This window comes from Labrus bergylta, chromosome 12, assembly GCF_963930695.1.
Source record: "Labrus bergylta chromosome 12, fLabBer1.1, whole genome shotgun sequence".
Lineage (NCBI taxonomy): Eukaryota > Metazoa > Chordata > Actinopteri > Labriformes > Labridae > Labrus > Labrus bergylta.
Window position 1 is genome coordinate 19307399 of NC_089206.1, and position 109468 is coordinate 19416866.

The 109468-nt window shown below is 38.7% G+C and overlaps 1 protein-coding gene and 1 long non-coding RNA gene across 3 annotated transcripts; one reads left to right on the forward strand and one right to left on the reverse strand.

The window, feature by feature from the left end:
• Positions 1-15123: 15123 nt before the first annotated feature.
• Positions 15124-36112, reverse strand: LOC114920239 (uncharacterized). The gene is made up of 2 exons (XR_003808552.2): positions 36010-36112; positions 15124-15318 (listed from the first exon to the last, which is right to left on the reverse strand). It is a non-coding gene; the product is annotated as an uncharacterized lncRNA (long non-coding RNA).
• On the forward strand, positions 34370-107886 carry LOC109982871 (TOX high mobility group box family member 2). 2 transcript variants are annotated; one of them, XM_020632309.3, is made up of 9 exons: positions 34371-35010; positions 60795-60887; positions 69950-70009; positions 84094-84351; positions 98625-98855; positions 100763-100843; positions 103798-104196; positions 105110-105249; positions 106189-107886. In XM_020632309.3, the coding sequence occupies exons 1-9, from the start codon at positions 34906-34908 to the stop codon at positions 106229-106231; spliced, it is 1410 nt and encodes a 469-aa protein (XP_020487965.1). In that variant the 5' UTR covers positions 34371-34905; the 3' UTR covers positions 106232-107886. The 2 variants fall into 2 exon arrangements, with proteins under 2 accessions (XP_020487966.1, XP_020487965.1); XM_020632310.3 differs by lacking the exon at positions 60795-60887 and having other exon boundaries at positions 34370-35010.
• Positions 107887-109468: the final 1582 nt, after the last annotated feature.

A 109468-nucleotide genomic window follows, 5' to 3' on the forward strand; every position in this document is an offset into this window, starting at 1 on the left:
AACCGGTTAGGGTTTTAATTCTGTCCTTACAAAAAATGTATTTTGCGCTCAGATTTAGTTATTTAACAAACTGTAGACCAGAGATAACAGCTTTATTGTGTTTTTAATTTTTACTAAGTTTGTCTTGTTAAATACAAGTATCATTATTTTTCTCTCTGCCATGAAAATTGAGGACAGGCAACTCAAATGGTCCTTTCAATATCTGCATCTAGCTTTTCAGGGCACATTTTTACAAACTATTTTTGTTCATATGCATTAAGACAATAGCTCTTTCCAAGTGCAGTCAGACCAGATTAAAATAAAAAAGGATGGACATGGTAACACACTTATATAAGCGAGATGCTCTTTCATTTAATGAATTTGGTGAGAGAGCTTCATAAGCTGTTTATATTTCCTATATAAATCAGCTTTAAGAACTTAATGTTTTAGTTCCTGGGAGTTCAACCTTTTTAATATCCTTTTTCTTGTACTTTATGTTTTTGTTTTGTTTTTTATATCTCATAGTAAGACTTTATAATTAAACATGATTTTGGCCTGGTAAACAATTATTGCTGCATATGGCTTTTTGAAACTTCTTCTCAAAAGCTGGAGCTAAGTGGTGAAATGTTCTGTACTGCTGGTAAAATAAACACATCATCATTTACATTAGTCATCACTGCTCTCATATTGAATGGTTTATGTCTGTTCGTTAATTCTTTGGTCTGCTGTAGACACAGTCTGACTGTATTCATAAGAGCAAAACCCAACGCTGTATTCATCAACTTTCATGATAATGGGTTAATGAGATAGTCTGCACAATTACATATTAGTTTCCTCATGAGCAGTCTGAGGTATTAGATTTCAGATCAGGCTGGCTGTACTCCCTCAGATGTGTATCTGATTTTAAGCCCTAATCCTGACAAGGTAGCAGTCTATTGTGCTGTGCCATGGTGTACCATGCTAAATACAATATGCTAGCATTATAAAGTAGTGGTTAAGCATTCAGGATAAGGTAAAAGAATACGCCAAAACAGTTTTCATAACCAGTGAAACATGTAATGCTGTTTTCATCTTCTTTGCTACACACAGAACGTGTGTGTAGAATGTGTTGAATGTGCTCTGACTCAGCTGACTTTTAAAATGTAAATTATAGGTTTACTTTATTCCTGTGTTTTTGATGAACATTTTCTCATAATTTACAATTTAATCTTTAATTGGAATTTATGGACTATTCAAATGTATTCTATAATAATGTCATACATTTATTTTATTGTTCAATTTCATTATGATGCTTGTTTTGCTTCGCTACTTAGATGTGCTTTACAAAAAACTGCGTTGCCTTGTGTAAATTAAGCTGCATACCCTTAGTATCTAGCACTCTGCTTAAAACTAAGTGGTAGTACGAAGTAGATTATTTTCCTCAGAAATTATTTTAAGAATGAAAGAGCAGACAATTTAATTAAGAAACCTGAATGTATCAGTCATTGAATCTAGGCTGTGTTTATGGACACAGAGGTTGGGTGATAAACAGGATTCTGGAGAAGAAAAAAAAACATTAAACATGATGGATTTTTGGGGTGTGAGTGTTCATTATTTTTATTCCATCTGCACTTTTATTCAAAATGTCATCTTTATAGGCTGGTTTATACAATAAGTAAGATCAGAAGGCCGTGCTGAGGTGCAGTACTGTTGTTTACCTCTAGGTGGGGGTCTCCACCAGAAGATCTCAGCAGCATTGGCCTTTTTCAAGCCTCCACCTATCTGTGTGTTGTCACCACAATCAATTTAGTTCTATAATAAAACACAAGTACACCCTTAAAGATCTAGAACCCATAGACATGATGCAAGCGTGATTATAGGTATAGAATTAGTCTTATATCATTTGTCAGGCCCAAACCTGAGCATCCCTCAGATGTTGCGATATAGCGTAACTATGTAAATGTATTCTGTCTGGCTTTGATTTGATTGACAGCTATCCCCCAAACCCACTAACAGGGAGAATCCAGGGGGTTATTATTCAGGGTGCATGGGTGCAGGAGGAGTAATTTTAGCCCCAGGAGTGCTAAGGCAAAGAAATTTACATGTCCAACTGCATTGCTCACAGCAAGCTCAGCCGAGATTTTTTAAAAGGCCGTATTTGTTATTCTGGTTTACTTTCATACAAATGCTGACCTTTCTGACACCTTCCATTTTTTCACGTTTTAATATATGCTCAGAACACATGTACACATGAATAAGGTTATAAGTTATTATGTTTTGATTCTATGTTGCATTTTTGTAATACTTAACTGCAGAAACACCTCTTACAGTACCTGCTCCCTTCCCTCCATTTCCATTCCCCATTTTCCTTTTTTTCTTCTTTCCTCTTGTCCTTGGGAGTTCAATCATGGAATAATGTTGCTGGATACATTCCCTCTATGTATTCACATAACACGGATTGGCTAGTGGACGTTATTGTATGTCCTTGAAATGATGTAGATGGTATCAGTTTCAGTGCTGCATGGCCGTAGATGTTGGACGTGAGAATGAGTCTGAAGAAAAAGATGGTTCAGTATGACTGTCAGTGACAGTTTTAGCAGGCATGATAACAGGAATTGTGGGACATGATGAGAGTTTATAAAAAATAAATGTACCTCTTTTAATGGCCTCCTATTTTAATAACACAGATAGTCTTAAATATGCAGTTAAAAAAAATGAACAATGGTAAATGCATCTGCTTGCTGATGGAACTAAGACACTAAAATTTGACTGGCATGAAGGTAAATAAAGAGATATCAGCATGAATAAATGACTGACTGATTTTTTTTTTGCACAACTGGCTCTGAACAATCATAAATTATCTCACCTTAAAGATCAAAAAGCAATTTATTTGAGCTTGTTACATTACAGCTGTATTATTAATGCAAAGCATCACCTCACTGCTTTAGAAATGTGTTATAGCAAGGAGCAGAGATCTTTGCAGCCAAATTCAAGTGACAAAAATGATGAATGGGAATAATTCCCCACCTCCCTCTCATGTTTTTCCAGTCTGACCCAAAACAAGTCTCAGCGCAACCCCTTGACCACAAGGCCCCTCCCCCCTGTGGTTCAGTAGTCCATCATGTATTAGTTGTGCATTAACCTGCCATTGACCTCTGTATGCTAAACCCAATTGCCATATTACCTCCACCGTAATGTTTAATCTTTATGGGACTGAATCAGATTTTTTTGTCTCACTTCAGCCTCGGGCATCAAAAAAATGTCTCAGATGACTGTCAGGCCCTTTGCACGGAGAGATGTCCGATGGGGGTCACTAAAAATGGAAATTGAATAGAGGATGCATCATTTGCATCATTTGTTCTTCTGTAGAAATGGAACGTTAATGTGTAAGAGAAAGTCTTATTGTTTTTCCATAAGAAGCGTTGAATAATACAAATCTGTTAAAAAGTCCCTTCTTTTCACGAGTCTAATTATCATTTATTGACTCTAGAAATTATTATATCCGTTATTAAGACCAAACACTTGACTTATGCGGCAACAAACATGTCAATTTATCCCTCTAAATCTGAGAATATGGATAATCCAGTGTTGGTGTTTTGAAGTCAAAATAATAATAATGCCTCTAATGATAAAACATGCTCAGCAATCCCTCCCCGTCATCCCATTGTCTCCCCACAGTGCAGGAGCTGGCCCCTGCAGCCCCATGGGAAATGTGTAATGTATTCAGCCAGGCCTTGGGAGTAAAATGAAAACAAATGTAGTGTAATAAAGGAGAGAAGATGAAGCGATTCTGTGATGATGCTCTCCACCAGCCTTATAAATCAAAATAAAAGTGGAGCAGGTCAGATGTGCCTCCACCCTAACTAGGCACACACACACACACACACACCCGCACACACACCCGCACACACGCACACACACGCACACACACACACACACACACACACACACACACACACACACACACACACACACACACACACACACACAGAGGCATATGTACGCAGGCATATGTACACATATACACATATCTCTGCATACTAACACAGGAGTGAAAAAAGATGAAGAAGAAAAGGATGAAAGCAGGGGAACACAACAAGAACACATCTTAAACATCTACAACATCATTGTTGCAAATTCAAGGTGCTTAATCCCCTAAAATGAAAAATTGCTTCATATCCCTTTATAGTATAGAATTTCTAAGCATTTTATAATAATAATACAAAAAATAAGATTTATATCAGTTAGGATCTCATATTGGAATTTGAATCTCAATTTAACCTAACTAAGTTTTATTATGAATCACTAAAATGTCTTCAGCTTTACATTAAAACAGATACTTTGGCCATGCAATCATTTTAAAATAAAGCAACATGCTTGAGAATCCAAAAGAATCTGCTTTTCTAGCTTGCTTATCATCCCACGACCTTTCACATTTACCCAGCAGTCTCCAGACCCTGTTTGTTTATCACCATTACTGTAATTAAACCGAATCAAGGTTGATGGCATCTCTAGTACTGTGGTCCACCTGTAGGGGCTGCTGTGGTAACAGTGTGATTACTGTATCAAGTCAATGGTCCCAGACAGAGAGACAGGACGATGTTACAGAAGTGGCAACAATCATTATACAGAAAATCCCAAAAATTAAAAATGAGAGAAAAAGGCGTTTGCAAACAGCTGGTTATCTTGGCCCAGATTTGAAGTAATGAACTGGAGATGTAGATTTTCACTGACAGGAGAATTGGGGTTGATTTGTAAATTGTCGAGGCAAGGTGCTTTCAGTTTTTAAGGTCAATATCAAGAAGGGATTATTTTTTCCAGCAGTATTCTTGTGCATTGTGAGATGCAATGTCCCTTTCAAACATGCAAAACTTTGAAGTCAGATTTGAGACTTTATTTGACTGCTGTGGCTGCTTATTACAAAGATAAAGAATAGTAAGCAGAGAGAAAAATAAATAATTGATGCCTAATAAGTTGGAGGAGAGCGCACTATAGGGCTCCTTTCTTATTTTCAGGCTAAGAATAGAGAAAGCCTCCTGAGTTGTTTATTTCCTCCATCCCTTCTTTCTTTTCATGTCCTTCTCATTTTACGAGCCATGAGTCAACACAGCACACGTAAATGATATTTTGACACAGAGAGCCATGAATAATGCATTTGAATTTACTTTTATGCCAGAGTTGGACCCCTCTCAGCACCCCTTTTCTCCCTCCCTATATCTCCCCTTCTCTCTGTCCCCACCCCCCACCCTTCCTCCTTTTTCTCTTCTCACTATTCATCCTCATTAGGGCTCAACCTTATTTCTCCTCTCCTGGCCCCTCCCTCTTTTTTCTCCTCCTCCATCAGACAGCATGAGAGGAAACAGTGCAGTATCATACTGGAGCTTTCAGAACTGGACATGTATGTACCGTTTATTTTGAATATATTTAAGGGTGTGCTCACTCATGTTTATATAATGAGAATGGAATTGGGGCATACAGGGGATATTCATTTTGGAAATTATGTATAAACATTTTGAATTCTTATCTGGCTTTTAATTTAAAGGCATTGTTTTAACAAGACTAAGTTTTAAAAAAAACTTTTGAAATAGCTTTATCCAGGTGAAACCTGTTTTTTTTTTTTTTCATTTTTGTACATTTAATGCCTTAATGTTTTTTATTTACTTGTAAATCTTGCAAAAAATGTTAACTATCATTGTCAAAGTATGTTGTCTTTATTTTGCTATGTATGATTCTTTTTTTTCTCAATTTCCATTCTTTTTCCTGGAGTCATGGTTCTGATGTGAAGCAGGTAGTTTTGTTTAGAGTGCTTTTAATAAAGTTGTATTGTGTCAAGAAGATTAATGCAAAAGTGATGTACTGGCTTTCCTCTTATTTTTTTTTATACAGTCAAATAAATAAAGTTATATGAAAGTTCTTCTTTTTTTTTCTCTTTAAGTAATCACCAATTTTGAAAACAGGGAAGTCTTTCACACGCTAGCCTACCAAATGACGACCTCTGAGGTCAGCGAGGTCCTGATGAAACCAACAGCACGCATTGATTCAGTGTCAAAATTAATCATCCATAACTTGATCTGTTCCGATAAATTCATCAGCAGCTGGCATCCTGCATGATCAGCAGCAATGATTCTTCTCCACCAAGTTGCTGATGTTTGGCCTACAGGCTCACAAACTGCCAGACACAGACGGGTTTTAAAAGCAAATGAAAAACATTATTCCTGCTGCTGCTTTCTTTAACTGCTTGCTTGTGTTCGTGACAAAAAGAGGAAGTGAGGATGGATGATGAAGTTTAGGATTACCATCTGACCATCTCATCAACATTATCGTCATCATCATCATCATCATCATCTACTGTATGTCATCATCATTCTGTTACTGCTCCTGCTCCTCCACAAGCATAATGGGTATCATGTTCAGTGCAATGTTTTCTAAGCTATAGGATCCATGTTACCTTCATTGGACCCCATTATATTTCAGAGGATCCTCAGAAAAAAGGGGAATTTCTTTGTTTTTAGTTTCTATTGACCTGTTATCATGTTCTGTGTTTATACGTTTGTTCCATTATTTCAATAAAAATATGTCTGTAAATTCAGCTGCTAATATGATCTCTGATAGATTACATTTAAAACATATGAATGTAGATACAAATGGCTTGTGAACAGAGGAATAGTTTAAGGTGAGCTTACTTTTTTAATACTTACCAGGAGTTTCATCAACTAAACAATGTGGAAGTCACACCTCTTACAGCATTTACGTCCTCTTGGACCTTACTTTGTCTCTTGTCTCAGTTTTTTTAATCAATCCAATGCAGTCTAACTACACAATGGTGTTTTTTTTTCTCTTTTTCTCTTTAATTGCAGTTTTGCATTGCATTTTGATAAGAATTCTTTGGAAAACAACATCCCAACAATCCTTAAATTAAAAGGACAGTTCAGAAATAGGAAAATAAGAAAACACATATCACAACAAAAAAAAAAACCCTGCAGAAGCATCTTTGAATAAAATCGTATCTTTCAATGTACATCAACATGGACTTATTTGACATGAAAAAGTTTGGGATCCCCAGATCCAGACCATAATCCAAATGGTGATGCAGTCTCTGGCTGCGGCCTGTAATCTACTTACTTCGCACTTCTGAGTGGAACAGTCCTCATCCCTCTGGTGTGAAATCCCTCAACTGAGAAGTGGCTTCCAAGGAAGCAGGGATGAATAATCTGCATCATCCCCATCGTCCAGAGTGCTTCTTCATTCATAATTTAGCAACCAACCCCCCCATTACATCTGATGGAAGCCACTGACCTGAAAACGTAGAGGGAATGAGCTCCTTCAAGTGCGCCTCTAACAATGTCTGCGTCCGGCCACGGCATGTTGCCAGCAAACATCAATAAATGAGTCCAGTGAAAACACTGGGATCTAATGTTATTTAAGTTTGTACACATGACATGAAAATGACACTGACCAGGTTTCTACATGTCTCTTGTTTGAATAAACACATTTTGAGTGAATATTAAAACAAGAGAATGGTTGGATGTTTAGCAGAAAGATATAATTAATTTAATGGAATTAAATTCTGAAATGTGATAAAAGAGTTTAATTTAGCAAATTTAAACTAAAGACCACATGCAGGGCTAATTTATAAGTCTCCTTATAAGTCTCCTTGAGAACATCAAGGAGTGTTTTTTATTTTCAAGATTTATGTTCAAAATCATCTGGCTTCATATACAGTACAGGATCAATGTGTTCATGCAGGACTGGAAAGTCAAATGTGAATTAAATGGATTTCTCTGAGGGTTTTTTTCCCCATGATTTCATCCAGGCACTGGCTTTTCCCTGTGGTAAAAAGTGCAAAGAGGCACAGTATGCAGTTGCATATATTTGAATTTAGGGAAGTGCATTTGTGTGTGTATAGGATTGAGCACAAATGAATGGTATGTTTCCTCTGACCATACACATTCCTGAGCTCAAACCACTTTAGTAGGCATTCTTTTGTTCTTCTTTGCAATTGGATTTTAAGGAACATTGGTTGAGGCTAAGCCCACTATGACAAATAAACAATGCGTCATCATTTTCCCACAATGCACTGAAAACACACAAAAAACTGTTTAAAGGTTTTAGGTTATTAAATAAACCTTTAAGATGAATTATTTTGAGATGCATTCTTAAATAGCAGTGTCTCGTCCAACAAACGTTTGGTGCTAGGCCTTTTCCATCTTGTAAAAAACATAACCAGTTTTCACATTAAATATATAGACAATTTAATTGTGGCTAAATGCATCAGTCACCGTGTTGGCCTGAGGGAAGTTCTGTGTTCAAAGCACATCATTTGCTGTGATATCTTAAGTTACCATATCACTTAAAGCTAGTTCCACTGAGTGTATTCCTAAGCTTGTTGCAGTACAGTGCATATTAAACAGACTTTTTATTTTCTCTTGCACAGTAAGTCATATCAAGCTTTTCAGACCAAAGTCAGTCTCAGAGCACATTTTAAGATGTTCCATCAAAGGAAAATAAGAGTTAAAAAGTGTAACAATAAGAGGAAGCGTCTATCCCCTTTATACTGTACCCGTCCTGTATCAGCATGAAAATCAGGGTATATTGAGAACCTCTATCTGACTCGAACGCACCACATGAGTCATCTGGGATTATGAGTCATATTCTACTTCAATACAACGAAAGTACCAGCTTTACCACACACCTACAGACTGGGAAACTTTTCACATACTGAAGTTACTAGCTCAGCATGCCTGCCACTGTCGACTGTGCTAAAACTGGGACAATCTCTTTTTTATATAGGCTGGTGCAGCCTGAATGTTTAACAGATGTGATTGGATGTAGTTTAAAGTGATTATATAAGCGGAAATGTCCGTTATGACAAGGAAATGATGAGTGATGTGAAAACCTTTGACCAATTTAATGTTCATTTTTAATGTATGTATTTCATTCTTTTATACTTCTTTTTTCTTTTTCTTTAGATAAAAAACATCAGAACTTGGACAGACAGACAGGCGGATGGACGGACAGATAGAAATAGCTAGATAGACAGATAGATAGATAGCTTATTGACAAACTGTGCTACATTACAGGGTTAGTATTAAAAAATGTGTTTACATATTTTGAGTTAAACTAACTGTTTATTGTTTCACACCTGCACACTTGGTTTTCGTTTCTTGTTACTTTCATTCCTTACACTGACAGTGTCATACAACCGCCTTGACTTCCTGTCACATCTTAATGCTCTTTCGATCAGTTCCTGACTTTGTTCTTCCACTCATCTCAGATAAAAGTGACTTATTGTCACTTCATCTGGTTCACACAGTCACTCTCCATGGCACCGCAGTGAAGCCTACTGAACTAAAGCTACAGTTTAAACCCCTCCTCCTTCACCGCAGCACCTCCCAATAAAACTGATTTGCTTTGGCATGTATTGTTTTGGAAAATAAATCAGTCGACTCTTTCCACTTCATGCACTCATGACATCATTTGTTTCCCCTCTTAACTCAATTATTGTCACTTAGTTCATCTATACGGCAACAATGACCTGTAGCTGCAGTACACAGGGCCCTTCCCACTCTGTGCAGCATGACAGAAAGGACAAGGAAATGGTTACGCCTAGAGCCTGTAACTTTGTCAGAGTTAAGTACAATAGAGCACATTATCCGCCTTATTTTTCTGTCACCCAATCCTCTTTTTCCCGCCTTGAAAACAAGCTTCAAGGTAATTGTGTCATTGTGTCATAAGGCACAGGGAAAATGGTAATCCATTAAATTGCATTCCGTGTTCTCTGTTGCTTTTGTAGTAAAGAGCGACACCACAGGATTTGGGAAAGGTGAATTATGAATAATTGCCTTTGATCCAAAAAGCCTGACAAGTAATAACATTTAATGCTATAGCTGATCAATGAAAGTGATGCTCCATGTTTTTTATGTTCGATGAGGCAGTTTGTCAGAAGGTACAGGTTTGTTTATCATCATATTCACAAAGAGACATTGTGATTCACTCCAGCATATTTTCCACAAAGTTAAGTTAACTTTTACTTTCCATAGTTTGACCTTAAACCTTTGCTGTCAACAACATCTGAAACCGAAGTTCCAGCTATGCTTGGATGCAAAAAGTCCTCCTGATAAATAATTGAGCATTGAACATGAGAGGGGCCAGATGTTATTGAACACACACATACTCTAAAAAGGTCTTTGTTATGTCAATTAGTTGATTAAGTATCACCTACTGCTCTGTTATCATTGGAAACCTGATCTGTTTTTAAATGGCTTCATATTACAGGGAGAGCAGAGTAAAGGGGACATTTCCAATGCATGTCAGCATATTCTCCATCAGCTATCATTTTTGAGCTTACTTGAATTGTATTCTCATAATGGGAGTTAATCAGTGGGGATGCTGAAACACAAAGTTTGAGGTGTGTGGAGCCAAACTGACAGCAGGATACTATTAGCTAAACACTATTCTCATAGAATTTACAATATCTTGGTATTAAGTTAGGTCAATGCCATGCAAAATGTTTACATTTTGTACCGGCAGATTAAAGCCATCAGCCCTGTATAAGGACAAACAGACAAAACTGTGTAGTAAGCACTTGTTGGAAATGAAAAAAATCTTTAAAGGACCCTTGAATTCCTTAAAGAGAACTGAGGAGTCATTTTTATTGTGTTATATTATATTATATTATATTATTATATTATTTGTATTGTAAGTAGAAAAAAATCAAATTAAAGAGGTACAATACATTTGCACCAAAATACAACACTTGCATAAATGTACTAAGTTAGTGCAGTAAGACACAGAGAAGAAGCCCGTTGAACCTTATGATGAGTCCCAGTAGGAAGTCTTCACCATCCTAAATATTTAGCAAGCACCTGATTCTCAGCTGATAGTCAAGAGCCGGCCATATTAGGTCAGGAACATCATAAGACCAGCTCCTCCACCACCTGCCAGAAAGAGAGCTTGTCTTTTACTCTGTCTGATTCTCTGGTTCAGCTACAAGAAGGAAGGGATATTACAGAGAGCAAGATTATTTCTGCAACTGATGGAAGATATGTCACCTATGAATTAAAAAAAAAAAAAAAACACTTTAGTTTGCTGATCATAACACATTTTTTTAATCCAAAATACGAGAACAGTCAAAACGTTTGGGGAGAATTTCTTTCTAATGGCAAAGCAGGAACAGAGTACATTTTTTGCAAAGGTGTTTTGGGATGAATAATGCTTGTTATGTTTAGAATTTTTTTTTTTTTAAAAAGGCAACAACACCGATGCTTATTTAACTCTTAAGAGTTGATCACCCAAAATACACAAAATCAGAGTGTTACAGCTTTATTTTTAGCCATGCTAGCCTCAATAGATCTCTAGTCTTTTCTGGTCTTCTGACTATGCAAAGTACTTTTTATACTGCATGTCATATTCACCCATTCACAGACATTCTCACTGCTATGTAAAGTAGTCCATATTAACCATTAATACACATTCAGAAGCTGCTGACCAGTTCAGTTCCAAGGACACTTCAACAGAAAACTGGAAAAAAGGTCTTACACAATGCAAAAATATTTTTTGTTGAATGAACTCAAAACCTGATCTGAAATTGTTTTATTTTTGCCACATTGGTTGGTTTTATGCATATTAAGCCTTTTTGTAAACAGTTCAGTTTGTATTCATGCAAGAACCAAAAAGTAATCTCCAGGATAAACGACCAAGTTAAAATATGATTTTATAAGTTTTGCAAATCTATGGTTACTTGTCATGGTAATTGCCTTACTACAATCATATTTAGAATATTACTTAATAACACTTGGATGACTTTTGTTTAGAAAATTTGCTTTCAACAATGAAAAATCCACAAGCACATTTTTTTTTCCATTAATACCACATTGGATTTCAAATCCATGCCCTGTTGGCCCACAACCCGCAGTGAGAGGCATGGGGGGTAGGTGCACCTGGTGCATGACAAACCAGGTGGCAGGCGTAGGCGGATGTCTAGGCATGCTAATCCCCAGCAGCGCAGACTAGTTCTGGGGACGGGGAACTTCATCTTTCTTGCGGGGAAGGAGACAGAGCTGGCGCTGGAGGTGGCGCGCTACCAGCTAGAGATAGTTGGGCTCACCTCAATGCATGGCACCGGTTCTGGAACCAAACTCCTGTAGAGGGGCTGGACTCTCTCCTTTTCTGGAGTTGCCCTGAGTGAGAGGCGCCGGGCGGGTGTGATGATACTCATAAGCCCCCAGCCAGGGATTCCACTTGGGAATTCTGTAGTTCTACTGGGCGACTTCAACAATGGAGACACCTGGAAGAGAGTGATTGGGAGGAATGGCCTGCCCGAACTAAAACTGAGTGTTTTTTTGTTGTTGGTCTGCTGTTCTAATGATGGATTGGCCATTACAAACACCATGTTTGAACATAGAGATGTTCATAAGTGTACCTGGTACCAGAACACCCTATTCCAAAGATCAATGATCACCGTATGTTTTGGACACTCGGGTGAAGAGAGGAGCAGAGCTGTAAACTGATTACCACCTGGTGGTGAGTTGGATCAGATAGTGGGGAAAGCTGCTGACCTGGCAAACCAAAATGTGTATTGCAGGTGAACTGGGAGCGTCTGGCAGAGGTCCTTGTCTGTGGGGTCTTCAACTCCCACCTCCCAGGAGAACTTCTCTTTTATCCCGGGGGAGGTTGGGGACATAGAGTTCAAGTGGTCCATGTTCAAAGCCTCCATTGTGGAAGCGGCTGCTAGGAGTTGCGGTCAGAAGACCGTCGGTGCCTGTCGTGGCAGCAACCTAAGAACTCTCTGGTGGATACCAGTGGTGAAGTCGTAAGGCTGCAGAAGGAGGCCTTTCAGGCTTGGTTAGCGCAGGGGTCTCTGGAAGCAAATGACAGGTATCGGGTGGCTCGGAGGGCTGTGGCTTCAGTGGTTGTGGAAGCACAAATCCAGGTGTGGGAGGAGTTCGGGGAGGCTTTGGAGAAGGACTTTTGGTTGGCCTCAAGGAGGTTCTGGCAAACCGTCCGATGGCTCAGGCTGTTAACATCAGGGATGGAAAACTGCTGAACCGGACTGGGGACATTTTTGGGTGGTGGAAGGAATACTTTGAGGAACTCCTGGACTCATACAACATATCCTCTGAAGAGGAGGCAGAGTCTGAGGATCCAGGGGAAGCCTTACCACTAACCTTGGCAAAGGTCCCTGAGGCAGTTAGAAAGCTCCTAAGTGGCAAGGCGCCAGGTGTGGATGTGAATCGCCCTGAAATGCTCAAGGCTCTGGACAATGTTGGCTGACACGTCTCTTCAATGTTGCATGGAGTCTCGGACAGTGTCTGCGGAGTGGCAGACTGGTGTGGTGGTTCCCATTTTCAAAAAGGGGGACTAGAGGGTGTGCTCCAATTAAGTATCACACTTCCCAGCCTTCCGGGGAAAGTTTACTCTAGGGTGCTGGAAAGGAGGCTACGACTGATTTTCAAACCTCAGATACAGGAGGAACAATGTGGATTACGTCCTGGCTGTGGGACAGTGGACCAGGTCTTTACCCTCGCAGGGCTTCTTGGGGAGGCACGCTCATCCAGTCTACATGTGTTTTGTGGACTTGGAAAAGGCTTATGACTGTGTCCCCTGGGGGATCATGTTGGGGGTACTGTGGGAATATGGGGTCCTGGGGCCGTTGCTACGAGCCATCCTGTCCCTGTATGACCAAAACGGGAGTTGTGTCCGCATCCTCAGCACAAAGTCTGACATGTTGGGTTGCCCCTTGTCACCGGATCTGTTTATGATTTTCATGGACAGGCTCTCAAGGAGCAGCTGGAGGGAGGAGGGTTTCCAGTTTGGGGGCCTCTAAATCTAATCTCTGCTTTTTGCATCTCAAGGTATTTATCTCATTTCAACCTTCTACAATGGTTTTTCTACGAGACATGTAATAATGCAGTTTTGGCCTTTCGATTTAGATTAAATGATTTGGGGATTTCCAAAGATCATTGAGTGAGATTTGTTTTCATTCAACAGTAATTTATTTGGTAGAGCCATTGTTGAATGGTGTTGAAGTCAGATTGAAGAGCTGTTTCTGTTTGTTCTACATTAATTTTAGATGTGTATATTACTGTATCATCGGCATAGAGCTAAACACAACACTCTGAGGAGATTGAGAGGAGGTCATAGACAAAAATAGACTAAAGAAGAGGACCAAGCCGGTCAGCCGGATACTTCGTTTTGCGAAATGTGGACCATGCATTATCTCTCTGTCTATATAACTGTGTAAGGTCAGAGAATTATCATGGTAGATGCGCTCCCTTGACTTTAGTAGATTTCAGGGGAGCATGTTTATCAAAAGCTTAAATAAATTCTGGATATACAAAGTCTCATGCATCTTGTACATTTGGAATTAATTGGAACCTATCCCAATTGATTGTCATTAATGAACTGATCAACATTCATTTTCTTATATTTCCTAATTCTAATAAATTTGGGTGGTAGTTTGGGTAATTTAATTTTCCAGATACATTATACTATGAAATGGTCACTAATGAAACAGTCATACACAACACCTGCTTTTATAAATCTGTTTCGATGTGAGACCAGTATCCAGTCTAAAAAAACTGAGTTGTAGGTGTGACACGAGTGGGCTCTCCAATTAGCTGAGTTTGGTTCAAATTTCCAAAAATGTTTTTTTCTTTGGAGGATTTGTTGGTCCAATTTTTATTAAAGTCATCTAGTAAAATAATTTAATTCCTGTTTGCAATTGAATTCATAGTAGCAACCAAACATCAGAGGGTGCAGAAGGAGGTCTATATGTTTTTGAGCACAGTATTTCACTGGTGTGAAGTGGTTAACCCCTCCACACCCTTACTTCAGATACACTCTCTGGGATGCTTTTTTTATACCCAGTCATGTCACTAACCTGTTGCTAGTCAACCTAATTAACTGGAAGATGTACAACCAGTTGTTTTCTTTAGCATTTCTCACCTTTTTCTGTCTTTTGTTGCCACTGTTCCTGTTTTTTGTGTGTTGCGAGCAAAATTTTCAAAATAGGCATTTACATTTTTCTGGTTTAACCTTTGATATGTTGTCTTTGTTCTATTTCCAATTAATTATGGGGCTGTTGATGTTTGGAAAATTCTCCCATTCAGTTTTTATTTTTATTTAACACAACACACACTAGCAAGGACCACGCCACAACCACAATGTGTTTTAGATATTTAATGATAGATCAAATGATGAGACAGATGAATGTATGTTAAGAAAATGATTATGATGGAAGAGGATGTTGTCAGTTGGCTGTTTCTGGAAGAATGGACTGACTGCAGGGCAGAGGGAGACTCAGGGAGACTTCCGTCTCAAGCGTAATTCTGCCTGAGCTGATCACGGCCCAGACTGTTCCTAGAATAAGACAAACGAGATGAAGGGATGAGGAAGGAGGGTGAATGGATGAGTGAAGGGAGAGTGGGTCGAAGAACTGAAACAAACAGGGTGGAGTGGGGTAGCTCAGTATAAGTAGGCTTGTCAGGTGATAAGGTGTGGCTGTTGTCCTGCTCCCGTACCTAAGTTAATATACTTAATTTATAACTTTTTAGGGAGTGGGGTTTGTTCACTGGAAGTCAATGTGGTGCAGGCCTGAGCTATTCACACCTCATATCAGTGCTAATCTGTTCAGTTTAGACCAAATAACATTCATTCTCTGACATTGTTTCTCTGTGACAAATGGGAAAAACCATGAGGTTGTTTCATTCATACCACATGCGAATACTGTGTGTGGGCGTTTATCTAACAGATGGACATCCTGATCTAAAACATAATCAGGTTATCCAATGAGAAGGACAATCATATCATTGATGGACATGTAATTTGCATAAAAGTACACACTGCTGTGAAACCCCCTTTGCCTGCAACTATCCCTTTTGTGTACTCTATCTACAAATGCAAAGTTCCAAAACCACACGATGACAGGACGACAGGCGTTTAAAAAAAATAGAGAAAATGATTCACATGGGTTGTGAAGACGCAGTTTCCTTCTTTTATGCCATTTGTTTTTCATAAATACGCCTGCTCAGAGCGCCGTTAATACTTTGTGTATCAGTTTGTTCTTGTTTGCCAGACAGTGTTCAGCAGCAGCCTCTGGGGCCTGTCTGCAGTCAAACAGGCTTTCTCCTCTCCTGCACTGTTTTCTGTCAGTTTTAAGTGAAAGAAGACAAGGGTGAGGGATGTCGGCAACAAGCAGCTGCTCAGAGGTGTGCTGTCTGTTGATGCTGGGCTCTCCTGGCAACATGTTTAAGCTGTCACCTTTCCTCTCAATCACAAAATCTTGAGTGTCAAAACACAGAGGCAGAAATTATATTTTAGTTCTTAAACCATGATTTTAACAAATTGCATTTGATGAAAATTATTATGAATGAGACAGAAGTGTCACAATTGATGTCTTACTTAACATAATGCAATGTTTTTAATATTAAAAGCATGATTCAGAATTAAACTGTTAAATAAGAGAAAAAAATTGCTGTGTTATTTTCTGTTTCCTCTGCTTACTCTTTTGTATTATAATGGCAATATTTTCACAATGTTCCCCACCATCTGTGGGAATGTGATACCTTTCTTTAGCTGAGTGAAAGAGAGGGTGGGGGGCTGGGGAGGGGGGAGTGGTGTTCTCTAATCCCAGAATCCCTCACATCGAATCATGCAAATTTGGTGCACTTTGAAGCGATTCCAGCTCCTACCATATGCAGAGTGAAAACAACAATCTATTATGCATGCATTGCACCAAGCTTATGGTAATGTTATTTTCCTGCTATCCCTATAAAGTCAAATTTGCAGATGAACAACATATCTAAAGTTTCTTTTAAATAATATTTGTCTCATTGTGGCTGTGCATTCGTGAATAACAAGCAGAGGTAGCTGTAGAGATCTGTTTGTGTCTCTCTATGGAAGTGATACTTGAGAATATGATGGGTAATACTTTCTTCTAGCAATCGGTGTTTGAGAGGTTGTGTTCTTTGCCGTATTCACTCTGAAAATGTTCTCATGATTTGAGTTCTGCTCCTCAAAGACAACAACACAATCGGAAACTTCCTGAAATACAATACAGTTTGTTTTTCATTGTGTTTGTCACTCCCAAGCACCAAGAAGCTTAGTATTCAGGAAGTCTTTGCCATTTTTTACATCAGTAATAGACCATGTTAAAATAAACTGCTCTATAAATATACCCAAAAAAAGACAGCTAGAAGAATCTATGAAGCCAGAAATCTGCTTCCCACACAAATAAACTTTAATGACCAGGTAGGTGTTTCAAGACAACACTCTTTCAGGCTTTCTCTCTCGCACTTTATTTCACAAGCCAAAAATCTGTCAGTGCGCTTTGTCGCTCCCTGTCTATGGCTGGATTAAGAACACAACATCAATGATATTTCCATTTGTTCAATGGATAATTAGGGCCCACGACATGCCAAGAATCATTTTCTGTCTTGGCTCATCCTAATTTGGGGGAGGATTCATGCAAAGTGTAATTGGCAAGACAAGATGTGACTGGTGTCTCCAGAGCGGATCTGTGCTTTGTTACAACATGAAGTTCTTAATGAAGAGGCAGACGACTTGCTTGATTATGATATTTGTATTTCAAATTCAAATTCATATGTAAAGGCTTACCAAATCTTTGAAAGTAAACTAATTTGAAATCTAAGCCTTTACCTGTCACTGTCTGTCTGTCTGTCTATCTATCTATCTATCTATCTATCTATCTATCTATCTATCTATCTAACTGCATATTCTTGTACTTTCAGGATTGAAGTTGTGTTACTATATACACACTGTTACTGTGTCCCTATCTGAAGAAGAAACTTTACTGAAAGCAACATCAGCAGGTTTGAGTGTGTCTGGGTCAGTGTGGGTGGGTGAAAGAGGCGATGGCATCCTATCAAAAAGACACAAACACAAATATGCAGACAAGCAGACTTTGCGGTGTACCTGTGACAGTACCGTTATGAGAGGTGACAATGTGTCAACTAGTTTCTTGTTGATTATGAAACCTTCTTCACGGCTGAAACATTGTTTTTGCAGTGTAGCATGTGCCTAAACCCTGCAATGCACACATAAGAGTGTATAGGTGTCAAGACTATTGATAAAGATAGTCTAAGTATTTCTACTACTTTTACCTTCACCACATTCATTCTTCCCTTTTTCTTCAAGCTATTTAAGAATGACAAATATCCTTTGTTTCAGCTCTGGCAGTAATTATTCACAGAACATTTAGCTTAGATACAGTTTATACTGTCTGACATTTTCAAACCCCAACCTAAATATGTGTTGTTGTTTTTTTTAAATACATGCTTTATTCCTCCAAATAGAAAAACTAAAGATGTATTCTGCATTAAAAACAGCCTAGTTTTTGCAACTTTGGAATCTCCCTTTAATTTGATTAGAAGGCTCTGGGGATTTGAACTCTGAGGATGCCCAATTTATTTAAATGTTTACGTATTTGGCACCATGAATCATAACACATCATATAGCCTATCACATATAGAGTAGGTTTATTCTTTTATACTCTTAAATAGGCCAAACATCATCCACCAATGATCAAGCACTTGGAAACAGTTGCAACTTCAATAGGAGGGGCAGAAACCTCGAGCGAACAGACTCATTGGTCAACAGCCATCTTCCACTCCGGCATGACATAATATCCCACAGGTTAAATTTGTATACATGTTTGAAGTTTTAACACAATACAGCCCTGTGGCACAAGCATTTATAGTCCATATAAAACACTGACATATTCAGAGACATGCATTACACACAGTAATACTCACACAAGCCATTATGCACAACAAACTCCTAGTACAAGCATGCACCTTGTAAATCCACAGGATTTGGGGAATAAAACTGTTAACCCACTGTTCAGAGCGAGTGTGGCCCGGCAGGAGCAGCTGCATATCATGCAGGATGAGAGTCGGGACGTAGGGTGGCTTTATCACTCAAACTGGCCTCATGGAGCCTGGTGCTCTCTGCCAACCAGACTCCAAGTTATTCTATGCCAGTGAAGCATTGATTTTCCACACTGTTAGCTCACATGATTCCCCCTTTCCTCAGAGGAAAATTGCCAGGATGAAAAAAAGGACTCCCTGTGATCGATTGGACCACTGTGCAACTGAATTCAGGTTACAGGCAGAGGGAGATGAGGAGGGAGAGGGAGCGCAGGGAGAAGGGGGAGAGAGAATGAAGACAGTGCACAGCAGGGCGCTTGCATGTTAGTCTCACTGAGGTAAATATGGACTTGGAAAAACTGGGGCTGAGGAGGAGAAAGGCACAGTTTTAAAGCAGCAGCAGAAAAATAGTGAACAGGTACCTGTTTTAACCCATTTAACATTTACTATCATCAAAAAATAAATCTCAAAACTTTCCCAAAACCTTAAATTGCTCTGTTTATTGGGTGAATATATTTTACTGCAACCAAAGGACATGCTCCTTTGACAAGGTTGCAGAAATCTTAAGATTTCAGTGTACTCAAGTTTTTTGTTCCTAATTGAATTTCCAAACAGTCTTTCATATTGAACTGGCAGCAAATGCCTCGTGAACAAACACAGTAATGTTTCTGTTACCAAAGTGAGTACTCTTCAGATGCTGGTTCAAAAGTCCACAGTTACACTTTTCATTAAGCAAAAGAGCAGTAGATTGTTTCATGTTATGTGAAAACAGAGCATTGGCTTGCCATACAGTATTACATTATAAAAGAGAAAAAACTTGACATCATATCACTTCTGTTAGGCTGTGCCTAAATGTGAATGACAAGAGATTTATTTATTCAGAAGCTAATGTTTGAAACTTAGAAAAATGCCCCCCTGCAAATAAGCCTAGTTGCAAATACCATCTCATCAACAAAGACCAGCACTTATTGCCGCAGGCCAACTCGCAGGCAGTTACAGTGGTGCTATTTAACACCATCGAGACCCACCATTAAACCGGCGCAATTTCTCCTTTAGTGTGTTTGCTCTCTCTCCACTCACTCAAATAAACGCAAAAGGAAAGCAAGTTGCACTCAGTAGGTATTACGATGACACACTATTTGTAAGAATAGTCATATGCAAATTTCAGTGAACGGGAAAACAATTTCCCCTTTGAATGAATTAGAACTCTATTAAAGTCTGTAAATATGACATTGACATTACTGTTATTAATATAATCAGGGATTAAATCATCCCAGGGCTGTCAGCAACTCGGCACTTCATCCAGAGGTGCTGCTTGTCAACAGGCAAGACAGGCAACTGCTTGGGGCCCCTAGGGCTGACAAACTTCAAATCACAGCAGTGGCTCAAAATGTGCAAAGTTTGCAACGACAGTTGGAAACCTCCCCAAAGGAGCCCCATCTGACAGCAGCACTCATAGAAAAGTAAATTATTGAATGTTAAGGAGAAATATTTGAAAAACATAACGTCCACTAGCATTTCATTATGGTGTTTCTTCTTTGACATTGTAATTGTTCTTTATATTTTTTAATTTGAAATTACAGGGTTTTCCATGCTCTTTATTGTTTTATTTTGAAAATTATACTAATGTAGACTTTGAAATTTTCCAAAAAATTTCCTCTTTTTTTTGGTGGTGTCAGATTATTTATAACATAATGGTGAACCTTGGTTGGATGGGCCACAGAGAATTTTTGCCACATCATCAGCCGATTACTTAGCCATTACTATTAATAAATAATGCTCCATCTTCTTCTCAGTCTTTGCTTCTAGTACTTTTAAATTGTAAACATTTTCATTTATTTCAGAGGGTTCTTCTTTATTCAGCCATTCTGAATGGCACTCTCTGCTTCTTATGATTATGTTAGCACTGATGCATATGATCTCATTTTGACATGATGAATGGAAAGGATGGATAGTGGCACAAAAGGTCACACAATAGCTCATAAGTGTGAAAATGGTGGCTGCCTGTGTTTTACCATGGAACATCACATTTATTTATTTATTTATATACTGTACATATACTCAGTAAATTTTCAATTTATAGCTAGCAGTATGGCTCTGGGGATGACAATGTGACAGTTCAACACTCCAGGCTAAAAAAAAAAATGTCAGCAAATAGAAGATGTAGAATATGGATTGTTGTAGAAAACAGACAAATGCAAGTGAACTAACAATTATGAACTATTAACATTAAAGTTTACTTCATAACTTTTGTACTGTTTCTAAACTGTAAATCACCTTGCACTTAAATTTCTATATGTTTTAAAGAGTTTAAGTTGCAAAGTTCAAACGGGCAACATGCTGCTTGTAGCTTCTGTGAAATTTGTGTGCTGCACATTTCTTTTGTTTCATGACTTTTGATATTAAGCTCTCTTTTTTAGTCCAAGGAGAAGATTTGCATGGTGCCACAGCTTTGTCTTTTTTTAAGATAAAAGAAATCGTACACAGGAAATTATAACATATTACATTTTGGGAGTTCTAGTTGATCAAGATATCTCCTTCAAGCACATTAAACAAATTCCAAAGACAGTTATTTATCAAAAATCACAATGCTGAAAGACTAGTTAATGCATCTGTTACCTCCAGGTTGGATTATTGCAATTATCTCTTTCATCAGGCTGCCCTGGGAAGTCTCTGAAGACTCTTCAGCTGGTCCAAAATACTGCAACTCGTGTATTAGCTTCTCTGCAATAGTTCCCTATAAAGATTTAGAATACAATTTACAATCTGTCTTCTCACTTACAAAGCTCTTAAAGGTCAGGCATCATCTTATCTTAAAGAGTTAATAGTGCCATATTACCCGTCTAGAAGATTACACCCCCAGAATACCGGCCTGCTTGTAGTACCTATCATCTCTAAATGTACTATGGGAGGTTGAGCCTTCAACATCAGACCCCTCTTCTTTAGAATGGTCAAGTTCTGAGACGCAGACACCCTCTGTACTTTTAAACGTAGGCTTAAAACTTTTCTTTTTCATAAAGCTTATAGTTAGGGCTGGCTCAGGTATGGACCAGCTCCCAGTTATGCTGCTATAGACCTACACTGCTGAGGGACCCGGCACATTGAGCTCCCGTCTGTCTTTCTCTCCCTCTCTCTATTTATTCACGTCATAATACTGCATGTCATTAAATGTAATTGTTTGTGTACCATTGAAGTTATTATGTTCCTGAGCCCCTTTGTTGTATCGTAGGTTCCTCTGAATCTTTGGTTTGTACAGCCTGCTGCTTTGACTTTGCTAAAAAAATGTTGCTTACTGCTGCACTCATGGTGGATTATTGTTGGGTCTTTGCAAATAGTGTGAGTGTGTGTGTCTGTTCACATACCTTATGCCACCCTATCAAGATGTCAGTGCCACATCTGGGCCAGCCCAGTCAAAAAATCAGGAAACATCTTTTCTGTGCCAATATTCACAAAGGTTTATAAAATAAGATAACTTATTCAATTATGCCAAGACAAAACTTTACTAAATGATTCTTTACATATTTATCTTAACAGGGCAATTCCTTCTTTTTGAGCCAGAATGGCTGATAAGCATTGTCACTTAAATTACATCAATGTAAATATTTTATATTGGCCAAATCAGATCTTGTGGCCACAACGCTCCTATAAATGGAATTTTATCTGTAGCTCAAGACCATTAGTGGCACTGAGTTCTGAGGCAGCCTAGAGGACGGTAATTAAGTCCACTCAGCCGTGACTAAACATTTTTGACATTTTTCCTAGTCCGGAATGAACTGTCAGTGTGCACAGAGAGTAACCATCTTGTCACTATGTGTTTGTTTAAGAATAGCAGAAAGCTGGCTACTGCACTGCCAGTGCAGAGTTTCATATCATAGAAAAAGGAATGAAATGAGTGAAAAACGGAAAATGGTGGTGGCTTAAACCTGTCTGTCTGTCTGTCTGTCTGTAAAGCATGTGTGTGTCTTTGTTACTGTGTCTGAGAGAGAGTGAGAGGAAGAAGACACCAACCGTAACCCATTTCTAATTCTAAATTATTCCATTTCACAACAGTACTGAGCGGAGAGTGAACTAAAATACAGTATGTCTAAAAATGTGAAAAATATTTGGGGCTCACACAATGCAAAGAAAAGTAGGACACATTTGAGTTTGCTTTGCATCACGGTTTGCTGATGGATCAAAGCCGTCAGAATAGCCCAGTTTCTCATGGATGCTTTTGTTCGATTTTTTTTCCCCTGTTTGTTTGGACCTTCAACCAAGGTGTGCATGTGTGTGTGTGTGTGTGTGTGTGTGTGTGTGTGTGTGTGTGTGTGTGTGTGTGTGTGTGTGTGTGTGTGTGTGTGTGTGTGTGTGTGTGTGTGTGTGTATGTGTGTGTGTGTGTGTGTGTAGGCTTTTTCATCAGCAGAAACTAAGGTAGAATTCAGCAAACTTACTGAATATTGTGATACATTTTGCATCTCATTTCAGGGAGGAGAGTACTAATATGTTTCTCCTCTTGTGCGTGCAGATATAATGAGTTACAGTGGTAGCAAAGACAAAACCCAGAGATAACAAGGTGACTTTGAACTTGCCTCCAAAGATATTCCACCGGCATCCTTAAGAAGAAGAAAACAACCAGTGCCTTAATAGCCAATACAAGCATTCCATCAACTTTGGTATGCTTGAGTAAATTGAATACCCCTGCTTTGCCTTTTGTTCTAGAAAATGCATCAAATTGATTGAAAGAAGCAATTACGGTACCAGGGAACCGTATTGATTTTATGAAAGTGTGCAATTACTTTAATTGGAATAACCGTGTCTCGATTAGATGTTCGTAGTAGGCTATGTTAAAAAAAAAATGTCTGCATTATACATAGTTGTTCTGGATTTTGAGCAAATTCTATTTCCAGTGCAGCCCAACCTTTGTGCCTGATTAGCCTGTTCATTTTCCTGTGTAACCATTTTCTCTGGGCAAAATACATTAAATCAGCATAGGTGCAATGGTGATGAAAAAGTAAATGGGAAACAATCTGTGGAAATGATTTTCAACGTCATATGTTTGAATGAGTCTGCTACATAACAAGGGTTAAATGTGCACCAAGCACTCAAATAAGCCCTCTTTAAGCAAATAAAAACTTTTTTATTCTTGAATGTTTTGTTTGCAAGGTCCAATTAAAATCGATCTTCTGTTTCAGAAATACTCAGTTACAACAAGTATTAAAAAGGGGGAAATGAACGGTGAAGTCAAGCCTTAAATCTGGCTGCAGACCATGAGACTTGATATGGAGCAACCAAATGAAAGAGAGAGAGAGAGAGAGAGAGAGAGAGTTAGATAGAGAGAGAGAGAGAGAGAGAGCGAGAGAGAGAGAGAAAAAAAAATTGAGAGACAGAGAGAGCAATACCCCCATAAAAAACATCTCTGCTTTCAGTTCAAATAGGTCCTATCATCTCCATGACAACAGTCGTAATGGTAACATGGAAATATATTAATGTAAAACCATGGCAACGTTCTCCAATTGAATTAAGCAGCACCTGTGCACATTACAGAAGAAGATAAAAGACAAAAGGAGGCAGCTATGCTTGCCAAGCAGCTGTGGCTTTCAGACCTTAAAAACCCATCTACATTTCCTCAACGCATTTGTTTTTCAATGTTTCTGTGCAGCAAATTACCGTAGCATCACATGCTTTTTCTGGGCTTTCTGTCGTATTTGTGCAAACAGATGAGAAAATGGATAATTATGCTCTTTTTTCCTCTGTCATACATAAGCTCGGCTCCTGTGCCAGAGTGCCGTATATAGCCAGATTAAGAGAATATGTGTTTTACCATTAAATCAAATAATGGTGGGGCAACCATTCTGATAGGTAAAAGGGCACGGTGTTTGTGCACAAAGCGGCATGTTAGAAACACAAACTGGGTACATTGTGCTCCCTTTCATTCAAAACACAGGGTGTGTGAGTGAGGGAAAGTGGTTGTGTTGTGCCTTCTTTTCTCTCTGAGCGAGGCTGAAAAGAGAAAACATTATCTACATCACCATGCCATCAAATCTGATGGATTTTATCCCCTCCCCCCCCCCCCCCCCCTCCCTCCCCTCTTTCTTCTCTCTTTCCCTAGCCTCTGTGTTCACTGTTACCAGCAGCTAGCAACGTAGCATTCTTTTACCCTTGGATCGGTGTATTTATTGGTCTGTAGAGAAAGGAAAAAAAGGGTTGAGGCTACTGAGGACGCACAGCCTTAGTGGAATTATTCTTAAAAGGATATTGTTGTTCCCAAAGTGTGTTCAAAAGCATTTTCATCTAACATGTTTTATTCATGCAGACAGTCATGTCCGACACAAACCCGTACAGTACATCGACTTCTGCTCAACTCTGTCGGTCTCTGGGAGAAAATCCTCACCCTGTTGCAAGGTAGCGCAGATAAAAACTCTAATCTCCAACCTCTCTAGGGATCCAGCCAGAAACTATTTTCTCCACTCCACTTTCCATTTTGCAACAATGCCCCTCCTTCCAGGCGGATAGAGGCTGAAACCATCACTAAGTGTGCTTATACATTATAAGGCACTCCGGCCTCCCAACAGACACCTGCTCTGCAATAGGTCAAACTTGCGTAACGTTCTCTTTTAAATCCTCCAGCTGTTAAATGCCAGCACAGGAGGAAGGTGGAGATTAGCAAGAACTCAACAGTGGAACAATATACAGTCTGGACTGGCTCTCTGTCAGACAAAGAAAATATGAGCAGATTTTGCAGAACCCCAGATTTTTTTTTAATCTCACTTGTTATACAATGACTATGTTGCATACTCAGTGGAAAATTGAAATAATTTGTTTGATATTTTACAAGCAGGAGAATGAGCAGTTAGGTCTTTGTAAGACTCTGGCCATGAAACACTCAATCAAACATGTTTTATTTTTTATCTCAGCTGACTGTTGGAAAAAAGATTGATACTATTTTCCATTACCCAGATATAAGAAAATAAAATCTGATGTTAAAGACTTTAAGCTCTGGGCTCTTACTTTTATTGTTACAACACAGTTCTCACCGTGTTCATTTTCAGGTTAAATATTTCACATCCAAAAAAAGAAATAGTAGTAGTATAATAATGATTACATGATTAAAGTTATGCTAATTGTAAAAAAAAAAAGTCATCAACACCTCGTTTTTTTTTTAACAAAATATCATCAACCAATGTTACCAGCATTTTCATTTACTGAGTAATATGAAGAAATACTCCTTAAATTACAAGTACATAACTTTTTTTTATGGTAAAACTTATCTTTTACATTTATTATGTTTAAAAATGTATTGTGACATAACCTCTTCAGTTAAGTTGCTGTTGCCAAATTCAAACAGATTTATACGTCCAAGTGAGCCGTGCTGTAAAAACCATGGCATGCAGTTGTTTCTGGCTTTTACTAGCTAACTATGCTAACATTACTTCTAGTTGTGGTGCTTCATTAAACAAAGAGTCCAGGAGACTTTTTAACATTTTCAGCAGGGATAAGTGACAAGTGAGTAAGGTTTAAAATGGTCTGTATTAATAAACATAATATTGTGCAAAATATCGCTGAAGTGGCTAATGTGAAATCATTCTAAGAAAGCAATTTTTACACTGCATGTCACATTCACCCATTCAGACCACATTCAAACACTGATGACAGAGGCTGCTGTGTAAAGTGTCCATTCGTATTAATTAATTGCCTTCATGCACATTCCCATGCTGCTGACACGGCAGAGGCTCAACTCTTCTGCTGAGCAACAGCTGCCCATAGATAGCTGTCCACCACTATGTGTGAAATGGTTAAGATAAGGACTAACCAGCATATTGACTGAAAGTTACACTTTCATGGAAAGTAAGTTTTGTATGGTTTTCTCAGAAGTTAATTTCCAATTCCTTGAATACAATAAAGAGCAGTAAAAAGCAGTTAATATTACTGAGGTTTGACTGGAGAATTGTGGTTCAGGGGCATCATGGTAGCAACTTCTAAATTACAGGTAGCCATGCTCTAAAGAATACCTTGCTTAATCATCTAATCTATTTACAAAATGAACATGATGCTACAAAAAAATTCAGAACTACATGCCAAAGGAAAATGTGATGGGGTGATAATTCAAGTGAGATTCAGGGTCATGTTCCTTTGAACAATCAGGCTTCTTTTTGCAACCAGTGGAGTTATTTTGATATTTTATTTATGGTTTATTTGTGCAGGACAGATACAATCTAAATAGATGGCGAGCTGTGTCTGATTCCGGTTGTCGTCTTCCTTGGTTCAACTTTCATTTGTGCAAGTTGGATAATGCAACAAGCTGCGCTGAATAGCTTTGCACGTCCTCGCTCAATGCAACAATAATACTGTTAAATAGTTAACAACGTTAGGCTGAGTTGGCTGTGGGGGAATGATTTAACATGCGTCAACATATATTTGCATTCGCCAAGTCAGACAATGAAATTAGGCAATACCCCTTAAACTGGCATGATTCATTATCCAACATGAACTACTGCAAATGAATTACACTTTGTACACGGACCGGACCAGGCAGTTAAACAATAGGACAGACGTGAGAATATCATATCACTATAGGATTTCAAAACAAAACGGCACAGTTTGAGTGCCAGACAGTTTCTTATCATTTAAAAAAAAAGCAAGATAAACCTTAATAATTTGACAAATCTTTTTAACATGGTTTTTAAAATGTAATTATAATAAAGTAGCTTATTGTATTTTATTGTAATTGAGAATCTCAAATGATCCTCAGATACTTCACCTCTGTTCTGTTGTCAAGGGGGATCAAATGAGGAACTAATTAGTTCACCATTAGTTGGTAGATATGGTAAACACCATTTTGCATAGTTACTAAAGAATGAGGAACTAACTACTAACCACTAGTTAATTGGTTAATAGTAGGTAAGTTATCATTCGATTCTATAGAGTAGAGTTAATGATTCATTAGAGAAGGAAGTGATACATCATAATGGGTAGTTACTCAGTACTGATCATTACCTAATCATTAGTTACTTCTTTTGTGTACTCTATAGTAAATTGATACAACATACATCATGAGTAGTTACTCAGAACCTTATTTACTCACTTACATAGGAACTGCATGTATGGACAAAACAGAAAGTGAAGAGGGCTTTTACAGAAATGTATCACATACAGATCTGCCTAAAGAGTGGATTTCAACCTTAGCAAAGGTTGCCAAAGTTAACAGCACCTGAAAAAGTGGTCATACATTTAAGAATGTTGACTTTTGACCATATAAACTCCAAAATGTGCATTCGCTTCTAAATTAAATGCATTTAATGGTTGTTATGCTGTGGGATCGCATTACAAAGATGCCTGAATTTAGATGAGCCTCATTTATCTCTTTTCCTTTTTTCCCCTCTTGGTAAAAACATTTATAATTTGAGCTTCTCAAAAAGAATCCTAATTGCTCATCTGAAAGGGACCGTGATTGGATGCTTGAATTTCTTTATATAGGAATGACTCACAATGTCTTCGCTTGAATGACAAACAATTTTCTCTGGCAAATGATGCCACATGTCTTGTTGAGTGGAAATAAGAATACGTCCTGTTTTCCTACATGGGCACAAAACAATCATATGCAGGAGATACTTTTTTTGTCCAAAATGGTTAATACCAACAACTGAAAACCAACACAACACTTTCTGTCTGTTTTTTTTTAATATATAACGCTCAGAAGTAGAAAACTTTAACTCACTTGACATTATCACCATGTGCAAATATTGGCCATTTTAATGACACTGAGCTCGGCTGCTTCAGAATGCAATACATTCTTCTTCAAATGAGAGCTGAAATGCTATAGGCAATTAGAAGAGTCTCTAGAATTTCCTTGAAATGAAGTGCTAAATGAAACGTGGTCAGACTGACAAGTACTCTCTCTTTTCACTGAGCTTCTCTGTCTTCCTGCAGCCCTTGCATGCAGAGGGGAAAGGTATACATGTGTCTTTTTTTACCAAATCAAGAGTCAATGCATGTGAGCCCTGTGGTGATTTCTTTTAATTAAGCTTCAGGGTGATTTTCAAGGTGGATGACACAATGAGGACATGATGTCAGTCAAATAATATTCATGCTCAGATTAATACTGTACTTTATCTGACTTCTGTTAGGGAGTCTGCATTTCCATGTATGGAAAGAATCAAGAAAAAAACAGAGACATCTTTGAGTGGTTAGGATTTACAGGTTTAAAGGCCTGCAGCAGTATGTGGGAGCCGACCTCCTGGGAGACCAGGGCATGACCTCCTTGTCTACAGAGCTGCATTAAGGACACTATAGAATCACTAAATTAATATTAAGGAGTGTTCCAATAAAGTCACCATACTGTTTCACTGTGTTTAAGAAGTTAAAATGACAAATGTAAAATGATGACTCATCCCTTTGTCTTCCACTAAATTCATTATTCCTTGAATTCATTATCTTAACTGATGTTTGTGTTCCTGCACTATATTGTTGACACACTCAGGACAGTGAGGACACACAGCTGGTTCCCATGCCTCGCTGGAACAAGAGGGTCAGTGTGACCTGGCACAGAGGTCAAAGGTCAGCAAGTTGAGTGGGAAATAATGCACCTGAGTTTTCTTCAGGTATGATTCAAAACATTTGTTATGGGAAGTCCTGATATGTCTCGAGAGTTGTTTTTAAATCCACATCCCAAAATAGATGATGCAGACTTATTTTATTAGCAGCAATACTTATTAATAACTATCAGAGGACAGCAGCTCCACTGATGATACTCACTTTCTTAATATGGATTTTATAAAAATTGAAGATCTTTGACATGTATGTCTTGGCAGTAAAATGAGATTAGCTCTGTACTGTGTTTAAAGTACAGCTCATTACTTCAAGGCATTTATATGAACTTTAGACAAGTAGTGAGGCTCATAAAAATGAGTCAAAGGGACACACTTTTTGACTTAAAACTAAAAATGCTAGTCATTTGTTTTATTTTGAAGATCTGATACACATACCTAATATTCAGCTAAATAAAAAGTATTTGCAGTGTATTTTTGTTATCAAATGAATGAAGATGCTATATGTAATGTGTTATTCAATCAGTTAAAGGGATACTTCACCCATTTGCATCAAGCTTTATATCATTAGAAACCTGATTGTATTTTTGAATGGTCGTGCATCCTGCCCTCATTTTCCCCTGAGATGGGAAATCTTTGTATTTCTAAGTCTGAAAAGAAGCTTCCAGTGACGCAAAATGACGATTTCTGCATCACTGGAAGCTGTTGCGGTTAGCGGGGGGAAACTACAACGCTAGTTCCTCATATTTTCAACCACTGAAGCTACAGACCAATCACAGATCAGTGGGTGGGAACTCACTCCCAGAATTTAAACTTAACGTCCGCCATATTGCTTGGAAGCTATGCTAACAGGCTCATTGGAGAAAGCTGATAATGGCGAAAAAATATAAATATAGCGGCGAGACGGCATGCCGGTCTCGTGTTTTGGCTGCTGCAGCCGCTTGCGCCGCCGTGACACATGACCGGCCTGTCGGCAGCAACCGTCTCGCGGCTATATTGCGGCGGTGAGGACGAGGAGCCGGGGTCGGCTCAAGCTGGGGCGGACTGGTAGTGTCGGTGCTCTCACTGTTTGCCTATGGAGTCAGACATAGAGTCTGTTTTCTGCCAGGAATTTCCAAGATCAATTCTGGAAGAAATCTCTGAATCAGTTGAGGAAACGGCCTCACGTGTTGAAGTAAACATGTCTGTAAATGTTTTTATTACTACATTTCTACTGCTATATTGTATATTTTGGAGAAACTGTAACGATCGAATTTCCCTCTGGGATTAATAAAGTATTTCTGATTCTGAACTAGATAAACTTAGTGGGAGTGGCCTGCGGTGCTGTGCATTCTGGGATTTGGTGTCTTTCATCAACATGAGCCAAAAAGACACTTTCTGCCTTTTCTCGGCCAAGAAGGCACCAACTTCAAAATGTATTTCACATTTCTAATACATATATGAACCAATGTCAATACAGATTCATGTTTCAACGGATGAAGTATCACTTTTAGTTTGTATGCATTATGAGATTTTAGAATGTACTGAGAGCGAGCGACATAAACAGCATTAATTGTATCATCTGTATGTACGTATTCCTTCCAGTAGCAAGCTTCCTTTATGTGTTACACTATATGTGTACGGATCAAAATGTGCAAAAAAATGCTGGATGAAAGGACAAATGTGGATGTGTCATGTAAATCAGAAAAAAAAGACTTGAGTTTCTGTGTATGACTATGATGAGTTAGGACAAAGTAGTTTAAGCGCTGTTATTTTAATCCACAGCCAACATATCCTACAACATAATTCAGTGCCTATTTTACTTTTTAATCCTTTTTAATCCTTAAAAAAAAACATTCAATCCTGCAGGGCAATTAACTCAGCTTCTTTTAACTTGAAATACCATCCATTTTTTTATTTGAAAAATGCTCTGAATATATAAATATAAGCAAAGTATGTTAACTTAAAAGAATTCTGACAAAACCATATTTAAGTTTTAAATGAGTGGCTGTTCACAGAGTTTATAATACCCGAGCTCCAATAGCTGGTGATCAGAGGCTCAAAATCAGAAAAAATAAATAAGTTCCCTAGTTATCCCAAGTTCCTCATAAGGGAAAAAACTTTTCTATTGAATTTGTGTCACAGCCTACATTTTCACCCAAAGAGCTATCTAGAGTTAGACTTAGGTAATATCCATTTGAGAGCAAGCTGACTTAGAATTGTCAATATTTAACAGTTATTACAGTACGCATAGAGGCTTACAGAAAATTACACTTAAAGGCTTTATATGCGATTTTTCACACTTTCATATTATAAAATATAATTCATACACAAGTATATCCTCTGAAAATAACTCTGTGAGTCATGACTGTCTACAATGGGTGAAACACCCGAGTCCCACTGTCTGTGATGCTTTCCGAGTTTTCCGAGTCCTATCTTCAGTTTGTTTACATCGTTGGGACAGCCGGCTGACTCCTCCCCTCACGTATAAAAGTTGTTTAATTGAGGGACTAGAGAAAAGAAGAATAACATACTGTACTCACTGCTTAACTGTGTTTCTAGATCACGCTCATTTCAGGTAAATTTACGTTTAGTGTGAAGATACGAGCATAATAAAGATAGCTAACATTAGCATGCTAACACAACAATGCACTGTGAGTTGTTTTGGTTTCATGCTGGTGCTCAAGGGCGACACCTACTGGATCAAAAAATCTCATGAAAAGCCTTTAACTCAATTCTGTGTTACAGAGTCATTTTTTGAAGTTTTGAAACAACTAAATGATGCATTCTTTTTTACTCAATGAAGAAGATACATTCAAGCACTGTTCACTGCTTTCACTATCTTCAGTATGGAAAATTTGACAAAAAAAAATAACCCCCAATGTTAAATAATAGATAGAATTTTTGATTTTGCATGCAACGATCATGTATTTTTTTTGTTGGACCACAGTAATGTTATGCACAGTTGGTTATGCTTGTAACATTATGAAACAAAAACTTTCCAAATAATTTACACAGCCATTGCATTCTGCACAGCTTGTTCAGTTTTATTGAATAAACTTCAGTGGCAAATATCAGAGTTTTAAAAACCTTCAAGTCGCTATTCATAAAAGTAATAACAATTTTTTAAGTCAACATTCAGTGACATCACATAATGAAAGCTTTCTTTGCTGCTTGCTGCTATAACTTTATGTACATTTGGGAAAGACTTTTGCATTTGCATTTTGAAATGTATCCATCCAAAGTCACAGAAATATCACTCAACGATTGTGTTTTTTAAATGATTTCGGGTTTAGACTTGCACACCCCTCAGCACTTCTTTTGTTCTCCCACACTTTCCTCAAATCAGCGATCATGTCTGCAGGACCAAACCGACAGCAAAATTATCTTATCTACCTTTCATCTTCCAAATGTTTTCATCTGCATCACATTTTATTTGAGATTAAAGTAGGCCTGTGTCTTTGTGCAGCTCTAATTGCCATAGAGCTTCAGTAATTAAAGGACAATAAAGCCTTAGTAGTAATTAGTTTCTCTTGTTTGGTTGCTAGCCCATCAATTGTGCTTCAATAATACTGATCATTAGCATGCGCCTAGGCAGTGAGGGATGCTGGGAAAGGAGCCCTGCACACACAGCACTCCACATTCCATTCCCATGAAGCCATGGCACCAAGCCATGCGGTTAACCCTGAGTGTGCTGGGCTGCAGAGAGTGGCAGGCTGTGCCTACCAGCGAAGGCCCACACAGTGAAATAAAGAGGTCACACTGTAACATAATAGAGCTGCCGGAATAATGACCAGCTTTTTACAAATTTCAGAAGGGTTGGGAACATAAAAGCTGCAACAGTGGGCAGATGCGGCTGTCATGGTTTGTGTAAAAGCAATTGTACCCTTCTCAGTGTTACATGTTGGTTTATGCACATCCAGGTTCAGCTAATGAAAGCCTGTCTAAGGAGGGATAATATGGATATCACAGTTGTATCACTGTTTTTAATAAAAGAAACACATGAAATTAGTTTCCTTTGAACAGAAGAGCATCAGGAGAGTAATATCTCTCTGTGCAGCCATGGTGCATGGACTGTGCCGTAAACTGTGGCATAGTAATAACGCCAGGCAGCAGAAAATGTGCTCTGTTCTGTACTTTGCCTTGACATGATTGAAAGACAATGGTCCCATGGATAGGCCATTTCAACATCAAATGTGCATGCACATCACAGGGCAAGGGTGTGCTATCCATCACATTCAGTGAGCTGTCAGAGGCAGCTCTCACAGCCGCACGGTTTCTCTGCACACACATTTGCAACTTCATGGCAATACAAGATTAAACCTCCTTGTGCATGTTCCATCCTGAGCAGACTATATTTTACACACTTTTTCAAGTGCTCACAGTTAGAAGTGTGGTTCTCTAGACACTTAAGAGTATGTGGTTACTTTTTGCTTCATTTTTACAGTCTTTTGGCTTTATTTCCCCACACTGTTTTTTTTTTTTACTTTAAAGCAAACTTAAAATGCAAATTGCATTTTATAGAAAAAAGTAAAATAAAAACTTAAATATATAAGGCTGATAGTATTTTACAAAGTTTTTTCCTAAGCTTCAAGGAGGGACATATTATGGCATTTAACTTTATTGGTCGTATATTATAAAAGTGGCAAAAGTTATAAAATAAAGAGGTAAACGTTATTAAAAGTGAATACTCAAGAGGGTATCCATGTGAATTTTGCTCACTGCTTTGGTTGTATAGTGTGAAAGATTTTGTGAAACCAGCTAATAAACGGCATCTAAAACATTAGTTTTCAATCTATTTATTTTTTTAGCATGTAAAATAAAAAAATAAAAACATTTTTAAGGTGGCACTACAGAGACCCTACAACCTTCTCCTATCCGCCTTGGCACAATAACCCAAATGGAAGCCTTTATGAAGCGCTGATGGAAAGAGAGCGCACTGTATAATGCACAGCCGTGCACACTACTACATTTCCAGCTAATCAGAAGCGCGCAGTTGCAGAAAGGAGAGCGGTTGCCAAGGCAGCCACCAATCTCCCCTCCCCCTTCTCCCTCCGTTCCTCTTTCCCGTTTATTATCGGCAGAGGTCGCATGGCAGAGGGAAGTCCAACCACTTCTGTACTGGAACCAATGCAAGAATATGCACCTCCATAACAAAGCCTGTAAGGAGTGCTGAGAACGGTGGGGAAACACAGGCTGCACATTTATGGGCAGTTATTCAACCGGTAAATATACTTTAGATAGAGGATGTAAGTTGGAGGTTTGCTTTTATTTGTTCCGGAACAACGGGATAGTTTTGAGAACACGCGTGTCTCCATGAAATTTGTCCTCTCCGTTTAGAGTAAGTGTTTGGCATCCGAAGGAGGACTGCGCATCATCAGAGTTGGTGCCGAAGTTCGGACGCAAACGGATGTGAGGGAAGAGAGCACCGAGTCAAACTCCACCACTTGTTTTTTTTTTACTCTCTCCAGCTTCGGCGTGTATTGTGTTTGCTGAGACAATAGTGAGTCAAAGACGCTGAAACTGATTTCATGCCTTCAGTCTCGCACAACCTGAGATGGACGTGAGATTTTATCCTGCGCCCCCGGCTAATGTGGGTTCATGCTCTCTACCGACCGACCCAAGTTGCCTGAGCTCCTTGGACTATTACCACTCGAACAAGGTAAAAAAATAAAAATAAAAAGAAGTGTGTCCTCGTACACTGAAATGCTTTATGGCTCACCTGTCTCTATTAGAGCCTGCAACGTTTACGCAAAGCTTTGGATGTTTTTATCCACGCGCGCTCTCTTGCCCCAAACACACAGCTGCACTGTCCAAAAGAAAAAATGTCAAGTGTCAGCAAGTAAAGTGACCTGAGCTGCTTTTAATTTAGTCTGGAACGGGACGCAGAATTTGTATTCACTGTAAGCTTAAACCTGCAATCTTTCTATTTTCATGTTAAATGAAAACGTTTAGTCCAACTTTTTTTTCTCCTCTAACCAACATGCTTATTATGTTATTTCCCCGGTGAGCCTGTGCAGTTGTGTTTTGCACAAAGCTGGCATTAAGAGTCCCACCCGATGTGGAATACCAGGGGCTGTATAGAATCCATACTGCCCCACTCTGCTCTCTGCTCCAACATTATCCTCCCTCTCAATGATTTCTCATACCCTATGCTTTTCCGCTGGGAGTTCAGCGATTAAATGGATGTGTGCCAGTAATGTACTGTTAATTACTTTGTAAGGAGAACCACAAAGTCTGCGTGGTACAACTGATCACTCTTTTCTCTCAGTTGTGACATCCTGGAGCTTTTTGGCTTGTGACCTGATCTGACTCTATTGCAAGTGTGCAGGTGGCATTTAAAACAACAATATGAATAAATTGAAGTTTGACATTTTCCTCGAAATAACTTTCATCTACTGAAAAACATGCCATGTTTGGTAATCCTGTTATAAAAAGGGACTGGGAAACACACAAATCTCAAGATGTATTATATTGAAAACCTGCCACGGATTAAATACCCTCAAAGTAAGATAAAATCACAGCAAAATTACTGAGTGACAAAAACACAAAAGGTATACTATAAAACATTCGTAGAAACAACATTAAACAGATATTAAGCAGGTTCTACCAGCACTTCAGCCATCTGTGATGACAGAATCAGACTGTTGTGTTCACTTACCATGCTTGTGGTGTCACAAATCAACAGGCTCTGTATGTTGACCTGCTGTAGATGAAGATGTTTTGAGATAAAGACAGGTTGGAGTTTAATGCTTCTCTATCATATCATTTTGGCAATGGTTTGACAATGAGGGGAATTATGTTTGTGGGACGATTCTCTTTCGATGTGTGGGCAATGGAAAATCTCTGTAACACAGCGGAACATTCCAGTGATAAAACAGAAAACATATCTCACAGTTTGAAAAATAAAATGCTATGGTAACAAAACATTTTGCTCAGGTGAAAGTGTGTTCAAGTAGGAAAGACAGCATATCCAATTTATTTGGATCACAGATGGAATAAGGTCTACATAAAACATTTAATGATGAGGCCTGTTTACACCTGTGACACTCAAATGGGCTCATATAACCAGCTCCTCCGCAAAGGCTACCTTTTTATAGGTCAAAGGAATTAGGATCATCCTCCAATGCAGATAATCCCAAGAATATGCTGATATCCACACAGTGCATGAATCCTACAAACAAAGCCACCAGATTTGAAAGAAAAACAGTGCTTTCATAAAAGAGATTTTTTATTTACAATTTTGCTCTCATCACGTGAGTTATACTAACAACCTTAAGTGGCAATGCTAATGAAAGCCTGGAGCAGCAGGGATCATTGGGTGTCCTGTTAACACGGCGCATCAGGTTCAATTCCCCTCCTGAAACTTGTGTCACACTGGCTGTTAAATAGACATCTGATTTGTTATGTGGGCGCTGTATCTACGGATCACATCTGCCTGTTTATAATCACACCTGGCACACCGGTTGGTATATTTCTAATTTGGCCCAGCAGTTTTTTTGGTGTATTCATTTGCTCTTGATCAGCTTGAGAACTTATTTTGGGATATAATTAATCAAAAACGGACTAAATGGTGGAAACTTACCACCATTACATACAGGGCCGTGGCTTAGTTGGTAGAGTCGGTTGTCTCTCAACAGAAGGTCCAGGTTTGATCCCCAGCTGCATGCAGATGTGCGAGACACTAACCCCATGTTGCGCCTCCTGACGGCGGCGTGTGAATGGGATTAGTTACTTTTAATGGTCTCTTTACATAGCAATCTCTGCCATCACTGTGTGAATGAGTTGGTGGGATTTGAGTAGTCAGAAGACTAGAAAATCAATATTAATATCAATATATCTTTTTTCAAATAAGTCTAAGCCTCGGTAAACATCTTATCTCTGCTAAGTTTACAGTGTTAATTTGAGTTACACACAAGCGTAATTGGATATAATGAGCATGTGCTAGTGCTTTAGCTTCACAGTCTGTTTATTTGCAAACTTGTCTTGTGTGAACCGACTCACTGTGGATGCTGTCTGTGGACACAAGCCTAGTTGAAGTAATTAGCAACTTTATGTGACTTCTTGCAGGGAACATGGGCTGCTTTGATGCTTGCAGTCTTTGTTACGCTGCTCATTTGGAGCGACAGCTTGTTTTCTTCATTGTGCATGCATGCAACTCGATGTCTAACTTTTGTTTTACCATATTCTTTTTGCAGCTCATTCATGTGATCACAAGTTTATGCATGGATTTTATAAGTCACTTGAATGTTTTAAAAGGTGAAACTGTGAGTCTTTCTCAAGTAATTGTGGACAATATTTGTCATGGGTTGCTTCTTAAAGCTAAATCTCTCTGCCAGCAACATTTCTTCATGCTAAGACTGAATTTACTGCAAATTTCAGTGCTGCAAAACGGAAAAAAGATGAATGTAAAGAAAGAGATGCATAAAATGAGCAGAGAAGGTACTTCAAGTACAGACTGAGAGGATTCAGACAGATCCATAAATAACCCTGAAGATGTCTACTTCAATACTTTCAATACTCACTTTATTTCGCTGCGAGTGTATGGCTCTTTTATTACTGTGGTGCTCTCAGCCAAAGAGAAATTAAACTGAACAATACTGTTAAAGCAGCTTTGTGCTCTCATGGTAATATTAAACTGTTCTTTGTTTTAATGCTTTCTGCTGCAGGCTGTATGGTACATAGTTAACCTAACCTATCTTTACTGTGCAAGTAGTTTCAGTTTATTTTTTGCAAAGCATTGAAAGTATAATATATGCATCTTTTCTTATAGCACATGTTCAGCTGTAATTGCACTGTGGCCACTTGTTTTTCAGGGCCTTTCAGTTTGCTTTGTGAAATGGGAACAGAGTGTCTGCTTCTTTATTTGAATGCCTTAATCAAACAGAGCCGACTGCTGCTGCTGCTGCTGCTTCTAATGCTGAGCTGAGCTGCTGCCTACAGTACAGCACTTAGCATGGAGTAGAGAGCGAGCAGGCCCTGTGTTTATACATCCAGGCCCCACCCAGCTCATATATCCTCCCAACAACTGATATCTGCTTAGATAGGGCATGACTGAAGAGCGCGCTTTGTTAGCTGGTGGTCTCCTCTGCTTTAGATAAGCTTAGGTAGTGATGCACTCCATTTGAATGGCTTATCTCAGTTTTATTTCATATAACAGAGCAGCTCTGATACTCTGCAAAGGTTTGATTACATTGCATTAACATATTCAGACAGTTTCAATCAAGTGACACAAGCTATTGAAGCAACACAGATATGTATATCATATATTTATGTCAGTTTGGCTCCATGTTCAAGGATTGTTTTTTTAAGACTTTGAGTGCTTTAACATGGCTGATAAATTAAGCAGTCCCTGTAAAGCAGACTATAGTGTATTTTCACATTAAGTGGAGTTGTCCTATTAGCTAATGACAAAGTCTACTATGTGAGAGAGGCAGAAAGGGAAAAACAAGGGATGACTGAGAGTCAAATGGGTTGAAGTAATCAGTGTGTGTGTGTGTGTGTGTGTGTGTGTGTGTGTGTGTGTGTGTGTGTGTGTGTGTGTGTGTGTGTGTGTGTATGTGTGTGTGTGTGTGTGTGTGTGTGTGTGTGTGTGTTCTCATGCTAACTCTGGGCCATTCAAGCGTTTTGCTGACTACAGAATCACAATCACAATTGCTTTCATAGCCCTGTGCAGAGGAAGGCCATGCATACCACAGTAAGGGCCAGTGACACACCGTGAGCAAAAGCAAAAACAGCCTCGAAATCAGATTCTGCCTGCCCCTACACACCCAGGATATTTTTAATGGGGATTCCAACCATTGGAAATCATTTCAATAAAACTGGAATTGGGTCCGACATTGGCTGAGTCACAGATGCTGCATATGGCACAAAGAGTTCTTGCCTTGTAATTTTTTTTATGACTTAAGAGACTGTGTGAACAGTCCTTTCCACACAAACCACAAGGTGTTGATTTGTGATTTGTGTTTGTTTGTTGTGTATATTCATGTTTTGTTTGTTTTTAGATTATTTCTGAGCTAGGCCGAGATAAAAAAAAAGAAAAAAAAAGAAAGGAAGTGAGGCTAATAGTTTCACCATTTTAATTTCCATGTCTCTCCTTTTGCCTTTCAATGCAAATATGTGCTTGATGTAGGTTAGGAAAAGACATTATGAAAGTGTGTGGCACATGTGGTGGTGGGGGAAACCCATGTGCTAATTATTGTCCCAGGCAGTGCTGCTAAGCTACTTTCTCGTTGGTGGGCCCCCCTCAGCGTCTGTTACCATAATTAAGACCACTCGCCCCACTTAAGCATGCTTACATTAGTCGGCGTGGGCCTTCCCATGGGGCAGTGTGATGGCATTTTCATTCTTACCATAGACGAAGAAGAAAGAAAAAGAAACAGTGCTAGCACCTGCTCCAGAGTAACCCTTTTATGTTTTGTATGTTAATCACTACAAACACCAAATTGGACGTGTAGTGTTAAATGGCCATGTATGTGCAGTACATTGTACACTAAGTGCTGAAATAATAGAAATAACAAGAACATTAAATTATATTTGAGATTTTTTCCCTTTGTTTTCTGTAAAAATACATGGAATAACATTTGAGAATGATAGTTGGGAAAAGGTTCTTTAATTATCACCCTCTTTTTGATGAGAATTTATTTCACAATTTCTTGATATACATGATATAAAGTATGTGGTCATGTAGAGTTTTTACAGTATATGTACTAATGTATCAATGTATCATGGTACTGTACATACTGTATGTATGTACATATGTATGCATATATGTATGTATGTTGTATGTATGTATGTATGTGTGTGTGTGTGTGTATGTATGTATATGTATGTATGTGTGTATGTATGTATGTATGTATGTATGTATGTATGTATGTATATGTAGGTATGTATGTTGCCTGTATGTGTGTGTATGTATGCATATGTATGTTGTATGTATGTAAGTATGTATGTGTGTATGTATGTATATGTATGTATGTATGCATGTACAGCATGTATGTAAGTAAATATGTATGTGTACATGTATGTATGTATGTATGTGTACATGTATGTATGTATGTATGTATGTATGTATGTAATGTACAGTATGTATGTATGTAAGTAAATATGTATGTGTACATGTATGTATGTATGTATGTATGTGTACATGTATGTATGTATGTATGTATGTAATGTACAGTATGTATGTATGTATGTATGTATGTAAGTATGTATGTATGTATGTGTACATGTATGTATGTATGTATGTGTACAGTATGTATGTATGTATGCATGTATGTTGTATGTATGTATGTATGTATGTATGTTGTATGTATGTATGTATGTATGTATGTATGTATGTTGAATGTATGTATGTATGTATGTTGTATGTATGCATGTATGTTGTTTGTATGTATGCATGTATGTTGTATGTATGTATGTATGTATGTATGTTGAATGTATGTATGTATGTATGTTGTATGTATGTTGTATGTATGTATGTTGTATGTATGTATGTGTGTATGTATGTTGTATGTATGTTGTATGTATGTATGTTGTATGTATGTATGTGTGTATGTATGTTGTATGTATGTTGTATGTATGTATGTTGTATGTATGTATATATGTATGCATGTATGTATGTATGTTGTATGTATGTTGTATGTATGTATGTTGTATGTATGTATGTGTGTATGTATGTATGTTGTATGTATGTATGTTGTATGTATGTATGTATGTATGTATGTATGTATGTATGTCGTATGTATGTATGTATGTATGTATGTATGTATGTATGTATGTTGTATGTATGTATGTATGTGTGTATGTATGTATGTCGTATGTATGTATGTTGTATGTATGTATGTATGTCGTATGTATGTATGTATGTATGTATGTATGTATGTATGTTGTATGTATGTATGTATGTATGTATGTATGTATGTTGTATGTATGTATGTATGTCGTATGTATGTATGTATGTATGTATGTATGTATGTATGCATGTATGTATGTTGTTTGTTGTATGTTGTATGTATGTATGTATGTTGTATGTATGTATGTATGTTGTATGTATGTATGTATGTTGTATGTATGTATGTATGTCGTATGTATGTATGTATGTATGTATGTATGTATGTATGTATGCATGTATGTATGTTGTTTGTTGTATGTTGTATGTATGTGTGTATGTATGTATGTATGTATGTATGTGTGTATGTATGTATGTATGTATGTATGTCGTATGTATGTATGTATGTATGGAAGAGCCTTAAAGCTGGATAAACTTTCCTAGTTGTCTCAGCTTCCTGTGGTATGTCCAGTGCAAACATATGGACCAGGGTATAAGCTCCATTCCTTCTCTTGTTTTCCCTGAATAGCCTTTAATAATATTATCTGCTGCACTGCAGCCTGAGAGTACCCATAGGAAAGCTCACTTAATTATAAAAAAAAAACCTTTATTGAGCAGAAACTGTAAAGGAATATGATCTCAAAGCTTCCATTGGGAATAGTCTGAATATTGTTTGACAGACTATGCTTAATTTGTGTATATCAGAAAACTGCTTAGCTTCATTATCAGATCTTTGTTTTCTAACCTGAGCACTGGTGTCTTGATTATTTCACTGACATACATTGATTTAGACTGGGAGAGGTTTCCACTTTAGGTTGACAGGATTGATGATTCCATATGATCCTGAATTTGCTCTCAGTCCTCTTTCGTCAGCTCTGACTGCTCCCCCCTGTCTGCCAGGAGCCTGTGTTTATAATGTGTGACATATTTAGCAGGCAGATATAATTGCCTGTGAAAGGCTGTAATTGTCTGAGACCAAATCAAGTCTGCAGAGAATGCGGGAGCCCACCTAGCCACTGAGGTAATCAAACTGTGGCTCGTTCTTCGTCTTTGAGAGCTAATGATGAGCTCCATTATTGGTCCTAATGGTCAGGGGAGAAGTGTGACACAAAATACAGTAGTGACACAGTGGTTTTAGTTCTTTGCTATTGTAGTTTGTTTAAAAACATGGGAATAGCCTTTAAAGGGGAAAGGTGCTGCAGAGTGGCGCTGACGTGACGTCACCAACTAAAAAATCACGTGTCTGACCAAGACCGATGGACAGAGAAAAGAATAGAGATGGATGTCATTAAAGTAAAACGAAGTTGGTGAGGTAAGACGAGATTTTCCAGTTGACAAAAGAGAGAGACATAGAGAAAGAGGCCCTCTCTTTGTCTGGAAGAGTTATTTAGTCTCAAGTTGGTCAAAAGCCATGCCGATGAGTGATGTCGCTAAGAAATACAAACAGAGGAAAGAAAAGTAGGATATTGAAAATTATGACATACAAACAATGGTGTTATGCTGTCGATGACTCTGTCTTTCTCTTAACAAGGCTTCAACAAGCTCACAGTGGCTCTGCACTGCAGGCATGTTAACACACAGGAAAGGGAAACTTGAGCAGATCTTTTTATAGAATTGTTAATAACACAGTAGACAGTAGTGAAAACCATAGCCTAAAGCAGCACTTACTGGCACAACCCACTGTGAATCAAGCAAGTACATATATTCTGTATGTGCGCACAAAAGTGTGTGTGTGCTTTTGTGTTTGTTGCCGGCACCTTTAGAGTGGTTAAAGATGTATTAAGATCCTTTATGTAAGTTGAACTGCATTATCTCACTAAAGAAAAACTTGTTACAGCTCATTCTCTGCAGCAAAACGTTTACCTTAAGGGAAGACAATATTAGCAACAAAGGTAAAAGTACTTATTATATGGACAAATAGTTCCCATTAGTGTTATGCTGCTATCATTTACAGTTGTGGAATGTGAAAAGGTAGACCTAAGTGCTAAAATTTAAGGTACTTGTACTTGAGGGAGATATTCTACCTTTTTTGACTACAATAATCTAGATCTCTATTATAGAAATACAATAGATCTACACAACAGGTACAGTAAGACTGCTCGCTCAGTTAAGGCATTGGGCAAGTCATAAGCTAGAACAAATGTTTGCGGCAGCAGGGCAGGCGAAGGGAGTGAAACTGAAAGATGGTCATGTTTTATTAAGCCTGATAATACGGCTTAATCTGGGGCTCGGGTTACACAGTGCTTTGTGGGTAATTAGAGATCATGTCGTATGCCTGGCCTGCTAAAAAAAAAATGCACCCCGCCCTAATCCCCTCCTAAACGCCTTTCTTCCGCCACCTTCCCTTCTTCCTTCTCTTCAATCTCCCTCACTCAAAAAAAGGCAAGGTACATACCTCCAAATGAGCTGTTTTTCTGTCAGGGAAATGCACAAGTAAACAATCATGGCTGCCATAATATCAGGTAGCTAGTCATCAGAAAGTTTCTACCTCGTTTTAAGACACTTGGAAATGTGCTTATGTGCTCAGAATTCAATAAGAGGAAGTCGACAGTGGAGCATTTTGCGGTTTGCTTTGTGGAACTTGTTAGATGAATGACTAATGCCTCCTGGCAAGTGCCCCAGGTTTACTATTACCAAAACAATGGCACTCGATCCAGAGCACCGCAGCCTTGGTGTTCACACAGACAGGAGCTCAGACTGCTGTTTTCTTTTGAACCCTAAATGCTGACTGCCCATTCATGCAACATCCCCCGAACACACAGACACACACAAAGGAAATTCTCAACTGACACAGGGACGTGTTCGAAAAACAATGGTGTCTTTGGGAAGAAACATTTCCATTTCTCTCTCTTTAAAATTTTGCCAAGTGTACAGAAGTAGCCGTATGGATATCTTTACATGATCTGGCCTTACTGGGATTAAGACAGCTTCTCCATTAAATTGTTTACATATCCAGTCGAAAATAATGACGCAATCCGACCTGGTTTATGGGCCAAAACATCAGCCACACCTCCCACAATAATTCAAAATATGTGCAGGTGCAATGAAAGGCAAACTTAAATTCTACTCTACGAGTTAAATGCATGCAGTTCAGTGTTGATCACACCTGGTGGTTTAAACAGAAAATCCCCTCTACCTAAAAAAAGGCCAATATTGAAGCAGTATGAGTTTATCTCCTCTGTATCTTAGGGACAACTCATAAAACCTCACCCTCCAGCATGCAAGCCACATACCACATGAAGAAAGTCTTTTCATTAACAGGTTTTAATCTTATCATCATATGAAAAAAGAACTGTCATAGACACCAGTCACAAATAATAAACAGTCAGTATTGTGCTCTTATCCAATCCACACTGTGCCATTGAACTCATTAACCTTGTCAGCCTCATCAGAGCAGCTAGAGGAAGTCTTATGAATGATCATTTATTCAGACACAAAGCAGATAAATTCAAATGATTTCATAGAGATATGTTCACATTTGCTGCCGCGTATGACTCAAGCTTTCAAACAGCCCATATACCATCAGCCTTCACATTTGCATAAAATGTATCAAAATGCAGAACTGAGCTGTGTTCAAAGTGAGTATTATTGGCAGAACTACAAGGCTTTTTTAAGGGTTGAGGTAGCTAATAGCTTACAGTGGCTCTTCATCACAGTAAGCATGTAGATGTGTTTTTTCTCTTTGGGTTGGTTTGGAACCTGACACATAAAATAAAGTAAAAAGAGAGATAAATTCCAGACTCATAAGGCCAGACCTAAATTTGTGTCCGTTGTTTCCTGTCCTTTCTGGCTTGATTTGCTGGGATGGTTGTGACAGCCAGTTCTGTCAATTAAGGGTGGTATATCTTTAATAACATATACAACATGCTGATTTGGAATTTGTCCAATAGTGTTAGAACCTGTACTACATAGACCCAGCTGTCACAAGCTGTATTGGTTCTTATACTTTCGCAGGTTGTTAGATAAACATTGGCTTCTGGAACAAGTGTGACTTTATTTTACCATCATATAAAACTGGTATTCATTTTAAACTATCCAAAATATCAGCTACAGAATTCTCATTACCTCACGAATAAGTGTTGGTCTGCATACAAATTGATAACCATTGGTTTTGCTAACTAAATGTAATGCCTACAATGCAGTTTTGCATTCTAGTCTCAGAGTACAAAAACTTAAAATGTGTATCATTATGTAGAAATATTGAAGATTTGGTGTAAGTATGTTCTCACATTGAGAAAACTAACCACATATACTACATACATTTATGTGCCAATTGGAAGTGTTAATAATTTCCAAATGAGTTTCAATATGATTTTAAGGACCACTCAGATGCACACAAGCATGGTCATATACACTTTACTCACTTTTACACCTCTGAAATTCCCACCATCAAACCACCACAGAAAGACACTCATACTCACACACTTCCCATATAGCTCGAAGGCATTTCATTTCCTCTCCTCCTATGACAGCATCACAATAAGATGGTACATGGTGCCACGTGACAAAGAGCAAGTACACGGGGCGATCAAATCGCTCTCTCTGCCTCTCTTTCCAGCTTGAAGGGCAGAACGGTCAGTTGTTACATAAACTAGAGTTGGTTCAATTACAGAAAAATGTGCTTTGTGTCCTTGTCAGAAGCAGAGTGATGAAGCAGATAAAATATAAGTAAGTTATCTGTGTTCCCTCAGGATTTTGATAGAATACCTTTTTTTATGTGCTCACTTGGTTGATATTTCTAGTGATAATTCATTCAGGTTCGACTGATTGACTGTTGAAAAAGCATTAGTTTTGGTTTGTTTTTGTAAAAACAAAACAAAAACTGTATTGTACGCTTAAATGACAAGGGGGCTTCACAGTAAAAGATCTCCCAATCTTGTCCATAAAGACGCAGTAATTTGAAATATTTGCAAAGATGTCAACATCCCTCAATCTTTGGAAGAGTAACAAACAAAAACATGCGAGAGAAACCTCAACTGTGTCATAAACAAGGAAATGAGTGCTCTCTTAACAGAAATCTGAACTCACCAACATTTGACTTTTAACCTCCCCATCCCGTTTGGTAACCTTTTGCAGATCACAAACTAACAGGGTTAGAATAACAACCCTGTACCGTGTAAGGAATTTGTGTGTGATTCCTAAGTGTGTTCTTAAACCATGGGGGGAAAAAGCCACCTTTCTATTATCACAAACACCTCCTCACAGCCAATACTTCATGAAGACATTTATCTCTTTATGTTGACCTAGTTGGATGGTTCTTGTTTTTTTGTTTTTTTTTATCAGAATACAGATCTGTTTCTGGCAGCCATTTCTTCAAGTATGATTTTTTTCATGACTGACCCTTACTCCAGGTATTCTCTGTATATTTGAAAACAGCGTCATGGCACAGTTTTTCAGATGAGCCTGTAATTAAGTCGTCTCGGAGCCTTGAGCTGGGACCAATTTGCCACTAATTGTCCCGAGTTTTAATTTCTAATGGAATAAGGGCCAGAGGGAATGCAGCCTAATGAGATGCAGTTACTGTGTGTGTGTTTGTGTGTGTGTGTGTGTGTGTGTTACTGTTATTGCCCCTGTAAATAAAGGAACAACAGTGAGTAAAGCAAGATGTTCCATTCAGATTCTTTTACCTTTTTTCTGTTAATTCTACAAATCACTCAGGATGTTTCTGTCTTGCCAAACTGTCTATTTGCAAATAATAAAATGCATAGACATATTTAAAATCAGTAACATAAAAGTGCATTGGCAGAGGAATCAGAATAATCATTTTTGCAATAGCTAATCCCTTTTATATAGACTGTGAAGAGCCCTCTCTTAATAACAACAACAACAACAACAGTGAAGACCTGTCCAAAAGTAAGAAGTGTTTAGCCCTCAGCACTCAAGTTATTGCTCAAAAAGTATGGCTATAGACTGGAACCAGAAAGGTTGTTTACATAGCCTTGGGAGTGTTTTTGTCATGATTTAGATTCCAGGCATTTCAACATCTAAATAAATCAGATTAGACTTCTGAGCACAAGTAAACCTCTAGAAGAAGAAATAGGCCTGTTGTTTTAAAAAGTTAGTCTTATCTGTAAAGCCAGAGCAACTTTGTTTTTTGTTATTACAGACGGTGGAAGTTCACCCAGCATATGCTGGTTATAACAGAAAAATGCTTTACCATGTTTATGTGTGCTATAATTATGATTACTGACCGCAATAAAACACACAAACACACAGTCAGCTTGTTTAATGACATGTAATACAAGCAACAACAAATAAAAAAAAACGTTAACAATAAAGTACACAGGAATAAGATTACATGAATCTTTCACTTTGGTGACTTCTCTGTAATTTTTCCATATATTCTATGATTGGAGTTTGCTCCTGTGTCTAACTCAAGGCCCTTCCTCTTATTGTTTCAATATGTCAGAGCATTGTTTGAATGAGGTCACCCATTACCGATCTGGCCTGAGGCCAGCTTGACTTCAGCTGATTTAATTGAATCTACGACATGAGTCAAATTCAAACAAGCAGAGAGTGCTTTGCCATGACAGCCTCATTACTCCACATTAAGAACTCATTTCACAATGCATTGTGACTTTTGGCTTAACAAATGGTGAAAAGGGATAAAATCAAATAAGTGAGTATATTTTGGCTGAAAATATTCCAGTACTGTACATACATAATAGGAGAGCAGATAAATAGTCTTTCTGCTGTTTTTGTATAAGTTAATGTGAATGCCTTCTGGGTTAAAGTGTTCTCATGTTTGTCGTCTGCAGTAATAGAATGACGTTCAATGCCATTTTCCCTCTTCAATGGAATTTTTGTCAACACGTTATGAATTTAACCTGCCTTGTCACTCAAGCCAGAGACAGTGCTGAGAGAGGAGAAAATATTAGAATGAAACCTTTCACTGCAGATCTTTTCTGCTGGATTTGAGCAGAGCAAATAATACCGCCTTTATCGTGTCAACTGCACAACAAACAAAGAGGGCTTTGTTGTGACATACCACAAGTTGGAATATCAGGCAGTATAATGACTTACATTATAACACATACACAATATTTGCAGCATATCGGCAGTGTGCTCCAGGATTTCATCCGCTCCAACCTTCACTAAACTTCTCAATTAAGCATGCATTCTTTCAGAGCCACTTGCAGCTCGACCCGAGATGGAGGGGGGGAAAAAAGGTACGGCAGGCCGAACATGCCAGGGCCTCCCTCCACAATAGGGAAGGAAATGTTGAGACTGCAAGGCTCTGTGGAGTGGAGATATGGACGTGTTTGCTCAGGCCTAGGTATCGGGCACTTAAACAAACATGGCCGTCGTTAATGAGCCTGTTTGCCTGCCAAAGGTAAAGACAGCTGTTGTCTCTCGCCACAATGAAGCAGGCCTTAGTGTGGTGGTGTACAGAGGAGCACCGCGTCCCCATAGTAACACTCACCATGTGTGTACTCAAGAGGGAACTTATTAGGTCCCCTTTACAATAAATAGTGAGTAAAATGTAAATTGTGAGGCCATGCGGCAATTTCACGAGGTCTGACTGTGAAATGAAAAGGTTTATTAAATCTTGTCTTTGAAGCAGTAAAAGTGAAAACGCTTGTGGGGGTGGGGGAATAGCTGCACAGCAAGGACACATTGGACTTGCTCATAACATCAGCGAGTGAGAGTTGAGATACTGTGGCTTTTTCTCTGTTTGATTAACCAGTGCATATGATAAAGGAGCGTTTGAGACGCCTTACTTTGCTTTTCTGCATCTGTCTTTTTGGATTGGAGAAAATCTCTCTTCAAATCAGTTCTGGTTAAAAAAAATGGCTTCTGAAAAGGACACTAATGCACAACAAGAAGGCAAAGGGAGAAGTACAGAAACCTGGAAAAGCACTTTTCTCCTTATGTTCAGAAAATTAATACATTCTAGCTGTACCTGTCCAACTGAATCAGCACTGACAGCCTGCTGCACTGCGCTGCCGATTTCAGGTTAAGAATATGAGTCAGAAGACTTTTGTCATGGGGACAGAAGCCAGTAAGAAACTGTGAAACATTTAAGGTCCAACTGTCACTTGCATGAGGGTGGTTTCTGTTAAAACAAAGCAGCCCCCAACCCTTTCCTGGCATTGTTTATAGAACATTTGGATTGATGACATTTTTTTCCTGAGGTAAGACGTGACATAAATAAACAACGTGGAAGTAGCGGCCGAAGCAACAGAGTCCGCTACACGACGTTATAATGAGAATATTTGCCTTTATATCAATGCTATGTGTAATCCAATGGAATGACAACATCCACAAAAGAGAGGAGAACAACATACTGACAAACAGAAAACAGAATGCTGCCGTTTAATTACGTGCACGGAGATCGTAGTGGTCGCGTTCAGACACTTTAGGCAGTCACTATATAAACGTCATTCTCTTCCCATTGGCTCGAGTTGAAATCTCCGGAGTATATTTGCCCGTGTTCAGACATCAGCTCACTCGGACTTTCTGTGGAAAAAATACTCAAGGTCTGGCCAGAGAAACTCTGGGTAAAGTCTGAGCGAAAAATGCGGCTGTTTGCGTTCACACATAGCCTAAAGTCCCTCTGGGTAGCCAAATCTCTGGAGTTTTTCAGGAGATTTCCGTATGTGTGAAAAGGGTTAAAGAGATCCCAAGATTCCCCGGCAGGCTCAACGTCATCTTTTGTTATTGTAGTATTGATTGAGAACAGACAGCAAACACAAGTATTGTGTAAACACGAAGAACAGCAGATAGACATAAAAACTGCACCCTTTAATCTTTGTTTATTTACCACACTAAAATGTAGTTATTAAAATATTAAACAAAGAAATCACACGTCGCACAATTTCTATTATCATGCAGGCCTAATATTTACATTAAAAACACTGCATTTCTCCGGTGTGATGTTCTGTATTTTTCATATCCCAATATATATCCCCGAAAGAAATATCGTATTATCAGCTTTTTCTAATATCGTGCACACCTACTTTAACACATTAGCTAGCCTGTTTGTTTGCTGCAGTCTTTCAATTAAAGAGCATGGCCATATTTGGAGGGACTCCCTGGAGAGGCAGTAAAGGAAATGGCTGAACACATCAGACACATTTGTCTTCCCTGCTTAGTTACCTTGCAGGGGGAAGATAGTGATACCCATTTTCTCCATCTAATGTGTTTGCTTACACCCGATGCCAAGTGTCAACATGCAGCTTCTTGACAGTCATTTTTCATTTGGAGCAAGTAGCATGGTTAAAGAAGCAATGCATTGTTCCGTTTTTGCATTTTCCCTTCTGTTAAACAACTATTTGTTTTTTTTAAGGTGGCTTACTTACGTTACGTTTCAGGTTAAAAGTGCACTAGTCAGAGATTATTACTTAATAGCTTTGGCTGGCTGTTGATTGGGAATAAAAAAGGCAATTAGTATAATAGGATATAGGACATAATGACAGAATTAAATGAGTGTGACAGACACACAATAGGCCTGCTCTGTCATCGCCTAAGCCCGGTTCGCTTATTAGAATTAATCTGGCCTGATTAAAAATGCAAATGGTTCAAAGTCATTGATGGAGTTTACATGTTTTTATAACATTTAACTGATTTAATTACATGGAAAATGAAATGGTGGGATGTGCGATTGAATTTTTTTCCGCCATCACCCTCCTTCCACAGAGAGATGAATATTCTCTCATGCCAGGAAGAGAAGGTAATGAGATTAGTGCTCTCTCTCTATTTCTCACTCTCTCTCTCTCTCTCTCTGTCTCTCTATCTCTCTCCCTCCTTCTCTGTTTCTCGCTCTCCATCTCTGCCTTTCACAAGCTGACGGTTTGGTTCATCAAACCAAGAAGAGTTGTTTTATTGTTATCACTGAAACATTTTTACTTTGGTCTCAGAAGCACGTACCGTATTGTGTGACTGAGGAGCTTCACAAAATCTAGAGTTTCCACCTACAGTATATTATTTTTTAAGACCATTAGATGAGTTACAGCTGGGGGGGAACTATTCGGATTCTTCCTGGTTTAGTTGTTTTATTCTTGTAAACAGGAAAGATCAGAGATTTTAACAGACAGATTTAATTGTCTGAGGTGTATTGATATGCTGTATAGCCTGCAGCAGGTTGTAAATTCATATGCATGCTTTGACATTTTGCAGGTGAACTGTTGTGTTGTTTTTGTCAAAGCGTCTTTGAGTTTTTAGAAAAGAGCTTTATAAAACTAATGTATTATTATTATTATAGCTCCATGAAGGTATTTTGCTTTGACAAATTTCTGCCTCTAAATAAACAGCAATTTCATACAAAAGTACAGTTTTTGCAGAGGCAAATACCTGGAAGACATTGTTGCCCATGTTTCTTTTAAAAATTTAATTTTCTTCATACACTTTGGCCTGTTTCAGTGACAGAAGCCAGTTCCTGTTTCCAGCTGTCATGCGAGTAAGGTTTCAGACGATATTCATACAGTGTGCACCTCTCAGTGTGTTTAAAGTGCAGATTGACAGATCTGTCTTGAAGCATGCATGCTTTTTTTTTACCTTCTGTGGTAGTTAAAACCTGCTGGCATGGACATAGATTGATTTTTTTATTTTACTAAGTTCGTTTGATCTCGCCTGACAGGCAACATTCAGTGTGTGTGTGTGTTTTTCTTTTTTTTTCAGACTGGTCATTTCATTGGTGTATTACATTTTTTGAATGCTGCTATGCCTTTAAAGACAGAATATGTTTTTCCCCCTCTGATCATAAATGCTCAAATGTCCTAGAGAATGTCCTGACTATTTGGAATTGGCCAGATGCTTGGATTTGATCTCTTCCACCCACCTTGCCTTGCATAATCTTCAGCAACACTGTTCTTTAACAGTCAATACACAGATGTCAAGTTTGAAGTGAAGAAGTTTGAGATTGTTAACATGCTGTGAAAAAAAAGGCTTTTTATTCAAAGACCCCATTTTTTGCTTCTGGCAGACAGAAAAAAGAAAAAGAGACCTAAAACTTTGTGTTGACAGGATGGGATCAATTACCACTGCATGTCCGTACATCAGCTCAATGTGTTGAAATGGAAAGTATGCTATTGATCTGTGTGCATTAGTGCTCTACAGTAACATAAGCATGGAGTGGAAGAACAAAAGAGACACAGTGTGTCACACTAGAGGGAGAGGTGCAGCACAAAGAGGACCATTAACTTCATGCAGTCTATTGGCATGTCATTGTTTATCATTTTTAGTCCTAATGTATATTTGTCTTTTATAAAAGAATTTTAGCCACACACATACATCTGGAAGTGATTCTGGGGAGTTTAAACCCAAAGGCCTCATGTATGCCCTGCAGACAGAATGTTATTAAAGTTTATTTTAGTAAAGTGCTGCAAAATATGTGAAACAGTTTGACATTAAAAGGCTAAGAAAGCCACTAAAGCTCCTCTAACAGAGGTCAGGCAACGCATCAAGTTGCTTAATTATAACTCCTGAAACTGTCCTCACTCAAAGCTGGACGGTCCTACAGGACTGGAAAACATACATCCTGCGGTGATATTTCTCCTTTTCTAGCTCATTCTTTTCCCATCTGGGGACAAAACACAATTATTCCATTGTGCCACACAGTACAGTCTATCACATTCTGCACATTTCAGCCAGAGAAAAAATGTGCTGTTACGTTGGGGCATATGGCATCATGATAAATATACTTTAGAGAAGGAGGAGGGTGGGGGTGGGGGGGTCACTGTAAGGGCATGAATTGAATGAACTTTAGCGTGGTGATTGGATTAGTGTATTGTAAACAAAAGGGTTATTTCTGTTTTCCAAATTTTTCATGTGTCAAAGTTAAGGCAAAAAAAGATGAAAATATACAGAGAAATGCTTCCAATATTACAGTTTAGATATGTTAATGAATCCATTGTTCTATAAGGGGAAATTATTATTTTATCACATAGATCTGTGAGCGCATATGTAGTGGTTCAGCTTTACCTATATCGATGACAGGAAACACAGTAGTGACAAGGAAACCCAAAGATGCCACACAAGGGGAGGGAGAGGCCAAAAAAGGGTGCTTGGCACGAGAGACAGCACGAGAGTGGGAGAAGAATCAGGAAAAGAAAACAGTTTGATGCACCCTGTTTTCTTGAAGGGACTTTCTTTTACAGGCCTGAGATTAGAAACTTTACTCTTTAATATTTGCAATTTGTATGATTAGTCTCATTTTATTTTCTGAGAGAGACAACAGTGGGTCAATGAACAACTCTCCATTTTGAGTTTACAGACTGTCGGACCGACACCCTCGTAGTCAGAAAAGCCGCCCACTTTAACTCGTTACCTCCTTCAATGTGTTACAAATTTCACTTCTTATCATTCCCTCTGAAACGGAAAAAAAACACATTTGTTCCTGTCAAGAGTCATCACAGCTTTTTTTTAACTTCTAGTATAGGTAACCCATCGCTGGTTAAAACTATAATACTAATGTGTAACTATATTTATATAGGCAAACAGATGCAGGGACTGGATAGAGGATAGTACCTCACGCTGCTTTTTGATTATGGCAGCTCAATAAATCACATTTTTAACATCATTATACGACCTGGTGCAATTATTACATTAGAAAACTCTGCCTGAAATGTAATAATTTAAAAATCTTTTAAATATTATCCTTTCATACAATTAAACTCAACATTTGAAATTTCAGCCTTTCAAATGGATCCTAGGATATACATGTACTTTCACATTGGCCAGTCAGATAAGTTGTCAGGAACCCCTGCTGTGAGGTTACCTAGCACAGTAATTAACAAAGAAGAGGAGAAAGAGGAAATATTGGTGCAAAGAATGCTTAACAGCAGCAAAAGTTTAGGATCTGTAAGTTACAGCTAATATGCATACTTAAATATTCATGGTATCACATTGCAGATTTCACTCATATCGTGCAGGCCCATTCTGGAACCCAGGTTATTGTTTAGCATGATTTTGAAGAAAACAGAAAACTGACCCTAGTTTTATGAGAGCTCAGACAACCCACTTTATGCCAGCTTTGTTCAAAAAGTTAAGTTACCCATGTTCAGGATGCACTATCATACACCAGTGTTATGTTTAAGAGTGCCAGCCTTGTCTAACCAGACCACCATGAGTCAGGTTACTATGAATCTGTAACATCCAGACTGAGTCTGCTCTTGGCCTGTGAGGAATGAATAACGACATGTCCTCAGGCCTGCCCCTGCTCTGCATATCTGCTCATTCATCTGAACCGCTCATTAAAGGGTAATTACCTGTAATTAGTGAATCATGTCGCTTTAATGAAGATGTTGAAAGCTGTTTGAGCCAGACAGGCTGGCCTTAATTCTGAGGGATGTTCAAGATTAGCTGCAGACAGGAATTCAATAAAGGCTGACATATTAATGAAATTTACTTTTTTCGGCAGTGCCGTAGCAGGCTGTATTATGTTTGTATTTCAGGTTCATTTCAATTCCAGTAGCATCAACTCCTGGCTGTGGAGGGCAAGTACTTGTTGCTGTATCACAGGAGGCTAATAGGCACAATGATGATAAAGCTGTGTGTGTCTGTGTGTCTAAATACTTCTGTGTGAGTGCTTGTGGTAATGTATGCTTTGCACAGAGTGTGTGTGTGTTCCCTGGCGGCGTGGTGAGTGTTTAATCTGGCCCAATGGCGTGCCGTTGGCCTGGCTAATCACAGTGTGACTGTAGGAGTGCGCTGAGCCAGGGGAGCACGCTGTCGCTAACAGCGCCTGACAGACTCATTAGAGAGACCTGGCACTGAGCTAGCAAGGCACACACACACACACACACACACACACACACACACACGCACACTCACACACAGTCAAAGATTCACACCCAAACTCATTGAAATACATGCAGTGGGAAAAGCACTCAGGCTCAACTGCACACCATTTGGAAAATTCACACACTTAAACACCTCTTTTTTTTTTGAAACACTCATTCATATAATCATCCGCAGACAAGAATGCTCTCTCTCTCTGTTTCTCTCTCTCACTCTCTCTCTTTCACACACACATACAAACACACACAGCTTAATGCTCCCCATGTGAGAACAAGGCAGGCTGTGACCCCTCACAGTTGCAGCCCAAACACAGACAAGAGCCAAGAGAGCGTTTGCAAAAAAAGGGGGAGGGAATGGAGGGTGGGAAAAAAAAACAAGAGGAGGTAAAAAGGAGGAGCAGAGAGAGAGAATACAGAAACACTTTCTCCAAAATAATATTTTTACTGGCTAATTACCTGCAGTCAGGATCTGCCTTGAAACTTGAAAACCTAATAGCTATTTTAAATATTGGATGCATTCACAGGAGCTGTGAATGTGAGAAGGGCTTGACATCCTACTTCAGGCAAACTTCTTTTCTTTATTTCAAAGTGTGAAAACTGAGGTAGAAAAACTATGTATTTCACAGAATTGTGTTGAATGACGTTTAGCAAAGTTGGACCAAGTACTTTGACAAATTACTTAAGATTTGCATGCCTTGCGCTCACAGTGAGGTTAATTGCGGCTCAGCTGCAGCAGAGCCAAGTGGAAACATTAGGTTCGGCTGAATAACAGGTGAATGCAAAGCAGGTCAATATGTAGTCAAGTGTGGGCTTGCCAGCTGTTCACCCCCTCTGCTCTGCCACCACCACACAATGGTGACACACACACAAACACACACATACACACAGACCCACAAATGTTTTTCAGCTTAGTACTAACAGGGGTCGAGTTAGACATGTAAACAGAGGCGTAAATATGTTCTTGTTTTTATGTCTTATTCTTATTTAGAAGTTAGCTCAGTGAAGTAAAAACAAAGTAAATTCCACATACAATCGCATATTCTTTGAAATAAGAAAAATATAAAACACTTATTTTCAGCCTTCTTCAAGTAGTGTAGGATACAAAAGAACAATATGTAAATATTTTTAGCATGAAAATGAATTTATATGAACCTGTAGCCAAACCCTGAGATAGCTTACTGCTCTATCATGTATGTGTGAAAACATAAAAAACCCAGAATGACTGTCATGGTGTCATAGTTGCTCATCAATGCACCAACTGTGTATAAATGTGTGTTTTAAAATAGCCATCTTTGCTCCTTTGAGTAATACTCAACCTGAATAAATATATTGTTGGGCCATTTTGATAGCATGTCAAGCTGTAATCCATGCACTTGTTAATTTACCAGCCAAAAGTGGCCTATTTACATTTCCAGCAAACATGGAGCAACAAATAACATTAGTATGGGGTTGTAATGATCCTTGATTGTAGCGTTATGATGGCTAAATATCACACTTCATTAGCTAAGTTAGCACTAGCTTATTGCTTAGTTTTTTTTGGTTGCTGTATTGATATTGGACATGCAGCACTTGGCAAGTTTTAAGTAAAACTCCTACAGTATTATGCTAAATATACAAATAATGCTGATGAGAGCAGTAACAGTAAACGATAAAAAAGGATAAGATGCTAAAATGCTCCGTAAGAAAATCCATTGACTGGTAATTCTGTGAGTCACCTGTTTTGTAGACGACCCATTGTTAATGTAAAATTAGAGCCTTTTTTGTTAAGCAGAGGAAAGTACGTAGCTAGAATCCATTATCCAAGATTGCAATTTCCAACAAAAAGTGCAAATGAAAGCTTGAGACAGAAGTTGGAAAGTATTAAGAGATGAACTAACATGTTGTTGGTTTTGGTGCTTCTTTGGATTGTTGACCCCTAAAAATACCAAGTAACACCTGCCTTATGCTTAACACTTAAAATTACGCTTACAGAAATATCGAGAAAAGGATCCTACACAGAAATATGCCTCAGTGTATGACAAGTCATTCTGTATATTCTCCTGCCAATTCTGCCAGGTGTCTCCTTCCTTTATTTCTTTCTCTCACTTTCTCAACCACTCTTATCCTTCTCTTTCAGGCACTAAACACTTTGTCAAGATTCTTCATCTATTTTTGTAGCTGTAACTAGAACTGACAACCTTGTTTCACCTATAAGTCAAATCAAACTGTCGTTAATTTCTCCACCACTGTACCATGTACCAGGCCAAATCTCTCTCTCTCTCTCTCTTTCTGTTTCTCTCTCTGTTCTGAGTACAATAGATGTTCTGCTCTCCGCTCTCTTCCATTCTCTTTCTCTCACTCTTTTCCAGCACAAGGCTGTGACATTGAGGGAATGTGATGTGATGTATTGTGGTGAATAATGTATTCTGCAAGGATTGTACAGAGCGCGTAGAGCAGATGGCAGCAGGTTGATCTCAATGTGTGTGTATGTGTGTGTTTAATGATGACAGTGTGTATATGTGTGAAGTGTGTGTCCTTTTGTGTGTGTGCTCACTCAGTCTGGGGGAGGGGATGGAGTTGAAGAAGGGAGGGAGGGAGGCAGAGTGGGGGTTGTGTGTATGTGATCCTTCTTTGTGAGATAAAACATGCAAATGGTGGATTATTTTAATGCATTTTTTTCTGGGGCTCCAAGCCTTAATCCCTAAAGCAGTTGAAATGAAAATAGTATATGTTTTCTTTCAAACTCTCTCCCTCCCCGAGAGGAATTTACCACTACCAGCTGTCTAGGAATGGGATCCTTTGCACTTAAATATCTCTTTGGTTTAGTTACAGCCAGAGACTGATGATTACATCCGGATAGCATGGAATCAACTAAAGCCTGTCTGTTGTAGTGAAAGCATCAGGGTTGTGAAATTTTCAGATCCAATGGATATACAATTTGGAGTCTAAAAATATAGTAGATTGCTCAGTTAGTTACTTTTAGTGGACTATAATTATGAATTATGCACATTTATTACATGTTGGAATATCTTACAAGCACCTTCCTACATGTTTTATTCTCTTGTAAAATAATGAAGCAAATCTAGTGTCTTTCGATGTATGTGTTTTCACTTTTGGAAACCCTAACCCTAAGAGCAGAAGAAGAAGAAGAGCAGTGGCTAAAGAAACAACTAGAACACTAAAGCACACAAACATTTTTTTTTTCCGCAGTGAGAAGTTGCCCCCTATAGCTGAAGCTAACAGATGGTAGAATCTATTTACATCCACTTAGGTGACGAGTTTCTCTACTTAAGGTTATTCCACAGCTTCCTGCACATGTGGAGACTTGGGTTGAAATATATAAGCAGCACTTAAACTCTCTGTCTTAAGTGCATAAATCACACAACTTAACACCTGATATTTTTTTTTCATTTGGCAACTTTCCATACTTGTCCTGTTTATTCCAATCAATTTCAAACCTGTCAGTTTTGTGTTATGTCCCGCACTCTCCTCTAAAGCCCATGAAGTCTCATCAGTCATGTGACAACAACAAGATGTCCGAGGTGGCATGTTGGGCTGCAAAGTGTAAAGCCTCATGGATGCCTGGCAGCTTGCCTGCACTACTGTAACTGAGGCCAGACACCACAGCCACAACAACAGCAAACATCGTGTAATCGTCCACCCACACCATAGACGCAAAAACAGAAAAGAAAATTTGAAAAATTGTTGTCACTTTTTCTTTGACAGTTTTTGTATTACGTAATCATGTCAAGAGCTGTGCATGTGAAGATTTTCACACAAATACTTATGAAACACAAGCTTGTTAACTCTTGTCTCTTTGATATCAGGGACAGTGAGCATAATTGAGTAAATGTATTTAAGTATTTGAGCGAGCTGATTCAGCCTCTCTGGGATGGTTAATATTGTACTTCGGAAGAAAAATGCCTGGGGCAATTCATTAGGAGTAAATAATTGAGAGGCTTGGATAGTGCTAAGGTGAAATGCATGTTATTATTTTATGTAGTTTGTGTTCCTAGGGCTCTTCAGTTTAAGAATATTAAAAATGTACAAGCCTTGCCACAAATTACTCACTAAAAGGATTCACAATGGGCGCTAATGACACACCTTCAATCTTACATTGCTTCCAGCTCTGTAAAAGTGTTGCCCTGGACTTTTATCAATTCATTTACTGATTTGGTGATGTACTTATATTCTCGGAATTATCTTTTTACCCTCTTGCATTTCAAAATGGACTTGCTTTATTTAAAGTTATTAAGTTGCATCAGCTTTTACAGTAGGATACTGTACATAAGTAGAAGAAGAATTACATTTTAAAAGGCTCGCAGTTTAGTTTGTCGCATACATCTTTCAAGAAAGGATGTGAAAGGTGTAAAGGATATGTCAGCAACACGTGCAGCAGGCCAGCATTGAGCTCAAGCAAGAGCTTAAGTTATACATGACACCAGCAGTCTTGGGATGTCTCATAACAAACCTATAAATCTTTCTCATGTCAGTGTTGAGCGCACCTGCAACTGTTTATTCAACCTGAGATGGACTCATGCAAATGCCATTTGTTTCCAATAATTTGCATTCAACTAAGTTTTTAGCTGCAGAAACATTTGCTAAACCTTCGCTTCAAACCCCTGTATGTTTTCTACCTTTCTTTGTGTCTTTTATTTGTGTGTGTGCTTGAACTCTGTTTTAAAATTCTCACCTTTATATGTTGGTTTTCCGGTGATGCAACTTAAAGGCCACTGAGGTTTTATTTAACATCTTATACACCTACACACCACCACGTGACAACCAAGAAATGGGTGAGCATCGGAAGGTCTGTTCACAGGTTCTAGTCACTATAATAGCATGATGTGTTTAGAATGCTCTCTGTGGTCTGGGTGCAAGAGGTGTTTGTCCTTAACAAGTCAGCAGTTGTGCATCAATGATCTTTGTTCGGTAAGATGCTTACAATTGCGGTTGGACAGTTTTTTTTTACCCCCTCGCCGAGTGACTCTTGTCATTTGCTCTTTTTGTCACTGGGTTAGAATAAAATGTTGAATATGATTTAGTACAAAGATTAACCCTTTTGTATTAGCAAAATAAAAAGTGTACCTTTTTCAAGCTAAACTGCACTTTTTGCCACACACATTTTATTAGTGTTGTTATGTTATTGTAATATCTTCTTATACTGTATTATTTAAGTTGTTGCTAGTTCTGCGTTATTTCCTTGTTAATTGTTTAGCACCAATACACCAAGTCAAATTCCTTGTATGTGTAAATGTACTTGGCAATAAAACCCGATTCTGATTCTGATTCTGATTCTAATTCTGTTTCCAATTCAGCATTTCAGCTCTATTTTGCCATCAGTGAGGCAGTAAAATGTGCACTTTTTCAAGAATTAGCTAATGTTTGCAGGTATTATAAAATGATTTATTCATAAACCAACCATAGCTGTATGTAATGTACATAGAGGCAGTGTAATTCCGCTCCTTGCTTCATGGTGCTCATTTGTTCTCCAGATCTTTGGCTCAGTGCCAGCATTCAGCCCATCTGTCTTGTAGGGGTTGCGTTCATGCTTGTCAGCTTGTTGTAGAGAGTTTGGAGGTGGGCATGGAGAGAAGGGGTGTTTGGGTTGGAGGGGATGTCAGCTCATTAACCCCCATTCTTACCCTAGCAAGTGTAGAGTTACTTTGTAAGTCTCATGTCATTACTCCTCCCCCTGCACGTGTGTGGCACGAGGGAAGAGCAAAGCAACCGGAATAGGGGGAAAGGTTCACCGGGAAGGGGGGGGGGCCCTTGACACAAACACAAATGCCCTGCTTGTATCTCACAAACTAAAGCCCCGGCGTCTTGTTTCCTTCCCATCTTTTGTCTTCTCTGTCTCTTCTTTTTCTCTCTCTCTGCTGTCTCTCTCTCTTAACACAGGCCCGGTACAGTGTGGCTGAACGAGGGGTTAGGCTTCACACTACTGCCCCCCAAGGCATCAATCCAGCTAGGAAAAGACTGCCTGCTGCTTTGGTGAGATGCAGCAGTTAAGCCTCACATTTCTGAAAACCTTTACTGTATTCTTTGTACTTGCCAATTGATTGGGAAAGGTGTACCTCAAGGTACGAACCTGGGCCATTTGGAGGCTCTGCTCTGGGAATATGTACACTTTAAATTAAACTGCTTACTTTTAACTCGTAAAAATCCCTACACACGCATATAAAAACACATACTTTTTATACATCAACACATGAGAAAATGCTCTAATTTATGTTTTCCCAAACCACAGCATAAAAACGATGTATTTTTATTGACAAAACAAGCACACTTACAGGAACTTGCAGATGATGTTAAGTTTTCAAGCACTGTCACATTTGTGTGAAACCTTTCAAAGGTGTTAAATACGCCTCTATGTTTGTGACAGTTTGTCTTTTTGTGTCAGTAGCCTTGTGACAAAACATTCTGAACCTGAAAGCACCTTCAACATCTTAACAGTATGTCTTTCTTTTTTTTTTATGCAGAATAAACATGGACTTGTTTATGGAAAAGATGCAAAACTGACCCCCCCAAAAACACACAGATCTTTCTTGAGACAGCCTGCTATCATAATTTTTATAATGGTTTAACCCAACACCTATAAAAAAGTTAAAACTTAGTGTTTTTTGCTAAAATATCTGTGAATGTGCTGCTCTTTATATATCTAATTATTGCTGTCTGAAAGTTAACACACAACTGTAACAACAAAAGCACTTCCCTCTCAAGTTATTTAACTGCAAGGTATTTGCCGCTTGTTATAGGCCATGCAATGTGGAGGTGAAGAAGATTCTCCTAAAATAAATAGAGTGATGGGTCTCCCGTGTTAATAATGATTTATTTTAGTCTCTGCCAAATCAGTCAGACATCAAACTTTTTCTCTTCTCCTCCCTTCACTCTTTTGTACTATATTCTGTGCAGAGGCAAGATAGAGCAGTAGATTGCAATAAGATAACCAATTATATGCTAGAGGAAACCTGACTTTTTTCCAGTTGCAGTTATCTGATGCTGCGGTGAGCAAAGGCAAAGGCTGGGGTAATGTGACATTCACTCTGCGCTTTATCGTCTCTCATCACTGTTTAACCCAGTCGTTTTAAAGTGGCTCTGGCTCTGCATTCTCTCTTGCTGGCAGAGAAATATTCACGCTGAAAATCTGTTTCTTTCACATATTTTAAACAAAAACATCAAATACACACATATAAACATAAACATTCTCACACCAGATCAGAAAGTTTAAGTTTCAGGTAGACCTGTTGGATAACTTCTTACCCCGTGTAGCACCTGTAGTGTAAGGATTAACACAACTTTTCCCCCGGGGGCTACATGCTAATTGCATTTATATCTACTGGGCTTCATGCTGAGAAAGTGTTACTAGTTCTGGTTAGCAGGTAACATACTGAAGGCCACCACTGCAGGATGAGGGAGATTCTGTGGCTGGCACTTTGGTCTGACGTTCTGTTCTGTTATTTCTTGCATATGCACACACACTTTGGTAGTCTTCAGGTTTTGTTTTGACAGCGTGAAGCACGTTATCTAAAGCACGTGGCACAAAATGATTTTGGGCAATCAGAGGCACAGAGCGCAAAGAGGTTGGATTAAGTGATATACATACCGTAGGTGTGGTTGGGCGTACGTGGATCAAACCAATTAGAGTCTCAGCTCTCATTCCCTTTCAGAGCCAGGTGCGCCTGCAGGCTGGTGCATTGCTATTTACACAACAGATTTTTGTCTTTATTCTAAAATAGACCGAACTCTGTCTGGCTCATTTAACTTCTTTCCTTTTAATTGTGACCTTAAACATCTGTAACAAACACAGGACACTGTAGGAAATATTTTGATGCTGGACTGAAGTTAATTTCTAAATTCATTAAATTAATCCCACATCATCAGAAATGACCAAAAAGACACTGTGATAATTTCAGCATGAGGCACCAAAGCATAACCCTCAATTTGAATGTATCAGAAAATGCACTGATATTAAACTGTGGAGTATGTGCGCTGTTGTGCATCCAATGTATGTGTGGAACAAGCGCAGTAGAAATGCTCTGTAAATTTCCCCATTGTGGGATAAATAAAGGATTACCTTAACTTGCAGTTGTACCAGTCTTACCAGTGAGTCCTCTAAATAGCAGGAACATACTGCGCCACAGACTCCAGACTTTAGACCAGGTTTAAGGTGGTGCCCCAGCTTTGCACCTGACCACACCTCATTGTAAAACAAACAAACCCTGGGGAGTTCAAGTTCATTTTTTTAAATTTAAACATCATGAGCCCTGGGCGTAAAAAATGACAACTGCGTCAAATGAAAATAGGAAAGACACCTGCGCTGCGCACCAAGACGCCTTTGCACCAGGCCTACGATAGGGCCCTTCTAGTTCATGACATCTTTTGCATACGCCTCTGCACAGACAGACTGATTATACTGCTGATGCTCAATCAAGCTATATGTCATGGTTCATCGAACAAGTCCAATAGGCAGAGAAGCTGTGACCAAATGCCACACCTGGTTAGATTGAACTAAAACATACATTTGACTGTTGAACCTAACTCTGTTATAACAGACTTTTTTTTTTAAAGGCAGCAAAAAAAAAAAAAACATATGTAAATCTATTATACTATAATTGCTGTTAAAACATTATAAATAATCATGCATCCATCACTGTTTACAATGTTATTCTCTAGTGAACTCACCAACTCACAGTGGAAACAAAACCTTATTTAACCACTCACTCCACACACACACACACACACACACACACACACACACACACACACACACACACACACACACACACACACACACACACACACACACACACACAATTGTGAATTTCTCCCCAATCTCCCCTTCCATCTCTGCTGTTGACTGTCAGTTCTGTTTTGTGGTTGTTCCAGTGCAACATAGAGGATGAATGAGAGCTTAAGCTATTGGTGGAGCCTGAAGCTGTTGGAACCTTGTTTTTTATTTTGCCTTTTGTGAAAAAAGGTTTTTCTTTTTCAAAACAGTTTCTAATAGGGAGGTTGTGTTTGTGTTGGTGTGTATTGTTTCTCTGTAGGAGGCCCCCACCAATGACTGATGCTCTTTATATGTAGACCAAAGGATAGCACCATCACTTACAGTAGCTAAATATAAATGGAATGAGCTGGAGAGATAATGCTGGGAGCTTTTTGGGGGGGAAATACAACACAGCATGGATTAATGTTTACAATTCTTCAAACTCAACTTTCTATGTTGGAAAAACTCCAGCAAACTCCAAACAGAATTCCATCAAAATCCCTTTGTGAGAAATGCAGAGCTGCTCTGTATATCCCTTCAGTATCTGATCATGGCGTTTCTGCGCCTGCTGACCCTGAGCAAACTGTGTCCAGACAAACATAGCCTGGGTTTTGCATATGAAAATGAACCATGCAGCTGATAAAGGTGATGATACATCAAATGCTGGGCGTTGGTGGATGTGACCCTGGTGCTGCTACAGCTGAGTGTGCACATGTATTGTGTTTGTGTGCAGGATCAAATTCTCACACCCAGGAAGAGGCCCTGTTCCCCTTATCTAACGACAACAGAGCATGTGTCGCCATGGCCACAGGCTGCGCTTTTTATGGGCTTTGCGTGCATGTGTGTTTGTGTGTATGTGTGCCATATTCATTGTTTGCCCATATTCATTGTTTGCTTGGGGCGTGGTGCAACACCAGAGTTGTTACTTTGGTCTCTCTTCTCTCACTCTTTTTTTCCCCTTTGCCTGTAACTCCTGAATAACATACAATACAATTTCTTTCTTTCTTTCTTTCTTTCTTTCTTTCTTTCTTTCTTCCTTTCTTTCTTTCTTTCTTTCTTCCTTTCTTTTGCCCATCCTCATTTTCCTCCTATTTACATCTTTACATTTGCTACTAGTCTGTATTGAACATGTGCACAGAAGTGTCTTCCTGCTTGTCTGTCTATCTGTCTTCCTCATCCTCTAATCTAGCTTTAAACCACCCGTGACAAGTTGGGCAACATCAAAATTCAGTGGCACATAGTCTCAGATTGAGGTTCTTCATGTCTCTCCCTTAACCGAATAGAGGACAAGAGAAAGAAAGAGAGAGAGAGTCGTGAAAAGAGAAATAAAGAGAGGAAGGGGGTAGATGAGGAAGAAGAGTGCTCAAACAGGCATACATATTGCATGAGCCCCCCCCCGCTCCCCCTCCCACCACCACATACCACACCCATTTCTTCACAGAACGGCTGTGTACTGTTCTGGGCTTCTTCATTCCGCTCAGTGAGAGAATTACTTTAAGAGAGATGATGTACCAGCAAAGGCTTTGAAAGTCACAGATATAGTCACACTCTGCTTATAGTTCATATATATATATATATATATATGTATGTGTGTGTGTATATATATATATATATACATACATACATACATACATACATACATACATATATATATATATACACACATATACATCTGATCATATATTTATTTATTTATTTGGATACTTTATTATATTTTTGTGTCATTTTTTACAGATGATGCAATGACTCAGCTATATCTTATTATATAAATACCATACTATATAATCAGTAATATTGAGCTGTAACAATACAGCTCTTAAGGTACTACTATATGTAGTTATATCTAAAATGATCATATTTGGCAAGCTCATCATATGTCTTAAAAATCTCCTTTACAGTAAGATATTAGTTGAATGTACGGGAGTATAAAGTGCAATATTTACCTCCGAAAATGTTGAATTCTTACATTCCCTGGAACGAGTAATACAGCTCAGTGATTGAACATGTGTTCTGACTTAAGTTCCACTACCCGTGATGCTCTTGTAGAAGTGTATTTATCTGAATTATAACAACAGGTCTCTGTGGTTTGTGTACTTCAAAGTAAATAGTTTAATTAAGTAATTATCTAAATTGTCTTTATAAAAAATGCTGTTTCTTTTAAAATGAAGTTTGCAATTTTGCTCTAATGATCTGACAGGTATAGCATTACACAATCACACAAGCACTTCATCTCTGCCCCGCCCCCTCCACGAACAGATGTTGCCTAGAAGGGTTTATGAGAAGCTTATATGAATTGTCCATCAATCAAAAACAATCTTCAATGGAGTCTATAATTTAGCCTACAATCCTGCCATCAACTGTCTCACTGCTGCACCAAAAGATGAAAAAATTCCAGCATTGTATTGCACCATTAGCCCTGTGTAAATATTACATGTTTTCCCTGGATATGCTAGTTAGCATTACTTCCACCTTGTGGCTTCATTATTTTTGAAATGCTCAGCTTTGTTGATGATTGCGAGGCATGACCTAGTTCTGCGACTTTCTCTCTCTCTCTCTCTCTCTCTCTCTCGCTCCCTGTCTCTCTTTCACTGTCTTTACTTCCTCACTTCTCTTCCTCATTTACTGATTCTCCACGTCTTTGTCATCCCTTCTCCACCACTCCACCTCATTTTCTCCACACACTGAATCTGTCTTCTTCTTTCTTTGTCATTTATTCATTGTCTTTCTCCATTTACTGCCTCTGCATCACCTTCATCCTTTGAGTCTGTCTCTCTTCTGCCTCTCTCTTACTCTTATGCTCCTTCTCTCTCATGTATACATTCTGTATATCTCAATTTGTCTCCTGTCCCCATCCCATTATTTTTCTCCTACATCCCTCTCCCTCTTCCTCTCTCTCTGCTCCTCTCAGTTTCCTCTTACCTCCTCTCCATGTTTTTATTTCTCTCTGCCAGCACCACGTGAGTCACAGAGGGAAACATCGCGAGCAGTGGTCCCTGCTGAACAATTACTATGCAAAGCAATCCAAATAGAGATGTTTGCCGAAAACAACATGTGTGTAATTACTGCTTAATGAGGCCCTTGTCTCAGGCAGAATGCCCAATTAGACTGCCTATGAGAAAGCGAAGGCAAGGCCCCGCTGAAGAAAGGGAGGGGAAGAGTGTTGGAGATGGAGAAGCAGGAAGAGAAAGAGAGGGAGGTATAAGGGCTATAAGAACATAGGATGAGAAGAGAGATAAATCAGTGATAAGAAAAGCAGAAAAGAAAAAAAAGAAAACAAAGTTAAAGCTAAGGGACGTTGAAATAGAAAGATTGGAGAGAGGGAGAGAAAAGAGCAAGAGGGAGAAAAGGAAGAGAAGAGGAACTACAGAGAGAGGATGATTTCTGCAGTAAATGTGGAGTAATGGCAGAGCTGATAGCATTGAGCCGAGGATAAATTGGCATTTTAAGTGGGAGAGCGAGGCAGTGCAAAAAAAGAGCTTTCAAGAGAGAGGAGCAGGGGGAAACAGCTTTACATTGCAATATATGGGCAGCCATGTTGCAGCACAAAATGGCTGACCTTTCCAGGCCTTTGTGATGAATGTTATATTAGCGCTGGGCAATTATTGAAGTTTCAATTTCAATTTCAATGTTGGCTTCCCACAATCATGACGACAGGATAATCAAGATTAAACAATTACATGCACGTGTTTTGTCCCTCGGTTTTGTAAGGTGTGGAAATTAAATGAAGTGCACCCTTCCTTCACAGCACAGTGTGTGCTCTGAACCTCCCGCAAAGACAGCTCTATAGGTTTAATTTAAGTGACGAGCAGAAGGAGCCATGGCATGTACTTTGAAATGCAAGAGAGCTAAAGAGGTCTGTTAACGTTTGGATCTTTCATTCAACCATTTTTCGTTGACCTGGAACCTAAATACTATTTGTCTAAACACCTTTGAGTGATGGCAGGGGGCAGATTTGTGGGAGGTTGGTGGGGTAGTGTTGGACTGCTTGGTTACATCTTTTTTGTTTTTTTTAAGGGATTTGGCAGGTGATTTGTTTTTGTCCGTTGGACACAAGAGTACATCACCACTTCCTCTAAAACAAAGTTAGTTTATTAGTTAGTTTATTTACTATTTTAACAGCCGTTATTTTTATATATTTATATTTGTTCTACTTATTTTATTGTATTGCTTGTTTGTCAGACTGTTGTAGTGTTTAGAGTGTTGAATAAATGCAGCTGATGCAGATGTTGTAAAATCAATGAGTAATCGTGTTTAATAATTGTGACTTCAACAATCAAAAATAATTGTGATTATGATTTTCTCATAAAAAGCTGGCCTGTTATATTGAGTATTATTGATGTAAATGGTCTTTGCTGTTCCTTGCTTCAGAGCTGCAAAAAGACTTTGCACCCAAATATATATCTTAACAAAATATGCTCAAATACAAGATCTTCCAGTTTTCTGTGGTTTTAGAAAAAATGTTGCGTCTTAAGTCCCTTACACTTAGACAATGGTATCCAAAAGATGCAGATAGGTAACTATAGGCTCCAATATATCTCTTAAGTCAACACAACCTCGGCCTTATGAGTAAGACACGTGACCCCCAACCTGTTAGCAGTGTGTAGCAGCCCCACTCTGATATTTCTCCACTAATGCATGTCCACAGGTCCTGTTTGTGTATTGTGTGTGATTCGGACCTGTGTGTGAGAAGCATGTCTCGCAATAACAGTGTTAACCAGAATTTCCCCTCTGTAATTAATAAAGTGCATAAAATAAAATAAAATAAATAAAAATGTAAATAGACGCTGCCATGCTCCATTTAGCTAATTATTAGCTTCTGTGTCTCCTGAAACGTAGCATTGACAATTTGTCAGCCTTTAATTTGGCTTTAAACAAACACTGCTGGGTTTGCAGATTAATCATGAATGAGGCTTATTGCAAGTGTTTGTCTCCATTTCATGTTTTCATTTGTGGCTGAATGTAAATGTAATCATTAGAATAACCAAGTGAATCCTCACAAGGGCTTCCATGATATGCATCGTTAACCAACCATTGCCCCAAGGCAGGCGCTCATTCCCACAGCCTTTCTCCTGCAATAATGTACAGTAATTTCTCCTTCTCACCACACACATGCTCATTTAGCAGCTTCCACTTTTTACCCTCTCTAACATTGTAGATATTAGACTTCACCGACAGGAATTCTCTCCGTTGCCGTCCAATATTTAGCAGATATATCTTAAGATATATTTATTTTCAGTCATATTTAGTGTGTGTCTAGCTTTCAAGCCTCCAGTTTCTTTTACCGTAGGAGCAAAGCAGACCACCCTAAACGAAAAGAAATGCCTCCTGTATCTTCACATCTGGGGAATTTGAAATGGAATGCTGTCTAGTTTGATCATGTTGCCTCTGCTGTCTGTTTCTGATTCTTCTCTGTATAGATATCACAAAGAATGACCCCCTTCAACAAAGTGAAAAGAGGCTTTATTTGACACGTTTGGTGTATGTTTGTGTGTGTGTGTTATATCCAGTCAAGTCAAGGTTTGTTCCATTTGCTATGAGAGTGTTATGACAAAGCTTTGTGCCATTGGAAGCCAAGGGCATTTCATATTACAGCTCTTTTTAACATTGACACAGCACAGGTTCTGTTGCTGAGCCATTTGCGGGCCAGATTTAAAAACTAAAAAAAAATGAATTTACTTTATTTTATGTATGATAACCCAAGTTGAAGATTCATCAGGGATTAGTTTACCAACACACTAGACATCACAGGCCGCATGTAGAATGTAGCACTTAACTGTTGACCTGGTGTTGTTTCCTAGCCCCCTCTGGGATCAAGGGTCATTTGTTGTTACAGGATGTCAAACTGTGTTTTGGCACCTTCAGCAAGTGATCTTTCATAACCCGATTAACCCAATACTGACACAGCATGCCAACTCAGTAGCCCACACGATAACACATGCACACTCCATCCAGCCTCAAACACACACACCCTTAACCACTGGTTGCACTCACAAATTCATTCACACTCATTCTCTGTCTCAGACACGCAGCAGCACCCACGGGGAAAAGCCCATCTCTCGTCACTGTGCTCATGTAGCCTAATTACCAGCCCGCTGACGAACAGTAATTACCCATGCTGCCATGCCACCATGAGGTTTAACCAAAGTGACAAAGTCATTAGTCTCACACTTCAGGCCACCCGTAAAGAGCTTTTCCTCTTCACACCTCCTTCCTGGTCCCCACATTTTTCACAACTGCTTTTGCATAACCAACCATTTTAATTCCTCCTTTCTATTTCTGTCCACAGTTTGATGGTGACAACATGTACATGAATGACAATAACCAAGAGTTTAGGTCTCCAAACCAGGTAAGAAATGTTTATATATATATATATATATATATATATATATATATACGTGTGTGTGTGTGTGTGTGTGTGTGTGTGTGTGCGTGTGTGTTTATATATATTTATATATAAGTAAAAGTTTTCAATACTAACTGAAGATGTGGTTGGTTAGTTGTTTAGACAGTGATGCACCTGGAAATAGCTCAGTTATTTTTAAAGTTTTATTGAAACACTGTGGTTTGTGAGCCTGTCATGAAGCTAACAAACCACAGCATATGGTTTAAGACATAAACAATTACAATTTAACATTGTCTTCTGTGCAAATCTGAAAAAATTGCTCCCACTTAGTTATTATCTAATTTACAAGGCATGTTTTGTTTTGCACTATAAAACACAACACTTGAACACAAGACTAGCAGGAATGATTGCAAAATGTTTTAGTTTTTTTGGAACCACTGTTTCTACCACAATAGAAATGCACGAACTGGATCTTTAACATCATTTTTTTTCAACTGACATTTTTTAGAATTTCTAAATATTTGAACTTTGATGTTCACGTAACCAGGCCATGCATCAATATGAAGAACAAAGTGATTTGCCATTTTGGAATAGTGCAAGTTGCTTTAGTAGAAGATATCCTAAAACCCCTGAGTAATAGTTTTGAACAAGGCCAATCTCTTCCGAGCATACCTGCTAAAAATCAGATAAAAAAACATTACTCTAATAATCCTCAAATCAAACTTTGCTTTATGATAAAATATTTACACAACAGACAACTTTTCCATGTACTCTTAGCTTCAGTTAATGTTTTGTGCTAATTAGTTCATATTTTCCCCCTAAACACTGGCATTTATCTAAAATCACAAACTTGAGCAAAATGGCTACTAGCTGTCTTAAGGGCTATTGAGGCAGAGTTTGTATTCTGATTATAGTCTCACATTGTACACTCTAATTAGAGTTTTTATCATAAAGTTTGTTTGAAAAAACCCATAGATTAAGTCATTGTGTTAGAATTCCCTTTTTGAACTGTTCGTTAATGCCACACATCTTCCAGTGCAGTTTTGCAACAACATAGCTGAATTACAGCTCCATCACTAGTTCATGATAAAATTTAGACATTGACAAAATTGTGCAGTTTGTCTGATCATTTATTACCCCAAGCTTTTGGGCCAGAGCTTGATAAAAAAAAACAAAAAACAATATGCGAGGTGACAAAAGTTAGAATTTATGCAGAAGACATGTCTAAAAACATTTTCCAATGACTTTGACACTCTCTTGCTAAGTCAGGAAAAAATGAATACCTCATAAGCCAAAGTATCGCTTTGACATATGCCATTTGACAGACATTTCTTTCTAGAGCACATTAATGTACCATTGGTATCTTTAACATTAGAAAGATTAAACCATCAAGCCGACAATGTTAGTGCGGTGTCATCCCCCTGAGCCTGTCAGGTCACCTACAGATAAACAGCACTAACATTTTTACTATGCAAGGCTCATTGAAGTTCTGGTTCCAGACTGAAGCAGCACAGTCACAAAGTCAGTGAGTATGACAGGCTCAGCGCTGACTGCTCCCAGCTGGTGGATGGGAACACATGGCCAGACATATGGCAGAATTTGGAGCTCTTGGATTTGTTGATCCAGCAGCGAGTCCTTCATGTTCTGACAAAACATGGCGATGTGGAGGCTCCTCATCAATTAGCACCCTGCAAATATTGTCAGAGAGTAACAGGATGAGACCAGAAGGCCTAGGACAGCAGGACACACACACACACACACACACACACACACACACACACACACACACACACACACACACACACACACACAAACTGACCCACGCGCACATTTGATACCTTTCTGACACAAAGTTATTCATAAGCCATAAGCACATTTGCAGGTTGACGTCCTCAGTTTCAGTGAGGTTCAATCAATTACTGTACAAACTTTCCCAAACACACACACGTACTGTGCATATGTTTTAAACATTACCAAAATCCTAGCATTTAATGGCCAATTCATCCAATAGAAACTACATACTTTATTTCCTCTTGCCTGCTTGTCTACAGTTTTAGTTTTCAAGGAATGTGAGATAGATGCCTCTGAAAATTGCATTAATGACCCATCCATTTGTGTCAATAATGTTGCGTAGACTCAACACACATTTCCCTCAAAACATTTACAAATCTTGCTTTAAATTGATGATTTGTTACTGGTACTACAGTAGATGTTGCTTGCAAATTGAGTGAACTGGACCCTTCAATGAAGCCTACGTAGTTATGTCATTAATCCTCAAACAATGTCTTAACCCTCAAACATCCCTAAGAAATAGCCGAAAAATGTCCCCACTCACAAAAAATGTGCTAGGAAAAATGTGTGTGTGAAATTTAAATTCATCCTCGCAAACATTGAAAAACCAGAACATGTGCCAAAAAACATGCACACTTACGCTCATAAACACACGCGCGCACACACACACACACACACATTCATATTCTTGTAAACCCTCGAGAGAGAGGCACAACATCATCCAATAGGCATAAGGTTGTCTTCCCTTTGATGTTGGGATTGAGTGAGTAGAATGAAGGGTCGAGTGGGAGCTTTAGAAGCTTATTGTCTACTTATAGCACACATCACAGAGTCTGAGGTCCATCGTTGTTAGCCACATTTCTGCTCTAATTATGTCAGTTTGCTTGCAAACACAGCTGCTTGCTAATTGGGATAAATGTCCAGCTTTGTAGTTCCTCTGCAGCAGCGGTCATGTGTCAATCATCTACTCCCACTGCAGGTTTGCAGTGTTGTGTCAACAAATACCTTCTTTGGGGATAAGACAATTTAGGCTTTTCAAAACATGTCAGTTGCAGTTGATGCTCTGCCAGTGCCGTCAAACAGAAGCTTACACACTAGTTTTGAAAAGCCCTGCAAATATAAGAGTTCACTGTTTCGCTTATGGTTTGTTAATCCATCAGATTGAAATTTAATTTTGGAATGCACACTTATTACTTTTACGCTGAAGGTTGGACAGACATGCAACATGAATGAGTAAATGTTATTGTAAACCTTTCGACATAAGTTACAATATCTGTATAAGTATAGGCATCACACTGTTTTCAGTTTCCGTTCAGTGGTTTTAGAGCATGCCAAACCATTAAATTCTGTACTTGACTTGTGAATATGTTGCAAAAAAAATTTCTACTTATAATTTAGCATATCCTCCAGTATTGGGAACCTGACCAGAATTAATGATTTCTGAAAATTGTAACAGTTCTTGGGTACAGGCCATGAATTTGCAAAGGTTAACCCGCTAAAGGGTCTGAAGTGATAAAACAGAAATATCTTTAAAGCCACCACATCTATATCTGCATTTTCTTAATGCAGATTTTGTCACACTTATGGCTTTCGTCTTGTCATAATTGATGCTAAATTGTATCATTAGCTGTTCAGTACTTTGTTTCATATACGGTACAACCAGGCAGATGAGAGGTTTAAATATGGGATCTATTAATGCATCAATCTGAAATACTGTCAGATGAATATTAGAAATACAAAGCCTACATTGCGATGCGTGTAAATGTTTTTTTTATGTGCTAGTCATTTTTATCAGATAGATATAGATATATTAGATATAATCACTCCTTCTGCTGTGTTTGTGAAAACACAAGACGCAAAGATGCAAGGCAGTAACATTTCTGCTATCTATTTTCTGTTTATTCTGTGTGCACAGCATTGCAGTAAAATGTTTATTCTTTGATTCTGAGGAAAATCCTCAGAGATTTAGTCCCTTTACTGTGGCCAAACGTATTGTGAAAGAAAGCCCTTATTTGCCTCAATGCAGGGTTTAACACTGTGTTGCCATGCCTTGAGAGCCTTTACATGACGTTTGCCTGTGAAAAAGGTGCATGTAGCCAGAACAGAGACTCCTTTGTATGGATGTCTGGGGTCTTCCACAGCATACGTACTGAGGTAGCAGTTTGACACAGCCAGGGGATTGCATTACACATAACATCTCTTGGCTTTTAAAAAGAGAAAACCGCTAATCAGAAACAGCTTTACAGGGGCCGTTTACTGTATGCTCGGACACAATCTGTCCATTCAAACAAGATGTTTTCAAGCCTTTGAATTGTGTATGGTTTCTGTAAAGTACATGCACATATGGAGCTTCCAGACATTTTGATTTACATTAATGTTTTACATTTAGATCATCTGCTGAGGTTTCAGCCTAAACGTGAATGTATGGGTGTGTGTTATTATTTTGATCGCACTCACAGGTCTGCTAAGGGAATTGTTTGTTGATTAAAGGTTATTAAATGTCTGATTGGCTCTAAATGTCCTTATACAGCCTTTGAATCACTTAGATAGCCTTGTTCAGGCAGTCCAAAACCATTCGCACATGTCAAATGTATTTCATTAAGTGTTTAACTATGTGTACTGTAGGTGTGTTTATGGAAACAACAAGCATAAAATTTGGAGGAAAACTAAGTTTTTTGCAACTATTACTGCAGCAAATGTTGACAGAAAACAACACAGGAATGCAGAGGATGAATTAAAAGCCAATTCCCAAAGAAAAGCTCTATTTTTTCAGTCTAAGTATTAAGTTCTACATTGTCATTAAATCTGATGCCTATCACATAAATACATACCATATAAAGCTGACTTTCTGCAGCTCTATAATAGCTGCATGAGAATGATCACAGCCAAAGCAAAATGGCTACCTTCAACCAAACCCACATACATTCTAATTTTGGACAATTGGTGTTCCTCATTTGGATTCATATCAGGCCCGATCTGTTTCAGTGACTTTGCAGACTTGGACCTCCATGTATATTTCTGTGTGTACCCTATAATCAGTCTCTGCATCATGTGGATGCATGTCGGTGTATACTGTATGTGTGCATACAATAGATTAGGGAAAATTAGAGGCCAAAACAAGAAATAGATGGTTAGGGAGGAAGTTTGAAAGAGAAAAGCAGCCAGTGGCAGGAAGAGAGAGAGTACATTTGTGCACCTCTTCTTCTCTTGTGTTGTACTTGTTGCATTGTGTCCTGTGCAGGAGAGGAAGATCTGGGGCCACATGGTCTTCGGAGAAGCAGCAAGTTTCAGCCTGTATGTGCCTTTGTGTTTTTCTGTTTTCAGGTGTCTTGCTGTGCCTTGTGTCTCTATCGATTTGGCCCGGCTGCAAGAGAACAGTGGCTCATGGTTGAGATTAAAATAGAAACCTCACTTGTTGGAAAAAGTCTCTCCCTCTCTGTCTTCCTGCTTCTGTCTGTTTCAGTCTATTTATTTTTGTGTATTTCTTAACTTTGACACTTCCTTACACCCTCTCATTTTCATTATATATATATATATGTGTGTATATATATGTGTGTGTATATATATATATATATATATATATATATATATATATATACTGTATATACACATACATTCTGACTTTAAAAAAAACTTACTCTAACCTACTCTAACTTGACTGTAGCTTCATACTCAGGTGCAAAAGTGGCATCAATGATCTCATATTTCGGGGGAAAATGCTTATAAAAAATGATTCCGAGAAAAATAGGCTATGAGAAGATAGACACCATGCACTCTGTCTGTCAATTTGAAGCTAGCATAAGGCGTTTATACAAATCAGTCCAGAAAGGTCTCACTTTTGACACTTGTTCACACATGTCTCCAACAACAGGAAGTTTTCCCTGTTGGGCAAGAGGGCCTGCGTCCTCTCAGGATCCAGGCCATGATATAAAAAGGATGTGCCAAGATGGCAGATAAGCAACAGTCTGCCTTTATATCAATGCTACGTGTAAACGGAAGAGCAGAGAAAAACATACAGGCCAGCAGATAACAAAATGAAGCAGCTTTATTACATCCATGAATACTAGTTTGATGCTGATGTGACAGTAGATGGTGTGCTTGTAACACTGTATAAACATAATCACCCCAACCGCTAATTTGTCTGAATATTACCTCCTGCTTGGCTCATCCTGACTCCTTGACGAAAACATTAGGGGGTTGGCAGGAAAAGTTCCCCAGAAAATTGGCCGCAAATTTCAGTCGTTCTTTGCATGTGTGAATAGGGCTACAGAGTCTGTAAACAGCAGGAATTGCTAGCCTAACTTTCTCAAATATGTAACTGAAGCCTGGTAGCTTAGCTTATCATGAAGACTAAAACCAGTAGAAAGCAGCTCTCTCAGCTATTTCCTAGGGTAAAACCAAGCTCTGTTTGACTGCAACAGTTCTTATACCAACACCATTTAATTCATTGGTCAAGCGAGACTCACAAGCTGCTGCTGTAGCTTCATTTGTTACATATAAAGTGATGTCAAACATGTCTGTCCTTTTTAAAACAAATAAAGAGGACATTTTGCTTACAACTTGACATTATGACGTTTTGTCAATCAAACGTGAATAGCCATCCAGATGTTCAGCTTGTATCAACGGATTAGCCCCCACACCCTATTCTCCCTCTTTTGCTCTCTCTGTCTCCATCTCTTCCTCTCCAAGGCAGAGACACCTCAGTACACCCTGGCACTGCACACCCAATGTGGGCGATGCTGATGTGAAAAGGCACCATTACTTAACAGTGACTCACAGTGCACCATTATACCCCCACCACAACTGCAACACTCTCCTCACTTCACATACACCCCCCTCTCTCTCTCACACACACACACACACACACACACCCATACTTCCCTCTATGTGTTTCTCTTTCTACTTCTCTCTCTCCATCCTTGCATTGTTTCCGCTGCAAGAAAAAAGTTAGGGGGACATTGGAGACAAAGGATGAAACATGAAAATTGAGGGTCTAGGTAACGCCAACACACTTCTCACTCCCTCTTTGAGGCCTTACCAAGCCGTTGGCAAGGTTGTGCAAGTAAAGTAGAGATACATATGGTACAGTGCGTATTTAAATTTCAAGAGAGTAGACAATATTCGAAGCATAAAATTCAAACTGAAAACAGTTTTCAGCTCTAAACCAGCCGGGACGTCAATACCTGAAAACAATGCTGGAGGACCATAAGAGAAACATCAGCACAACATCCACGCCCGTGCTCGATGGGAATGTTAGTTACAGTTGTAACCAGGGATCGTGAGTTCTTTATGTAGGTCAGGCCCTGTCAACCAATAAGTCCAATTACCATCAGCCTCTGAAAGAGAGCAAGCTTTGACCCCTGATCTGCTTTCATGCAGCTGAAAGGGATGCATGGATGGAAATTGTTTCTGTGCCAAAGAGATTTTGATTTTAAAAAGATTATTATATTATGATAATATTGTGAATAGGAGGTCTTATTGAGTGTCGAAGACAGAAATCCATTGTGATGTGAGAAGTCAATATTCAGAAAAATATTAAAATGAAAAATGAATCTTTCATCTTTTCTTGGGGTTTTCTTTATATTGGAAGCTTTTAAGAACATCAAAACAACACAGTCCCACTCTTTTCAGCACACTCCCTCAGTCCTCCCCCCAAATGCTTACAAAAAGAGGCAACACCAAACCCACCCCATGAAAAAAATTCAACTTATCAGCAGTGAAAGTGCACTCAATGATTCATACACTCTTTTAAGAGAACTTGAAACCTTGGTTCTATTTCGGTCCTGGCCTCTCCCTCTCTTTCTCTCTCTGCCCGCTGCACAAGGGATGGAGCAGAGGGATTTAGTGGGACTAAGTAGTTTGATATTTCTATTGGTTTTCCACATGTATTTTCACTCTCTCGTTCCCTCTCTCACAGTGATCTTTCTCATCATATGGAGACCAAGGTCATGGCTGATTGAAATATAATAGAAGTGTAGACATCTGGCCTAATACTGTGGGAAGTTAAATCTATTTTAATGGCCCCTGCCGCAGTGGATTCTCTCTGATGCACTCTTGCGCTTCACTGACAGTAAATCACAATGTTCTCTTATTACCCTGACTGGAATGAGGGCATAGAGAAAGAACAATGAGGGATTCACATCATTTGTTTTCACCCCTCCCTTGCTTTTTCCTCTCCTCTCTGTGCACCTCCTCTCCTCCCCTCTCCACTCCGTTTGCGACTCATAAAGCAAGGGGCTTAAAGAGTGACATCATGAAAATAAAAATAAAGGGGATTATGGGTGAGCTATTGTGCCATATGTGATTACTGGGGCTTCCATGTTCCCCAGGGGGGGATGAGTGACTACGAGACAACATATTTTATTTATTTTTTCAATTCTCTCTAATGAATAAGAATAGGAAATGTGGCTGAGACAACAGTGTTGGTCCACTTGTTAAAAAAAGAAACAAAAAAAAAAAAACACAGCCTCCAGTCCAAACATTAAAGAATGTCTATTTCTCTGTTCCGGTACAAAGATCAGACATATTTTTCACCCTTCATCTTTGATCTATAACTGTGATATTTATTCTCAAATTGAACTGACACAAATATGCTGCACGTGGCCCTTTTTTCACACCTTTTCAGAATTCTCCCTTTGCATCTTTTTTTTAAGAGTTCATCCCCAATCCAGCACAGGTCCACCTTCATCTGCAAAGGAGAGGCAGGTCCTTTTTACCCGCCTAAATGAGATCCATTCTGATGTGACATTTGAGAGAATTACCAGTGCATGGGGGAGCAGGGAAGAGGTTTGCTCTCTTCCTTGCCATTGGTTGAAAACATAACATAGCCCACCTTTTGTGAAGCATGGTACGAATGACCCTGAGTTTCTATTTGTCATGGTGACCCCTCCCCTCCCCCTCCAACCCCTCCTTGCACACTTCACTTATACCAGTTCAGTCTCACTCCCAGTCAGCCGGTTGGGTTGCTATTTCATTCTCTTCCTATTGTAGCAGCCTTATGCTTCTCTTGAAACATCACCCAAATGGCAGTCCTAGTTGTTTCAAAGTCAGGTCAGATAGCATTTGTGGACTATGTAGGTTGAGGCCATAATGTTCAATGTGCTGCACTCCTCAGAAACGTTCAACACCTGCTGCTGATGATGATTTCTTGACCCTTTCTTTGCTCCTCAAGGTTGTTCCTTGAAGGTGAATTTAGAAATGAATGTTTTAAAGATTTACTGTTGCCATCTGTCTATCTTGAAAACACAGAGTGGACATGAAGACCTTTATGTATGCACTGCCAGCTGTTGTTTGTCTCTAAAACCATGATGCTCTGTCATATTTTTCACAAAGTAGCATATGGCTGAATGACTTTCCATAGGACATTGTATACTCATTCAAAGTTATATGGATTTATGACGCATATGAGGTTTTTTACGATTTAAAACCTTGTACATTTTCTTGCGGACCGGAAAATCTTTGAGATTGTTGCTATAAGATTTACTTTATTGATCCCTGCAAGGGGAAATTTCTGTTTTTACACTCTCTAAGTCATGCAACACACACAATAGGCTGAATTATACACACATGCACAAACAGGATGCTATGGACATGCACTAGTGGAGAGATGTCAGAGTGACGGAGCTGCCCACAGCGGGCGCTCCTGAGCTGATGGTGGGGAGGGGGTTTGGTGCCTTGCTCAAGGGCACCTCAGTAGTGCTCAGGAGGGGATCTGGCACCTCTCCAGCTACCAGACCAACTTCAATATTTGGTCCGCACCGGGACTTGAACTAGCGACCCTCCGGTTCCCAACCAAGTCCCTATACACTGAGCTACTGCTGCCCTATAATAACCATCTAAGTCAGTCAAATCTTGTTTTTTAATCATTTGACCTCCAATAGACTATATATATGACTTTCTCTATGCTGTACTGTGCCACACTGTGCATTCACCGACTAACATATCATTGTTCCTAGATGAGCTGTCTTCCTTTAAACGCTGAGGCCAAAAAACGACTTCACCAAGTCTTCATCTCATTTTCCCAACCATTTGTGTCAAGAAAGCTTTTAGCTCAGCTGATACATTTGTTTCCACTAAGATAAATTAATTACTTGTGAAAACTTGAAACAGAAACTTTTAACTCTGTTGCAACTCTGGTTGAGCCTTTGGTGTGGTGTGTGTTCTGTTCCTCTTGTAACCTTGTCCAACAGTAATATTGCTTTATACCAACACAGGCAGAAATCCACTCTTCTACATCACTACATTGAGGTCAACAGTTAAAACACAAGGGGTCAGCAAGAGCATGATTTTTAAAGCTGATGTTGTTCGTCAAGCTGAATAAATCGGCATGTGTCAAACTGGACAGATTAGAAATAGTAAAAGACAAGCAAAATGATTTAAGGAAACAGCTTTAGGTTGATTTCCATAAGTAGAGTATGCCTGGCACCAGAAGAAAGTAACTGGCTGGGCATTTGATTTTTATGGGCAGCCCAGACTCCATGCTCATTTTTCAGGCTTCTTAATACAACAACAGAGTCACATTGAATAATTCAATATGTATATGAAAAGAAACTGCAATGCTTAATTACTGTATGCTTTAATGAATCAATCCAAATGAATTCATTGTTACAGCATTATGAAACACAAAATAATACAATTAACAATGACTGTGGCAGAAAAAACTATTTACACAAATATGATTCAATAAGATGATGGCCTAGTTACTGTAAGAGGCTGTTGCTCATGCTGGGACTATTAAAGCTGCAGATGCAGTTTGCAAGACTGATAAATAAAAATAAGCATTTTAAATGAGCATGAACCACCAACATAATTAAAGTAAAGTAACATGCCAACTAAATAAAAAAGTATGTGATAATGATATTAATCATGCTGATTTCTCCTGCAGGACCTTATTCCTGGCACCATAACACCAGGTCCAAGTACAATCGTAATTCAAACGCCATGTAGTAAGTGTTAAAAAGAAAGTTCTGAGGCTGAATAGCAGATTACATTAGTGCAGAGGAGAGTGTATTGTTGATATTACAATGTAGGGTCAAATTCTGTGATGCAGACTTTATTATGAACCTTATAGAAAGGCTTCATTGTGCAGAAAGATTTCTCTTTTAACTGTAGACATGAATTTCGTAGTGAATAGTCATCATGTTAACTTTTTAAAAGACAGATACATGCTACTTACTTACAGTACAAGTTATACCTTTAAATTAAGAAAAACTATCTGATGGTGCGGTTTGGGATAATTGAAGTTAAACGAAATGTAATTTGTTTTATTCAGCTTGGAACACTTTGGTGAGTTATTTATTCAAAAGTCAATTGAAGTAATTTTGTTCTTCATTCAAAGCAAAAGAGACCCTGAGATTCTTGTTAAAATCAAGAATGCATGTTGTTGTTAACGTGATTTAAGAAAATCAGAAGTCTTCACATGTTGTCAGCCAGGATCTATAAATAAATAAAAACTCAACACTGTCCCCATGGGGTGAATCATCTCCCTGTTTTAGTTTTTCAAAGAACCAATTATCCTTTAAGCAATATGGAACATCTAAACTAAGTTATAGAAAAGATGGGGTTTGATGTTGAAGATCAGCTTGTTTACAAAAGAAGCTTGATACATTGTTATTAAGTTACAAAAAAGAACATATAGAATGAATTGATGTGTAGATTTTTCAAAGAGCCAGAGTAAAATCCTTGTCCATAAAAACAGATTTGCTTAAAAATCACCTCTGAAAGGTGAAGGTTAGGAGGCTGAATCAACATTTGGCATGTCTGTCGGACCCCGTTCTCTTTTATCCACTCCCCCCATGTCCTGAAAGACAGTATATATGAATTATTTATCGTTGAAAATATTTAACGTGTGATGGCCTTGTCCCGTGCCTTAACTCCAAGGGCATCATAGAAAGCTGTAAAGATAAATAAGAATCACTAAAGCAGTGGAAGACTTGGTAAAGATTTAGGATCTGACAGCACTTGCATTTTTTGTTTCATAAAACAATGTGTTTAATTACTCATTCTTGCCAGACAAGCATCATTCTCTCTTTTCAGAGATAAGAAGGATTTTACCACACTGTGGAGTTTCCTGGCAAGAGTCCCTGTTTGGGCTTGTGACACTTGGTACCTATGCGGTACCCCTACATGAACATATCCATGAGCATGCAGCAGTGAACATATGGTTCCTCAAAATTGTTGATGGGGACAGCCTGCTGCATTGGACAGCCTGCTGCTGTGTTTCATTAAACCAAAGAGCATTTTTTTTTCCAATTATTAAGTTAATTTCAAAGAGTGTGTACAAAGTTCTGCAAAGGAAAACCTTGTCTGTGTGCTTCTCTTCATAAATCAGTTGTTTGAGTGCTAAAAGTAAACCTATGTTTATGTTTCCCTGAAAAAAAAAATAGTGAATTACAACACAGTTTTTTTCTAACTGTAACCAAATATTTTCCAATTAACTAAGCAACCAAACCTGCACATTATTTGTGTCATGTTGCTGGCAGAGGCAGGTAATGTGGGTTTTTAAAAGGCAATTGTTAACTCCACATTTTCTATTATTTGTATACATATATATCACAATTAATTATTTTTTATATTATATCATTAGCTTCAGCTAATGCTTCTTTTCTATGTCAGATAATTTGCTCTTTTTATAATTATTGGTCAACATCATAGATTTTCCAGTTGAATATCAAATAAAATCAAGTAAATTTGTTGATTTTTTGCTTTTTAACAGCAAATTATGATAATTATTACTGATCCCTTTTCTGTCTATTGACAAATTAATCATTGAACTGACATGTAAGAAACCTATATCTTGGGAAAAGGAGTTGTCAGTGATAATATAACTGAACAAGCTCTGTGCAAGGAAGCAAAATAGCACACCACAGCAAGATGGTAAACATGTTCAAATTTATATGTATTATTATTATTACTTTCTTCCTAATGATAGCACACATTATGAGACCTTTATTCTATCTTCAAGCTCCAGTTCTTGCTAGTGAGGACATTGTAGCTGCTCCTTGATGTTTCTTGCCATTTGTTTGCTAAAAGTATTTGTTTGCAAGATGAATTGCTGCTCTGACAGGCGAGATGACAGCATACACCAAGATGATATTGAATTGATTTCTGAAATGTTGCAGAACGGGACTAGTTGATGTGTACCACGAGACATGAATAATAAAAATTCTATTAAAAAGCTCTTGAATGGCTGACACTGGAATATTATTTGTGATGATTAATTTTCTTCAGTCATTATAAAGGGGAGTTGGCATCAGATTGCCTCTGACAAAATTGCTTTTCATTCCCTTGTGAATACCCTCAGTATGCTCTTTGAGAGCAGAAAACCATATTTCTCTGTGCAATATTATGTCAAGGCCTGGAAAGAGACAAGCACAGTCTCTATTCATGTATCACCTTATTAGTGCCATAAAATCTCTGCTCTTTTACCTGCTTTGGACATGCTGGATACATTTGATTATGAGGGATGTGAGCTTGTTTACTCAATTAATTTTCTGTTTCTAAAACAAAACAGATTGTCTCATAGAAGTATGATTATAAAATAGCCAATAAGTGAGTATCAATGGTGTTTTTCCACATAATGAATTTGATTAAGTGTATTTAAAAGCATGCAGGCTGACAGTTTGTTGCTTTAAAGCTGTCAACATTTCAGAGGCAAATGACTGTACTAGCAGCTGTTGTTGTCTAACTAATTTGCTGTGTTCTTTTACACTTTTGTAAGCCCAACAATTTGCATTTTTAATTATTTTCAAATTTCAGCGAAACAGCCTGAATCTAGCTGCGCCTCAGACTCTGCTGCAAACACAAATCTAGAGAAAAAAGGTCAACAGTCGCATTTAAAGGAAATTGTGAAGCTTTTTAATTACTCTGGAAATTCACTTTGTTGGCTGTTTTCTCCCCCGTATTGCTACAGAACTTTAGTTTGATATTTAAATGTGTTATAAATACAAACACTAGTCTGGATGGCTTGAAGCCCCTATAGTATTCAAAATGCAACTTCATTTTCTTTATTAGAGAAACAGATTTTTTTATTGTTGGGTTGTGTGCATGTGGAGTATCCCTGTGTGTTCCTCCCACTTTTCTTGGTATGCAAATCACTATTTATTGACTGCAAATTGTCAATACATAAACGGATAAAAGTGTCCGTGAAAATTTCTTGGTGTTGTCCTTTGTTTTGTATTTGCAAAAAATGGATTGAAATAATAGGTTAAGAATGAAAGAGTGCTGTTATTGCTTATTCATCCTCTTCCAAAAATTAACTACATTCTATCCTTTTCTTTTCTTTTCGTCTCCGTTAGAGCTACTCCAGTCAGGGAAGAGGCAACAGTGGCGGCGGAGGAGCAGGAGATGAAGACTATGAGATCCCCCCCATCACGCCCCCCAACCACGCCGACCCCTCTCTGCTGCACCTAATGGAGCATGAGTCAGGTTACCCCTTCCACTCCCTGCCTCACAATGGCCTGCTAAACACCTACTCCTACCCTGAGCTGCCTGCCCTCATGATGTCCAACATGCTGGGTCAGGACACCCACCTGCTCACAGGGCCCATGCACTCGGTAAGTGCACCTTTATTTCATCCGTCCATTTTTTAAGCTGTGGCCCTTTGTGAACATGCGAGTCAAGCGCTGTGGTACGCTATTAGTCTCTGTGGTCAGAGGGCGGGAGGTCAGTGCACAGAACATTTTCTCTGAAGGTATCACATGTTCATGTCACAGAAAGTTCAACCTTTCAGAATGTTGCCAAAAATATTGATCTTGTGAGGCTCCAGTCTAGCTATAAACTCTTTCAAACAGCAATAAAAAGGAAAAAATGATAAATTCTTCTCCATGACACTCTTAATAGTCTCGGATAATTCTCTCATTATAGCAAAGCACTCTTTTATAAGAGTGATAATTAGAGGCCAAGAAAGCTGAGACAGTCTGAGGCCAAAGACTGTACATGCAACATTCATAAATACAGAGAGCTGTTTCCTCCTTAACACGCAGACCTTTGCAGCAGAGCTCCTTTAATATCAATTCAGCTAAAAAAAACACCAAGGTTTCACTGCCTGAAAGTGCATTTAAAAAGGAGCAGGAAACTCAGCACTGCACAATTCCTTTAGTTATGATCTGCAGAACAGGAAAGGATGGACAGAAGGGGTTTTAAAAGAAAATCTTTACAAGGTGGGGGGGACTATCCCTTGTGAGCTCAAAGGGGTGTTCAGAACCCCCTCTCCCCCTTCCAGTAAAGGGACTTTTTCTTGTGTTAAACATGCTTCAGACCGAACATGTAAACACTGCTGGCGAACACATTCGAATGCTTTAATCATTGGATCGAACAAGCTGAATTATAGATGGCCTGTGTGCTGAATTATTCAACGTTATATACTTTCATCTGACATAAATATTACTTCTTTTTTCTTTCTGCCCTCTACCGTGAATATTTATGCTTTAATGTGAGCATCCGTGGCATTTATCCTCCGTTAATCAGGTCTTATGTGATTTTCAGAATCAAACTGCATAAGTTGCAGGCTCCATTTTTTTCTGTGGGTGGTAGCTAAGGCCTTCATTAAAGCCAGTCTGCAGGATTAGGTCAGAATTCATGGGCTAGTGTGCTGAATAGTCTCAGTGCAGGAGAAAGATGCTGTTAGTGTTAACAGGAACATTTTTTTTTTTTTTGATTTTGCAAATCCTATAAAATCATTGGAATTTTTTGATTTGAGTAGATGACAACATTCAAACTGTGCTTCTGAGTGCCTGGATTTAGTATAAAGAAGAACGTTTATGTGATAATGCATTCAAATGTTTGTGTAACAAAGCAGCCCCTTTTAGAGAACAGCATTTTAACAGGAAACAGAGAAGGAGTGCCTGAGTCTTAAACAGCTTTTGTTTCACCTTTGCAATTATTTATTCTCAAATAGCCCTTCAGGGTAATGTTCCATTTTCTTATTTCACACCCCCTTTTCTCATAAATGAACCGTCATTGCAATAAATCACAGCACAAACAGAGACTTGCACACACTGTGAAAGGTCCAGAGATTTATGTAACACATTCATGTTTCCCACTTTCACATTTTAGTACTACTCTAGCAGGGCCCAGCTAATAATAGCCGCTATTAATATTTCTTGTTGCCTAGCAACCTCAGCAAGTAATAGCTTACTCTGGAAAAATAGATGACCGATAAGGAAGAAGGAAGGTGGGGGCTAGTGGGGTTGGGGGGGATTCAATTCATTTATTATCTCCTGGGACAAGAGGAGCTTATTTCTGAGGCTGCCAAATAGTATAGTGCGCTGTATTTTTAGAAATAGTTTAAAATAATTGGAAATGAAGGTATTTTCATTTTTGGTTCATTAGAGGTGTGTCATTTGATGTTTCCCCAGCAAAGTAAATTAACCTTAATTCATACTTATAAAGCTCTAATAAGGAAGATTTAGTAAATTTTGCTGAATGCTTAAAGAATAACAGGGCTGAACGTAATAAGGCTTTTTGATAATCTGGGTCTGAAATAAAAGGACAAGCCCTTAGCTTTGTTGTGTTGTATTAACAAAAGCCTCACAAACAAACATTGGAGGAGATAGCTGAAAAAGCAAATCTCTGATCATTCAACAGACTTCTTTCAACGTCGATGCAGAATAAATTAAAAGTCAACAGAGTTACCTTAAGGATACACTTCTCTTCAATAAAAGCTATCCTTCAGCACACATATAAACCTCCTACAAGTACAAGCTCAGCTGGAGCAAGAGATACGCTTCATCTCAGGGGATGTTGTTGCTGGTTTTTGTACAACATTTAGCCTAAGGCTAAAGCTCTGTAAACTTCTCCCTGCTTTGGGATTCTCTTTTGCAGTTCACATCGATCCTACAGCAAACACAGTTAAATCATTACAGGGTTGCGAGCAGTGGATTGGCCATCATCGTACTGAAAACGAATAGGCTACCATTTTTCAACAATTTGTCCTGCAAGCTTTAAAGTGTGTTATTTATGTGTAATTAAAGTTGACTTTAACAATCTTATGATTTCTTGTCTAAATAACTGCATTTGCCTCTATAGCCTTGTTTTTTATGTCTAAATGTATTCTGCCTGACAGACTCTATCATCAAATTATGACTCTACCGAAAGCAGAACTATTAATTGGTAAAACAAAGGGATGTGCAGCAGATGGGAGACCTTTGACTGTTTAGAGCTGTACCATTGTATGTGCAGACGTTTTCCTTTTCAATGGCTTTTCCAATCCTTTGGTTAGTTGTATGATATTTTCTGTAACAGTTGCATGTTGTTCTTAATAGTCTTAACAGCCAGTTTTTAATAATTAGTCAAACTTGAAATTGGATCATTTTCAAGGACTCCAATAAGCAGAAAGGATCAGTGCCCGAGTCACAAAAAAGCAAGCTGTCAATCAGAATTGTCTTACATTCTCTTAACTCTTCCCCACAATACTGACCTACTCAGACAGTCCCTTTGAATCAAGGCAAAAAGGGCCAAGTCTTGGATGACTGCATACTATGAAATGCTCACTGCTCACTGCTGAGGGAGATACCCTGGATCACCCTTAGCTGTCAGCATTTTGTTAACCCTCCGCTCAGGAAGGTGGCACCCAAGGGTCTCTTGTTCGACAAGCCCCCTGATCGCTGGGGTCTGGCAGAGACACAGCGAGGGGAGAATCTAGCCTTTTGAAAAAAATATAAAAGAGGGAGGATACTCCCCAGCAGACGGTAATGAGAGGTCTGGAGGAGTTTGCTGAACGTGCCCAGCACGGAGCCTGTAGGGACACCGGCACATTTAAATATTGAAACAGAGCACTAGTCCCTATCTCATTACCAATGTAATGAGGATGTTGAGGGAATGCCCCTACTGCCAAAAAAGCAGCTGTCAGCTTTACAATTTTATGTCACGCGTTCAGATAAGTCATGGGACTTTTTTTGAATTTTATTAAAAATGTGCGGTTGGATTTATGTTTTTGAAAAGGTGCGTGAAGTCTGTAAAAGCTGTCAAATAACCTTTTTGTGTTTGACTTTGTTGAGTTTGTGGGAGTTATGGTGTAGCATGTTCAGCTATGGTGCATTGCAGTAGTCTAAGTGTGTTTACTGCGTTTATGTTTTTCCCTTTGTTTGAGGATCGGTCTTTGCCATACTCACTGATTGCTATGAGGATGTGGGAGCTTGACTTAACATATTACACACATCTGTGTGTGAAATATATCTACGAAAAGTATATTTCTCAAGATTCAAAAGGGTTATTTTGAAATTGCAATATAAGTAAGCACAGGCTCACAACAGGTATGTGTGACACCTCAAGATCACTTGTTTTGGACTGAAACCATCCTCCTATGCCTTTTATTTTATAAAATAAAATAGCTTAAAATAAACTACTGTATCTTTTAAAAAGTTATAACGGAAATTTACCGTTTGACTTGTCTTCACTAGCTCAGAGCAGCTGGATAACTTGTGTTTTTTTAAATTTGAAAAACCAATCCTTTTTTTCCAAGTTGGTTTGAGACATATCTCATATGACCTGCTTGCTCTGCTGCTTTTCACGGGGATAGATATGACATCTCAGTGACGTTCCCAGATAAATCACTGTTTGTAACAGAAGAAATGTTTTCTGAGGTTGCTTTCATTCCACAAAAAGACTGATGCCCTTCAGTGTTACTCTCCACCACAGGGGTGAACAATGTGTCTTGTAGTTGTCAAGAGAAATGACAGCAAGATAATTGGTGGGGCGCTCCCGCTTCATTTTAACTGAAACAAATAGGCTTCCAAAGACAACTGTGCTTTTGAAAAGTAGAGCTTTGTTTTGTGCTGGATTCACGGTGAAATAATGAAGAATATTAACAGATTGAGCATTAAAAACAAATGCTCATTCATTGCATTTCATGAATATTCATGGAGCTAATTCAAATAACCTTAGGCGACTGTTACAACTAATGAATATTTAAAAGAACTTGGTCACACAGATTTGAACATTGCATTACAGCTGACTTCCTGGGATCATCATGTACAAGGCTAAACAATTAGGGAAAAGCAAAAACAGCTTTTAGTGGTGATCAAAATACATCTGGAAAACAATATCCCAGGTTGTCACATTAGTTACAGGCCATTGATGCTCCTGAGGAGAACGTGATGAAATGTAAGAGAAGGACAAAGTGAAAAACAGATGCATAACTTGTCACTATACTAAAACATTTTATAAAACAACTTCTAAATGGATTATTTGCACACAAAAAACATGATTTCATCAATAAACAAATGTGTTGCATTTTTGTGTAGCATCTCTATCAAAACATCTTTGTAAAAAAAAGTCCTGTATTGACAGCAAACCTTATATCTGATTTATTTTAAATAACCAGTGAGAGAGCCTGGGCTCTAACATGCTGCGTTGTAGGGGAATCCCTTACTGCCCGCTTTAAAAGAGGCCTCGACTGCTTTCTCTGAGGGATCAGTGTGGTGACTCGTCCTCCTCGCCACCACCGCAACGCTAATTAGGCCCACCACAAAGCCAGCCTGTGGGGATAATGTCCCATTATTAGAGTCATTTGTTTCAATTAACCGCTCTGTGATTCTACAATAGCATGGCGCAGCCCAGTGCAAAGAAGCCATTACTCTCGCCCAAGGAACCACTGATGTTTGGGACGAGAGTGTTTGTAGGAGAGGTTACAGATACCTGCTCCCTGCCAGGAGTGGAGCTGCCAGGCTTCATGTACCGCACAGTCACTGCTGAGCTGTTTCTGCACCAAGCAAGCGTGATAATTCACATCATTACTGTAGCCCTTAAAGACAGTTAACAATATTGTTTTAGTTTATTTTTTGGGATGTTTGCTCTTTACTGCGTGCTGCCGGAAGATTAGTCTGAGGGATTGCTGACTTGAGCATGGACTGCAGAGAACTACAGGCTTCTTGCTCCTTTTTACGTGCAGACATCATTGTGGTCAGCTGAATTACTGTTCTCCTAATGTATACTTATGCAGTTCTGGTCATTTTTAGACTGCAATCAGGTTACTTTTTTAGCTTTTTTTGGTGCACATGACCCCATTTTACTTCTCAGCTCATGCTTTCCTTTTTTAAACTAAAACAAATGTTGTCTTAAATTTGAGGAGTTACACTTTTTACAAATTCAGGTTACAGAGAGAGTCGATCAGACCTTGTAGTTAGTCCTGTGCCTTTATGGCCACCCTTGATAAAGCTGTTTGTGCCCTTGGTGTATGAGTGGACTGCTTGCAGGTTGCGTAAGGGATGAGTTTAGGAGATTATGATGACATTTGTTGCCTGATATAAGAGGTATGACCAGCAGCAAGAAATGCGTTTAGTGTTGATGTGAGCTAACTCTTCCATCATTTGCATTCTGTTTTCAGCCACAAGCTTCACTGTAAATACCTCAATGTCTCTGGACACTTACAGGCACTACTACAAAGATGCTTATAAACTTCAAACGCTTCCAAATTAAATTTTTCAGAGCACTTTTAGGTCCTTTCAGCAGTAGATAATGGTAACTTCGATTGATACCAAGAGGTTGCTGCCCTGTGATGCCTCTGTTGCCAGGCTCTCTCATTGGCTTTCTCCCCCTGCTGTGCAGATGTTTACAAAGAGACATCACCAGCTCACATTAAAGGGTTCAAGTTGTCCCCTCTGGCAGTTGCTATGGAAATAACCCTGCTCTAGTCGCTCATTCATGTTTGATTAATTGTTTTTTTCCTGTTCATGCTGGTGCCTCTACAAAGATTTCATCATGGGAAATTTCATCTTAAAAACAAACAATAGAAGAGGATGAATTTATCCAAATGTGGTTTTATTCTCTCTACCTGCTTTGTCGACATTGTGTGGATGTTCTGTGGTGATAAAAGTCATAGAGATTGTACTTGTGTTGTATTAATCTTGATAAAGTCTTGCCTGTGAAGCTGTTCAATTATTAGGACTATGTTTCATTTCTTTCCCCCAGATGTACCTGCTCTGAAGATAAGCATTTTGCCTTTTTACCCTCCTCTTAAATTGCGGTGTAGTGCTGAGCTACAGAAACCCACTGGGGCCAATTAGGATGCCAGCAGAGCCAGGAAGTGCATAGCAGATGCTTTTGCCACTATTTATTAAAATCCAATCTACGGGGGCCCCTCCAACAGCTCGTTAAACTACCGTTAATCTAATTAGCTCTCACTTGCCTCTGTTTTCACCACATTATCGAATATAAGGGCCTCGACTTTGCAATTTAGACTGATTAAGTAGGTCCGGCGCTGTAAGGCAAAGCTCACAGGGAGGAGCTGCTGAGAGCTGTCAGTCATCTTCCACAGTCAGATAAATCATGCAGCTAAGTTCAGACACGACTCTGGGCTTCGAGGCTGAAAAAAAAATATCTGCACAGGAAAAATTGGTTGATCCACATTGCCTGCTTAGTAGTGCAAGTCTGCATGTTTGAAACACTAACGAAATACCCCACAACATAAAGACCATATTTATTTGTTATGGCACGGTACCAGAACTATGTCTCATGTCTCAAATATCCTGACCATGATTCTGCACTTCCGGTTGAATATTGTTTGGGCCAGGCTGTATTTTTTATTTTTTTTGATGAGTGCTGCTCTATGGACACATGCCTGCTTCTACTCAGAGATCTGTGCAGCCGCTTTCACATGCAGCACTGCTCATTGCTTACAGATGGCCAGTCTGAAAGGGAGCCATTATAGCTTCCATATGACGAGGGCACTGTATATATTTTAAGATGTGACATGTGACTTCATGTTGAACTATAAGAGAGGATTACTTAAACAAAAAATAATAATACATTTGTAGAATTTAAATCACCTTGTAGCTTCAATATCAAACACTATTTGATATTTAAACAGGATGTAAGAAATAAACTATTTGTACAAGCATCTTGCTTTTTGGCATCCCTAAGCTTTAGTTTACAGTCGGTACAGTTTGTAAGATTTCAAACAGCTTTGTTTAATTTGCAGCCTGTCTGCCAACTTTTTTAAGGCCACAATCTTGACAGAATTACACTAAGGGGTACTTTGAAATGCAAGGTGAAACCAATATCTTAATGCATGTAATACAAACCAAAATGTAAGTCCACATGATGCCCGACCATTATTAAGCATACTTTACAAGTACTGGCTTACTCTCTATAAACCCTAACATTCAACCTTCTTCTGGCTTTGAAATCGTCTGATCATTATTTTAAAAAAATTTGTTCTGAAAAAACATGCTAAAATATTCATTATTTATCATACACTTCTTTGGTAAATGGTAAATGGACTTGCGCATGTATAGCGCTTTTCTAGTCTTCTGACTACTTTCACACCGCGTCTTCCCATTCACACACTGATGGCAGAGGTTTCTATGTATAGTGACCACCGGAAGTAGCCAATCCCAGCCATACACATGCATGACGAAGCAGCGGGAGCAGTTTGGGTTTAAGTGTCTTGCTCAAGGACACATCGGACATGTTTTGCTGCAGGAGCTCGGGATGCCGCTTCTTTAGTGCCTGCCACTTCCAAACAGCAGATAACTGGGTGGATTATTCTATTGACAAACACACTTTTTCTTTTTTTAAACCAGCTGACTTTGTAGCCACTCATGATACGACATGGCACGCTGTGATATTAATTCATTTTTCGCACTACACACAACCTCTTTTTTCCTTCATGCTGTGAGTTACAGCTGTTGGTGTGTTAGAAAATTGCTTAGTTAAAGCCTCGTAAAAATTATATACGGCATCTTGAAATTACATTATTCTCACTGCTGCTCCTCTAAGCATGGCCATTTATCTATTTATATATCCACAAAGGCTTAGAGTGTGTAACAGCTGCACAAAGCTGAGCTGCTCTACACTATGCTGTTGTGGAGAGGAGTGTGCTTGTACTGTGAAGAGATCTATTCCACTCTATGTTATACTCCATATACAGCTTTTACGTATTTCATTTTTTAAATAGTCAGTGTCTTCACTTTAAGCCATGGATCCTTTCTAATCTATTTAAACATCTAAACATATTTTTAAACATGACTGACTTGTACAAGAAAGTGTTCGCAGGTATTTACTTACCATTAACTGTTATCTCCAGATTATATATCATCGTAGTTTTTATGATCTTGAATCACTGTCATTGTTGTCTTTACGTGGTGCAAAAAGTCATTTTACCCAAGTTATGTGTCGGGCTTGCACACAAATAACTAAGTAAATCCATCTTACACAAAACATTGTCTCTATATTGAGCTTTATGCTAGCAGAGTCATAATTGCTCAAAATCCTGTAATATTTCTGTACTTTGTCAGTGTCTCCCCTCCGCTTGTCCATACATGCACATTGTCTGTGACAGCAATGTGTTTCATGACAGTGCAGTTGAACTCAGAGACCTTTGGTGGGCACTAAAGCGCACCTAACTGAATTCCTAGGAGGATTTTTTCTCTCAGGAATCGTGAATAAGCATAGGCTACTTGTTGATTGATCCTTAATGGTGTCTAATGTAAAAAAAAATAACTCTGGAAATTATTGCTGAATAACGGACAGAAATGACTGATATGATAGGTATCAGAAAGATCTCTGGACTGGATTGTAATGGGTCAATATTAATTAAAATCAAAGACTGTAAATATTAATGGACGAAGCATGAGTAACGTGAGCCATGTGTTACAGTAGGGGGCTTTGGAAGCATAGATGGCTATCGCCATGCTGGAAATGCTGTTTAAACCTTTTGTGTCAACCTAATGACAGACTAAGAGGAGCTTGAGCTGAGGCAGGTTTTAAGCCTGTTGACATAAAGCTGACAAACAATCAGGTCAGCTACGCACCTTATTGTGAATAACGTTTATCCTGCATACAATCAAAACAAATGAGTTTTCAAAAAATGATCCTAACATAAATTATTGTTTGTTGTGTATTGTGTTAACTTGTTGGTCCTTGTAATTAAAACATTGTAAAAATACACAAAAAAATACAATACTGTGCAGTGTGTGAAATGAGCTAATGAGACCATGAGCTAACCAGCAACCTCTTCTGCAACATTGTCTTCTGCCCTCGTCTCTGTTCTTCAGACCAGTTCACATTCAGACATTTCCTTGCACATTTCTAGCATGTACAAATAAGACACTGAAATTCTAAGTTGCGTATTCAGTATTTCCCTTTTTACAGTTGTTTAGTTTGAAATCCATGGACATGTAATACACTTCTGCAGTGGCTGCATGCACATGTGATTGAGTGCTGTGCTCAGTATCAGCATCAGGCTTTGGTGTAATGAGCCTCACTGTAAAGAAGAGCATGTCAGGGCATCAACTACAACAGTAGTTCCTGTTTGTTTGTATGGCCTTTTGAAATCGATACACCATGCAGCATTCTTCACTCTGCAGCTTAGTGATGGTGATGACGATGATGGTGATGGTGTATACATTCAGGTGCCTTCGATTGGACAAACACTTTTATATTCTCCTGTATTATCACCTGGTTTTATTGTCTAATTTCCATGTCTCTTAACCTCTGACAGTCTCAGGGTATTCGCTCATCCTTTTCTTATCAACCCTTTCTTTATATCACTCCACCTCCCCGCCGCCTTTCATCTGCTCTCTATTCATCTACACACTCTCTTACTCTTTCTCTCTCTCTCTCTCTCTCTCTCTCTCAGTTGTTTTGATGGTGACGCAGTTATCAGGTTGTCAATGCTAATCTTCTCTTGCCAGCGCAGCGCTGGCCATTCAGAATTACAGCTACTCCCTCCTTACAGTAATCTATCTCTCCTCGAACTAGAACCCCATCGTCTCTCTATCTTTCTCCCTCTCCATTCTTTTTAGACAACAGAAACGCTGATGGTGTGACACTAGAGTTCACCCAATTATAAGTAAACTAGAAAGCTGTGGACAAAATATATTTATACAGAACATATGGTCATGAGCTGTTTTTGGCCTTTTTCTTACATCAATGCTCCATAAATTGGCTACGTGAGACCTCTTCAAGGACATTAACAATATTAAATAAAATCTGATCACAAAATTATATGTTATAACTTGTGGCCTTTAAATCCAGAGTGTTTAATCTTGACTTCTTTGTAAAAAAATTTATCAATTTGCAGCTTTTGTAAAGCTGCTTATTTTATGATTAAATACATTTGATTGAGGTAATAAAATAAAGGCATTTATCAATGCTAGTATAGCATACATTGCCTATAAATGGGCTTTTAACGGACAAAATTACTTCAAGTTACAATGCATCACTTTTTGCACAAGAATCTTTTTCTCCATCCTGTTCTTGTGAGTCAGATAAGGATTAGACAAATTTATCCCCAAACGTGTCTCTGGTTTTTCTTGCACGCTGCAGATGAGCAGTGTTTTTTTTTTTGTTTTTTTACTGTTTGTGACTGTTGTGAACACACACTGTTTCCCTTACTCTGTCCTCAGTATTATGAGTTAAAAGTTTGCATTAGTTTTTTAAGAGTTTTGTCTTCACCAGGAAAAACTTCTTCTATAGTGAGGTTTATTGGTAATTCTAGACTTAGCAGAAATATGGAGCCGAGACATTTATAGTAGCATCAAATTGTTTACTATTACCTTGTTTAGAATGTTTAAGTGTATTTTCATGGATATTTTGCCAAATGTATACAGAATGACAACAAGTCCCTTCACAAAATCATTTATAGGAGATAAATGTCAAACTGTCTTAACAATGAATGGTGAGGGATCCAGTGTCTGTAGATCAGAATTAAAGGGCCACTTTACACACTCACCAGTGAACATCAACAGTCACACATGGTACAAGAGGACCAGATATGAATCTTTCTGCTGACAGTATCAGAAAATAGACCAGAATGCAATGCAGCCACAAGATGTTGCGTTATGAATAAGGGATTTGACGCTCTATTTATCTATACTGGCAACAACAGCTGTCACAATCATTACTTTTCTCTGCACCTGAATGATAAAAGCATAGGAAATAAGCTTGGTATTGTGTTGTGGATGCATAGTGGATATTGTTTATCCACTATAGCCTCATGAATTTGCTTCTGATGCTGGGAAAATGGGAAGAAACAAAAGTGATTAATGGTCCAATATTTGCACAATTTACTGAAGTGCTCAACTATATTAGTCAATATCAGATATCTGGTATGAACTTTATTCCTTTATAATTCACAGAGCAATGCATACCAAATTCCTCCCTACATTTTATTTTTATTGAAGAGACATTCTAAGTGTGACAAATGTTACAATCATTACATTTCTCAATGCTAATTTTCGAATTCTGAATGTTAGAATTTTTTTCAACTTGTTTGTTATTTTTGTTGCCAGCTCTAGCCAAAAGGAAGATTGATCTATATTTCTAACCCAAGTTTAATATTCATACAGCCATTATCTATTCGCTCGTCCCACATGGGGTCACAGAGGGGCTGGAGCCGTTGACAGCTATCATTGGACGAGAGGTGGGGTACACCCTGACTGGAAGCCAATCAATCACAGGGCTGACATGTAGAGACAAACAACCAGTCACACTCACATTCTCACCTACCAGCATTTTAGAGTGACCATTCAACGTAATGCGCATGTATATGGTCCGTGGGTGAAAGCCTGAGTACTTGAAGGAAACCCATGCATGCACAGGGAGAACATGCAAACTCCACACAGAAAGGTCCTATCTGTAGGGCATCCAAAACCAGGAACCTTCTCGCTGTGAGGCCACTTACCACTATGCATCCTAAGCTATATATTATATTAAAAATTAAGTTTAACTTTTTAAAATATGTAATCAACTTATGATACAATTGCGTGGTGATTTTTGGCTGGCCTTTTGCAGCTAATTTGCTATTATCTCTCTTTTTTTCTTAAGGTATTCTGGGAACTGTAGGAAACACACTGACAGTAGATCATGTTGATAAGATAGGTTAAGTCACAGACTGATTCATTAACTAACATCTCTAAATCTTAGGGTGGATATTTCTTGTAGTACTGTTTACTAACAATATTGAAGTCAATTTTTTTTTATTATAACAATGTGACCACTCCTCCGGCTGTAAGAATACATGTACATTTTGTCTGAGATTATTTAGCCTTTTCTTTTCTTTTTTTTTTTGTATTTTCCCATTCCATTAGCTCTACCTTCAGTTTATTCTATTTTCACTTCAAAGGCTCGGGTGGAACAGATGTCGTTTCAAATGCCTGTCTTCTGCCTCATTGCCTAAAAGTGAGGGATGATTATTTTTTAATGAAACGAGGTGCACTCACACACACGCAAAAATGAATATTACCTGTAAGCTGTGAAATAGACAAGCAATACTTTCACATCAGCCTGAATGAGAACATCCATTCATTTACGCACCACAAAAGCCATTTTGAAGTTTTTCTTCAGCTGCCAAATGTGCTCCTGGACCTTGAATTTTGATTAGTTAATTTCATGCTGTGTGGAATACAGTGGGCTGCGAATGCTTTTCTGAAACAATGCAGTTTTCAAAGGCAGTCATTTCTTGTTTTCCATTTGATGGTTAAAGGGGGAAACATGGCTGTTGCTTAATCCCATGATAAGTATGCATTAGATGGATTTGAACGTCTTAAAATGTCCTCAAGTTGCTGTTTGATACCCGCGCAGGGACAAATCTTTTTCATGGTTTGTTCTCCCCTCCTGCTGAGTTTTAACTCTGAAACCGAGGATCAGTGGATCATGAAAGTAAGCATTCAAAGCTGTTTTAAAATGTCTTAAATGCAACCTGATGAAATAGGAAGCTGCGTTGAAGATGGGCTCTCTTTGCCAAAAAAATAAAAGAATAGTTCAACTGACTTCACTCAAAGCACCTAACAAAACCTCTCAACCGCAAAAAGTGCACATAAAAAAACATTGCACATAGTACCAATTTATGTCATTATATATTCAGTATGTCATTATATCTTTTATTATTTGCTTGGAAATCAGGTTGCTTTTCATGTCTTTATAGCAACCAAGAAATCACAGATTTTCCACCAATACTAATGGCAACATCAAGCTGTCACTTCTTCTTTCCTCGGCTGCACCTCTTCTCTCTTTTTTTTCCTTATCGTCCTCGCTCTCCTTCTCTCTCTCCCCACTCCCTTTCTCTCCCTCTTCCTCCCGTGCTTGATGTGTTCTCTCCTCAGCAAAGAAGGCAATTTCCATATAGAATCACAACCAGGATCAGGTGACCTGGATTTGACTCCCTGTCAAAGTACTGTACGGAATATGGAAATGTATTCATGTGTATTGCATCGAGTACATCACACAATTTTGAGCGTTTTTTTTTTTTGCCTCCTGAAAATTCACTGAGATTGCAGTATGTTACTGTTGAGAGACCAGTTGAGTACATGTTATGGAAAATATAGATTTTTTTAAGGTATGGGAATTAAATTATTTGCAATACATGACAGAGTGAAGATGGAAAGAGATGCAGAAAACGTCCATAAATCTAGTGATTTAACAGACAGAGTAGGAAAAGCATATGAATATGCAACTAATGATAATTTAATTAGCTTATAGGACCGCCCGCCCGCCCCCCCCTCTTAATTTTACGCAGCCCTAACCTTACATCCCCTCCCTCCATCCAACACCCCAGAGGCTAACCTGTCTCATTGACATCCTGTTAGTCTTCATTCACCCATGTCGTAAATTGATCAGTTTTTTCTGCTCAGAACAACCCGCTGCTGCCCTTCACAGAAGTCTTCTGTTTTCAGCCTCTGTCCAGCCTTTAATCATTGTTCTCAAGTATATAGTTGTTATTTTTGAGGTATTTTTTTAATACATTTAACCTTTGCAAAATATATCTTACCCAGTGAGTGCATTGTGCTTGTAAATACTGTGCATACTGAAAGACTCCTCAAGCTATTTATATTATCTGATTTATTTACCAGCAATGTGTCTTTTTCTCTCCATTTTTGTCTTCCAGATAAGCAGTGATAAGCGTGCCGCAGCAGAGATGATGAAGCCCAAACCCAAACCTCAAAAGAAGAAGAAGAAGAAGGACCCTAATGAGCCACAGAAACCTGTGTCAGCCTACGCCCTCTTTTTCAGAGACACCCAGGCAGCCATCAAGGGCCAAAACCCCAACGCCACCTTTGGGGATGTGTCCAAAATCGTGGCTTCCATGTGGGACAGCCTAGGTGAAGAACAGAAGCAGGTACAAAAAGCAGGTTTTGCATATTTGAAAGCATAGATGGAATCATAAACAGATGTGCCGTGGCTTGACCTAAACAGTCATGTGCCCACATTCTGGCCTCTCCCCGACTTTATGTCCTGTGTGAGAAACATTTCTGTGAGATACCGCTCACCTTAATGAGCTTATTTTTCTCCTTCCAAAGATAATCCACCAGTTTATCCTCTCTCCCCCGACTCTCATATAAATGATTTTGTTTCTCAATCTAATTCTAGCAAAGGGAAGGAAGAGAAGGCCTGTGGAGTTTGGATTACAGACATACAAATTCTTGCTGTTCGTCTTATTTCCAAAAGTTTTCTTTTATGTGATGTTGCATCAAAATTAAAAATATATATATAATGAAATATTGAAATCACATATTCTTTGCCAAATATAATAATCTCTGGGCCCTGGTCCTCACGTTCTGTGTACCTACAGCCTCCATAGCCATACTACCACACCATGCATCTTCATTGACCTTCTGACAAGCAGGGCTGTGTAGAGTTCTGATTTCCTTTCTCTTCATTTATATCCCTCTCTTGCTATTTTGAGCCTCCCCAGAATACAGAATTAGTGATCCACCCGCATCCACCCTCACTATCATCTTGTCCTTGGATTTAGCTGAAGGGCATTTCAGCTATCCAGGAAGAGAAGTCTATTGTTTTGGGTTTTTTTTGCAGTTTCACATCATATCCAGCTCAGCAGTAATTGGTAGGAGGAGCTAATGATGACAGAGTTATTGGAGGTTGTAGTGTTTTTTTCCTTACTTGTAGTAAAGGGTACTAGGTAGAGACAGTGTTAGTAAAAGCTATTTTTTTTTTAGAAAAGCTAGAATCATCAAATGTACAACCATAATTTCCTGATTTAAATCAAAATGTTGCCCATTTTTTCCCAAATTTATTTGGCAGACATTTGAGCATTGTAGCTCCCTTAGGTTGATAAAACAAATATTTGTTTGGTTTTGTTTTGTTTTTTGTTCTTCGAAAAAAGGAAATATCAATATAAATGTATTAAGGAATTTATATAAGAATCAGCACATGTGGGGTTTTTTATTTGCTCCAGAAGCAAAATCCATCCCCATATAAAAACGTAATGCATAGATATATTTATTTTCTGACCTTTTAATTTTGCATATTGGCATAATTTTGCCAATAGCCTTTATATCTTTTTGATCTACTCCTCGTCTGCAACATCAAAAACAGAAATTACCTGCATGTAAAAACACATGCAAAAAAGAATCCATATGTACTCATACACCCACATTCTTTATGCAAACACACTGACTTCATTTAGTCGTATGACAACAAGGGTTGGCGCATCGCAGTAACAATGGAGAAGGCAGTTTAAAAACAAAACTCATCCACAGGCTCGCATCCTAATGTGCTGAATGACAACAATCATTGTGGTGTATCACTAATGTCAGTATGCTGAAAGGAATGTTATGGTGGAGATAAAAGCAGAGTGAGAGAGAAGTTCCAGTTCATTTCTCTAGGTGGATTGGAATGGAAATGATGTGTTGCTACAATAGAGGGAGAAGAATTGAGATGAGAGAGTTTTAGTGCTGTGATGAGGAAATAGAGGTGTTCTGTATCATTGGTTCTGATGAAAAGGGAAACATTAAGAGTGTGTGTGTTTCTGTTTGTGCATTACATTATATATTTAGAGAAGTGTAAGATAAAAAGCCTGCATGTATCTGTGTGAGCGCATGCGTGTGTGCGTGTGTGTAAGCAAGCCGCCGTGCGTGCGTGCGTGCGTGCATGCGTGTGTGCTTGCATGAGTGCTTTGTATGTGTTGTGTTTGTTTTGAGAGCATGACATTTGTGTGCACATTTATGAGCATGTCAAGCTCTCTTCTGACCTGAAGCCTTTTGTTTTGATTTTTTGTCTTCGCAGGGCTACAAGAGGAAAACCGAGGCGGCCAAGAAAGAGTACCTGAAAGCCTTGGCCGCATACCGAGCCAGTCTGGTTTCCAAGGTAACACTTATGACACACAGGCCCTGGCTAAGCATGATGATGGATTGGATGGAAAATCCCTGCTAATGGGCAGGGAGGGGCTTAAGTGGAGGTGGTGCTGGAGGTAATGGTGGAGAGGGTGGGTGGGGGTATTTGATGCAAAAAGAGCAGGCCATATTTGGAACAATACCTGATTTCCATAGGGTGCAGATGTAGGGGGGTTGGGGCGATTGTAGTTGGAATGGTGAGAAGGTGGGGGAGGGTTCAGCACAAGCATGTGGCCACAACATCTATTAGGGATGGAGGATAGAAAATGATTGCCCTCTTATGTGCTGTACTTTATATCAGGCTCAAGTCTGAGTTATGTGCATCAGTAAAAAAACACACATCAAAATGTGAACATAGACACCTGTGTCATAGATTAGATAATCGATCGTACATCCATATCAGTGCAAGCAGTCATAGGCTTCACCCGTTGTTTCCAACTCTGACACATTTCTGCTAATTCAGATCTATGACATCCTTTCTGCCTGGTGAATGATGGCTGCGATGTACCAGCATAGCAGGATGGGGAATAAAGAAAGGCAATGACGAGAGCTGTAGATTGTATTGTTTAGTGCCGTCCTGTATTAACAATACAGAATGTAGTGTGGGGAAGATTCCTTTTGTCATTCCATTTGCTCTGCAGGCAAACAGCCTAATTTCTCTGCCTGGGCCTCTGCATATATGTGTGTGTATGTGTGTGAATGCCTGAGTGTGTGTGTGTGCCCTCTCCTTTTCCCATCTATCTGTCAAGGTGTCTATTGATCATTACCTCGGGCTGCAGGTCTATTCATACAAATGGGCTCCATTACGTTCTAATCAACACTGATGACTATAGATGAGCAATCTGACAGCTCATCACAGAGGGCTGAAGAGTGTGGGGCAGGGTGGATAGTGAGATAGGGTGTTATGAAGTTGCTGCACCTGTAAAGAGTGATACTTTTAAAAAGTCTGAAAGTTTAAGTTTGGGTGATTTCCTTAGAGTTTGGTGTTTGACGTCAAAGTAATGCATCCCTTTTCAACCTTAACCCTTTTAATTTATCTGCGAGTGTGTGAAGTAATGTGAAACTAGTGAAAGCTGTCATGCCAAGGGTTGACTGCTACGCACAGTCTAATTTCAAAGAGGGCATCAATATGCTGAAAGCGATCAATGTAACTGTGTAAGACAGCTCTGTGGTGAAGCAGCTGATAGAAATTTGTGGAATGCTAGCTTATCTTGAAAGCGAGTGGAAACGGCTAGTTTTTTATCAAAGAGTTAAAAAGACATTTCCTTTCAATGATTATAGATGAGTACAACTAAAAGAGAGGGTATAAAGATGGGAAACAAAAAGTCAGACAGAGCCAAGAGCCTAGTTCGGCGTCATGGCTGACGTACTGTACCGACTTCATAATATCTAATGGGGCACCTTGCATGTTGAAGACTTGGAGTCTGTTGGGGCCCAAGCCAAAACAAATTCACAGGGGTACCAAACAGTGTTCATCCCCATTATGTTATAAATAATCTGACACCAACAACAGTTTTTAGCTGAAGTTATGAATTAAAGCGTCTCTCGTCCATATTGAGGGCTAGACAAGCATCATTCAGTCATTTACTATAATATGTGTGAGTACTGTAAGATGGGGCTCCAGGTTTCCTACTGTCATTGCAAACGTTGCACATTTTGAGCCACTGCTGTGGTTTTAAGTACTGGCCTGGGGGCCCCAAGCAGTTGTCTGCCTTGTCTGTTGACAAGAAGCGCTTCTGTGTGCTGCAAAATAGTTTAAAATACACATTTTTAGTATGTTTGCTTTTAATCCTCGATCAAAAACAAACAACTGGATGTGAAGTAACAAGGGGAAGTTCGATCTCTGTGCACGTAATGAAGCGGCTGCGTTACGTTGACTGGTCGCCTTTATGTTCTTCTCCGCTCTTAAATTGATATTGTGATTCAGATTAACTACACGTTGCATTGATATAAAGGCAAATATTCTCATTATAGCATTGTTGCTTTGTCCGCTACTTCCGCGTCTTATTTTTAAGTCACGTCTTACCCATAGACTGTAAATATTACGGTCTTAACTCAGGAGACCCCCCCGCCCCCCCCTCCTGTCTTACAGGTGCATATGTGAACAGTGAGGTCTGGAGCAGTCCTCCTGAGATTATCTAGATGTTTTCAGGAGTTTATATGTGAAAATACAGAACAGATTGTGTCCCATAAAGAGTTGGGGTGGAGCAAGACATACACAGACAGATCTGCATTATATCAGCTTGTTTTCTCTGTGGATTATCTGTATCTTCACTACGCTGCATTGTGAACTCTAAAAAACTTCTGGCTGTTCACAGTATGACTCCTGCTAACCATCCCTCCTTCCCCATTAGTCCAGGATCATTTCATATGGATCATTTAAACACAGGTTCTTACTGAAAAAAAAACAGTTTATCCTGTATTTTGTGCATACGCTGCTGTAATTCATAAAGAGAGAAAGAGTGAGAAAGAGGCAGACAGACACTTAATACTGTAAAAGTGAGGCGGAATCAGAGACCTGAGTCCCCCATGTGTCGTGATATGACATGTTATTGGAAAAAAAATTGCGTTTTTAGAAACTTCACTGCAAACAGACACTTTTTCCTCTAAATGTGCGCCTCTGCTTGTAATATGTTAAATCAAGTGTTGAATGTTAACAGCCAGGTTTCAGTATTAATATTGTGGAGAAATTGCAGATTTCCCTTTAATACGGTCGAGGTTATAAATAAATAGATTCCTTTTTAAGATACAGGTCAGGTCTAAAAGATGTTCTTAAGTGTAATGGATGCTTCTATTAAAAAAAGAGAGACCATCACTAAATGAATGATGATTGATGTGGTATTGTGTTGTGTTCATGGTTTCAGTTTACAGATAAAATGTAATTTATGAATATTAATTGACAGTTGTTTCAATTATGCTCTTCCACAGACCTACAATGACCCTGAACCAAAAAGTGCCCAGCAAACCAGCCAGCCCTCCCACATGCTGCCCCCAAAGCAGCCCCTATACAGCGTGCCACCCCAGCCCTCCTCACCCTACCTGGGCCCGCCAGGCTCCTTCCCCCTGTCGGACCTCCAGAGCTACGCCGGGCCACCCCGTCATGCACTTGCCCAGACCCTCAGCCAATCCCAGATGCTGCCGCCCAGCATGAGTGCCTCTCCCCCAGCTCCCTTCCAGATCAGTCCCCCTCTTCACCCCCATGCCCAGCTCTCCCTGCACCAGAGCTCTCTGCTCAACCAGCCAATCCGCATGCAGCAGTCGCAGCCAATCATCTCACACCAAATGGGGCTCCAGGCACCTCTGCACTCCCCTCCTCTCAGCCAACAGGTATGACTAGCAACCATTAACAAAATGATTTAAAACATATATACTTAAGATCCTTGTATAATCACCATATGCAATTTCTGTAGAATTTCAATAATGTTCAATTATATAAAACGCTTTTATTGGTTGTTCTTGTTGTCATGATAGGAAAACTTGGAAAACAATGTACTGTAATGCACAATAGGCCTCAGTTAGCTTTAAGCAAAGCATCAACCTCAGGTGTTCTGAGTCTCTATCTAGCCAATGTGGAGGTGAAAAGGAACTGCAGTTCCCAGGCTGTCCACTTGAGGCTGGCTAAAATGAAAGCAAGGAATACCCATTAAAGACCATTGTAACAGCAAAAATGAAACACATTAACAGCTTGATTTAAAAATAAAAGTTATATTTTACTTTACTTTATTGGAAAAAAATAGTGTGCAGGTAACGTTTTTTATGACTTATAATTGTCATTATAATAAGAGGCTAAGATTTATGCATAATTAGGCATAATAAGGGGTGTAGATGGTTTGGCTTATAGGCTTACCTCAAATTTGCTAATTCTCATTACTGAACTTAAACTGTTGGCTTTGTTTGGGTACTTTTCATAGTTTGGAACATGCTTGCTAGAACTACACCCATGTAGCTACATGATAAGCTTGAAGTTAGTTTAAGTCAGTATTTTCAATATGACACACCCCATTATAAGCACATACTACAAGAGTCGTTTTTAAAGTCTTAGGTCTAACTTTGATCCGCAAACCAGCTATTTTCTCCCTTTCCCTCTGAGTCTATATGTGTTGGGGGTTGTCATCTCTGTGCTCTTCATGTTTCCATCTCATACTGTAATCCGGCTAAGCAGAGTCTAAGTGCTGGCCTTCTAAAACTAAAAATCAACAACCTCTTTTCCCCTTCTCTTTTCCTCTTGTTTAATCCACAGGGATTCTCCCACATTCAGGCTGATTACCAGAACAGTGTCGGGGGCTCACAGTCTCCAGGTGCCCCTAACCAAGTCCATGGCCAGAACCCTGACTGGGACAGCGAGTATTGCAACAGGGACTGTGGACCCAACCACTGCAGGTGAGCTTATCACCTCCATATTTGTGTTGTGAGAGCAGTGAATGTTGTATGAAGGATGTAGAAGAAATCACATCAAGTGAGTGTCATGAAGAACAACCAAAGTAAAACTGTCTCTGCTTCTTTAAATCCGATCGGGGACATTTGATTGTAAGGCATAGTAAGTAGCTGTCTGACAGTTACTCATTTGGAAAATTAGTTGCTCTGAACCACTTCCCTTTCACACTTAGAGAATCTGACAGCATTAATCATAAACTGTGATTTCCCTACTAAAGCAGAGCATCTCCTTGAAATTTAAATGAGTAACGCAGCAGTAGAACAATGCTATTAGCGAGCTTGGAAAAACTGTGACATCCAATTAAGTTTTCCTGTGTTTCGCTCAGCACACATTACCTTATTGAATCAAGCTATTCAAGCAGGTACAAGAGGAATGTTGTTTGTCTCACACCTGAAACTTGGTAATGCTATTCTGAGAGGCGGAAGTATCTCCTGTATTTAGAGCTGATTCATCTGGATGTCAAATGGGATCATGCCTGGGTCAAATCATATTTGATGCTCTTTGAAGTAGATTGAGTATTTGCTTTAAACCTTCCCCCTCTGTGTCAGATCATTGTAGTTTGGAGTTTTGGAGGGTACTGAATTATTTCCAGCTTGTCAGAAAAGATAACTGTTGAATAGACCTTGTGTTTGAAATTTCAAGTTCCAAGTGATCTGCAAGTTCTGACTTTTATATTTTTCTTTTTCACTGATTGTCTTCTGTTGTTGGTTGAGAGCTTTAATGTTTGCTGGAGCTTTTTTTTTCTTATTCAGATCTTCTTTGAAAGACATTTATATTTGCTAGGATTTCCTGGTAACTTAGAAAATAAACAGAAATACATGCAGTCAGTATTTACAGTACATTTGCTCTAATCAACACTAATATTGTTTGTTCTTCTTCCTCAGTAGTGGCATGGGAGCTCGGGACAAGCCTCTCTACCTCACTTGAAGTTGAAAGACCTCCAAATGTCAGACTCCAGGGAGCTTTCCAACATAACAACAACGTCATCAATGTATCTGCTTCTACACCATTTTTTCTCCTATTTTTGTGACGGATTTTGAAAATCCCAAATACTGCTACAGTAACTTCACCTATTTGCCAAGCACTTAGATCAGCCAGAAGCCTAAGGCACTTCTCTTGCTTTTTTTTCTCCTTACCAGTGATTTTTTTTTTGCTGGGGTAGTGAGCTTTAAGCTCATGCAAACATACTGGAAATGAAGACCAAAAAAGAGTCTTTTTGTTTTGTTTTGAATTTTTCAAAGATGCTTTCTCTGCTCTTCCCTCCAATACTGTGTTTGCCATGGACTGCCCTCATTGGGGAGATGAAATGCTCCAAGCATACTCAAAGCATAGGGGTCTGAGTGAGAAAAGCTTATACAGTAAACTGTAAGAAAGTCACCTCAGCAGGGGTGGATGTAAATCAGGACAGACTGATACACCCACACTGAATGAAGGCAAAGCAAAAATGTTATGAAGATAGTTTCAAACACATAAGACATTTGTAAATCATCCTTGCCCCTGTTAGAGGACTCGCTCAGTTCTTTTCTTTCTCACAGAGTGATTGTATATATCACGAAACGGACCCCACTTATGTGTGTATTTAGCTGCAGTCCCTTGCTCTCTTTTTCTTTCAAACATTCTTTTTGTTTGGTTTTGTGATTTTTGTGCAGGCGGATTCAGTGAGGGAATACACACACTAAAAGTTGTGTTGAAACTGTGTTCACTGGTCTTTTTCTCTTAAAACAAAAGAGAAATGTAATACTGAAAAATATTTCCTCCTTACATGGTGGAGCTCTGATAGAGAGAGTCACTCTCTTGACATGGCCTCAGGACGTTACAGAACTGTAGAGGTCTAAGGTTGATACCTCTCCTTTTAGCTCCTCCCCCTGTTGGTCAATAAGGACCGCCCCTTCACCTGTAACCCTGCCCACCTCCCCTATAGTCCCAACACCACTTGTACAGGTGAATAAAAAAAGAGTTGATAAATGTGAAATGTTACTAAATAAAAAAAAACATAACAGTGGGTTTTAAAGTTTTTGACTAGTTTTATTAGGTGTTTTAGAATTGTGTTAAACTCATCTTTATCATTTTTTTGTGAAGAAAAAAGAATTCAGAAGTTGTTTTTTTTCACTGTAGCAGGATTTGCGTTTGTGAGGAGCATTCATGGGGGTAAACATTTTAATTTTGTGTATAAACCTGCCAAATGTACTTCTTTAATTTGTAAAGCCAGTAATGAGAGAACCATTTTGTTTTGTTGAAAATCATGTTTTACAATATGGTCATTCTATTTAATTTGATGGCAGGTTTTACATCTATTTATGAATAATATGAAGTAAAATGTTGGCTTATTTCCATCAGGGTGATTAAGAATTATTATTATTATTATTATTATTATTATTATTATTATTATTATTATTATTATTATTATTATTATTATTAATAATTGTTATTGATCAAACACCATGATTTTTATTAGAATAATACATATTTTTTCAGAAATTGTTGTTGGTGCATTGGCAGTGTACCAGCATTAGCTTCATTTTGTGTCATGATTACTTCTTTTGTTTTCTTTTGTCTGTAATAAAATGTTTTAAGTGGAGAAATGATGTGCATGTCTTTACTTTTTGCAATCATTTGTTTTGATGTTGTTTCATCATTATGTCAAAACACATTAATATGTGTACATGAATTACTTTAAATATAACTTGATGTAAAAAATATTTATCATAGCTTTAACAGAAGAGTTAATGTAGAGTTTAAGCTTTCCAGTGCACTTTTATGTTGTGAATGTTCACCTTTGTACAGCTATTTTTTCTTATTCCTTTTCAAATCTTGACATGATCGATACGCTATAACTGGCAACATTTTTCTGCCCGCTGGTCATCTTTTTGGTAAAGGTGTGATGATGAAACTATGCGTTGAAGAAAACAGTCTTACTGACTGAAAAGAAAAAAATGACTTTTCCCTATGAATTTTACAGTTGGATTAAAGGCAAAATAGAAATGGAATCTATCAACCCTCCACCCTCCTCTCTCTCTCGCTCTCTATCTCTCTCTCTCGCTCTCTCTCTCTCCCTCTCTGTCTCTCTCTCTCTTTTTTCACTCTCTCTTTTTCACTCTCCATGATGATGCAGTGCCCCCTAGAGATGATTCAGCAAACGTGTTGTTTTTCAGTGCCCCTGTCTAAAGTGGGATAGAGTCAGCTTACTATTGGTGAAACACAACATTGAAGTTACCTAACTGTTATTTATTAACACCTTAGAGGAAGCCTTTATTTGAATAAATAAACTGATAAAAATGAAATTGAATAGATATTTACATATGGCAAAATAAGAATAGCATTGTAATGTCAACAAGTAAGAAAACAATATATAACCTATAAAGCACTTATCTTTAAAGACAGATGTTTTTATATATATATATAAATATATAAAAAAGACTGTAAGGCTGATCACAACTGGATGATTGCAAAAAAATAATGAAGCTTGGTCTGCACCTCTCTACTGACTGTGTTACCATCTCCTACAAATGTTCCTCTAGCTCCATCTGCTGGTGGGTTTGGGATAAATAACAGATTCTCAAGTTAATTTCAGTTTTACCTAATCCTAACATGAATAATTATATAAATAAAGGGAAAAAAGCATTGTAGTAAAAAATTGTAGTGCTTGCATTTCTCATTTTGAGAAAATGTGTGTAGAAAACACTTAGTCGTAGACACTACAAGGATTTACACATTTTATCAAAACATAGAAGAGAGGATAAGCAAAGAAACATCTACCAATAAAGATTATAAAATGTCCTTTAAAAGACCTATTAGTAAATTACTTTGGTGTTACAAAAGATAAATTATTTTCTTTTCCTAAAACTATTCTTCAAATCAAAGAGACAACAAGACAACAAGACAACAAAACGGACAGAATTAATACATTGTTGTGGTGTAAAATACAACACAAAGATATGGGAAGCCGCAAAGGCATACTTTGCTCGCAGTAACATTCAACTTTGCTCCCAAAAAACTCTCATTCTTTCCTTGCACAGACATATATACTTGCTTGCACGTATATTCTTACTCCACTTAACACTTGGCATATATACATACTCTCATGAATATATTCATTGCACAAAAAGTAAGGAAATTTGTGTTTGGTGGATTATTTCTTTGTTGTAACAATGCTTCTTGGCAATA

Bases quoted from the DNA above. Each gene is read 5' to 3' on its own strand.
- LOC109982871 (XM_020632309.3), top strand. From the start codon at position 34,906: ATGGACGTGAGATTTTATCCTGCGCCCCCGGCTAATGTGGGTTCATGC. The intron at 35,011-60,794 runs GTAAAAAAATAA...CTCTTAACACAG, and splicing joins ACTATTACCACTCGAACAAG to GCCCGGTACAGTGTGGCTGA. The intron at 70,010-84,093 runs GTAAGAAATGTT...CGTCTCCGTTAG, and splicing joins AGTTTAGGTCTCCAAACCAG to AGCTACTCCAGTCAGGGAAG.